Source organism: Dipodomys merriami, unplaced genomic scaffold (genome assembly GCF_024711535.1).
Source record: "Dipodomys merriami isolate MVZ:Mamm:240054 unplaced genomic scaffold, mDipMer1.0.p SCAF_51, whole genome shotgun sequence".
In the NCBI taxonomy this organism is placed as follows: domain Eukaryota; kingdom Metazoa; phylum Chordata; class Mammalia; order Rodentia; family Heteromyidae; genus Dipodomys; species Dipodomys merriami.
In genome coordinates, this window is record NW_027206080.1 from 3,877,506 (window position 1) to 3,981,760 (window position 104,255).

A 104,255-nucleotide genomic window follows, 5' to 3' on the forward strand; every position below is an offset into this window, starting at 1 on the left:
AGAAAGGAAATGAGAGAAAGAAAAGAGAGCAGTATTCAAAGTGCTAATTAGCCATCAGCATCATATGCTGAAAAAAATGTAAGAAATAAGAAACAGAGCTCAGGTCCATAATCATAGCTACTTGGAAGGATGAGATCTAAGGATTACAGTTCAAAGCCAGCCCAGGCAGACAAATCCAAGACTTTTATCTTCAATCAGATAAAGATACAACTACAGTTATGACACAAGTGGTAATTTGTCAGATGTGAACAGAAAAAAGCTGATCAAGAATATTAAGGTCCTGAGTTCAAGAAAAAAATAAAACAGCAGAGTGCAGTAGATTTAACAATACGATAACAAAAAACAATTCAGTCACTGAGGGGCAGCATTAGACTGCAATCAGTTAAAAAATGAGAAATTCACCAGATTTCAATATTTACTGTTAAAATTTTCATATCATCGAAGTAAATAGAGTAATTCAAGGCCTCACACTTGCTAGTTAGGTACTCTATCACTTGAGTCATACCCCAGCCCTTCCTTATTTTCATTACAAATTTATTTTTAAAAAGTACTAAAGTCGGTGCGGGGGGGGGGGGGGGGGGGGGGATTGCAGGGGGAGGGGGGAGGCTGGGAAGGGATGTGAAGGGTAAACAAAGGAGGAGGCTGCAATGCTTGGTAAGAAATGTATGCATTATCCTGCCCATGTAATTGTAACCCCTCTGTACAGTATGTTCACAAATAAAATAAAAAATCAAAAAAAAAAAAAAAAGTACTTACTGGGCTGGGAAGGTGGCTCAGTGGTAGAGCGTGCTTGCCTTGCATGCATGAGGCCCTGGGTTCGATTCCCCAGCACCACATAAGCAAAAAGAAAAAAAGCCGGAAGTGGCGCTGTGGCTCAAGTGGTAGAACGCTAGTCTTGAGCTGAAGAGCTGAAGGACAGCGCCCAAGCCCAGAGTTCAGGCCCCACGACCAGACCCCCCCAAAAATAAAATAAAATAATTAAAAAAAATAAAAAGTACTTACTAATATCCTCTTTTTTTGGGGGGGTTGGGGGAGGGTGGTCGTGGGGCTTGAACTCTGGGCCTGGGCGCTGTCCCTCAACTCTTCAGCTCAAGGCTAGCCCTCTACCACTTGAGCCACAGCGCCAAGTGGTTTATCGGAGGTAAGAGTCTCACGGACTTTTCATGCCTGGGCTGGCTTTGAACCGTGATCCTCAGATCTCAGCCTCCTGAGTAGCTAGGATTACAGGCATGAGTCACCAGAGCCTAGTTACTAATATACTCTTATGTCAATATTTATACAGTCAAAACATATTCTACCAGCCAATTACTATCCCTTAAAGTATTAAAACATAAAAAACTGTAAGAACTATATCAACCTATAAAACATTGTAAAGGTGTTCACTCACCTGGTAATCCTATGGAGGAGAAAAATTGTCCTTTTACTTTCAACAGTTATATCCCGGCTTAGTTTTACAAGTCTCTCATATTTGTCGTGCCTTGCATCCAATTCCAGCTGAAATGCTAAGAATACATTACTGTGACTGGGCGCACGTGTACACCCAAAGCCTATCCAACAGCAGAACAAGAGCACATCACCATGAAGACAGTGGCCATGGCTGTCTGCCTTCCTGTGAGGCAGAATGCAGCAGAAACAAAACTCAATACTACTGCTAGTATGTTTTTGTAAGTGCCAATGAGACAGAAGCACAATTCTTGAATCCTTAGAGGTTTTCAGAAAATCTGTAAGTTTTATATATATAGCACTGTAGTGTATTAAAATGAATATACAACATACTTCTCTAAATCAATGCCTCAGTAAATGAATCATATCCCTTTTGGTTTTTTTGGTCGGTTATGGGGCTTGAACTCTGGGCCTGGGCACTGTCCCTCAGCTCTTCAGCTCAAGGCGAGCGCTCTACCACTTGAGCTACAGCGCCACTTCTGGCTTTTTCTGCTATCTGGTGCTGAGGAATAGAACCCAGGGCCTCATGCTTGCAAGGCAAGCACTCTACCACTGAGCCACCTTCCCAGCCTAAGACTGCATTTTATTTTATTTTATTTTTTTTGGCAGTTGTGGGGCTTGAACTCTAGGCCTGGGCGCTGTCCCTCAGCTCTTCAGCTCAAGGCGAGCGCTCTACTACTTGAGCTACAGCACTACTTCCGGTTTTCTAGTGGTTTATTGGAGATAGGATTCTCACGGTCTCTCCTGCCCGGGTTGGCTTTGAACCACGATCCTCAGATCTCACCCTCCTGAGTAGCTAGGATTACAGGCATAAGCCACCGGCGCCCGGCTTAAGACTGCATTTTAATGGAAAGACTCTGGGCATGGTTGTACATGTCTGTCATTCCAGCTGAAACAAGAAAATAGGCAGATTACAGTCTAGGTATGCACTCAGGAAGGAATACCCTATCTCAAAAATAACCAGCTCAAGCCTGGCTTGGGTGGCTCATACCTATAATCTAGCTACTCAGGGATATCTGAAAAATCAAGGTTCAAGGCCAGCCTGGGCAGAAAAGCCCATCAGGCTTTATCTCCAAAGAAATTAACAAAAGGAGGGCTGAGCACAGCACTAGTGGCTCATGTCTATAAACCCATCTATTCAGGAGGCTGAAATCTGAGGATCCTGGTTTGAAGCCAGCTCTAGCAAGAAAGTTCATGAGACTCTTATCTCCAATTAACCACTTATCCAATTATCTGAAGAAAAAAAAAACTTAAGCAAAAAGCTTAGCACTGGTGGCTCACAGCTGTGATCCTAGCTACTCAGGAGGCTGAGCTCTGAGGATCATGGTTCAAAACCAGCCCAGAAAGTTGGTAAGACTGTTATCTCAAATTAACCACCAAAAAGCTAGAAGTGGAGCTAGAGTGCTAGCCTTGAGCAAAAAGCCTCAGGGGCAATGCCCAATCCCTGTGTTCAAGCCCCAGGACCAGGACAAGACAATAAAAATGAAGTCTTCATCATACCACTGATGTTTCAGGTTCAAAGTTTTCCATATGAGTAATTCATAATAAATATTACAATTATTTCCATCACCTTTTAGAAGACTTCATCTGGGATGTTAGGAGTATACTTTAAAACCAGAGGAAAAAGATGCTTATTAAACAAATCTCACTGAGGGAATGTTGACTCTTCTAGAACTCCATTCCCATTAAATATGAGACCAGGGCTGGACTGTAGCTCAGTGGCAAAGTGCTTGCCTAGCAAGTCCAACATCCTGATTCAATCCCCAGTATCAAACAAGAGAAAACAAAAGTAAATATGAGGCCTTTTTAAACCACCTTGCTTCTAACTAATACAACATGAAAACACACAAGGTCTAAGCCCACCATTATTGGGGACTGTCCTAACTGGCTAAGGGAAGACATGGCATACATGAGGACAGGCAAGCTGCAGTTGTCTCGGATCAGAGCTGGTTGTAGTCAACAGCTGTGGATTTCCAGACCCTGCAGATGATTGCAAGGCAGAACTAACTGATGAGGCACCTTCTAGCCATGACAACTGAAAGGTACAGGGCAAGGGACAAAGAGGGGTCAGAAAAATAATTTTAGTTTATGGTCCGGAAAGGGAAGCAATTTAGTGATTTACGAGGCTGAGAAAAACGGAACTATGAGTGAATGTGTGCGCAGATTCGTGATAGTCACCATCCTGGCAACATCCCCTGAAAGTGTTACATCAAAACAAAGATAGTTTGTTTTCAAAAGAAACAAAACTAGTACACGCTAAATGTTGCTTAAAAAAAAAAAAAAAAAAACAGGGACCGGACAATTAAACATGTGGCACATCTAATACTCGGACTTCCCTGTTACCTGAGTGAGGCCAACGTGAACCTGCCGGCCGACCCGCGTGAAGTCCCTCACGCCTGCCCGCGCGCTCTAGGTTGTCAGGAGCTGTGTTCCTGTGCCCCGTGGGGCTACCTGATTCTTGGCCCAGCCCCTCACTCTCTCCTTCGCAGGGAGGAGAACTTACATTTGAAGGCCAACATCACCGGGGAGGACGAGTTAACGTCTTTCCCTTCTCGCCTCTGGTTGTGTGGGAAGTTGTCATGCTTCCTCTTCCGGAACCCTCCTGAGTGGGGACAAGAGGAAAACGTGGGTAGATTTCTAACATCGCAACACGAGACAGGCAAAGCCCGCGCGTCCTGGGACCCGTCGGGGTGGAGCCTCCTCGGGCGGACCGACGCCGGCCTCCCGCGCCCACGACGGGTCCCTGCCCGCCCTCGGATCCGGGACCCCACGGGCCTGGCCTCCACTGGAGGACCGACCCCCGCGCCCACGACGGGGCCTTGCCCGCCCTAGGACCCGGGACTCCGCGGGCCTGGCCTCCGCTGGAGGACCGACCCCCGCGCCCACGACGGGGCCTTGCCCGCCCTAGGACCCGGGACTCCGTGGGCCTGGCCTCCGCTGGAGGACCGACCCGGCCCCCGCGCCCACGACGGGGCCTTGCCCGCCACAGGCGCAGCAACTGCGAGCGACACGGAGCTCTCAGACTTAAACCTCCCAGGGATGGACGCGGCTGACGTGGCCGGGGACCCGCGCCACCCCCTCGGCGGGAACCGCGGCCGCGCCGCCGGGGATGTTACCTTCCTTGCCGCTCATGTCGGCCGCGCTTTCTCCCAGACACACCGACTGCAGAACGCCGGGCCGACAGCCCACCGAGCGCGGGGCAGGCCGGCCAGAGAGCTGCTCCCGGACGCGGGGAACACTAGCCCGAAGCTGGCCGCGGTGCTCCCCGGGCCTCGCGCACTTCCGGCGTAGGCTGCGGCCCGCCCGGCGGGCGCGCTCCTTCAGAAGCGCTAACTTCCGGCGCCACGGCCGGCGCGCGCGTCCCCTCAGCCGCGCGCACTTCCGGCTTGAGTCCCAGCCTAGCGCGCTCCCTCGGCCGCGCGCACTTCCGGCCACGCCCCCGCGCGGCGGGGCCCCGGGAGCGCGCGCCGGGCCTGTGTGCGGCTCGCGCGTCCGCGGGCGGCCGGCTGCGCGGGGCGCAGACGCGTTCGCGGCCCTCGGAGGCCGCGCGGGCCGGACGAGCTCGGGGGAGCGGGGCCGTGGCGGCCCCGGTTCTTCTCTCGCCTCGGGTCTGCGTTTGCCCCCTCTGACCGGTGCGTGAGGGTCTCGGCCTCGGTTTCCCCAGGTGTAAAATGGGGCGCGCGGCACCTGCCCTGGTGGCTTCTTCGTGAAATGTAGATGTGGAGGCTCGAGCCTGTGCGCCCCCAGGCGCCGCCGCGTCCTCGGCACTGACCGGGGGGACGGCGGGAAGACCCGGAGCGGGGGACACGGCGGGGACACCCGGAGGAGGGACGGGACTGACCCCGGGGTCGGGGCTGTGCCGGGTCACCGCCAGGCGGACCCCGGGGACGCGGCTGGCTTCCCGGATGCACCAGGCCCACCTGCGCCCTCCTGGTGACCGGTGGAGCGGGACCCGATCCCGCAGAAGTGCCCGCGCCGCCACCGACAGAGGAAGCGCGGGCCGCTTGGTGGGAGATGGACGCCGCCGTGTGACCTCTGACCCGCGTCCCCCCGCGCCTCTACTTTTAAAAAGTTAGTGGATGATGTCAAGTTCAAACGAAAGGTGACAACCGAGCTCAGGCCCCACGTCCCAACCGCTCAGGAGGTCGTCACCTGGCTCAGGTTATCCCGACCACTCAGACCGAGACCGAGGACAGGGCCCCTGGCATGCCTGGCAGGGGTTCTCAGCCAAAAATGAAGATCACTAGACTTAAGGGAAAAAAGCGGAAAAGCTGAGCACAGCACCCACCTGTGTGCACATGTGTGCCCTTACGGGATCCTCTCTAAATTAAAGGCAACCAGTAGCTGTGAGCGGTTTTGCGACTCACGTTTGTTTGCTATTACCAGGAAAAGGGTATGTTGCCTCACTTCTGGAAGAGCAAGACCTTATCTTTCCCAAACCTGGACAGCTGGGATTTTCCCTCTCCAGCCAGCAGCCCTGGCCCAGCCGAAGTGCTTTCACAGCTTCTTCCTTGTGTCAGGACCTGCCTGACTTCCAGAGCCCGGAGTGGGGGTGAATCCTAGGCACTTTCCCAGCACTTGTTTGCATATGCAAATCCCCAGGCCTCCCACCTGTGTCCCAGCAGCGACTATACCCAGGTCAGGAAACAGCTTTTTGTCTCCATAGTGACACCCCTACCTTGTCTCCTTGTTGTCTTGTTTCAAGTACAAACCCTGTTGGTACTTGTCCAAACAGTTGTTTTTAACAGGAAATTGAAACCCAAAGTTGGGGAGAAGAGTGTGAAGATTTCCTTTAATGTCTTCTGGGATGGTGTTCCTGCCTCCTACTGTTTTGTTCTAATTGGCCATGTTTGACATTGAGTAAATGAGGGACAAGCCTTGCAATGAACCTTTCAAATTGTACCTGTTGTTACTCAGTGTGCAAATCCTCCCTTTAATTACAGTTCCAGGAGGAATACCACATAATTGGAAATGGTTTTGTATATTGGGGAAAATCATATAATTAAGCAAAGAAATATAGGCATTTCACTTACATTGTTAATAATAGAGAAATGGGGATAGTTTCAGGGCTTTCCTACCCAGACTGGCTTGGAGCAGCAATCCTTAGTTCTCATCCCCTAAATAGCTAGGATTACAGGCCTGAGCCAGCAACACCAGCCTCTGAGGGACCATTTCTAAGAAGATGATCATCATAGTTAGAAGATGCTGTGGGATCCAGAGATTGGAAAGAGCATGGCCCCAGGCCAGTATGAGCTTGAGAAACCATCTCTCAACCAGAAAAGCTGGGCTCTGTGTCACCCATCTGTCATCCCAGACACCCTAGAAGCATAACTAGGAGATCATGTCAGGGCGGGGAATCCCAGCAAGAAGCAATACCCTGTCTCAAAGCAGAGCAGAAAGGGTTGTGGCTTGGCTCAACTGGTAGAGCACTGCCAAGCCCTGAATTCTAACCTCAGTACCACAAAAAAAAGGAAGGAAAGAAAATGGTATTTAAGATTATATGAGGGCCTGGGAAAGTGGCTCAGTGGTAGAGCGCTTGCCTTGCATGCATGAGACCCTGGGTTCGATTCTTCATCACCCATAAGAAAAAAGCCAGAAGTGGCACTGTGGCTCAAGTGGTAGAGCGCTAACCTTAAGCTGAAGAGCTGAGGGACAGTGCCCAGCCCAGAGTTCCAGCCCTACAACCAGACCAAAAAAAAAAAAAAAAAGATTATATGAGTTAGGCTGGGAAGGTGGCTTAGTGGTAGATTGCTTACCTAACATGCATGAAACCCTGGGTTCCATTCCAGTGTACCACATACACAGAAAAAGCCAGAAGTGGTGCTGTGGCTTAAGTGGTAGAGCAAAAGAAGCTCAGGGACAGTGACCAGGCCCTGAGTTCAAGCCCCAGAACTGGCTAAAAAAAAAAAAAGGATTAAATGAAGTTGTAAGGGGAAGTCCTAATAATTCAATAGATTGGAAATTTTAGAAGAAGAGATCATCTGCACACGTGTCAAGGAAGAGCCAAGATAAAGACAGACAAGAAGGTAGCCTTCTCTGATCAAGAACTCTTCACCGGCATGGCCTTGCTGCTCCCCTGACCAGCTTCTCATCTGCAGCACCAGGGATGAAACAGGCTATATGCGGAAGCCGCCCGTCAGTGGGGTCAGATGTCAGGTACAATCATTCATTACCCAGTCTTATTGGTGCCACAGAAGTTCAGATCACAACCAGATTCTCCAAATTCTAACACCACTGAGCACAAGCTGCTGTCTCCTGTCACTGAAATACTGCAATGCCTTTAACCGTGCCTGATGTCAGCCCTCTTCCTCCTCAATAGGAGCAGACTGTTTCTCTTCCCCCCACACTGTTGGCCTTTATCTTGCATAACCAAGAGAATACAGGAAAGAGATGCTCACCCAGTTCCAGGCTCAAGCTGGTCCTTAAAAGGCCTGGTAGAGCCGGGCACCAGTAGCTCATTCCTGTCATCCTGCTACTGGGAAGGCTGAGACCTGAGGATCATGGTTCAAAGCTAGCCCAGGCAGGAAAGTCTCAGACTCTTATCTCCAATTAACCAACAGAAAAGAAAGTGGTGCTGCAGTGCCCATTGGTAGAGCGCTAGCCTTGAGCAAATAGGAGCTCTGGGAAGTGCCCAGGCCCTGAGTTCAAGCCCCATGAAAAAAAGAAAAGAAAAAGGCCAGGCAGCTTCCACATTCACTCTCTTGGAACCTTGAGGTTCCACATAGAAGTCTGGTTGCCCTGCAGGAGAGGTGCTGCTGGCACTGCAGCCCTGCTGGACACCAGGCTTTGGGTGACATGCATGGCCTCGTGGCCACTCAGCGTCAGCTAAACTAGGCTGCAGTGGTTTCAACCCCAGTGTTCTCCACAGAACAGAGGATCCATCCAACCAACCAGTGCAATGATGAGAAGTCACTCTGTTGCCCGAAAATCTTTCCGTTCAAGGATGGTTTATTATGTGGCAATGGGCAGCTGTGTGCAGTTGTGCCAGCTTTTGGTCATCTTGCACACCGCTCCTCGAGAGACTTTATTAAAATGTATTAGATAATGTCATTCCGCAGCTTAAAATTCCACAAGGACTCTTATCTCCCTCGGAGTAAAAGTCACAATTTTTACATGTCCCCCCTGTTGTGTGGGCCTCCTCACCCCCTAATTACTTGTTCCTTATCTTCCAATTGTTCTTTGGCCTTCTGGTCTCCAAAAGGCACAGGGAGTATCGCCCTGCCTCAGGGCCTAAGGCTGGTGTTTTGGGTGTGTGGTGTGCATACTGCTCAGAACGCAGCCTCTGCAGACTCCCGTCATGACTTGCACACTTCTTCCTTCATTTTTCACTGATGTGTCACCTCATCAGGGCCTACTGTAGAAAAGTGGTTCAGATAACATCCTCCAGAGGTGTCCGGTCCTGGACTCCTGAACGTTTCCCCTTCACTGCAGAGCTCTGCAGAGGTGAGGACTGACAGATTACCCCAGACTAAGCAGGGCATCACAAAGGCCTTTCCTGTTATTCCAGTCTTCAGGCTTGAACCGGGGGCCTGGGCACTGTCACTGAGCTTTTCTGCTCAAGGCTAGCTCTCTAGCCAATGAGCCATACAGGACTCCACTGCTGGCTGTCATACCCAGCTTCAGTTTAATTTTCAAAGACAAAAAGGAAAAAAGATCTCAATACTAAATATGTTTTTGTGAGTAAGAAAGTTATGAGAAACTTTCTTGTGGTTTGTTTTCCGGACTGCTTAACATAAACATAATAATGACGAAAATGTTGTTTAGAGAAATATTAACAGTACTTTGAATGTTGGGACAGCTGGGAATTCTCCCTCCTCTGCGGTGTTCAAATTCTCTATAACACGTTGGAGAGGTGAAAGGGACACCCACCCTTGGGTTCTGCCCCGCATCCTCCCCTGCTCCCCCAGCTCCCTGCCTCTATACAGAGGTGAAGCCAGTTCGCACTTGGGGAGCAGAGGTTTGCTGGAGGGACCTCAAGATCCTGGAAGCAACAAGGCTTCACTGCAGAATGCAGGGTGGAGTCACTCACTCCTCCCCTGGGCTCTTCAACAAAAGATAACTTTCCTGTCACAACATTTGACATTTGACCACATCTGAGGATTTGTCTAGTCAGCAGGGGAAGGCAGGTGGTTTGGTGCATGCTCAGGCCCAGCCACATGTCAGCCACATTGCAGCTGAGAAACTGAATGGGCAGGAGGGGGGCTGGGGAGGAGAGACACTTGCTGGCTGACCTTGACTATTAGAAGACCTTGAGCATTGCTCTTAGCCAGGCACTAGTGGCTCAAACCTATAATGGTGGCTACTCAGGAAGCTGAGATATGAGGATCATGGTTCAAAGCCAGTTCGAACAGGAAAGTCTGTGGGATTCTAATCTCCAATAAACTACTCAGAAAAGGCACTGTGGCTGAAGTGGTAGAGCGCTAGCCTTGAGCATAAAGAGGCTTTGGGACAGTGCACAGGCCCTGAGTTCAAGCCCCAAGACAATCCAAAAAACAAGTTTTGCTCTTTCACCATAAATGCTGGAAGAAGGCTGGGTGCTGATGACTCATGCCTGCAATCCTAGCTACTCAGGAGGCTGAGATCTGAGGATTGCAGTTCAAAGCCAGCCCGGGCAGGTAAAGTCCTTGAGACTCTTATTTCCAATAAACTACCAGAAACCCAGAAGTAGCTCTGTGGCTCAAGTGGTAGAGTGCTTGCCTTGAGCTGAAGAGCTGAGGGACAGTGTTCAGGCCCAGAGTTCAAGCCCCACGAACAACAACAACAACAACAAAAATGCTGGGAGAAGTGCAGTTCCCGGGTCCCCGCAGAGGATCACGGTCAGCAGGGTGTGTGTGTGTGTGTGTGTGTGTGTGTGTGTGTGTGTGTGTGTGTGTGTGTGTGTGTGTGTGTGTGTGTGTGTGTGTGTGTGTGTGTGTGTGTGTGTGTGTGTGTGTGTGTGTGTGTGTGTGTGTGTGTGTGTGTGTGTGTGTGTGACTGTATGGACACCATAGCAGCTCCAGGACGGAGTGGGTGAATGGAGGCACAGCAAGGACAGCTTGGGAGGTGCTGTCCTGATGACCGCTCACCTGCACTTGGGTTTGCAGTCAGAGCATCCCTGGTACTTGCCGGGCCTGCGCTCCACCACGTGAGTCACACTTCAGAGCCAGGGGAAAGTATTTCTCAGAGAAGTCCAGCTCCTGAGCATAAAGGAAATGATTGAATTTAAATATCATTTATTTGTAACAAATTAATAGATCTTATCATTGCTTATAATCCAACATCTTTTGTTGTTGTTGTTGTTGATAGTTGGGCCTGAACTCTGGGCCTGGGCGCTGTCCCTCAGCTCTTCAGCTCAAGGCTAGTGCTCTACCACTTGAGCCATAGTGCCACTTCCAGCTTTTTCTCCTTATGTGGTGCTGAGGAATCAAACTCAGGGCCTCTGCATGCAAGGCAAGCACCCTACCACTGAGTCACCTTCCCAGCCCAGTCCAACATCTTTTAAGTACTTCTTTTTTTTCTTTCAAGTTATTTTTAAACTCTAAGCAATTCTTTAGTCACTTAGCACATTCTGATTTTATAGAAAAGAACATTCTTTCAGAAGAAAAGGCAGTGAACTCTTCTAAATAAGACAGTAGAAACCTGGCTGTTCTCAATGAGCGGACATCATCTAACCACGCTCTGTGCCTAGCTGATACCTGTGCACTTTCCTCAGATTCCATTCTAGGAGCACCCTCTCCGTGGCTGCAGGCTGGGGCCCTGGCTTCTTGTTGGTTATCTGCGAGTTTTTTCAACATCTGCGTGGTGGTGATGCTTTCGTCACATCCTGGGGTCTCACACTCCTAGACAGTTCCTGCCTCACACGTGATCAAAGAACTCCATCCCAAACCGGCATCTTCCATGTCTGGAGCCCTCTGTATCTTCTCGGGCCCTCTGCTTGGACAGCCCTCATCCATGCCCAGCAAACGAGCAGGTCTGAGTTTCCCAGGCATAGTAGCCCTTCCACTATCCCCACCACTTCTTGTTTTTGTTTTTGTTTTTGTTTTTTTTCTTCTTGGGTCTGGTCCTGGGGCCTGAACTCTGGGCCTGGGCACTGTCCCTCAACTCTTCAGCTCAAGGCTAGCGTTCTACCACTTGAGCCACAGCCCCACTTCCGGCTTTTTTCTTTTTGCTTATGTGGTACTAAGGAATCGAACCCAGGGCCTCGTGCATGCAAGGCAAGCGCTGTACCACTGAGCCACCTTCCCAACCTCCCCACTACTTCTGTTCCTCATAAGACCCCCCTGACAGGAGTGATGGTTCGAGCTCAAAGCTCAGTGCCTCTAGAGTCAAAATCACCCTGGCTATTGAGCTTTAGAGCTGTTTCCATTATACGTAAGAGAAAAACATAAAACAGTGGCTTAAATAAGATACCATTTATCTCACACACATAAATAGAATCTGAGACTCTACCTTCAGTGGGTGTTTATCTCTATGTCTTCCGCCCACAATGTTGGTGTCTTGGTGTTAATTACCCTGAGGGCCCTGTCCAGCCCTGCCTCCCGCAGCATGCTGGGAAATTCCTGGTCAGGGATTTGCTCTGGAGCTATAGGAGGATGCTGCTAAGTCAGAAGAGGCAGGCTTGCTGCAGGCTGGAAGGAGAGGTCAGGAGGGAGCTCAGCCCTCACTGCTGCCCCAGAACAAAGCAAAGCGAAAAGAGCTTTGCAGCTCCCTCTTGCTCTTTTTCCTGCATGCCTGTCTCTTCACACCCCAGTTCTTCCCCCCAGGCTCAGCCCATGGGCCATCTTCCTACTAACAGGAAGTAAGATGCCTTCCTGGTGGTTTCTCAACAGTTCTCTGTGAGCTCCTCAGCTCTTCACTTCACTCTCTCTCCTGACTTGGGGGACAGTGCCAACAGCCCATAACAGTGACCTGCTGGTCAGGCACAGACACTTCCCAGGCCTTGTTTTCTCTTTCAGATTCCAAGACAAGTTCAAGTGTCAAATGCAGTGGTGTTTGGAGGCCCAGGAAAGTCCTCTGGCCCTCTCACTGCTGGAAGAGCGCAATGGATTTGGGACGCCTCAAATCCAGCTTCACAGAAAAGACCAGATTTTCCCATACACAAACATGTCCAGGAGGCCTTCAATCAAGTCCACTCTGTTCTTTTTTTTTTTTAAGCAAGCAGCGCATTGCACAAAATAGGTTCTTGATACATACATGTTGTCTTTCCTAGGATCCATATTTAACTCTTGTTCTAAGGGATTTAAGAAGGAGCGGCTCAAAGGCAAGTGTCTACCATTCTTTCCTTGGTTTGAGGTTGGCCAGAGCCGTGTTGGTGTGGTGAGGGGCACAGCTGCAGTGCTCTCTGTGGTTGGTCAGGCAGCTGGACTTCAGATAGGTGTTGTGTGTTTGTGTGAGGGGAAACTGCACAGCCTGTTTCGCTGGGCTCGGTTTGATCAACATGTTTGGCCAGGATAAGTCAAGAGATCCCTAAATAAATCTACTGGTTTGGGCAAACCCAGTGACTAGGCTGACATGGGCCTTAGCTACTGTGCTACTAATTCGACACATTAACATGGAAAGGCAACATGGAAAGGCTCCTGTATTCCTGCTGGGAGCCTGGATGCGGATGCCAGGATATTGGGGATGCGGGGATGTGGGATGTGGGAATGTAGGATGTAGGGATGTGGGATGTGGGAATGTAGGATGTAGGGATGTGGGATGTGGGAATATAGGATGTAGGGATGTGGGATGTGGGGGTGTGGGATATGGGATGTAGGGATGCGGGGATTTGGGGATGTGGGGAGGTGGGATATAGGGATATGGGGATGTGGGAGGTGGGATATAGGGATGTGGGATGCGGGGAGGTGGGGAGGTGGGGAGGTGGGATGTGGGGAGGTAGGATGTGGGGATATGGGGATGTGGGAGGTGGGATGTAGGGATGTGGGATGTAGGGATGTGGGATGTGGGGATGTGGGAATGCGGGGACACGGGGATGCGGGGATGTGGGATCTGGGGTGTGGGAATGTGGGATGCAGGGATGCAGGGATGTGGGATGTGGGATGTGGGATGTGGGGATGTGGGATGTGGGATGCAGGGATGTGGGGATATTGGGGTTGTGGGATGTGGTGATGTGTGATGTGGGTTGAGGGATGTGAGGATGTGGGATGTGGGGTGTGGGATGTGTGGATATTGGGGTTGTGGGATTGGTGATATGGGATGTGGGTTGTGGGGTGTAGGGTGTGGGATGCGGGGATTGGGATGTGAAGATGTGGGATATGGGATGTGGGGTATGGGATGTGGGATGCAGGGATGTGAGGATGTGGGATGTGGATGTGGGGATGTGGGATATGGGATGTGTATGGGGATGTGGGGATATTGGGGATGTAGGATGTGGGATGTGGGGATGCAGGATATTGGGGATGTGGGATGTGGGATGTGAGGATGTGGGATGTGAGGATGTGGGATGTGGGATGCAGGGATGTGGGGATATTGGAGATGTACGATGAGGGGATGTGGGCTGTGGGATGCAGGGATGTGGGATGTGGGATGTGGGATGTGAGGATGTAGGATGTGGAGATGTGGGGATGTGGGATGTGGAGATGTGGTGATATGGGATGTGGGGATTTGGGATGTGGGGATATTGGGGATGTAGGATGTGGGGATGTGGGATGTGGTGATGTGGGATGCAGGGATGCGGGGATGTGGGATGCGGGATGTGAGGCTGTGGGGATGTGGCATGAGAGATGTGGTGATGTGGGATGTGGGGATGTGGGATGTGGGGATATTGGGAATGTAGGATGTGGGGATGTGGGATGTGGGGATGTGGGATGCGGGGATGCGGGGATGCGGGGATGTGGGATGCCGGATGTGGGGATGTGGGGATGTGGGATGTGGGATGTGTATGGGGATGTGGGATGTGGGATGTGGGATGCAGGGATGTGGGGATATTGGGGATGTAGGATGTGGGATGTGGGGATGCAGGTATGTGAGGATATTGGGGATGTGGGATGTGGGATGTGGGATGTGGGATGTGGGGATGTGGGATGCGGGGATGCGGGGATGTGGGATGCCGGATGTGGGGATGTGGGGATGTGGGATGTGGGATGTGCATTTTACTCAATGAACTATGTTTCAGAGATTATCGTTTCGTTCATGCCTCGAGTTATTAAAAGCTACAACCTCTCAAGCTTTGTCCCAGTTACTGGGCTAAAAGTAAACCTCAAATCTTGATAATAAAAATTATTGTTACTGTAATGTTCTAGCAAGTCAAACGCCGATAGGATTCTTGTTCACGAAGGTACATTGGCTCTGTCTCTCACTTGGCAGACACTGAGTGTACGGAGGCGTTCTGGGTGGGGCCAAGCCTGCTGAAATCTAATCTTTCGTCCATTTCGAGCAGCCCTCGGCCTTGGGTGAATCACTTAAGCTGCAAGTTCCTCCTTGAGGAAACAGGAGTATAAACTCTGTCGTGTAAGCTGTCTCCCCGGTCAAATGGGAGCTGCTGGGGAGCTGAGGAGCAGTCCCTGGGCCTGGAAGGCATCAAGGTCCTCTGGTCACCAGGCTCCTTACTGTCCACAACAAATTACAGATTAGAAAGCTTTTGATTCAATAAATTTAACAATTCTTGATCTGTTTGGGGAGTTGATAACTTTCATGATCTAGACTTAAAATACCTACGTTTTCTTTCCTTTTTTTGTGCTGATAATGGAGCTCAAACTCAGAGTCTCACATGCTTGCCTAGTTTGTGTTTCCACTCTCGGCTGGCACCCTACACTTGAGTCACACCTTCACTGCCAATGTGTGCTTTTTCTTTTGCCGTAGCTTAGCAGAGTCAGGACCAGCCTCAGAATTCGCAGAGCCCAGTGTGTGCTGGAAACACAGGCCCCTGTATTCAACACTGCAAGATTCTACTAGCAAAGGACTGAAGCAAGTGCAGAGCCCTTCACAGCCTGCGGGGCTGGCTGGCCCTCTGCTAGGCTTGGAGATGGTTCAAATCCCAGCTCTTCCACTTGTATGCATTCTTTGTTGGTTTCTTTTCCAATCCTGGGGCTTGAACTCAGGGCTGGGGTGCTTGCTATCCCTTTTGCTCAAGGTTCTACCACTTGAGCCACAGTGTCACTTTGGGCTTTTTCTGCATATGTGATACTGAGGAATCAAAGCCAGGTTTCATACATGCTAAGCAAGCATTCCACCACTAAGCCACGTTCCCAGTCCCTCTAAAGTTATTTTCATAAAATGCTTAAAATTAAGCCAGGTGCCAGTAGTTCACACCTATAATCCTAGATACTCAGGAGGCAGTGATCTAAGGATCAAGGTTCAAAGCCAGCCTGGGTAGCAAAGTCCATGAGACTGTCATCTCCAATTAACCACCAGAAAACCAGAAGTGGCACTTGGCTCAAAGTGGCAGATTGCTAATCTTGAACAAAGGAGCTCAGGGACAGTGCCTAGGCCCCAAGTTCAAGCCCCATGACCAACAAAAAAAGAGAGAGAAAAAAAAAAAGCTTAAAATTGGCACATAGATTATCTTGCCCATGTAATTGTAACCCCTCTGTATGGTATTTTCACAATAAAAAAATTGGCACATAGAGAACACTCAGTGAGGGCTAATGGCTATTTCTACCATGTTTATGTTGTAACAGAGCTGTGGAGAACAGGAGCTGATGGATCTTGTCCACCACGTGTCCTGGGCCACACAGAGGCTGGCATTATGACTTACCACGGTTTCCCTGGCCAAGATGGTCCACATTCACTTCACCTTGACCACACAGGGCTACTGTGATTGGACATTTTAGTGTTGCTTGTTACTGCTAATCTCTTCCCATGCCTAACTTATGTGTATATAGGTTAAAAACAATATGTAGAGGCCAAGTTCAGGTATACTGAGGGGAGGCGGAGGGAGAGAGGGTGCCATGTACCCCCAAGGTGAGGGAGGGATTACAGTATGGAGCGTTGACGTGTAGAGGGTGGGCTGAGGCGGAAATCCCTTCCAGCTGCGCCACAGCCCATTCTCTACACTAATAAACCACTCTCCTCCAGTCCCAAAGCCTGCAGTAAAAGGTTATAGAGAGAATATTCCGGACCGTTTGGACATAGGGAGCACCAGGACAGCCTTCGCTGTTCACTTTACTCTCCCCTAGAGACTGGCGTGGTGAGTGTGTGGTGCACTCCCACCTGCCCTGGTGTGTGTGTGGGCCTGGGAGTGCCAGACATTGAGGAAGAAGCTGAGTTCTACCAGAAGCTCCCTGTTCACAACAGACATCTCCCTCCGAAGTGAGCCACATGAATGAATTTCATTTTGCTATAGAGGAAACTCAGGTTTTGAACAGTTCAGTGGATTGCACAAAGCCAGACAACTAATAAATGTTCAAGCCAAATTTTGAACTTTGACCTCTCAGAATTTAGGCTCCTTGATACTCTTAACCCCTTTCTTCCTAAACATGCTCTCTCTCTTCCCTGCCGGCTGCCTCATAGGTGATCAGTGGTTTGGATCTTGAATGTCCTCTGAAGGTCCATGTGTCAGAGACTTGGTCCCCACGATACCGCCCCAGATTGGTGATGGGATTTGGGGAGGGGGGTCCTTAGGTAAGAGGCAGCATGCCCGCTGCCCATGAAGGGGACCGCGGACCCCTGGCCTCCTTCCTTCCCGCCACCTCCTGCCGACACTGAGCTCTTGCAGAGGGGTGGTGGAGGGGTAATGTGGGGAACAGAGCTCAGACCCACTTCCAGCCTTACCTCCTCACCGCTGAGCTCCAACCCAGAGCAGGTTCCAGGCCTGAACAGCCACTTGCAAAAATACAGCACTGTGCATTTCTTGCTCTTATTTGGAGAGCTCAGCTGTTGAAACACTCCAGCTGACTGTTCCATGCAAACATTTAGCCATCTTAAAGCAGCCACCTTACTGGAGACTCAAGCCATAGAAGTCATGATTCCAGTGGAATTTTCCACAGGGGAGAAGATCTGTTTATACTTCATTTATACAGTGAGTGTTCTGGAAAATTCTCTGAGCCGGTAACAAATGGTGACTCTCAGAGCTTTGGTCATACACACACTCCAGCAAAAGAGTGGCTGTATTTACACTACACTGCTTTCATAAACATAGCTTGTGATTCTGATTTATAATATCTAATGTCTCAGCTTTATGATGTGGTGAATGTTGAAGTATAAAGAAATTCTCCCTGAAATGGCCCAGTGGAAGATGTACAATCTGACATTGGTCCTTGGCTTTGGTGGGGTTGTGAGCAGGAAGGCATCTGACATTATAGAATGGGTATCTGGGTAGCTTTTCTTCCCAAAGAGCAGTCAGTGCATCTATTTTGTATACTGCCCTTGGGTAGCAAGAGAAAGATAGGCAGGTGGCTGTGGGCAGCCCTCTAGCTCCATCTTGTGCAGCTGGATGCGTATCTTTTACAGGGACTTGTCTTCAATCCATTTTTAATACAGTTCATCAGGGGGATGGGTAGGTAGAATTTTAATGAAGCCTAACCCCAACGTGTGTACAGTTTGAACAATTCCTAATTCACGCATACTCACCTGATGCCAGCATTTAACTCCTAATTCACGCGTACTCACCTCATGCCAGCACTTAACTCCTAACTGCCTCCCTGGTAGCCCCCAGGAGTGAGAGGGGGTCCACACCTTGAGGGGAAGCCTGTATCCCCTCCCAACACTACCTGGCACACTCCCAGAGGTTTGCCAACTTCCCTCAGATTCCTCTGCTACTGTGTTTTATGGTGACAAACACATGATTCAAAATGTTCCATCTTGGGCTGGGAAGGTGGCTCAGTGGTAGGGTGCTTGCCTTGCATGCCTGAGGCCCTGGGTTCGATTCCTCAGCACCACATACGCAAAAAGAAAAAAGCCGGAAGTGGTGCTGTGGCTCAAGTGGTAGAGCGCTAGCCTTGAGCTGAAGAGCTGAGGGACAGCGCCCAAGCCCAGAGTTCAGGCCCCACGAACGGACCCCCAAAACAAAAACAAAAACAAAATCAAAATGTTCCATCTTACCAGGCGCCGGTGACTCACACCTGTCATCCTTAGCTACTCAGGAGACTGAGATCTGAGGATCGTGGTTCAAAGCCAGCTTGGGCAGGAAAGTTTGTGAGATTCTTATCTCCAATAAACCACCAGAAAACTGGAAGTGGCGCTGTGGTTCTGTGGCACTGTGGTAGAGCAGTTGCCTTGAGCTGAAGAGCTGAGGGACAGCACCCAGGCCCAGAGTTCAAGCCCCACAACAACAACAACAAAAAAAGTACCAGCCAGGCACCGGTGGCTCATGCCTGTAATCCTAACTTCTCAGGAGGCTGAGATCTGAGGATTGAGGTTCAAAGCCAGCCCGGGCAGGAACGTCTGTGAGACTCTTATCTCCAATAAACCACTAGAAAACTAGAAGTGGCACTGTGGCTCAAGCAGTAGAGCAATCACCTTGAGCTGAAGAGCACCGGGAGAGTGCCAGGCCCAGAGTCCAAGCCCCACGACCGACCAAAAAAAAAAAAAAAGTACCATCTTCAGTATTTCTAACTATGTAGCTCAGCAGTGTTAAGTATGTTCACACTATAGTACAAGCAGGAAGATTTCCTACTCATGAAACCCAGTAACCTAAACCTTACCTACCTCTCCCCCAGCCCCTGTTGAACACCAGTCAACATCTGTCCCCACAGATCTGGCCACTGTGCTTTTCTCAGTGGAATTATGCACATAATAGGCCTGTTTGACCCTGTCTGTCTAAGATTCAGCTGTGTTTTAGTACCTGACAGGATATCCTTCCATTTTGAGAGCTGAATAATATTCTATGTATGCAACACGTTTTGCCTACCTGTTGGCCATAGACACTTGGGCTCGCCTCTGCTGGCATTTAGGAGAAATGCTGCTTCCAGCAAGCTGTGCAGACGCCTCTTGGAGAGCCTGTGCTCAATTACTGTGAGGACATGCCGCTATCAAAAGTTTATATGAATTGTTCCTCCCGGATGCTTTTCTACGTTGTTCATGAACCTTGAATGATAGGGCTGTAGTGGTAAGGAAGATCATACCCAACGCGGCCTTGTTCATCTGGAGAGCCTCTGAAGACCCCAGTGTGGGAGGCCTCCCCGCCCGGCCTCCCTCCATGGCCTCTGCCATCCTTCAGGGTCTGCTGGACCACATCCACCTCCTCCTGCCTAACTGAAGGTATGCGTTCTCTTACCTACAGCCTTGAGATATTGGAAAACTGGACATAGCTCATCCCTCTGGGCCAAAGTAGTAACTTTTTCTCTCTGTTTGAGAATTAAGTAGCAATGGCCATATACATGGGTCTTCTAAAACTGGCTTTAGCATCCAAATCAAACGGCCACAGCAGACCCGTGCTGGAACAGCCTTGCAGCTGACATTTGTCTGTTCAAACACTGGGGGAGGAAGAGGCGGGTTTGGGTAAGGTGTGCCTGGCCAGCTCACAGGGGCTTGCAGATAACCAGAGGTGGCCTACATGCCTGTTCCCAACTCCCAATTCAATACTGTCGCACCGATGTTGTTGAAATCAACCATGCTGAGAGAATTTCCACAGTGAGATGGGGAGAGAGATTCTGATTAAAGTATAATAATATGCATGCTGAAATCTCATGATTAACCCATCTGTCCGGTGTGATTCCCTTCCCCCATCTCACCCCCCCCCCGCCCCCGGTCAGTGGTGTACAAGCAGGTACTGCCATTCCCACAAAAATCCAGAAAGCCAGGCTGAAATAGTCAGAAAGGGGAAGGAAGGCTGGTTGCGATTAGACACAAAGAAGCCTGGTGAAGGTGTTAGAGGTGGAGGATGGAAGGCTGTGCATTTAGCCCTTCAGCATTTGATGGCAGCTGCTCTACTTCCTCTAGTGAGTCGTTTCAGAGTAGATCTGAACTAGTCAGGTGTGGTACATTTGCAATCCCAACACAGGGAGGTTTCACTCTCAGCCTAAACTACTCAAAAGAAAAAAAAGTATCAATGTTTGTTTTGTTTTGGTCATGGGGCTTGAACTCTGGGCTTGGGCGCTGTCCCTCAGATCTTCAGCTCAAGGCTAGTGCTCCACCACTTGAGGCACAGTACCACTTCCGGTTTTCTGAGTGGTTCATTGGAGATAAGAATCTCACAGACTTTCCTGCCTGGGCTGGCTTTTAACTATAATCCTCAGATCTCAACCTCCTGAGTAGCTAGGATGACAAGCACCAGCTTACACTATATTTTTAAATAAAGAGAATTCTTAACCTATTCAATTTAATAAGATTTAATAAGATGCCAACAAACCTAAATGAACTAAAGTTCCAAAGGCAACCGGTCCTCACAGAGTAGAAAGGGTTGTTATGGCCTGCAGCCTGCGCCCCCCCTCCTGTCCCCCCGCTCTCCCGTCCGTAAAGTGCCGGCCTAGAGGGAGACGCTGAGCAAAGGCTATGGTTTGACAGTCACACTTGATTGACAATGCACTTTGTCTCTGCCTTAGAGTCTTCTTCTTCTAGTTGTTGAACTTGGTTTTGTTTGTTTTGGTCACTGGTCTCCTGTCTATCCTGGGTTGTCTAGAACACAGCTCTCCTATTTTATATTTCCTGTAGTTGGTAATCACAGTCATTTGCCACTGAACCTGGTTCATTAATTGAGAGAAGCTCTCATGATCCTTTTCCCTGGGTTGGCTCTAACTTCGATTCTCCCTCTCTTTACTTTCTGAGTAGGTAGGACTACAGGCATAAGCCACTGCACCTGGCTTACAAGCTGATGCTCAATTAATTTACTGCAGGTTTCTTTTTTGTTTTCTTTCTTTAGATAGGGTCTCACTATGTAACTCAGACTGGCCTTGAACTTGTAATCCTCCTATCTCAGCCTCCTAGGTAGCTGGTATGCCCTGCCACATTTCTTTTTTTCTTTCTTTCTTTCTTTTTTCTTTTTCTTTCTTTCTTTTTTTTTTTTTTTTTTTTTTTTTTTTTTTTTTTTTTGCAGGTCCTGGCCCTTGAACTCAGGGCTTGGGCACTGTCCCTGAGCTCTTTAGCTCAAGGCTAGCGCTCTACCACTTTGAGCCACAGCTCCACTTCCAGTTTTCTGGTGGTTAACTGAAGATAAGAGTCTCACAGACTTTCTTCCCTAGGCTGCAATCCTCAGATCTCCACCTCCTGAGAAGCTAAGATTATAAGCTCAAGCCATCAGCACTCGATCTAACTGCTTTTTTTCTTGGAGTCTGAATTTTTTTTTTTTAGTGCTACATTTGAATCTAGGCTCTGAATGCCAAGTACTTACTTTATTATGGCAAAACTCTATGTCATATAAAAAATAATATAGAATTCATCTCTCAGCAATTTCCAAGTTTACAGCACAAAACTGTCAGCCACAGGCACCTTGTACAACAGACCCCAGGGCTCTTCATCCTGAGAGATCAAAATTCGCCATCCACTAAGAACCTTCTACCCCTCCACTGACCCTTACACCCACCAGTCTACCCTGTGACCCTGTGATTTTTGCTCCTACAATTCCAATGATAGCCAATTACGTGGAATCACACAGTATTGTGTTTGTGTGAGTGACCTGCCGATTTCTTTCAATATAATGTCCTCAAAGTTTATCTATGTCGTAGCATGTCGGAATTTCCTTCCTTTTTAAGGCTGAATAATAGTTCATTGTGTGTACACTCTGCATCTTGTTTATCTATCCAGCTGTCAGGGCTTCCAGTCGCTGCCAGTGGTGAATACTGCTCTGGAGAATACCCGTAACAGACCCTTTACGACCTCCTTCTTAGTTCTTTTGGGGAGGTAGGGACATCCGGAAGAGGGGTTGCTGGGTCATAGTTGGTTCTATTTTTAATGTTGCTAATCCTTAGTAGGTAGCAATTCTTCCTTTTGCTTATCTCTGAGTGTCCCTTGGGATAAGCAGCTTACAGAACTGGGTGACACTCCTCTGACGGCTGTCTGGAACTCTCTCGGCTGCATCCCTCCTTTGTGGGGCACAGTACCTCTTTCCCTCATCTCCATATCTTTCCCCACCCCATAAGAGTGCCTTCCTTCCAGCTTTCAATAGAGTTTCTCTCCCTTTCCTTTAAGCCCTCATGGTGCATCGCCCCCTCTGGAGAGTCTCCTCCTCCGGCACTCTGGGACCTCCTCACCCTCCTGCTGCCCCCAGTGCACCTGAAAATGGGGCTCAAGCACCTAGGCCCTTTCTACCCCACAACTGGTGTTGCCAGCATCTTAATGCCCCCCTCTCCTCCCAGGGACCCACTTGCTAGCCATCCCATGGTTCCAGAACTCAGAATGAACTTTGTGCCCCACTCTCACGGAGTTCTGGGATGCGTTCTTTTACCCCCACACTGGGTCCTTTGCTCTGAATAACAATCCTGAGCACCAAGGGAGCCACCAGGAGATTGGTTAGCATTGGCCAAAAGTTAGGAAGTGAAATATAAACTTGAAAATCAAACTTTTAATTCCTGGGGTCAGGAGGTTCTAGAAAGACTAAAAGATGTGCTGATGGGGAGGTTAAGAGGAGAAAGACTGGTATCTTTTCTGGAAAAGGTGGAGAGTTTTCTTGGAATTCAGACACATCTGTTTCTGCTCCTTTGTGGACGTTCTTTCCAGTCATCTCCATAGTAATTGCCAACTGCCATGGTACATAATTTTGTTACAGAGTTCTCATAAAGCAAGAGGTGGACTGGCTGGTCCAACTGTTCCAAACCCTCTTAGATTAAACCAGTTTCAGCTAGCTACCCTGGACAGGGGTCTTGTGGCCTTGGGGCATCTGGATGTGAAAGACACAAGATCAGTGTGGGGCAAAAGCTCCTGTGAGGCTGATAGGCAGCGCCCAGGGCCACAATGCCGCCCCTGCTGGAGCTGTTCTTGGCCTTCCTCACACACATCACCCTAGCCTCAGCTGGGCCTCAGCCCAGCCAGGTGCTGGAATGGGCGCGGGGCGGGGGGGGACGGGTGGGGGGGAGCCAGAATTGTCTTTCTTTGACTTTGCCTAGCTCACTGGTGTCGCTGACATTTTCAACTAATATTAACATAGTTTCTGCACACCAAACATAAGCCACCCTGCTTTGCTGCTACCTTAGTTCCTCATTCCAAAAACCTGCAATTTATCCATGATAAAATGACAATTTACACCTTTCCTGTTCTCTACTATTTTATCTGCCCTCAGCTTCAAACTGAAGATCGATTATTTTAGCTAGTGCAGAGTCCCGAGTTCCTAACCGTAGTAGTGCAAAGCAAACAAACTAAAACAAATGACAAAACTTTTCAGTGCACCTGGGACTGGGTGCTCACACTGGAAATCCTAGCTATTTAGGAGTCTGAGATCTGAAGACCAAGGTTTGAAATCAGCCCAAGCAGAAAAGTCTCGAGACTCTTATCTCTAATTAGCCAGCAAAAAGCAGAAAGTTGCTCAGGTGGTGGAGAGTCAGCCTTTAGTGAAATGCTTAAGGGTAACAACCAGGCCCTGAGTTCAAGCCTCAGTTCTGGCACAAAAAACAAAACAAAACAGAAGAACAGAACAAAACAAGATAAACCTTTCCAATTTATGTCCTGAACAAGAGTTCTGTGTCTTTCTGAGCCTCTTGAATTAATTTATTTCCTCAGCTAGTAAATTCCTAAGTCCAGGCTACCACTTCCTCCTTCCTGTTCCTTCATATCTTTTTTCTCTTTTTAACAATTTTTATTGTTTGTAGTGGAACCCATAAACGAAAGTCTTAAGATGCGGATAGAGAGTGGAATTGTTAGAGTATGAAACACCTAACAGTGGGGGTTTCACAGACACATTTTCCTATGGCAAGCAGTGGAAATCTACTGACAATCCCTAATAGGCTACAATGGTATTAACTGCTGTCAGGGGCTTCTAGAGGTCTCCCAGTCTTCTTCTACCTCCTGCTACTTTGTGTCCTTTGTCCTACTGCAGTGAGCTGCAAGTATGGTGTCTTCTTTTCTAGCTGGGGACAACCCCATGTTTCCTCGGTGTGTGAAGAAGGCCAGAACTTCCCATCTACGGCCCTTGGCTTCCTCTGTGTCAACATGCAGATAGATCCCTGAATCCTTTCATGTTTGTGCTCAAAGACAACCAAAAACATGAGCAAGAAAACATGATCAGAGGGGAGTAGGGAGGGGTAAGTGGGAGAAAATGAGGGCTGGGGTAACAGTGATTAAAGACAAATGTACTCATGCCTTTACCTATGTGACTGTAACCCTCCTGGCTCACCACCTTTTCAATGAGATTACATGAAATGTGATCAATGCAGGTGAAAAAGTAGAATCTAGGTCCATGGAAGGGAGGCATTTCTGAGAGGCCCAAACACCCCAATCCACTGGCCAAGTCCTTCCAGGATCCCCTGTCCTACCTGTTTTGGCCCACCAAGGTGTGCCCATGTGACTTTCTGTGCACCCCTCACCTCAGCAACCCTTCTGTGCCTGGGCAGTGAGCAACTGCTTTGGCTACGCACCTTTGCTCCTCTGAGTCCATAATCTACTTTCCATGGCTTTCCCACATGCCATACATCATCCAGCTTGTCACTTTGGTAAGCAGCCTGCTTTATTATGGGCATGACAAGTTCAAGGTCTGTTAGAGCCTGAAAGGAAACTGGAGACCCCAACTCCCTACACTGAACGTCTGCTACATGGTAGTAATGTACAACGTATACTGCCATTTCGACGGTCCTCTATTAGAGATACAGACAACAGCATGTATCTGCACATACATATAAATGCGCACACATAACACATATTTATGCAAACACGTACACACGCACGCACAGTACTTGCACAGTCTAGAATATGTTCGTGTACATACACATCACCCACACAGCCTCTGCTCCCTTGGAGTGAGTGCAGAAGTGAGCACTGGAGATTGAGCTCTGTGTGGTTCACTGGGACACATTAGCTGCTGGACTATGATCGATTGTGAGGGAAATCCCAATCTCTGACCACAACCATGACCTCAGTTCTTTGTGGTCTGGCTTGTGGCCACACTCAACCCATGACTGGCACTCCGGCTCCCTGGTGATGGGCACTGACACCCTAAGGATGCCGGGAAAGTCACAAACCACGCTTGGCCACTCCCTCTATAAGATTCCTGACAGCACGACTCCACAGCACTGCAGAAACTGCCCTGTCTGCTCCATCAGTGCAGAACCTCCTCAATGGCTGCCTCCAGCTCCTCCTTTCTCCACCATTTCTTCCTTTCATTTGCCTTTTTGAGGCAGGGTCTCACTCTGCTGCCCACGCCAGTATTAAACTGCTGGGTCACATCCGGCCTCCCAATCAGCTGGAACCACGCATGTTGGACCCCAGGCCCTAAATTGAATGTTCTGAAACTGTTTTTTAGTATTTATTTTATTCTTTTTTTTTTTTTTTTTTTTGTCGGTCGTGGGTCATTTTTTTTTTGGTGGCACTAGAGTTTGAACGTAGGACTTAGAACTTGCTTGGCAGGCACTTGGGTTATTTTCAAAGCTAGAAAGTGGGTTGACCTTGCTCCTTTTCTCCTTTTTTAAAACCTTTCAAAAAGTTTGATTCCTTTATTGTACTTTTTTTTTTTGGGGGGGTCCGGTCGTGGGGCCTGAACTCTGGGCCTGGGTGCTGTCCTTCAGCTCTTCAGCTCAAGGCTAGCACTCTACCACTTGAGCCATAGCACCACTTCCAGCTTTTTTTTTTCTGCTTATGTGGTGCTGAGGAATTGAACCCAGGGCCTCATGCATGCAAGGCAAGCACCCTACCACTGAGCCACCTTCCCAGCCCCCTTTTATTGTACTTTCTAACTCTATGCTGTGTCTTTGAAACCTGCACAATGACTCTTTCTATTTTTTGTGCTGGTCCTGGGGCTTGAAGTCAGGGCCTAGGCATTGTCTCTGAACTTCTTTTGTTCTAGGCTAGCACTCTACCACTTGAGCCACAGCACCACTTCCAGCTTTTTCTGAGTAGTTTATTGGAGAGAAGAGTCTCACAGATTTTCCTGCCCAGGCTGGCTTTGAACCGTGACCCTCAGATCTCAGCCTCCTGAGTAGCTAGGACTCCAGTGCCCGGCCTGCACAGTGACTCTTTACCGGCTGATTGAGATGCCAGCTCGATCCTGTTGTGGCCACACACAGCCCATGTGGACAATCCCTGACAAATTTGGGAGCTGTCACACGAAGCCCTGAGGTTGAACTGCGCATACACTACATGTAGGTCTGGGTGCTTTCTGGATCTTGGCATAGGAAACAATTCCATCACCAGGATTTTAGACGGCTTGTTGTGGGAGAGGCTGTGCTGCAGGACGCTTGGATGGACGCTTGTGATGGAATGTCAGATGCTGGACATCCCAAGCACCTCTGCCACCCAACGCACCCGAGAGTTCCTGGAATCGAGCTCTGTGTGCCAACCCGCCCAAGAGCATCAGCCGGGTACCACGAGAACAACCTTAATCTGTTCTGAGCGCCAGAGACCGTTTCCTGATGGGATGACCTTTCCTCTGCTTGTTACTCCAGGCAGTGATCTTCCTTTATTTCATTCCCCATATTAGGTTTTATCTTCTTCCCTCCCTCTCTCCCCCCATCTTTTTTTTTGAAAGAAAAAAAACATTTATTTTTTTGTGAACATACTGTACAGAGGGGTTACAATTACATGGGCAAGATAATGAGTACATTTCTTATCAAGCATTGCAGCCTCCTCCTTTGTGTACCCTTCACATCCCTTCCCAGCCTCCCCCCTCCCCCCCATCCCCCCACCCAATCCTCCCCCCCCCCACCAAAGTTGTAAAGTTCGTTTTCGACATGACAACTTGTACTTCTCATTGTTGCAACGGGTCCACCTGTATCCTTAAACGACTTGTTTTTCCCCTTCTCCTCCACAAATTATACCACATCAAATATAGTGAAAGCAGGGATTATACTGTGGGGGAGGGACATACAAAGCAACAAAGAATAATCTTATAAATGCGTTAGAAACATGCATGAAAGAAAAAAAACATTAAAATACATATCTAAGGGTTCATTTTCCTAACATCACATTATCTGACCTTTCCTGCTTGACTCATACATATACTAGATATTGCAAATAAGGGAAACCATGGGACTATGTTTCTTTGGGCTTGGCTTACTTCACTTAATATAATTTTTTCCAAGCCTTTCCATTTCCTAACAAATGTCTCCCCCCATCTTTTCCTTCCTGGTACAAGAAATCGAACCCAGAACCTTATCCAAAATAGATAAGAACTGTACCAGTCAGCTACATCCCCAACACCTTTTAATAATTTATTTTTTTTTTAATTTTGAGACAAGTTATCTTTAAGTTGCCAAGGCTGGCCTCAAACTTTGTAGACCTCCTACTTTAGCCTCCTGAGTATCTGGAATTACAGACATATGCAACCATGCATAGCTGCTTTTAATGAAACTTGCTATCAGTTTAAATCCACTATAAAATGTCTTTGTACCTCAGTCTCCCTAAGTGTAAATCAAAGGTGGTCAAACTCTTTCTTTCTTCCTTCCTTCCTTTCTTCCTTCCTTCCTTTCTTTCTTCCTTCCTTCCTTCCTTCCTTCCTTCCTTCCTTCCTTCCTTCCTTTCTTTCTTTCTTCCTTTCTCTCTCTCTCTCCCTCTCTCTCTCTCTCTCTCTCTCTCTCTCTCTCTCTCTCTCTCTCTCTCTCTCTCTCTCTCTCTTTATTGTCGGTTGTGGGGCTTAAATTCTGGGCTTGGGCGCTATCCTCAGCTCCTCAGCTCAAGGTAAGCACTCTACTGCTTAAGCCACAGCACCACTTCTGGTTTTCTAGTGGTTTGTTGGAGATAAGAGTCTCACAGACTTTCCTGCCTGGGCTGGCTTGGAACTGCGATCCTCAGATCTCAGCCTCCTGAGTAGCTAAGATTATAGGCGTGAGCCACTGGTGCTTGGCACAGCACAGACTTCTTATGGAGGTTAAATGAGACCATACAACTAAAAAATTTATATCAGTGCCTGCTTATATGCTGCACAATACATGATTAGAAGGCAATTACACTGGCTGGGCACTGGTGGTTCACAGTTGGAATACTAGCTACTCAAGACAATGAGATTTGAGGATCCTGCTTCAAAGCCAGCCCAGGCAGGAAAGTCCAGGAGACTTATATCTCCAACTAACCACCAAAAAAAGCCACAAGTAGAACTGTGGCTCAAGTGGCAGAACACTAGCCTTGAGTCAAAAAGCTCAGGGGCAGTGCTCAGGCCCTCAGTTCAACTCCAGGACCAACATACACACACACACACACACACACACACACACACACGCAGAGGCACACACACACGCACGTGTGCGCACGCACACACACAGGCACTCGCACACACACAAAATTATTTCAAAAAGGAAAATCAAATCCTTTAAAATTTGTTAACAAACTTGAAAACTATATCTTCAGTTCATGGCATACTTACATAGATAAAAATAATTAGATGACTTTAAAATGAAATATTTTGGAATGCCTGGTGTTCCAGCTACTTGGGATGATAATAGGATAATATAGTAGAGTGCTAGCCTTGAGCTGAAGAGCTGAGGGACAGCGCCCAGGCCCAGAGTTCAGGCCCCACAACTGGACCCCCCCAAAAAAAAAGAAGAAAAAAATAGGATAATATAATAATCAGAATAAATCACAACAAAATTGCGAAACTTGGGCTGGGAATGTGGCTTAGCAGTAGAGTGCTTGCCTAGCACACTTGAAGCCCTGAGTTTGATTCCTCAGTACCACATAAACAGAAAAAGCTGGGAGTGGTGCTGTGGCTCAAGTGGTAGAGTGCTAGACTTGAGCAAAAGAAGCTCAGGGACAGTGCCCAGGACCTGAGTTCAAGTCCCAAGACTGGCAAAAAAAAAATTGGGACTGGGAATGTTGCCTTGCATGCATGAGGCCCTGGGTTCGATTCCTCAGCACCACATACACAGAAAAAGCTGGAAGTAGTGCTGTGGCTCAAGTGGTAGGGTGCTAGCCTTGAGCACAGAGAGGCCCAGGGATAGAGCCCAGATCCCGAGTTCAAGTCCCAGGACTGGCAAAAATAAATTTGCAAAATCTCATTTGAAGTTCCTAGAGCACCAACTCATTATTTTAAAAAATGGATAGATTTCTGATAGTGGCATTTCAGGTAACAAAAGAGTTGGTGAAAAAAGATGTTTAGGGTAAGATTTCGGCTAATAAACGAAGAGGAAAGGGTTGAATTAGGAAGTTACTAGTTTACAACCTTTATTGAACCACCATTAATAAAGGCTAAAACAACAGAGTGAAAGGTTGGGGAAAACCTTCATGCCGTAGGAACCAAGCTGTGATGGTGAGAATGAAACTCTCAGCCATGGCACCCCTGGGGGAGATTGAGAAGTTACCCAGAAAGCACTGGGAAGGAGGTCCTACCTAAAGAACAACATGGGCCTAGGAAAAACCCTACAACCAGCTGGTTGGTCATGGGGCTTGGGTGCTGTCCCTGCACTCTTCAGCTCAAGGCAAACGCTCTACCTTGAGCCACAGCACCACTTCCTGGTTTCTGAATGGTTCATTGGAGATAAGAGTCTCACAGAGATCGCAAGGTGGGGTTGCAGTGAGTACCGCTGGGTTCAGGTGCAGCGTGGCCCCGGTTCTCCTTATTCCCGCGGCAGCTGGCAGACTCCAACCGGGAGGCGCTCCTTCATTCCCGGCCCTCACGTTTAGGAGCTCAAGCCTAGGACACTGGTGTGCATTCCTTGTATCGTCATTCCAGTTCTGCTCTGGATCTTCAAAATTTTCCTGGAACCATACTTGTACCCTCTGGTCTCCCCTTTTGTTGGCCGTATATGGCCTAGAAAAGCTGTATGAGAAGCCAACAATAAAAATAAGGACATAGTAGGCTGCAAGGCTGCAGACACAAATGGATTACCAACAAAAGGACCAACAGAAATCTCTGATAAAAAGAAAGACTACCATTCTATTGTTTTAGCTTCCTTACCGAAGATTAGATGGCTATAGGTCTATAGGTTCATTTCTGGGTTTTCAATTCTATTCCATTGGTCCTTAGGTCTGTTCTTATGCCAATACCAAGCTGTTTTGATTACTATGGCTTTATAGTAGAGTTTGAAATTTGGTATTGATATTCCTCCAGCAGTGTTCTTTCCGTTGAGGAGCGTTTTTGCTATTCAGGGTCTTTTATTGTTCCATATGAATTTTTGGATTGCCTCTTCTATTTCCTTGAAGAATGAGGGTGGAATTTTGATAGGTATCGCGTTGAATTTGTAGATAGCCTTGGGAAGTATTGCCATTTTCACGATGTTAATCTTGCCAATCCAGGAGCATGGGAGGTTTTGCCATTTTTTAAGTTCTGTGTTGATTTCCTTTTTCAAGATTTTAAAGTTTTCATCATAGAGGTCCTTCACTTCTTTAGTTAAGTTAATTCCTAGGTATTTTATTTTTTGTGGGGCTATTACAAATGGAGTTGCTTTCCTAATTTCAGCCACACTTTTCTCATTGTTGGCATACAGAAAAGCCATTGATTTTTGGGGGTTAATTTTATAACCTGCTACTTTGCCAACAATAGAATGGAAGAAAGACAGCCTCTTCAGTAAATGGTGCTGGCAAAATTGGTTAACTACATGTAGAAAACTAAAGCTAGATCCTTATATATCACCCTGCACCAGAATCAACTCCAAATGGATCAAAGACCTTGAACTCAAAGCAGACACTCTGAAAACATTACAGGATGGAATAGGAGAAACCCTAGGTCTCCTTGGCTGAAAATTTTCTGAATAGAGACCCGGAAGCACAACAAATCAAAGAAAGGTTGGACAAATGGGATTGCATAAGGTTGCAGAGCTTCTGCAGGGCAAATGACATAGCTAGCAAGATCAATAGAAAGCCCACCGATTGGGAGAAGATCTTTACTAGCCGTACAACGGACAAGGGTCTCATATCTAAAATATACTTGGAACTCAAAAAATTAAACCACCCAACAACAAATCCTCAAAGAAACAACTGCCCAATAAATAAGTGGGCGAAAGACTTAAAGAGAAGCTTCTCTGAAGAAGAAAGAAGGATGGCCAATAGACACATGAAGAAATGTTCAACATCCCTAGCCATAAAAGAAATGCAAATCAAAACAACATTGAGATATCACCTCACTCCAGTTAGAACAGCAAAAATCAAGAACTCTAACAACAACAGATGCTGGAGGGGATGTGGACAGAAAGGAACCTTACTTCATTGTTGGTGGGAATGTAAACTTGTTCAACCACTTTGGAAAGCAGTATGGAGGTTCCTCAAAAGACTTCACATAGATCTCCCCTATGATCCAGCAATCCCACTTTTGGGCATTTACCCAAATGTTTACAAACAAGACCACACTAAAGCTACCAGCACAACTATGTTTATTGCAGCATTATTTACCATAGCTAAGATATGGAACCAACCCAGATGCCCCTCAGTAGATGAATGGATCAAGAAAATGTGGTATATATACACAATGGAATTCTATGCCTCCATCAGAAAGAATGACATTTCCCCATTTGTTAGGAAATGGAAAGGTTTGGAAAAAATTATATTAAGTGAAGTAAGCCAGGCCCAAAGAAACATAGGTCCCATGGTTTCCCTTATTTGCAATATCTAGTATAGGTATGAGTCAAGCGGAAAAGGTTAGATAATGTGATGTTAGGAAAATGAACCCTTAAATATGTATTTTAATGTTTTTGTTTCTTTCATGCATGTGTTTCTAAGGCATTTATAAGATTATTTCTTTGTTGCTTTGTATGTCCCTCCCCCACAGTGTAACCCCCGCTTTCACTCTATTTGATGTCAGTATAACATGTGGAGGAGATGGGGACAAACAAGTCGTTTAAGGATTCAGGTGGACCTGTTGCAACAATGAGAAGTACAAAATGTCATGTCAAAACCAGCTTTACAATGTCGGTGTGGGGGGGGAGGGGGGTATGATTGGGTGGGGGGGAGGGGGGAGGCTGGGAAGGGAGGTGAAGGGTAAACAAAGGAGGAGGCTGCAATGCTTGGTAAGAAATGTATGCATTATCCTGCCCATGTAATTGTAACCCCTCTGTACAGTATGTTCTCAAATAAAATAAAATAAAATTAAAAAAAAATAAATTCCAAGAAATTGAAAAAAAAAAAAAAAAGACTAATGTGATTTTCCCCAAAGGATCTCGGCTGTTTGAAAAATAGACCTGATGATATGAAGCACCTTCTTTGTAGTTGTATCTGATCTTTTTCTCTGAGACCAGAATTCTGGATAGACAATTTAGATATTACCTGGTACTAATCAGGAAATACATTGTATTTATATTTAAAATGAACTTAGTTGTATTTAATGACCTCATTTCTGAGATCCTTTTCCATTAAAGTAGCTCTCATTCCCTTATTACTGTTTTAATAATATGAATAAGTAGGAGATTTGTGCCATTAGAATCTCTACTTAAAATCCTTGGTCCTTTAGCACTTGTTCAAAAGAATTTGCCATTTGCTGTAACTTAAAGGGTTCTAATTTGAATAATTTTACTGTGAAATAGTACAATGATAATGATGTGAAAAGATGCAATGCAATAGTTCATAAGAGTAGTAACTGCTGCTTATGGCTCTGATGAAAGTGAAAAATGTGGAAATAGAAAAAATTCCTTGATAAATGAAACATCTTTTACATATACATCTAATATATAAATTATAATCCTGTTGCATTTCTTCTGTTCCTACAAATGCATTAAACATTCAGTTTAATGCTGGGAAGGTGGCTCAGTGGTAGAGTGCTTGCCTTGCATGCATGAGGCCCTGGGTTCGATTCCTCAGCACCATATAAGCAAAAAAAGCCGAAAGTGGTGCTGTGGCTCAAGTGGTAGAGCTCTAGCCTTGAGCTGAAGAGCTGAGGGACAGCGCCCAGGCCCAGAGTTCAGGTCCCACAACCGACAAAAAAAAAAAAAGAGTCCCACAGACTTTTCTTGCCCAGGCTGGCCTTGATCTGTGATCTTCAGATCTCAGCCTCCTGAGCAGGAATTACAGGTCTGAGCCTCCAAGGTACCTGGTGAGAGGAACATTTTTGAAACTGGAGTGGTAGGTGTAAGATCGCAAGCCAATAAAAATTTGGTGATGGTGATTTTCAGTTTTCAGATTTACCGTTTTTGTTTTCACAGGGAGATAACCTCAGTGGGAAGGAAGGCAGCCCTCCACCCACTGGGGAGCAGGTCCCCGAGGACAGGGACAACAGTGCCGCTTCACAGCCACACCTAGACATGCGTGTCACCACACCATAGTTAGAAAATGGCTCAGATTTCTGGTTGCTTTTCCCAGAACTCAAAGATCATCTTCCTGTTTATCTTGGTGGAATGCCTGTGTTACACTTGTGATTTTTCTGTTCTCTACCAGATATTCAAACAAGATTGTCACAGATGGGGGCGGGTGGGTCAAGGGGTCACTAGTCACAATCAGATGTTGGATTTCCTGAGTAGAAAAGATACTCGGCTGTGAACTACAAATGTTTTTATGAAGAACCAGAGGACCTCCGCCGGCCTCTCTGCCCTGGGCTTCTTCACAAGGTCCCAGTCCTTCCTAGATTCATCTCCTCACGGAACCCTGACTTGCATTTATCTTTCAGTGTGTCTCTGGTCAGTTCTCAAGGGCGATGGCCTCACAGTTTTGGAAAATAGCCCCTACCCAGAACAGGGAGGTCACACAGGGAGGTCAGTCTAGGTGGGCAAGAAGGGAGATGCCAGCCCCTTTCTGTTCATCCGTCCCTCAGTTTCCACAACAGTATTCTTGGTTAGCTTTGGGGAGAACTAGTCTGGCCTCAAAAGGCACCAGCTGTCGGAAGAAGGGGCTCACCCCACTACACCTTCTATGAAATGAGTCAGTGCAGTGCTGAGGACTAAGTTAGTTAATATTGACAAAACGTTTAGAACAGAGTTTGATGCCTTGTAGCAAGCACCACACACTTGCTGTGAGTGGATTCCTAAGGGCAGAGAGGGTTCTGCCTTAGCAGTGAGCCAGTGCTAACTGAATCCTCCTGCTGGGGCCCCAGGGGCTTCCTGGGCTAACCACTGGCCCATCCCTGCAAACTAATGGTATGTTGAAACTTGACACCATTGAAATGAGCTCATGAATGATTACTCCTGACATTCTGAAAGTGTGCACCTTTGGAAATATTTCAAATCTGTATTTTAAAACTGGAAACTTTGTCAGTTTCATACTTGGCTGATGAAGTATATTCAATATACCCATGTTGTCTGGCACCTGTGGCTCCTGCCTGCAATCCTGGCTACTCTGGAGGCTGAGATCTGAGGACTGTGGCTCAGGGCCAGCTCATCTCCATCCTGAAGCAGGGGTGTGGTTTAAGTAGGAAAGACCCAGCCTTGAGCAGAAAAAGGTAAGGGATCTGAAGGCCCCAAGTTCAAGCCCCAGGAACGGCATGGAAAAAATATATACACACCTTGAATTTATTTTTATTTATTTATTTTTGTCTGTCATGGGGCTTGAACTCTGGGCCTGGGTGCTGTCCCTCAGTTCTTCAGCTCAAGGGGAGCATTCTACACTTGAGCCACAGTGCCACTTCTTGTTTTCTGGTGGTGTATTGGAGATAAGAGCTTCATGGACTTTCCTGCCTCAGCTGGCTTTGAACCATGATCCTCAGATCTCAGTCTCTTGAGTAGCTAGGATTACAGGCGTGAGCTACCTGCACGTAGCTTGAATTTGTTATTATGAACATTTAATTGGAACGTTAACAAAGTTTTGATATGGACATTTCTTTAATATATTTCAAGCAAAGGAGAATAATGTATATTTCCTTTGCCTGTCACAGAACTATATGTTAATTTTAAAAGAAACTTGGCTATTTTCAACACCTATTAAAAAAACTAAACTTTGAGCCACGTACTGGTGGCTCATGCTTGTAATCCTAGCTACCCAGGAGGCTGAGATCTGAGGATCACAGTTCAAAGCCAGCCGAGGCAGGAAAGTCCGTGAGACTTTTTTTTTTTAATGCCAATTCTGCCTTTGGGAAGCACATTGCTAGATTTAGATTCTGATAGACTTGAATGTTAAAATCCTTCCTTATGGATGACAATATTCGAAATGAGAATACATGAAAGTTTGTCATAATGGGGCTAGGGTGTTATGTGTACATTTTATTTATTTATTTATTTGGGTAGGTCATGGGGCCTGAACTCTGGGCCTGGGCGCTGTCCCTCAGCTCTTCAGCTCAAGGCTAGCACTCTACCACTTGAGCCACAGCACCACTTCCGGTTTTTTTCTTTTTGTTTATGTGGTGCTGAGGAATCGAACCCAGGGCCTCATGCATGCAAGGCAAGCACTATACCACTGAGCCACCTTCACCGCCCCCTGTGAGACTCTTATCTCCAATAATCCACCAGAAAACCGGAAGTGGCTTTGTGTCTCAAGTGGTAAAGCGCTCACCTTGAGCTGAAGAGCTGAGCGACAGCGCCTAGGCCCAGAGTTCAAGCCCCACGACCCACCAAAAAAACAACACACACACACACACACACACACACACACACACACACACACACCCTAGACTTTCAAGCCCCACGACCCACCAAAAAAACAACACACACACACACACACACACACACACACACACACACACACACACACACACACACACACACACACACACACACACACACACACACACACACACCCCCTAGACTTTAGCCCTTTCTGAATTGCTTTGCTGGGAATCTCTTTCCTACAAAAGGCAAAGCTAACCATTCCAGCATGTCCTGTCCTGTCGCCCTGGTCCTTGTGGGGCACAAGGTCCTGAGATGTCCTTTATAAAAGACCCGTTGTGGCTCCTCCACCTTGGCTGAGCAGCGAATTGCTGGTGCCTGAACCGGGCTTTAGGAGCCCAGGCGCGGCGGCGGAGCGGGCCTGCATCTTCGGGGGCGCGGGCAGGTGGACTTCCCGTGGGGTCTAGACCTGGACGGGGTGACTGCGGGTCCTCATCTCAGCTTCCGGGGACTGGTGGGGTTGGATTTCCCGGAGGCCTGCCGTAGGTGTGGAGGAGTTCTCGGATTTGAGTTGGGGAAGGTCTTTGTGCGTGGGAAGCTCCCTCCCCTCTCCGGACGCCTCGGTGACCCAGCAGCAGCGCGCGGGCCAGGAGGGCCGGGCCACCCCGCCGCGTGGGCCCCACTAGAACATAAACACGAGTGGCCGGGGCTCCTCTGCCCAGGACGCCCCCCCCCCGGCGAAAGCAGCCTGCCGTGCGTGATGGCCCCCACGCGCCCGGCCGGCCTCAGCTCCTGTCCGGTCAGCATCTTCAGTCTGTGCGCCGCCGGCCCCGGGGCTTGAACTCGGGGCCCTGAGCTCCGTTCTCCGGAGGCCGGCGCTCTACCGCTCAGCCCTTGCTGCAGGGCTGGCCTCGAACCGCGACCTTCGTGTCTCAGCCTCCCGACGGCCGGGCTCCGCCGCTGCTCCCCTGGCCATCCCGGCGCGGCCGGCTCGCGGGTGGACCGGGAGAACGGAGCGGCCCAGAGCCGGGGCCCGCCGTGCGCGCCGGCCCCGCTTTGTCGCGGCCGTCGCGAGCGCGGGGGCTGCGGGGCGGGCGGGCGCAGGGGGCCCGGGGCTCCGCGGGCCTCGGGCCTCGGGCGGCGGCGCTTCCCCAGCTTCCGTTTCCTGTGCGGCCCGGCCGGGACGGCCGCTGCCCGGAGCGCGCGTCCCCGGCAGGTGTCGCCGCGTCCCCGCGTCCCCGCCCGGCCCGGCCCCGCCGGCGCAGCCGCCGAGGGGCGGAGACCGGGCGGGGGGGGCGGAGACCTGGCCGAGGGAGGGAGGGCGGGCGGGGTCCGGGCCGGCCCAGCCCCCCAGCGCCGCGTGAGCGCGGCCCCCACCCCCGGCGCGCGCCCGCCCCCCGCGCCCGCCCCCCCGTGCCCGCCCTCCGCGCCCGCCCGCGCCGGGTCGCCGGGGCCGTGGTGTACGTGCAGCGCGCGCGGAGCGAGAGGCGCTCGCAGGCTCGCAGGCCCGCCCGGCCCGCCCGGCCCGCCCTGCCCGCCCGCCGGACGCCGAGCCTGCCCGGCCCGGCCCGGCCGCGCCGCCGCCGCCCGCCCGCCGCCCGCCGCCCGCCGCCCGCCGCCCGCCGCGATGAGGCGCTGAGCGCGGAGCTGACGGCGCCGAGCTGCGCCGCGGCCAGGCCGGGCCCGGCGGGCCAGGGCGCGCACGGCCTCCCCGCGCGGGCGGCGGAGCATGGCGCCGTGACGGCCCCGCCGCCGCCGCCGCCGCCCCGCGCCCGGCCCCGGCCCGGCCCCGCCGCCATGGCCAGTGACAGCGGCGGGCCCGGCGCGCCGAGCGCCGGCGAGCGAGACCGGCAGTACTGCGAGCTGTGCGGGAAGATGGAGAACCTGATGCGCTGCGGGCGCTGCCGCAGCTCCTTCTACTGCAGCAAGGAGCACCAGCGCCGGGACTGGAAGAAGCACAAGCTGGTGTGCCAGGGCAGCGAGGCGGGCGCGGGGGGCGCCGCTCGGGCCCCGGCCCCCGCCCCGGCCCCAGCCCCAGCCCCGGCCCCGGCCCCGGCAGGCCGCCGCCCGGCCCGGCCCGAGCCCCGCGCCGACGAGCCCGGCCCCGGCCCCGCCGGCCTGTGTCCCGCGCCGGGCGGAGAGGCGCTGAGCCCCGCCGGCGCCCCGAGGCCCAACGGGCAGACGAAGCCGCTGCCCGCGCTGAAGCTGGCGCTGGAGTACATCGTGCCCTGCATGAACAAGCACGGCATCTGCGTGGTGGACGACTTCCTGGGCCGCGACACCGGCCAGCGCGTCGGCGACGAGGTGCGCGCGCTGCACGACACCGGCCGCTTCACCGACGGCCAGCTGGTCAGCCAGAAGAGCGACTCGTCCCGGGACATCCGTGGCGACCAGATCACCTGGGTAGAGGGCAAGGAGCCCGGTTGCCACACCATAGGTCTGCTCATGAGCAGCATGGACGACCTCATCCGCCACTGCAGCGGCAAGCTGGGCAACTACCGCATCAACGGCCGGACGAAGGTAAGCGGGGCGCCGGGCGCGGGAGGCCCTGGCGTGGCCGCCCCGGGGTCCGCGCCCCTGCACCCCGGCCGGACCCCCTGCTCACCCTCCGCGGCGCCCTATCCCTCCGGGCCAGGAGGGGCCCGCGCCTTCGGACCCTGTCCGGGTTGGCCGGCTACACCTTTGCGGGGGGGGGGGGGTGCTTCCTCTATCTGCTTTGTTTCTGTGGTGCCCCTTGAGAAAGAGCTGCTCCCTGGCTTCCTGGAAAAGGAACACACGCGCATGCACACACACATGCATACATGCATGCATGCACACACGCACATGCATGCACACAGACACCACCACCACTATCACCATCACCACCGACAACAAGGAGCCAGAGGTAGAAGTCCCAGCCTTCGGTTGGAAGTCTTTTTGTCCTCCCTTACTAATGGGTGGTAGTTTTCACCAAAGCAGCCCTCCTTCCTCCCGGCAGACCGCGGCTGTCCTGCCCCCCTCCACCCTGCAGCCTTTCCATTTTGCTTCTAGCCCCTCCGGGGTCCCCTGCTCCGCCCTCCCCCCCTCATCTGGAGAGTTTTGAGAGTGGACAAGGGACATCCCCATGGCTGCACACAGCCCTGGCCCTTCCTGGGCGGCTGGTGTCAGGTGTGAGCAGGTGTCAGACTCCCTGTGGGTCCAGTGTGACTGCCCAGCTGTGTAAAGTCCCATTGCCGGCTCTGAGGAAGGTTCTGAGCATCAAAACTTCTGTGGGGCAAAATACAGTGTGGAGTTGAATTTACCTCTGGCACAATCGGTCCTTCCTGAAGCACATATCTTACATGCCGTCTCAGAGAAGTCTAAATAAAGGGACAGTTGTTTAAAATTAAACGGGAAGGGAAAAGAGGGTCTGATTGAACCCTACCCTACATTTTCCACAAGGTTTTCATTTATAGTTTTAAAAGGAAAGGTGGTCGTGGATGACATGTGAACACAGAAATGACTCCCACAGCAAGAAGGCGGCTGTGCGGGCGCGGGCCTGGGCCTGGGAACTGCCGGCATCTGCTTAGGTGTGAGCCATGAAGCCAGCCTCATCCTGAGTATTCCATGATCTGCTTCCTTGGGTAACTGAGCTTTCCGACACAAGCCAAGACCTCCACTCTCCGTGCTTCCCAGGGAGGGGTGGCAGGGCACCTGCTTGGCAGATGCGCCCCGGGAAGATGTCAGTTAGGAAAGTCACTTCTGTCCTGAGTGAGGGCTGCGACTGAAAGGCCCCAAAGGTACTGCCCCCACCCTGGGAGGGTGGATTCGATCTTACCTCTGCATTTGACTCAGGGACCAGGTTCAGAATCTGTGACCGATCTTGGGGAATTCTTACTAGGGTACTTGTTGGCTGAAAGAATTTTGGAAATCATGCTTAACATGTAATTTAAGTATTGGGGGGGGGAGGAAGAAAAGCAAAACCAAGGGTGTTTGTGAGGAGTGAGAAGGCAGGCAAAACAATACCTCCAGCCGGACACTGAGCCATGTGGGGTGTGCAGGGTACGGATGAGGCTCCATGGCACACAGAGTGCGGCCTGGGGCCGTGGCGCAGGCGGCAGCATCCACACTCACACTGGAGGAGGCTTCCGCTCACACTTGGCCAGGGTGAAGGTGACTTGGGCGCTGGACAGACATGAAACCCTGTCAGCTTTCCGGCTGCAGGTGTAGGTGTGATGTTGGATAAGAAGGGATCGCTCATCAACACAACACTGGCACTAAGGTTTGATGTGTGTTTTTGTTGATCGTGGGTGAATAGTGTCCGCTGTGTATGTAGATAATCATAGCCTGTAGTTGAGCTATGTAAAGTTTGTCAGATACTGTGTTTATTTCATATTGAAGCTCCTGAGCCGTGTCAGAGAGTGGGTGTTTTTGCGGAGGGATCTTCAAGAAAGAGTTTCATACCAGAAGAGTAATTTCAGAGGTGCCTTTCTTGTCAAGCATGGGGGGCTCATGCCTGTAACTCTAGATATTCTAGAGGCTGAGATCTGAGTATCTTGGTTTGAAGCCAGGCAGGGTAGACAAATCTGAGAGACTCTTTAATTAGCAAAAGCTGGAAGTAGATCTGTGGCTCAAATGGTTGAGAGCCAGCTAGAGCAAAATGCCTGAAGTTCAAGCCCTAGTACTGGCACAAAAAGAAGAATACAAAAGTAAAGGTGTCATCCTCGAATGGGCACCATTTCTTGCTCACTATTCTTGGTGTAGCTCAGGAGAGGGGGAGGGAAGCCGTCCACTGTGGGCAGTTCTGCACAATCCTGGGCCTTGGGTTCAGGTCTTCAACCGCGCTGCGTGCATGAAGGTCCTGGACATCAGTGGTGGGTGATGGTTATGGTCACTCTTGGGCTTTGGTTTCCCCAGAGTCTCCTCCTTCAGTCGTGTTCATCTGGCCTGTGTTTTCCCAGCTCCTTTAAAAGAGAAACCACAAGGGAAGGATGAAGTAATCTAAGGGAAAAACAGAAATGCAATCATTACTCCTGATGTAACCCAGCTCCACGTCCCACTTTCCCTGATCTTCTCTTGGGGATCCCCCCTTTTCTGTGCCAGCACTGCCCTTGGGGCCCTCACCTTCCTCCTACCCTTCCTTCCACCAGGGAAACTCTTCACTTGGGCAGAGCAGTGTTGTGGGGCACCCGAGCGGTATTTTCTGTAATCCCAGCTCCCAGGAGGTGCAGGTAGGAGGATTGTGGCCCGAGGCCAGCTGGGTTTAAAAGCAAGACCCTATCTGAGAAATAAACCAAACAAAAGGGACCAAGTGGGTAGAGTACTTGCCTAACAAGCACCAGGTCTTGTAATCCTAGCTACTCAGGAAGCTGAGATCTGTGGATCAGGGTTCACACAGCTAGCCTGGGCAGACAAATCCAACAGACTCACCCAACAGACTTCCTCAATTAACTGGCATAAAGCTGGAAGCCGCTGTGGCTCAGATGGTAGCTTGACTAGTATACTTCACTCACAGCTCAGTTCTGAGTGGAAAAACCCCAGGAGCGACTGTGCAAGGTCTTGAGTTCAAGAGTTCAAGCCCTAGCACCACCACCACAAGTGGTGTGGGGGTGGGGGAGAGAAAAAGCAAGAAAAGAGCTGGGTGCCGGTGGTTCACACCTATGCTCCTGTTACTCAGGAGGCTGAGATTGGAGGGTTTGGGTTGGAAGCCAGCATGGGCAAGACAGTTAAAACCCATGAGATGGCTGGGAAGGTGGCTCAGTGGTAGAGTGCTTGTCCTTGCATGCATGAGGCCCTGGGTTCTATTCCTCAGTACCACATAAGCAGAAAAAGCTGGAAGTGGCACTATGGCTCAAGTGGTAGGACATTAGCCTTGAGCTGAAGAGCTGAGGGACAGTGTCGAGGCCCAGAGTTCAAGCCCCACAACCGGCAAAAAAAAACCCCAAAAACCCATGAGACCTACCAACTTTATCTCCTCTTAACCACCAGAAAGCCAAGTCTCATTTGGTGGAGTGACAGACTAGAATGAAAAAGCTAAAGGATAGCATAAAAACCCTGAGTTCGAGCCCTAGGACCACACTGAAAATAAATAAAGGTATGCTAGGATCTTAACTGAGGTAGAGGAAAAGGGAGTACTTAGAGGAGTAGGATTGTCAGGATACACTGACCTGAACCTTCCTGTTGGCATTCTCTGAGGGAAAGCATTTGCTGTTAAAATTATAGGGACATTACTAATATTGGAGGGTCATGAGGTTGAGGCCAGCCTGGGCTATGTCACGAGATGGTTTCTTAAAAAAACAACAAACCATTGAAAAATTAATATAGTTACTAGATTCGTATGCATATCATTTTTGGAATTTTTTTTTCATTTTTGGAATTTAATGCCAACCTTGATCTGTTCAATAAAAAAGTACCAGCCGGGCCTGTAATCCTAGCTACTGAAGAGGCTGAGATCTGAGGATCATGGTTCAAAGCCAGCCCAGGCAGGAAAGTCCATGAGACTCTTATCTCCAATGAACCACCAGAAAACCAGTAGAGCTCTCGATTTGAGCTGAAGAGCTGAGGGACAGTGTTCAGGCCCAGAGTTCAAGCCCCATGACTGACCCAAAATGAATAAACAATGTACCTTATTACTCCAGAAAAGGTTGAGTTAATTATTAAGTACCACATTTTTATTACCAAAATTTTCATTAGTGCTACAGCTAATGAATCAGCTTTGGCTAATTGCGGCTTCAGAGCAAGGAACAGGATGAGGAAAACCCACTGCTCTGTCAGTGTCATAGAAACATGGAGACAGCCTCTTAAATGACAAAGCACAGCCAATCCTGGCCACCTCTGCCGCAAGCCAGGAAGAGGCCTTCCTGGAGCCCACCATACTGCCTCCTGAGCTCTGGCTGAGCCTCTAGGAGTACTATACACCACTCTGTTGTTTAAGCTTGAGTAAATAAACAAAAAGTAAAGCACATATAAAAGCCACCCAAAACTTCCTCTTCCACCTACTTCTGCTCTCCTCTCTCTCCTGGAATCTGGAACATACACACTGAAATGACTCAGTGATGGTTTATAGCTGCATCAGAATTCACCATCATGGTCAGCTGTCCTGTCAGCAGAAGGGCTGGAGCATGGGTCAGGGTCCTGTCAGGCTTCCGGGGCTGGCTCTTAAAGGGGCTGGCTCTCAAAGGGGTCGGCTCCCAGGGTGTGTTGCACTGAATGTACCTTGTCAAGATAGCACTTTTGTTAGTGCATTACCCTCGCATGTGCTGGGTGAGTGCACAGAACCTCTTATTCCAAAGGAATTTTATTTCAAATAAAAAGACCTTTCTACATGTTTATAATGTTTATAATTTTATTTACATACTGGGGATGGGAGGAGGGTGTCAATGCAAAATAGTGTGTGTGTGTGTGTGTGTGTGTATGTGTGCGAGCGCGCGCACACGCGCGTGCGTGCGCATGCGCGCTCATGCGTGTACTAGTACCTGAACTCAGGGCCTGGGTGCTGTCCTTTAGCTTTTTGCTCAAGGCTAGCACTTTACCACTTGAGCCACAGCTCTACTTCTGGCTTTTTGCTGGTTAAAGAGATAAGAATCTCATAGACATTCCTGCCTGGGCTGGCTTTGAACTGGGATCCTCAGATGTCATCCTCCTGAGTAGCTAGGATTGCAGGCGTGAGCCCCTGGCTCCTTGCTTCACAATACTGGATTTTGTGTTCTTCCTAGATCTCAGTTGGATCGGGGGTCTGCAACTTGGGGCTGTAAGGAACTAATCTGTCTGCTCTGTAGGTCTTCCAAGTACTATCTGCTTGTACTCTCTTCTCTTCCTCTCCAGCTCACTTCATTTAATTCAAGCACTTCCACACATAATGTCATTTAAATATTACTCTTCTCATTCAAAGGTTCCCACTTTTATGATCCATTTTTTTCTTTTAAGGGTTCAGTGCTTTCCCTTTTAACCCTGCCAGTGTGCTGGAGAAAAGAAGGTTTACGATTCTGACCCGGCCACTTTCCACAGACACACACTTTTTTTTTTTTAAACAGGAAATAAGTTCCAGAGAGGTTAAGGACTTGTTCAAGGACACAGAGCTAGCTGGGGAAAGAGGCAGCCGCCGCTGGCTCCGCCCCCTCTTGTGTCTGGCCATCTCGCTGCGTCTCACAGAAACTGCGCCTTGCTGCCCAAGTGATTTTTGAGTGTTTTTGCCATCGTTTGAGGATGTGCCTGAACTTGTGTGACTTCCTGTTCCTTCCCTACTCCACTCTTTGGCTTATCTGAGGCCCCAGCCTTAACATTTCCTGCCTTGATGTCCCCCGCTGGTCCCTGCTGCTCCTTCCCATCTCCATCCTCCCTGTCTCGTTTCCTCAGCATGAGCTGGCTCGCTCAGTTTCTTTCTTCCTCCCTCTGCCTTTCCCCTAGCAGCCCTGGAATCTATTTTTGTTCTCCCTCGGTGCTTTCTGAACCTGTGCTGCTCTGGTATGCCTTTCTGCTTGGGTTTTATTTATTTATTTAATCCATCTATAGGCCTTAAAGCTGTATCAGCTAGTTCAGTCTCCCATCCTAGCAAATTCTTGGGCAGTTTTTTTTCTTTTTTTGGTTGGTCATGGGGCTTGAACTCAGGGCTTGGGTGCTGACCCTGAGCTCTTCAGCTCAAGGCTAGCGTTCTACCACATGAGCCACAGCGCCATTTCTGGTTTTCTGTGGTTTATTGGAGATAAGAGTCTCATAGACTTTCCTGCCGGATAAGCCACTGGTGCCCTGCTTCTTGGGAAGTTTTGGTGATAGGGTTTACTCCTTGGGCTTGTATTCAGCCCTTCTTGGCAACACCCAGGCTCACACCTACCATGCTGCACTCTGACATTGGAGAATTGAGCAGTTTGCTTTTGACATTAATTCCAGAAAAGACTCCTTGTTTAGAAAGCCAAGACAGAGGGGCTGGAACGGCGGCTTAGTGGTAGAGTGCTTGCCTTGCATGTTTGAGGCCCTGGATTTGATTCCTCAGCAACACATAAGCAAAAAGAAAAAACCGGAAGTGGTGCTGTGGTTCAAGTGGTAGAGCGCTAGCCTTGAGCTGAAGAGCTGAGGGACAGTGCCCAGGCCCAGAGTTCAGGCCCCACGACCGGACCCCACCCCCCAAAAAAAAGCCAAAACAGAAAAATCAAACTGATAGGTAGCCACCCAGAGGTGGGGCTCTGTTTTGAGTGGAATAGTTCGTGTGTCATTATCATTTGTCCATAACCAGTTGATAGCTAGTTTGATTTCTGAAGGTTTGGACAGTAGCTGTGACCTCTGTGGGCATGGTGAAGTTGCCCTCGGGTTTCCTGGGGTGTGAAGCACTCTTGTTTCTTATCCAGCCTCACAGGCCCCATTTCTCCACAGGGCTCATGTGTCCTTCCCGACAGCGTTTGAGCAAGTGTGAGTGACAATGGCTATGCGCCGGCTCTGGGGAGGAGCTGGGCCTGGGGAACAAAGCCGGAAAGTGCTCCTCTTCTGCGGGCCCCTGGCTGCCACATGGGCAGGAAGTAGAAACGTATGCAAGGGATTTGTGGCCTGCCAGGTGGTCAGCGTGCAGACAGAAGTAGACAGGGTGAGGCAGAGCGTGGCTATCCTCTCTCAGACGAGAGGCACAGTAAAACAATAACTGTGTCCTCACTCAGATGAAGCAGGAGTGGATACATGGGTGCGTGGCAGAGCGGGCCACGTTAGAGGCATTATGTGGCAAATACAAAAGACCTGGGTGGATAGTATGAATTGTGTGCACAGACAGCAGAGAAGCCTCTGGATTCTGGTGAGGGAGCTGAGGAGGGAAGGAGGGGAAGAGAACAGCCTTGTAGGCTGTGGCCGGAACTAGTTTCCAAGGAGCATTTGTTTTAAATGATCGGTGAGCAAGGCATGGTGGCACTTACGTGGCTCCAACTAGTCGGGAGCCGGAAGGAGGATGCCTTGAGCTCAGGAATTCAAGACTAGACTGGGCAACCTAGACAGACCCATTTCCCAAGCAAGCATGGAACAGAAGACCGCTGGCTTTTGCTGGGAATGGAGGTGGAGGCCCAACTGAGTTCTGGGGGACTTTGACTGGGCTCCCCAGCAGCAGGAGAGCGAGGACAGGGCAAGGGGGACTTTGGGGCTTTGGTGTGAGCAATTGGAAGGAAATAGTTATTTTGTCTTGCCCTAACCCACATCCCCACCACTGCCCTGCACTCTCAGTTTCCATTTATAGCTCCTGTTGACACTTATTGCCAGCTTCAGCTGCTGGAGAAAGTTCTGTGCCCAGCTTTTCTACATTCCTCCCAATGGGCTGCCCTGCCTGCCCTTGACCCCAGCACACCCCAGCCTGCCCTCATCACCTGGTACCCACTGGCTGCACCTTCTCCGGCTCTGCATGTGGGCTCATGTTTCCTCATGTGACCCACTCTCAAGACGGCTGGAAGCCAGGTACCAGTGGCTCACGCCTGGAATCCTAGCTACTCAGGAGGCTAAGATCTGTGGATTACGGTTCATAGAAGTTAGCCCTGGCAGGAAAATGTGTGAGACTTATCACTAATTAATCACCAGGAAACCAGAAGTAGCACTATAGCTCAATGTGGTCGAGTGCTAGCTAGCCTTGAGTGAAAAAACTCAGAGACAGCGTCCCTTAGTTCATGCGTCACCACTGACAAAAATGATGGCTGGAAAATCACTGCAAAAAGATGTGCTTAGGCTGAGTCCCAGTGCTCACGCCTAAAATCTTAGCTACTAAGGGAGGCTGAGATCTGAAGATTATGGTTTGAAAGTAACCTAGACAAAGTTCTTGAGACTTAGTTCCAACTAATCACTAAAAAGCCATAAGTAGAGCTGTGCCTCAAGGACCACCAGCCTTGAGCAAAAATGCTCAGGGGGAGCTCCTGGGCCTTGAGTTCAAGCTCTGGTATTGACACACACAGTATTGAAGAAGCAAGCTTAGATTTAGATTCAAAGCCAAAATAAGGTCAGAAATTAGATAAAAACATCTTCATTTTAAGGAGCAGTTAGGAGTCAAACTAATAGTCAGGCATCAGAGGCTCATGCCTGTAATCCTGGCTACTAAAGAAGCTGAAATACAGAGGATAGAAGTTTGAAGCCAGCTGGGGAAAAAAGTCTGAAAGACTTCATTTCTAATAACTGCAAAAGGCCCAAATGGAGTCAGGTGCTGGCGGCTCACACTTGTAATCCTAGGTGCTCCAGGAAGCTGAGATCTGAGAATCGCTGTTCAGAGCCAGCCTGGGCAAGAAAATCTGTGAGACTCTTTTTGTTTTGTTTTGTTTTGTTTTTGGGTCCGGTCATGGGGCTTGGACTCTGGGCCTGGGTGCTGTCCCTCAGCTCTTCAGCTCAAGGCTAGCACTCTACCACTTGAGTCACAGTGCCACTTCTGGCTTTTTTCTTTTTTGCTTATGTGGTGCTGAGGAATCGAACCCAGGGCCTCAAGCATGCAAGGCAAGCACTCTACCACTGAGCCATCTTCCCAGCCCCCGTGAGACTCTTATCTCCAATTAACTGCCAGAAAACTGGAAGTGGTGCTGTGGCTCAAGTGGTAAGCACTAGCCTTGAGTTGAAGAGCTGAGGGACAGCACCCAGGTAGAGTTCAAGACCCATGACTAACCAAAAAAATAAAAAATAAAAAGCCAAAATGGAGGCATGGCCCAAGTGATAGAATGCTGGCTGAGCAAATCTGAGCCCCACCATTCCAACTCATGTACCTGTTAAAAAAAAAGAGGAAGGGCTGGAAAGGTGGCTCAGTGGTAGAGTGCTTACCTTGCATGCTTGAGGCCCTGGGTTCGATCCTTCAGCGCCACATAAACAGAAAAAGCTGGAAGTGGCGCTGTGGCTCAAGTGGTAGAGCGCTCGCCTTGAGCTGAAGAGCTGAGGGATAGTGTGCAGGCCTAGAGTTCAGGCCCCACGACCAACCAAAAAAAAAAGAAGAATTAAGCTGCTGTGGATAGACAGTGGCTCACAACCCTATGATCCCAGCTACTTGAGAGGCAGAAATTGGGAGACTTGAGGTTTGAGGCTAGCCTAGGCAAAAAGTTTGTGAGATTCTCAATCAGTAAGCCAGCCACGGTGGCTTGCATCTGTGACCCCAGCTATTTGGGAGGCAGGGGCTGGAAGATTGAAAGCTCTCGAGTCTCAGCCCCTGTTACTTTCCCTCATATCCTCCCCGACCTTTTTCTTTCGATTCCAACTGTAAGTTGCGTGCGTACATTTTTCTCAATTTCACTTCTTTGCTCTCAGCTCATTGATATAAGAAGACAGAAGTTCTGGGAGAACTTGAAATGCCTCTCTAAGAGTTTTCCATTGTAGCTAGCTAAAAAGGCAGAGAGGTAGCAAGCCTGAAGCTCAGGTCCTTTCTAGCCAGGCCCAGGAAGGACACGCACCGTGGTGTGCCTGGATTTGAAGCCAGTGACTAGGTTTGTTCAGCTCTCAGCCTGGCACTCCCCTGTGAACGTTAGGCTCTGCCTAGTCTGAGGCTCTGCCCCTGTGGCTCTAGTCTCTGCCCTTCCTGCCTGCGTGGTCTTGTGCGCTGGCTAAGTGCCGGTGCTTCTGTTGCTCTGCCCCTTCAGACTTACTTGTTCTGCTACTATGTTGCTTCCTCTTCCACATGGCGGGAAGTGGCGGCAGCACCCGCGCAGGGGTGACTGGGCGCAGGGTGCAGTGGCACTTGGTCAGCTTTGAGGGCTTCTGATTCCTGCTTCGGGCCAGGGCCAATGGACAGTCCTACCTGTATTTTTCTAGAATATTGCAAACCCGGCATGATGTAGACTGCTCGCTGTGTGGGAAGGGATGAGGCCAGTAGGGCAGGTGTGTGAGTAGCTGGAGAAACAGGTTTAAAATCCACCTGGTCTGTGCCTCCATGTGATCACAGGTACTCCATGTGCCAAGTGTTTTGCCCTGTGCCTGGGGCTGTGTATGCTCGCTCTCCCCTGTAGTCCTGTCGGGGGACCGAGCTCTGAGCTCTGAGCGGACAGCAGGTATGTGGTGTTCATGGGACAAGCACCATCTTGTGGCAGCCTGTGAAGCTCTTCTTCTGTGTGCCTGGGGATTTGAACCCGAGGCCCTCATTCCTATCAGGCAAGCCCCCATAAGCCGGGCCCTGGTGGCTCACACCTGTCATCCTAACTACTCAGGAGGCTGAGATCTGAGGCTTGTGGTTCAAAGCCAGCCTGGGCAGAAAACTCTGTGAGACTCTCGTCTCCAATTAACCCCCAGAAAACTGGAACTGGTGCTGTGGCTCAGGTGGTAGAATGCTAGCCTTGAGTGAGGTCAGCACCTAGGACCCGAGTTCAAGCCCCACAACAAACAAGAACAAAAAAAGAACAGTTTACTTCCTGCCATGCATTATTTGTGCTGGTCCTGAGAGCTGGCTAACTTGAGTCCCGGATCTGTGTAGAAATGAGCAGCATTCTTGAACTGACTCCTGCATGTCCTAAGCATAGCCCGTTGTGTCCCTTTGCTCTTGTGTGATCCTCTCCGTGCTGATCTCACCCAGCTCCTGCTTCTGGGAGCCTCCAGAGTACAATACCTGTCCTGTTCATTCCGCCCTGGGGACAGTGCCCCCTCCTGTTCACACCACCCCGGATACCATGCCCTTGTCCTGTTCACACTGTCCCTGGGGACTGTGCCTCCATTCTGTTCACACCACCACGGATACCATGCCCTTGTCCTGTTCACACTGTCCCTGGGGACTGTGCCCCCATTCTGTTCACACCACCCCGGGGACCGTGCCCCCATTGCCTAGCACCTCATGTCAGGCCTCTTCGGGGTTCTAAGTTATCTCTACTAACTTGCAGACCCCACTGGTCTCTGTTTTCTCAAAACTGGATTTGCCTTTTGTCCCCCAGCTGTCTTCTAGAGGCTTCTGTGGCCATGGTATGCGTTTGTCACTGCGGGTCTTTCTCCCTGTGGTGGTCAGCACTCCTGCATGTGCTTGCTGTGCTCTTTCTGGTCCCTCATTTTCTAGGTAGAAATAGCCCAGGTCAGCACCACCTTTGGCTATTTCTAGTGGCAAGCCCAGGAGGTGGAGGGGGGTGAGGCTAAGGAGCTGGCATGTCTGGTGCCATTCTCTAGGCCCGGGCAGGGGCTGGGGGCTGGAGTTTCAGAACTCCTTGGCTCTGCTGTCTGTCCCGAGCCCTATGGGGAAAGGCCCCGGGAAAGGCCGGCAGCATGGTAGAAGGCATGTGTGGTGCAGGGTGAGCTAGGCAGTGGTCTGAGGAAAGGACTAGAACCTGGGACCCAGGGTGGGACAGCCCTCCTCACTACCCTGGACAGAATGGCTGACTTCTGGATCAAACGTCTGAATCCTGACATTACCGTGGTTTTGAGTCTCTGATCACTCGGAATTTCAGGCACATCAGAGGCAGGCACAGTGCTTTAGCTAAGGAGGGGGTGATTGCGCCAGGTGAGGACTCCTCCCAACCAGTGGCCTTCTGTCTCTAGATTCAGACTTAAAGGCTTGGAGACTCCGCTGCCCACTGCCCGCTGGGGTGACTGTGGGAAGGAGGCACAGTGCCTGTGGTGGTGACTGTGGGAAGGAGGCGCTGTGGCTAGACCCACGGGGTGGTATCACTTTACCCAGGCCTTGGGAAGCAATCACATAGCACACTCTTAAGGATTCCCTGCTGGGTTTGCTTGCTTGTGACAGTAAGCTGCATTCTGTTTTGCTGAGTACCAAGTCGGTAAGAAAAGTGGCCTTAGACGTAATTTTTACCACAGGGCTTGGGTGTGGCTCAGTGGAAGTCTCCTGGCATGTGTGAGGCCAGGGCTTAGTCCCTAGCAACACTCATGTGCATGTACACACACAGTGACTAGTACCACACACACACACACACACACACACACACACACACACACAGAGTGACCACAGATGAGTTGTGGGTAAGGCACAGTTACAGTTTGGGTGGTGACAAGAGTATTTTGGAATACAGTTTCTTGAACGAGGGCCCTGTAGATGGGAGTCATGCGTAAGAATAGAATAGCTTCTCTCCCTGGTAGCTGATAGGTTTGAGTGTGCTGCGCTATTACATAAACTACTGCTTGCAACTTTAGTTTGCTTAGGAGTCCAGTGGACTTCATCAGCGAAACAAAGGGCTCTAAAGGAGTCACTCCAAAAATGAACACATGCTCATTCATTGATCTCCTGTTAAAAATCCCATCACCCTGGGTACCTGGTGGCTCACATCTGTCATCCTAGCTACTTACGAGGCTGAGATCTGAGGATCGTGGTTCAAAGCAAGGCAGGAAAGTCCTTGAGACTTTTATCTCCAATTAACCACCAGAAATGGTGCTCTGGCTCAAGTAGTAGAGCACTAGCCTTGAGCTGAAGAGCTGAGGGACAGCACCCAGGCCCAGAGTTCAAGCCCCACAACCGACCTGTGAGACGGAGGCATTGCTCAAGAAGGTAGAGTGCCTGGCTAATAAGTATGGACCCTTGTTCAATCTCCAGTACTGCCAAAACAAAAACAAAACAACAAACTCCAAACTCTGTTGTACTTAGGTGTGAAGCATGCACCTTAATCCCAGCACTCCGAGATGGAGGATCACAAGTTTGAGGCCAGCCTGGGCCACATAGAAAGACCCTGTCTCACACAAGTACAGAGCAGACCTTGTGGTACAACAATTCCAGAAAAACTGGGCAAAGGAGTGGAGGGCCACAATGGCATTTGAACTCAGCCCTTGCTAAACAGGTGCTCTACGGCTGAGCCATGCCTCCAGCTATCTTTTGCACAGGTTATTTTTGAGCTAGGGTCTTGCTTTTTGCCCAGGCCCACACCTGGACCATGATGCGCTTACTTTAGGGTTCCTGTCCAAACCAGGAAGGCAGGTATGTGCCACTACGCCCAGCTTCTTCCTTTGAGATGGGGTTTCAAGAACTTTTTGCCCAGACTGGCCTGGAAACACTGTCCTCCCTATTTTAGCCTCCCATGGGCGGGGGGGGGGGGGAGGGAGTGGGGGAGCCATGTGAGCCACGCTGTGCCTTGCTCATCTGCGTAATTGGTTGTGGTAGAGGAGGTTTCCGTGCCCTCGGTTGTCCTGGTGTGTTTAGAGCTGAACTCGAGCTTTCCCTGAGAGAAGTGAGGCTGGCTTCTGCTGGTCATGGCTGGCTCACGCAAGTGCACTCCTGGAGTCCCTGTAATCTTGTTGCCGAAGACAGTGGCTCTGCCTCAGGCTGGCACAGACGCCATGTATGAGGTGCTGGCCGGGCTGCAGAAGCTGGACAAGCATTGGGCTGTGTTGCTGACCGTCAGCCAGCCAGCTGGGCTCTTCCCATCGTCCTTCTCTCTTCTGCCCTCCTCCCCCATGGCATAGTATAGGTGTGTTTTGCTTTAGTCTCTATGTTTGCTTGTGACTCCGCTGTAGCAAGACTGACCTCGATTTTTTTTTTTTTTTTTTTTTTACTTGATAAGGTGGCTTTTATGTAATATAAATTTCATCACAGTAACAACAACAAAAAAAACTATCTGACTCCACATCCTTAGCTGAAATCTCACCCCTATATACTAATCCAAGCAGAGATATTATAAGAAAAACAGCATCCAATGACCATGATTGGCTAAAAGTTTTAAAGCTGTCACTTGTGGCATAATAATCATACCACAGTCTTTGAGTAACAACCTTCTGAGTTCCTCCTTTGTAAAGTGACTAAGATGGACATAACCAATCTTTAAGGGCTTGTTCTCATCCTAAACTCAACTGACCTCGATTTTTAAACACAATCAAGCAAAAGGCACCTTAACTGTCTCATGCCTCTGTAATTCCAGCCGCTCTGGAGGGAGCGATCAGAAGGATTGGAATTTGAGGCCAGCTGGGGTAGCGAGGTCAAAGGCCAGCTATGGTGGTGCTTGTCTGATCCCAGTGTACATGGGAAGAGGCCCAAATAGAGCTGCGATCCTGGCCAGCCTAGGCAAAAAATGAGAGCCCTTAAATCAAAAGTAAAGCAGGGAAGGCTGGGCACAGGCTCAGGTTGAAATCGCCCTGAGGTGTGTCTCTTGGAAGAGCGCGGCTGTGACTTTGATGTGAGTGAGGTCTGCTTGATGCCTGAACTGCGGGCGCCCCTGAGCTGTTGAGGTGCTGGGGTTGGGAGAGGCTGGTCTACCATGTGCTTCCTTTAAAGCGTGTCACGCGGGTTTCTTCATAGGGCCGTCGAGGGCAGAGGAACAAACGGGACAGGTGACAGAAGCCAGGGGTGGGGAGAGGACCGGCCAGGACCACCTCTGCGTCTCAGCACAGAGCAGCTTCTGCGCCAGAAAGCTGGCCCTGTGGGCCTAACTCACAGAAGCCCTCTCCTTGGAGAGCTCCGGGAACTGTGGCTGTGGCTCCAGCTCTTGGTGGGCAGCTTTGGGGGTTCAGGCTTGGCCTTGGCCTCCTGGGCTCAGACGCTTGCTGCTCGTGGGGATGCGGCCTGCCACAGGGGCTCATCTTTAGTTTCCAGTTCAGAATTCTTGACTTGCTCTCACCGAGAATCAGAACCTCATTTCACCAGTTCTTCTTAGCGTATATTAGTAGTACACAGGTTTCATTTGTGCGCACAGTGAGCTCAATCCGGCTTGCTCCTATCACATCCTTCATTTATCCCCCTTTTAATATTTATAACTCTGGCCGGGCGCTGGTGGCTCACGCCTGTAATCCTAGCTACTCAGGAGGCTGAGATCTGAGGATCTCAGTTCAAAGCCAGCCCTGGCAGGAGAGACCGTGAGACTCTGATCTCCAATAAACCACCAGAAAACCGGAAGTGGCGCTGTAGCTCAAATGGTAGAGCGCTCGCCTTGAGCTGAAGAGCTGAGGGACAGCGCCCAGGCCCAGAGTTCAAGCCCCACGACCGACAAAAAAAATAAAATAAAAATTTATAACTCCGATTTACTTAAAATACGCTATAATTCCCCAAATTATACGTGCAGAGAAGTCACACCTGTCCCTGTGGAAATTTGTCTCCCCTCAAAACAATTTCAGTAGGGGTCATTGTTCTATGTTTTTTTGTTTATTTGTTTTTTTGGTCGAAGGCTGGGACTTGAACTCAGTATCTGATGCTTGCTTTTACCTGTTGGCTGGCTCTCTACCACCTGAGGCAAGCCTGCAGTGTCTCTTTCTATTTTCATACATTTATGCAGTGTATTTTATTCGTGTGCAAAGATGAATAAAGAATTGATGGACCTAAGTTATAAACCATAACATTTTGGGAGAAAACTTAAGAGGAAATCTTTGTGATGAGATAGGTCATGATTTTCTAGGACACAAAAAAGATGAACTACTAAAAATAGGATTGACTGGATTTTGTCAATGCTAAAACCCTTTGCATGGCCGGCTCACACCTATAATCCTAGCTACTCAGGAGGCTGAGACCTGAGGATTGCAGTTCAAAGCCAGCCCGGGCAAGAAACTCCGTGAGATTCTTATCTCCATTAAACCACTAGAAAACCAGAAATGGTGCTGTTGCTCAATTGGTAGGGTACTCCCCTTGAGCTGAAGAGTATAGGGACAGCACCCAGACCTAGCAAGCCCCAGGACTGGACCCCCCCCCAAAAGAAAACCTTTTTGCATATGAAAAGAAAACCATTAAGAAAATGGAAAACAAATCCATTAGGAGGTAAATATTTACAAACTATAAATCTGACAAAAGCCTTACATTTGGGACATACCAAGAAATTTTTTTTTCTTATTTTGTGCTTGAACTCAGGGCCTGAGCACTGTCCCTGAGCCCTTTGACTGGAGGCTACTACTGGAGCCACTGACAACATGTTGCTAGTTATCTGGAGGTAAGAGTCTTACCGAGGATCCTGCCGTGGCTGGCTTCTAAGCATAACCATGCTAACACCAGCTTTCCATTGCTTGTAGAAATGCAAAGTGGCATATCCACTTTGGAAAGCAGATTGGCCTTCTCTCAGAAAGTTAAATATAAACATAGGACCTGGCCCAGAAATTCCACTGCTTACTGTCTTCCAAGGGAAATGAGAACTTGTGCACATAAAGACCTGAGCATTTTATTCATTATTGTTTCAAGTAGGCAGTGAGCGCTGTTGCAGGCCAGCGGCCGCCATCCCCGCACCACAGCTCGTGGGCTCCTGTTTACCCAGCAACACAGACTTGGAAGTGTCAGGTGGCAGGCCCAGTTGGTTCATTATTCCACTCCCCTGACTGACGCTTGGGCCATTTCCACCTTTTTCTCTGGCAAGCAGTTCAGAGGTTTTGGTACAGAACATTTGTAAAAGTAGTGAACTTTGGTCGCCAGCACTGAGTGTGAATTTTGCGGCAAGCGCAGCAGTGCCTGTTCTACAGCATTGTCTCACTCACTTCCCACAGCGTTGTGCCCCATGGACACCATTTCCCCCTTGTTTGCAATTGAGGAGACTGAGGCACAGCGAGATTTTTTTTTTTTTTTTTGATCATGGGACTTGAACTCTGGGCTTGGACGCTGTCCCTCAGCTCAAGGCTAGCGTTCTACCACTTGAGCCACAGCACCACTTCTGGTTTATTGGAGATTAGAGTCTTAAGGACTTTCCTGCCTGGGCTGGCTTTGAACTTGATCCTCAGATCTCAGCCTCCTGAGTAGTTAGGATGACAGGCGTGAGCCACTGGCGCCCGGCTCACAGCACGATTTAAAAAAAATAAACAACTTATTTCTAGATCATGTGGTCAGGAAGTTCCACAGCCAGGAGCGGCTGACCAGGCCCAGTCATGAAGTGCTTTTCGGTTTATTGTGATTTGAGTGCTGCTATATTTATTTTCAGGTTACCTGCTTGACTTTCCTTTATGTGCAACAGAAATTTCTTAATTTTCAAAAAGTTGAGCTGTTTGGTAAGTAGAATATCAAATAATGCCATCTCTATGTCTCGCAGTGCTAGGGAATGAACCCAGGGCTCAGGGTGGGCCAGGCAGTCCCACCTGCCCTGAGCTACATCCCTCGCCCACCTTCTTCCTTCTTTACTGGAAGAAACCATTGTAGAAATATGCCATCATACTGTTACCTGACTTCAACAGAGCCAAATTCATACTCAGGAGAAGCAACCAGTTCCTCAATGAAACATTGTTTTGCTAGTAAGCAGATGTGTTTGGGCAGGTTCATTTTTTTTTTTTTTTTTTTTTTTGGTCGGTCATGGGGCTTGAACTCTGGGCCTGACTGCTGTCTCTCTGCTCTTCAGCTCAAGGCAAGCGCTGTACCGCTTGAGCCACAGTGCTCAGGTTTCTGGTGGTTTATTGGAGATAAAAGTCTCACGGACTTTCCTACCCAGGCTGGTTTGAACCATGATCTTCAGATCTCAGCCTCCTGAGTAGCTAGGATTACAGGCTTGAGCCATGGGCGCCCGGCAGCAGGTTCATTTTTTTCAAGTAATGGTAGGTCTGGGTCAGGCACTGTTGGTCCTGAGTCGGATCACCCCGGGAGCTGGCGGGGGGGTGGTGGTGGCTCCTCCAGGGAGGCAAGCTGTGCATGAAATCCACCTTGAGTAATTCTCGGTTCTACTGCAGGCGGGCCCCCGAGTCCAAGGGTGAGTCCCACAGCACCCTGAAACCTCACTGGATCTGACTGCACATTCAGGCCTGGAGAAGGAGGGCTCCTCTTCCTCTCCTCCTCTTTCCTTCCCTCCTTTTCCTCTCTCTGTCTGTGTGCAAGCAGTTTGCTCTCCCGCTATAAACTTTTCTGCCTTGTGGAACCTTACATCTGGTGCGGAAGTCCAGGAGGGGACCGTGTCAGCAGTTGCTCTGTGGGTCAGTCTGCCTCCTGACCACCCCTCCTTGGACCAAACTACCCAAGCTGGAGGAACTCCACCTTGGACTTCTTGCCTTGACCATTGCTGGCTACGCATCCTCCACACCGTCTCCTCTCTACGTCTGATCTAGGGCTCCTGAGGCCAAGGAAACTTTCCCAGCTCAGCATCTGACACCTGTTGATAGAAACTGAATGTTGAATGGCCACATCACCATCATCATCATCACCACCATCATTCCTGCAGCAATAAAACTTAGTTGTTGTGACCACCTACTTCCTGCCAGCAGAATTGCAGAGACATCGTGAGACCTCCACCCTCCTGCTCAAACTGACATGTTGTATAACTAGTACAATCTCAAACCAGTCAACTTCCTAAAAATGTGATTTTTAGGGAAATGGATGGGACTGGAGATCTGACTGAGAAAGACACATACTACATGAATTCCAATTTGTTGGGTGTCAAATCTTTGACACCTAACCTGAGCTCCCAAAGATTTTCTCTTATTTTTCTGAAAATTTTACTTTCAAGTTCATGGGGGAAGAGAGAAGTGGGGGCGGGCACCATCTCCATTGATGAGGAATAAAGTCTCAGTATCTCAGCCAGAGCCTGCATGTGAACTCTTCCAAACACCGCTCACAATCGGTGTGCAGGAAGAAAAGCCTTTGCAAAGCCAGGTGGCTCATGCCTGTCATCCTAGGTACTCAGGAGGCTGAGATCTGAGGATCGCAGTTCAAAGCCAGCAGGAAAGTCTTTGAGACTCTTATCTCCAATAAACTACCAGAAAACCAGAAGTGGCGCTGTGGCTCAAGTGGTAGAGCTCTCGCCTTGAGCTGAAGAGCTGAGGGACAGTGCCCAGGTCCTGAGTTCAAGCCCCATGACTCACAAAAAAAAAAAAAAAAGGAAAAGGAGGGGTTGGGAAGGTGGCTCAGTGGTAGAGCACTTGCCTTGCATGCATGAGGCCCTGGGTTCGATTCCTCAGCACCACATAAGCAAAAAGAAAAAAACTGGAAATGGCACTGTGGCTCAAGTGGTAGAGCGCTAGCCTTGAGCTGAAGAGCTGAGGGACAGCGCCCAGGCCTAGAGTTCAGGCCACACGACCAGACCCAAAAAAACAAAAGGAAAAAGAAAAAGAAGTTAAGTAGTTTAGTTGGAAGGTAACAAACATCTTAGACTGGAGGTGTCGTTCACCACAACAAAACAGAGCAGAATGAGCAAGCCCTGTGCTTCCCTCCAGCTGCCCACGGACGAGATGACATGGCGAGGTGGAACAACGGAAAGGGAGCAGTGCCTCGGGGAGGGGAGTGCCTCCTGGGGCGGGGCGGGGGTGCCCTGGCAATGCGCCTGTCTGATTCCAGCAACACACACACACACACACACACACACACACACACACACACACACACACACACACACACGGGTGCGCATGCACACACCCATCACACAACCAGGGGTGCTTTTCCTAAGCGTCTTGGATCTGTGTGCAGACTCTCCTGCTGGTTGCGAAGGTTGAGAAGCAGGCTCCGGGCCTGGCAGATTCTGAGGTGATCACCATGGCCTGCTTTTAACCGCAGAAGCTGGCCTGAGTGGCTTGGAGCTAGGCAGGGGAGTCCTGGAGGGAGAGGACTTGAGTGGGAGTCCAGGCGAGAGATGGGGGCCTCTGAGATGGAGGTCGGGGGGATGGGGGACAGAGTGCCCTACCGCCCAGCGCAGAGCATTTGATGTGATCACTTGTGTATATCAAGGGGTGGAGCGGGACGAGGTGAGGTGGTAACTGGGTTTCTCTGAGGAAATGCCTTGATTCAGAAAAGGAGGAATGTATGAAGAGGAGCAGCATTCCAGTTTGGGAACCAAATGATGTTGTTTTGGAACTGTTTTGGTACTGTTTTGTTTTGGTACTGGGTCTGGGGCTTGAACCAGAGCCTGGGTCCTGTCCCTGAGCTTTTGTGTTCAAGGCCAGCACTCTACCACTCGAGCCACAGCTCCACTTCTGGTTTTGTTGGTAGTTAATTAGAGGTAAGAGTCTCTGGGCTTTCCTGTCTGGACTGAGATCTCCGTGTCTCAGCTTCCCGAGTACAGTCGTCCCTCACTCGCTATACTGTCGTCCACTGCTTGAGGCTCACTGTATCGCGTTTTTTTAAACCTAATTCTATATTGTGGGGTTTTCTCTATATTGCAGGCATCTATGGTATCTAGGTATTTATGTAATTGGTATTTAAATTATTTTTGTCTAAAACATTTAAAACAATATAAAAACCATAAAAATGTTAAGCTTATTAAGAGAGTAGGGAAGGTTTTTTTTGTTTTGTTTTTTTTGGGTCTGGTCGTGGGGCCTGAACTCTGGGCCTGGGCTCTGTCTCTCAGCTCTTCAGCTTAAGGCTAACGCTCTACCACTTGAGCCACAGCGCCACTTCTGGCTTTTTTCTTTATGTGGTGCTGAGGAATCGAACCCAGGGCCTCAGGCATGCAAGGTAAGCACTCTACCACTGAGCCACCTTCCCAGCCCCGAGAGTAGGGAAGGTTTATACTAGAGTGTGAAGGATTTATAAAGCCTTAAAACATATATAAATAAATAAAATACCACTGCTACTTTGGGGATTTTCACCTATCACAGGGTCTGTGGAATGTAACTCCCAGATAGATGGGTGAGGGATTTCTGTGGGTAGGATTATAGGCGTGAGCTACCAATTCCTGTCTTGCTTTTAGTTTTTGAGAAAAGGTCTCATTGTATATAGCCTAGGCCTACCTAGAACTACATAGCCCAGAGTAGCCTTGAACTCTTGATCCTCCAGTTTCAGTGTCCTGAGTCCTGGGGTGGCATGCCTGAACCACCACACTTAGCAGCCTATTGAATTTGCTGTGCTTTGCGTTTATGCAAAGTGGAATTGGTTTTGTAGGTCTGAGGCTCAGGAGGACAGCCTGGGCTGGAAAGCGGCCCTTGGGACCACACAAGCTGTACTCAGCAAAAGATCCCTGCTGGCCGATGGGAAAACCAAAACAAAGTGTGGACTCAAAAAAAGGGAAGTGGAGTGGAGGCATGGCTCAGTTGTTAGATCCCTAGCCAGTGAGCAAAAGTGTCAGGTACCAAGTGGGAGTCCCAGACTTAAAAAATAAAAGAAAAAAAGGGAAGGGAACTGACCACCAACTAGTGGGTAATGGAAGACCAAAGGGAGGAAGAGCTCGGTGGTGAATCACAGTAACACCACCATAGCAGCCAGGCCTTCTCTGGACATTCATTGCTTTTGTTTAAAGCAGGGGAGTAGTGTGGGGCTCCCTGGGGGATTTCAGTGTCGTGGAAGCAGCCAGAGCGCTGCAGTGAGTGGAGGAACCACGGGAGAGGCCTGTGCCTGTCTGGCTGGCATTGATTGGGCAGTGACTGGGCTGGTGGCGGGCTCCAGGCTGACATCGGTGGTCCCCCTCCCTCAGTGGGGTGCTTGGCGGAGCGGGGATGCATAGCTGCCTCCCTGGCTGCCCTGCGGTGTCCAGTTCCACACGGAGGTGTGAGAAACTTGTGTGGTGTCCAGTGGGCACTGGGTTGCTGGGTCTTAAACACAGACTAAGCACTTTGTCCCTTCCTTCTTTGTTTTGTTTTTTGTCAGTCGTGGGGCTTGAACTCTGGGCTTGGGCACTGTCCCTGTGCTCTTCAGCTCAAGGCGAACATTCTGCCACTTGAGCCACAGCGCCACTACCGGTTTTCCAGTGGTTTATTGGAGATAAGAGTCTCACGGATGTTCCTGCCCAGGCTGGCTTTGAACCACGATCCTCAGATCTCAGCCTCCTGAATAGCTAGGATTACAGGTGTGAGCCACTGGCGCCCAGCTGCCCCTTCCTACTTAATAAAAGCAACTAGATGCTTCTTTTGGCCTCACCACAGTGCCATGAAAAAATTCTTTGAGGCACCAAAGGTTCGGAGGTCAAGGAAGAGAAACAGCCTGGGCCGCAGCTGTTCCTCGCTGTGTCGCAGTGTTGTGTCTGAGTCCGGCTGAGGTGGGAAGATCCGATGGCAGTTGAAACGGAACAAAGGAGGGTTTGTGTTTCAAACATCAGAGACAAGGAGGGTGCTCTGCCTGGAGGGGTGGGTGCTGTGGAGTGGGAGAGGCATGGACCCCGAGGCCTCCGCCTCTAAACACCACCTCCACACCAGCAGCAATACCGAGCTGTGTCATTGCGAGTGGACCTTCTGAACCAGACGCGTGTTCTCAGGACCCGATGACTGGTGGTTCAGAGCTCTGAGGAAACAGGTGTCTGTGCTAGGAGAGAACCCCTCTTTCTCTGCCCATCTCGTCTCTGTGCTCGCCTGGCAGCGGAGGAAGCGAGGGCGGGTACTACAGACCCATTTAGAGAGCTGGGGAGGTTGTGGAGCGGGCTTCTGCAGGGCTGCCTCAGGTACCCAAGGGGAAGGAGGAAGCTTCTCCAGCCAGTGGGCTCATTTGGGCAGAAGTTGTAGCAGGAACGGTGTGAGGAATGCCAGCCCGGCCGCCAGAGACTCTGGAGGATCCTGGTGAGGCGGAGGGGCTTGCAGCGGTCAGTCCACGTAGCCACCGCAGTGGTATCCAGTGGTGTGGACACAGAGCCGCGTGGCGTCACCTATTCTAAATCCACTCGTGTGCGGGGGTGAGGGTTGGGGGAGAGCAGGCAGCCCTTTATCCTGAGTGGGAGAGAAAGGAAGCCATGGGGAGTGGGGGTGTGAGTTGGGAGAGAGGGGGAGGCCTGTGTGTCCACACACTGGGAGGGGACGATCTCTCTTTCCACCTGCACAATGCCAACTGCACGTGGTGGTGATTAGGTAACAGATGCAGACTCGCATCGAGGCTGCCTCCCGATGGATGTGCTGGATCAGAGGCCACTCGAGCTGGCATTGCTGGCCAGAGGGATTCCACCTAGAGTGAGAGAGGATGAAGAGAGGGCAGAGCAGGACGGGATTGGCCGGAGAAGCTGGCTTCAGAGCTGGCAGGGCACCGTGCGGTGTACATCGGCTCTCCGGGCACATGGACACGGGGTGGAGTGTGAGGATTGCTGAGGATCAGAGGCACAGATGCATTGGTGGCCACGTCGCTGGACAGAAGGCTGAGAGCTGGGCACGCAGCCTCATGCCTCTCACCTGCTCTGAGGCAGGATGCAGGCAGATGCCTGTAGTCACGTAGCTGGTAATTGGCGGAACCTGGATTAAGAACCAGATCCAGGCCCTTGCCAGGCTCGTGCGCTCTGAGTCACTGCGGGCACTGGGCGGGCTGATAGCAGGGGGCGAGATTGTCTCGGCTGGAGTGCTCGGAGAACCTGGGGCGCGTCTGTGCATGCCAGGCAAGAATGGCCAATTACCCCAGCCATGTTCAGCTGTCGGAAGGTTTCAGCCACCAAGGGCAGATCTAGATTTGCCCCTCTGCCTCTACTATCCATGGTGCTACTCCTCCCCTTATGGTACTGCTCCTCTCCATGTAGTACTGTTCTTCCATGTAGTGTTGCTCCTCTCTATGTGGTGCTGTTCCTCTCTGTATGGTGCTGCTCCTCTCTATACGGTACTGCTCCTCCCTGTATAGTGCTGCTCCTCCCCATGTAGTGCTTTTCCTCCCCATATGGTGCTGCTCCTTTCCATGTAGTGTTGCTCCTCTCCATGTGGTGCTGCTCCTCTCTATATGGTGCTGCTCCTCCCCATATGGTGCTGCTCCTCCCCATATGGTGCTGCTCCTCCCCATATGGTGCTGCTCCTCTCTATATGGTGCTGCTCCTCCCCATATGGTGCTGCTCCTCCCCATATGGTGCTGCTCCTCCCCATATGGTGCTGCTCCTTTCTATATGGTGCTGCTCCTCTCTATGTGGTGCTGCTCCTTTCTATATGGTGCTGCTCCTCTCTTTGTGGTGCTGCTCCTCTCGGTATGGTGCTGCTCCTCTCGGTATGGTGCTGCTCCTCTCTATGTGGTGCTGCTCCTCCCCGTATGGTGCTATTCCTTGCTGCTGTGCTGCTCCTTGGCCTTGCCTGCTGTTGGCTGTGAGCCAGCGTCTGGCGGGCTTGAGCCAGGGTGGACAGTGAGCAGCAACCACATGGTGGAGGGCTGATAGCCAGAGACCAGGGGTTCCCCAGGGCAGCGAGGCTCCCAAGGGCACAGATGTTGGGTGAACATCTGGAGCAGCGGGTGTCCGGACAGGGCTGAGCCCTGTGAGGAAGGGCAGCGGTGATGTGCTCCCGGGGGGAGGGGTGACGGGCTGGGGGAGGCGCTTGCTTGTCCTCTCCGCCGTCCATTCTTCACCCGCACGGCCGCCCTGAGCACACATGCTAGTGTGAATACGGCATGAGTGAAGGTTTGCGTCTCCCGCCACGGTGCGCTTGGTCTGATGAAGGTAGGCAGGTGGCAGCCGCACAGCTCCTCCCTTTGTAGTTGGGAACATCACTTAAGTGACATTTGTCTAGAGTATTCTAGTTTTAAAATTTAAAATCATTTGACACATAGTTCAGGTAGTATAGTACTTGTGAGATTTTAAGTCCAAACCCTTGTACTACCCCCCAGAAAAAGTTTTGTGCTTTATATTTTTATGTCACAGTCAGACAAGATCTTTTTTTTTTTTCTTCCTCTTAAAGATTCTATTCTGCAACTTGTCTGCAACTCATTCTATAGTTGGCTCTGCCAAATGAGGGTGCTTGCTGCTTGCACTGGCACCGGTGGCTCACGCCTGTCATCCTAGCTGCTCCGGAGGCTGAGATCTCAGGATCTGGCTCTAAGCCAGCCCAGGTGGGAAAGTCCATGAGACACTTATCTCCAGTTAATCTCCAGAAAAGCTGGAAGTGGAGTTCTGGCTCAAGTGGTAGAGCACTAGCCTTGAGAAAAAGAGTTCAGGGACAGTGCCCAGGCCCTGAGCTCAATCCCCAGAACTGGCAAAAAATAGAGTGGGGAGAGAGGTAGTGGGGAAGGGAGAAAAGAGAAGGCTGGGCACCAGCAACTCCTGCCTGTAATCCTACCAGCTCAGGAAAGCTGAGATCTGAGGATCTGGTTCTAAGCCAACCCAGGCAGGAAAGTCTGTGAGACTCTTATCTCCAGTTAACCACCGGAAAACCAGAAGTGGTGTTGTGGCTCAAAGTGGTATAGCACTAGCTTTGGGCAAAAAACCTCTAGGACAGCACCCAGGCCCTATGTTCAAGCCCCATGATGGACAAAAAAGGAGAGAGAGGGGGGGAAGGAAGGAACGAAGGAAGGAAGGAACTGACTTTGCTAATGGCTAAAGCAGGAGCATGAACTTCCCCCAGCCTGTCAGGTCCTGGATGTGGGCTTCCTAGAGGAGAGCTGTTAGTTTTCCCAGACCACATTTCACTGTCAACCCTATCCTTGAGCGTTTTTTCGATTGGATGTGGTGTGTTCTTCCTGAGAGTTCGTTACTTGCAGTTTTCAGGTTAATCACGAGGTTGGGCCTTGCTTGTCTTAGGAAGAACTGTTAGGCCGTTAGCTTCCAGCCTCCCTGGGTCTGGTCCCTCTCAGGTGGAGAACCTCATCCTGAGGGCCATGCAAGGTCTGCGGGACCATTCATGACACGCCCGGCAGACACGCGCATTCCTCCTAGGCTTCCATCTGCTGCCCGAGGCCGCTCTGCCTGCACCGAGGGTTTTGCCGGGCCCTCAGCGATGTTGCAAACATCCCAAGGCCCGCAGTGGAGAAGAGGTTTCCCACATCTATTTACCAGCTGGATGCCAAGATGTGTGTGACCTTCAGCTGGGGAAGGTTTAGTGGGATGGTCCTGTGCTAATGGGGTGGGCAGGGGATGGTGCGCCAGTGAGGGGCAAGCCTGGGGCCTTGGCACATGCGAGATGAAGCTGTGGACATGAGGAATGGGCAGGGGTGGCCAGGAGGGGTGTCCTGTGGCAGTGGGAGCAAAGGTTGGAGCTGGTCGGGGAGGCCATGCGCCCGGAAGTCACCCATGAGGGCGAGGATCGGCAGTTGTGATTCCTGACACACATCACATGCGCAGTTCACTGTCCATTTTCCTAAACCACGTACCACGTCTGTGTCCACATTTTGAAAAGACGCAATGCATCTGGGGCCAAAATAAAACCCACGGCTCTGCAGAAGACCGTACCTGGGGCGTGGCATGGGGGTGGGGGATGTGCGTGTGGCTCGTGTGTGCTGGCCATCTGTGGGGCTGGCGTGGGGGCAGGGGGTGCATGTGGGTCGTGTGTGCCGGTCATCTGGGGCTGGGGTGGGGGCAGGGGGTGTGCATGTGGGTCTTGTGTGCTGGCTGTGGGGCTGGCGTGGCGTGGGAGCGGGGGTGTGTGTGGCTCGTGTGTGCTGGCCGTCTGTGGGGCTGGCGTGGGGGCGGGAGGTGTGCATGTGGCTTGTGTGTGTTGGCCGTCTGTGGAGCTGGGAGTGGCCAAACTTCAAGTTCATTTTTCATAAGCTTTTAGCAGCTTCCACCAACCATTAGCCTAAGATGGTAGAACTCAACTTCTGTTCTGAAACTGCGTTGAAGATGGCTATGTGTTCTGTGTGTGTCTGCCATCTCTCCCCGGCTCTAAAGTAGATTGCTAAGTTGGTTTTTCAACAGATACTTGAGTGCCCATGTTTGGCACTGGAGATATAAGGACAGATGAAACTGGAAGCCTGTGGGCTGTGGCTCTAGTGTTTGTGAGTTCAAACCCTAGCCCTGATGGAGGGTGAGAGATAAAGGATGTGGCTCAGGCTCAGTGGAGACCAGAGCAGACTGGAGCTGTGACTGTAGGGTCACGCCCGTGTGGGCATGGCAGCACACGGACACCTGAGCAGCTTCTCCAGCCAGGGTGTAAAAACCAAGAACAGTAAGCGCATCCCCAATGGCTAAGTGGGTGTCAGTCTCCTCCTCCTTCTGCTGCAGACGGTGAGAGATGGCTTGTCAGCCACACAGGTATCTGTCGATGGTGCAGAACTGACATGAAATACTGGCTGTGGCGCAATGAGCTGTAAGTCTGCAGGAACTACTCGCATGCCTCCTCTCAGCTTACTCCACACACAGCCCCAGGAGGCCTCTGTGATCACCTTGCTGCTTTGTTGCTGACCTTGCCGAACCATAGTTGTATCATAACATCTGAGCTGGGGGATCTGAGTTCCTTTATAAGTGGGCGGAAGGGGAGACCCCGGTGTGGAGCCCCGTGAAGGCTGGCCCCCCTCACAAATGTGCGGGCGGGAAGAAGGGTGGAGGTGGGTGTCTGCAGGTGTTGGCAGAGGTCTCCTGGGAAAGTGGCAAAGCTGAAAGGCGTGACATGGTCTCAGGTCAGCGTGATGGGAACCCCCAGACCTAGTTTGTGGGGTTGTTGGCATTCCTTTAGCCTCTACAGTTGGAGTCGCGCCGCCCTTGGCCAGGCTGATATGGCCAAGGGTGAGTGAGCTAGTCAAAGCAGGAGGGGAAATGCAGGCCTAGCGGCCCAGCCTTCTGCCACCCGCCTTCTCGACGCTGCTCTCCCCGTGGGTCCACGGCCTGTGGACTGCTGGGCTGGCTTTTTTTTTTTTTTTTTTGGTCAGTCCTGGGGCTTGAACTCAGGACTCAGAACCTGGGAGCTGTCCCTCAGCTCTTCATCTCAAAGCTAGTGCTCTACCACTTGAGCCATAGTGCCACTTCCGGCCTTTTCTGTTTATGTGGTGCTGAGAAATCGAACCCAGGGCCTCATGCATTCGAGGCAAGCCATGTTCCCAGCCCCCGGCTGGGTTTTTGCTAGTTAAGGCAAGCCACTGAGCCATTTTCCCAGCCCCTGGGCTGGCTTTTTGCTAGTTGACTAGCACAGGGCTGCTTTATGAATACATAACTGGAAGACATAATCAGCATAATTGAATTAAGGTTTTGTTTAGCTGATTTGAAACTTGGAAAGTTTGAAGCTTTTATTAGATGTTTTTGTTTTTTAAGCGTCACACTTGCTTGGAATTGCTGTGTGGGAAGCGGCTGAGAACAGTCTGCAGTGCAGGTGGGGTGACCTGTGCTTCCTCCCGAGCAGGTGAGGCCTTACACGCACACCCTGAAGCAGTGCTTGGCTGGCGGCAGCATCTGGGGATGCAGGCACTGGTGATGCTGAGCCTGCCACATTGGACACAGGCTGTCCTCGTTGGCTGTCCATCCCTGTCAGGGCGGTCCTGCTTCTTGTCTAGTCCAACCTGGCCTGGAGCCCACTATCTTCCTGCCTCAGCCTCCCAAGTGCTGGGATTACAGGCATGCCCCACCGCAGCCACCTTCCTGTCACTTCGTTTTTTTGGTTTTTTTTTTTTTGGTCGGTCATGGGGCTTGAACTTTTGGCCTGGGCGCTGTCCCTCAGCTCTTCAGCTCAAGGCTAGTGCTCTACCACATGAGACACAGCACCACTTCTGGTTTTGGAGATAAGAGTTTCATGGACTTTCCTGCCCGGGCTGGCTTTGAACCACGATCCTCAGATCTCAGCCTCCTGAGTAGCTAGGATGACAGGTGTGAGCCACCAGTGCCCGGCTTCCTGTCACTTCTGAAACAAGACCCATAATTCTTCTGTGGGCTTGATCTGGTGGCCTCAAGTCTTGATGGATCCTGCTTGCTCATCCCTTCCTCTCCTGCGGCTTGCCACCTCAGGACCAGGATTACTTGCCTGTCTCCTCCCCCCCCCCCCAACTTCCACCCCTGCCCCCCCCTGCCCCAGACCAGGTGTCCTGGCCGCCTGGAAAATTATTTTCTGTACCTTCATTCACCTTTTTTTTGCTTGGCTTTCTTGCTCATAGCTGATGTTCTACCACTTGAGTCACACCTCCAGGCTGGTTTTTCGCTGGTTCATTGGAGATAAGAGTGTTCTCCCCCCCTCCCCCAAAAGAGAGCATCTCCCAGATTTGTTGCTCAGGCTGGCTTTGAACCAAGATAATCAGCTCTTTAGCCTCTTAAGCAGCTGGGATTACAGGTGTGAGCCACTGGCACCTGGCTTTGCTTTTTTTCTGTCTTAGGAAAAGTATGCTTATTGGCTCACCCACTGGCCGGCTGCTGTTACAGGAAATGTGAGTGGCCTGCAGCTTTTGTTAGTCCTGTAGCCCCAAGACGTGGTGGTCTGTGGTGCCTCGTGGTGAATTTGCTCAACTGAGCCCATGGATAGAGATCTAGGGGTGGGGAGGACAGGCACAGGGATGGAGAGCCAGACCCCCTTCCCCTTGCCTGAGAGATGCTGGCATTATGGAAAGTTGGAGACTTTGAATCCACTCTCTGAAATGAGATTCCTGTGGGGAAGATTAGGTGTTGAGAGGAAAAAAATCATTCTCGTCTAATCATTTTCCAGCTTTTCACAGGTTGGCTGTGCTGTTGTTGGGGCTTAAAGTTGGGCTCGTGGGCACAGCCTGTAGCCCTAGCTCTTGGGGAGGCAGAGATCATCTTCAGAACTTCAGCTTGAGCCAACACTGGTGGCTTCTGCCGGCTGAGAGACCAGGACCAGGGTTCAGGTGGAAGAGCACCAGCTTTGATTGAAATGGCTCAGGGACTGCACCCAGGCTCTGAGTTCAAGCCCTAGGGCTGGAATGTACGCGCTGGTGTGCGTGGACACACATATGCACGCACACGTGCACACACACGGACACACACACAAGTTCAGCTCAAGTTTTGGAGACTTGGCTCAGTGGTGCGTGCATCTCACCCACCATGGCCAGGTGCAGTGGACACACCTGCTGTCCCCACAACAAAGGGGTCACAGGTGGGGACACAGGGTGGCTTGACGTGGGGACTTGTCTTGAAAGTAGCCAACACAAAAGGGACTGGTGGGAGAAGCATGTTGACAGTATGAGGCCCTGAGTTCAAACCTCAGTACTCCCAAAAAAGAAAAATATTGGTGCCTTCTTGTGGCTGAGCACACTCTTACACAGTCGCCTGGGATGTTCGTGCGAATCCACCCTGGCTCTTGGTGCCCGCCTGCGGTCGTAGCCGTGCCCAGAGGGGCTGAGCTGTGAGGAGTCAGGAAGAACAGATGTGAGGCCCGTAGCCCCATGCCTGGGAGGGTGTGGGCAGTGTCCATGCACACTTCCTTCTGGAAGGATTCAGATTGCACTGCTTCAGGCTGTAAGAAATGAACCATCACAACATCAGCAGCATGGCCGCATAGATACAATGATAGAATCACTGCATTATTTCCTTAGAGTTTTGTACTGGTGCAGTGACTCCAGCCCATGAAGTCCAAGGCTTAAAGACTAGCCGGGAGCATTTCCTGCTTCCTGCCACTCTGAGGACATCATGCCTGCCCCCTTCCTCCCTTCCCTCCCCTTTCCTCCCCCCTCCCTCTTCCAAGGATGGAAGTAGCTAGCCTCTGCAATGAAATTCTGCACTGCATCTTGCTATGGTTAGGTTTCTGGTTGAGCAGGGGTTCGTCGTGAACTGGTGTGTTATGTAGTGTTTTGTTTCGGAGTTGGCTTTTGGATGCTGTGTCCGATGCTCACCTGTCAGTGCTCCTGGATGAGTGTGGGGCAGCAGGCACTCCGGGGGAACAGCACGGCTCATCTGGGCCCCCAACACAGGCCTGCGGAGCCTTGAAATCCCAAGCTGTGTTGTTTTCAGCAGGGACGGCTAGCTCTGGCAGCTCCAGCCTGTGCGGGTGCCTCTTCCAGCTGCTGGGAGCTGACCCTGAGCCCCGGGCAGCCCGTGGCTCCCCTCGCCTGTTCTGGGTCCCCTCCATACTCCTTTGCTTCCCAGCACGGATGAGACACGCACGGGAGCTGGCCCACTCTCCTTGGTGGGGAGATGAGCCCCAGAGCCATGAGGAGGAGGGGTCTGGGGGAGGAGGCTCTGTTCTTCCCATAATCAAAGTGGGCAGTGAGACCTGGCCTGGGCTCACCTGGCCTGCGTTGTCACACTCGATCCCAGCCACCGGCTTTGCCGCCCTGGGCTTCACTGGCACAGCCACAGGGGGAAGAGCTTGCTGCATCTCATCCGTGCCAGCAGCGGCGCCGCCTTTGTTGGAGAGAACAGCCACGTTAAGGCAGCATCCTCCACGTCCACCGCGGGCTTCTCACTCGCTGTTGTTGTTACAGGCTATGGTAGCTTGTTACCCCGGCAACGGAACGGGCTACGTTCGCCACGTTGATAATCCGAATGGAGACGGCAGATGTGTGACCTGTATATATTATCTAAATAAAGACTGGGATGCTAAGGTATGCAACATAATCAAGTATTTTCCCAACTGTTTTAAGTCTTTTTCACTTAAAAACAGCCAGGCACTGGTGGCTCTCGCCCATTATCCTAGCTTCTCAAGAGGCTGAGATCTGAAGATTGCAATTCAAAGCCAGCCACAGCAAGAAAGTCTGTGAGACTCTTATCTCCAGTTAACCAGCAAAAAAGTCAGAAGTGGAGCTGTGACACAAGTGGTAGAGCACCACTTTGAACAGAAAAGCTCAGGAACAGCCCAGGCCCTGAGTTCAGGCTCCAGGACTGGTGTACAGGCATGCGCGTGCACACACACTTTGCTAGACGCCTGGGGTTCGCTGAACAGGAACAGAGTAAGCAGGCCAGGGGCCCGTGTCTGGGTTCACCTGGGGAGGAGGCTCTGGGACATTACTCTCACGTTCTGGGGATAGCTTAGGACCACGCACTAAAATTCCTGCCGGTCCACCTGCAGAGGGTCCAGTGGCTTGGTTGGGCTGGTCTGTGCATCTGCACTCCCAGAAGGAAACCCAGGAGCCAGGTCTTCCTTCACCCTGCTCCCCAACAGATCCTACGGTTCTGCGCACACTTGATGTCCATCCAGGGCTGGACATGCGAGTCCATTTGGTCCCGAGCAGCGTGTGTGTGGGTAGCCGGGGGCAGCCTTTGTAGATGAGATTGAACTGCTCTGGTGTGTCCTCCAGGGTGGGCAGGACTTGGGTCTTGGGTGCGAGGATGTGGCGACTCTGTAGCCCATGGGGATTCTTCACATAAGAGGCCAAGGCCCCTGCGATGATTTTGCTGGACCGTAAAATAAGACACAGGGTTTATTTGATAGAATGAGCCTTGGCTGGGCTAATGTGCTCGTCAGGCTGGTTCAGAATATGGCTGTAAGGGTATGGACACAAATAAACATCTGCTGCTTTCTGAAACTCAAGCATTATTTTAGGACTTTTGTTTCATCAGGTGTTCACAGATGTCTTTAAAACAAAAAGTGACTTTTCCTAGCACTAATCATGTACTCACTCCGGTACCTTGTTGGTTGAGGTTTGTTTGTGAGCACACCAGACGAGCCTCTTACTTCACTGACACCGTCCGGTGGCGTGCATGCTTGCTCCCTCTCACACACTCAACTCTTCTCCTAGGTAAGTGGAGGTATACTTCGAATTTTTCCAGAAGGCAAAGCCCAGTTTGCTGACATTGAACCCAAATTTGATAGACTGCTGTTTTTCTGGTCTGACCGTCGCAACCCTCATGAAGTACAACCAGCATATGCTACAAGGTAGTGTTTCTTTTCTGAAAGCTGAGTGCAGGAGGGGACACGGGGCACAGGGGAACTTGGCTGGGAGTTGGAAGAAAGCCAGGCATGGTGGGTGACACCTCTAATCCCAGCACTTGGGAGGCTGAGGCAGGATTGTGAGTTCCAAGCCAACCTGGGCTACAAAGAGAGAGAGAGAGAGTTAGCTCCTCAGGCCCAAGTGCCCACGCCCCCACAGCTGCGCTCTCCCAGGAGGCTGGGGAGTGGCCGGCCTGGGCCCCAGGAGCTGGGTACTGGGAGTCGGGTGCCGGGCCTTCCGTCCAGAGCTCCAGTTACAACTCTATGCTCTCCTCTGTTAAACTGCTTCCACGAGGAAGTTGGAGTTGAGGAAATGTTGGTGAATTAGGAAGTCTCCAGTTTGCAGATCCGTGTTCTGTAGGTGCACATGGAAAGAAGTGGGAGCAAAAGAAACCCCCACATGGTACATCCTACCCCTTCCCCCAGAAGAGGCCACACAAGAGAGAGGTGTGGTAAGCCACGAAGTGCCCGGCTCTTCGGTGCATTTGACTCAGTTCAGTTCTGACACTGCCCTGCCCGTGCTCCTGAGCAGCGTGGCATGCAGCAGGCTCCTGCTTCCTGCACCTCTCTGGACGTGGGCAGCGTAGCCTGGGCTTGATGCCCCTGGAGCGGGCCTGCCCCGCCCTTGTGGAATAGCATCATCCTCCTGTCCGCTGGAGTCAAAGCACAGGAGAGTCTGCAAAGTTCCTGAGCGTAGTTCAGTGTCTTTGTGGCTCCTCCAGGCGGTGGCAAACCCCATCATGTGCTGCCGCCCCTCACTCAGTGTATGTTGTCCCACAGTGTGCGCCCTGTTCCCGCCGCTGCGGTGCAGCTGTCACCTCTGGGCTGCCGGTGATGGGAGGCTCTGTCATCCCCACACGCATACCTGCCTGTACACTGCAGCGGACCCGCACCCGTATGGGCCTTCTCAACCTGTTCTGAATTCTCTTTTAGGTACGCAATAACTGTTTGGTATTTTGATGCAGATGAACGAGCAAGAGCTAAAGTAAAATATCTCACAGGTAAGCCCTGGTGGAGGCTGGCCTCAGGCTCCAGCAACCCGTTAACCAGCGTTCGCCACCTAGGCTCGGCCCCCGGAACACGGCAAACGCTCACAGCTAGGGCAGATTCCTTAACTCTGTTTAACACAGGATTTCTCCTGAGTGTTCCTCATTGCTGTTCGGGATTGAGATTAGGGAAATGTGAGGCAGAGCAAGCAAGCCCTGTCGAATGCAAGCTGGCTGGCCGGTTTCGGGCCCTCTCCCCTTTGAAGGAAACACACCTCCTCTCCTGACGGCCACTCCCATCTGTCCCCAGCATCCTGCATCCCGCATCCCACCCACTGCGCGCACCACCTGCCCTCCTGGGACCATGGGCGTCAGTTTCTCACAATGACCAGTTGTCTTTCTTGGATCCTGCCTTAGATTCCAGAAACCCCAGTCCGGCCATTACTGGCTCACTGCATTCTAACAAGCCTCTAGCTTGTTAGTGGAATCCTTGGATTTCTGTAGATTTTTCAGTCCTGATTTGCTGTCTGCTAGACACAGACAGCATTGGTTTCAGAGGACATGGTCGGTCCCCCACGGAAGCCCGGTTCCAGTGTCCTGCTGGTGACACTGCGGGGCAGGGTGGCTGGCGTGGGGTGCGGGGCAGGGCACACGGTGCCAGGGCTCTGCAAGCCCGGGTGGCATCTGCAGAGTCGGGCAGCAGTGCTGAACTCTCTGGTGCCTAACCAGGGAACATGTCTTTGCCTTGTAGGAGAGAAGGGTGTGAGGGTTGACCTCAATAAACCGTCGGATTCCATCAGTAAGGATGTCCAGTAGGGCCTCTGCCCAGCGACGGGGCCTCTGCCTAGCGATGCGGCGTCTGCCCCAGGGGTGCCCACCTCACTGGCCGGGATTCAGGAGCCATCTGCTGACTTCGTGTGGACACGGTGACAGGAGAAGGAAGGAGGCGCCGGATGGCATTTCACAGGACAGAGACAGCTGTCGTTGGCCGATGGAGCAGAGGAGTGGCTGCCGTGTCCCGCGTGGCGGCCCCCCTGTGTCTGCCTGTGCCTGTGCTCGTGCCAGCGCCGGACAGGAACTAAGGCCCTGTGTAGAGTTGTTTTCATTTTTATATTTTGCCAGATCTGTCATTTAGCTGAGTTCATTTCATCTCTCTCTTTTTTATATCAAGTTTGAATTTGGAATAATTTTTGTATGATTAGGTACAATTTATCAAAACTGAATTGAGAAAAAAATGACAGTATTATTCCTCAAAATAACATCAATCTATTTTTGTAAACTTCGTACTATTAAATTTTGCCCTCAAAGACCTCTTGCAATGATTGTTGCCAGTGACTGGTGATCCTTTTTTGTTTTTTGGGTTTTTTTAAACTGAAATGAGGAAGGAGCACTTTAGTTGTAAACTGAAAACCCAGAATTTTACTTGGCCTGTCTCACGCTAATCTGAACTCTGGAAGATCGCTGTGTTTTTGGCATTGTCATAATGAAACCTAACTGTAGACTGTTACCCCTGAGTAGCAAGTAACCTTTAGTACATGTTTTTACAAGGGAAAAAAAAAAAAAAAAAGATGGGAAGAAGGGCGTAACCTTTTATTTATTTATTTTTTTAACCAAGTGACTGGCATTATGTGAACTTGAGACTTCAGGTTCCTAAGTCAAAGGGCTTTCTTCTGCTCCACCAGTCTCCCTCCGCTTCTCCTCCCTGGTCCCGGGCTGTGTGTCAGCCGCAGGGTGGCAAGCAGCCGGCCAGGGGGTAGGGAGGGGGAGGTTGCCCATGTGGGGAGACCAGGAGAGGGGCTGCGGGCTCTTGGGCCGGCCAGGGCCTCCTCCCAGACCCCACATCCATGTCAAGCCCGGCATCCCATCTTCACGTGCCTGAACTTGGAGTGAAGCCCCGAGGGTGGCACCCGTCCTTCCTGAGGCTTGGCCCCTGGGGCTGCCGCCTGTCTTTGGTCTGCTTTACTGGAAGGGGGCTGTGCAGAAATCGCTGTTCTTCCGGGCGTGGCCGACTCGGCCTCTGCACCTCACTGTCACTCATGGCAGCTGTGCGTGCAGACGTGGGGCTCGCCGTGCCGTCCATGGCCGTGCTCAGCGCTGCCCCGCGTCTTCCCCTCACCCCTGGTGACCACCAACACCTCTCCAGCAAGTGCCTCTGCGAGCCGGGCCGCGCCGGCCCTCCCCCCTCCCCCACCCAGGAATGCCAGGCTTCGGGGCTTTGCCACCCAGCCTGCCTGTGTCAGGCTGCTGTCAGGCCACGTGCCCCCCCCCCCCACCCAGTGTCCGTCTGTAGGGTCAGGTGAAGTTGCTTCCACGGGCAGGCAAGCAGGAGCTACCACTGCTGGGACAGGGGGGGCAGCCTTCCATGCTGAGTACCTGCCGTCCTCAGGCCGCACCCCTGCAGGTGGACTCAGCCAGATTCTGCAGTGGCCTCTACTCAGCAGACAGGGCGTCCATTGAATGGTTTTCTTGGAGACCACTGTGAAGAGATTAAGAAACCAGGATAGCTGCCTCCCTAATAGTCATCTAAAGCCTCTGATGTTGTGTTAGACCGGTAACTCACCACCACCAGGACTCTAAAGCAAAGTCTAAAGCGGATCTGTGGCCTCCATGTGTTGAGCCTGGTTGGAGATTAAGCTTTATGATGCTGTTCCTATTCAACACATTAATCAGCTGTAAAACACTCCCTTATCATAATAGCAAGCAAAGGACTCCAGGATTCATCTAAGGACACTCTGAAGTCATGTAATTTGAAAAGCAGTGTTGCGTTATGGAAGAGCTCCCAAGTTGCTTGTAAAGCTAATCTAATTAAAAAGATATATAAATGTTCTTGAAAAAATGATGGTTGTGACATCCAGCTGTCTTGTTTTTAACCCGTTATGGAGCGTTGGCTTTCTTAATTGGCCTTTGCACCGGTGGCTGTATTCTGCTCACTTAGACATGCGATGGGTTGCTTTTTGTATGGGTTGGGGGAGGAAGGCAGATGTGTAGAGTCCAGCATTTTTAGAAACCTCATGGATTATGGACCCAATGAGCCCCATTTGGATTCCCAGCATTTTAAGTTCTTGCTCTTTGAATATAAGGGTTTTAAAAAGTGATTTTAACTCATGACTCATGGATGCTTGCATCAGTCCCGTGCCATGTGTGGAGTAGGTGTGCCCCTCCTGACTCATGATGTGCTGCCGTGTGTACATGTGTGAGAATGTGTGTGTGTGCGTGTGTGCACATGCATGTGTATGCGCATGTGTACACAGCATGCACAGGAATTTAATTTGTGGTCATACATCAACACAAGCACTAACTCAGGGCCTGGGCTCTGTCTGTGGGCTTCTTTTGCTCAAGGCTAGCACTCTACCACTTGAGCCACAGTGCCACTTCCAGCTTTTTCTGTTTATATGGTACTGAGGACTCGAACCGAGGGCCTCATGCATGGAAGGCAAGCACTCTTTTGGGAGATAAATATGCATGTGGTATCTTTTTTGTTGTTGTTTTGTTTTTTGTTTGGTACTGGTCCTGGAACTTGAACTCTGAGATTTTTTGCTGAAGGCTAGCACTCTACTACCTGAGCTGTAGCTCTGCTTTCTGGCTTTTTGGTGGTTATTTGAAGAATTTCATACTTTCCTTTCTGGGCTGGCTTTGAACCTGGATCCTCAGATCTAAGTTTCCTGAATAGCTAGAGTTATAGGCGTGAGCCTTCAGCCCCAGCTCTTTTTATAATTTCTTTGGTGTGTGTAGCTGTTTTTCAGCATTCTGGCCTATCAGTGCGTTTGGAGGGTTGTACTGAAAAGTATGATAGTGGGTAGATGAGAAGATAGATGGGCCAGACATGAAGACCGATCAGATTAAATCTGAGAATAAGCCCATATAGAGCTGTGTGAGACCTCACTGATTGAGGTGTGCTGGCACCCAGTGGGCAGCACATACTGTCCTCCCACAGGCCCCTCCCTCCCATTCCCACAGTGGCAGCAGAAAACCGAGTGAAGGAGCTTTGGACAGCTGGCAGTCGCAGCCCTCATTTCCTTGTCGACAATAGGTCTTCTCACAGTAACTTGGATCCGAATCAATTTGCAGTGCAATGTGCTCTTATTTGCCAGACTACACGTGGTCTGAGAAAGAGCTGGGTTGTGGGTTAGACGGCCATGGTCTGTACTTACCTCTCATATATGCCTAGCAATATAATTACACATGGGATTTTTCCTATTGCATTTATAAACGCTCAGAAGCAAGCATCTGGAGACATGGCTCAAAGGGTAGAGCTCCTCTCAAGCAAGCCTAAGGACCTGAGTTCAAACCCCAATACTGATCTTGTGTACGCACGCACATATGCACGCGCACACATACACAGGGAACATATGTCTCCCTTTTTCAAGGGTACAGTTTGCATTGTGTCTCTGGAGGCGTGAAGTCCTCTGCTAGCTCCCGTGTGGTCTTCAGCTGTGACCATGTTTCCTCTGAAGTGTGTGTGGTGCTGGGCATGTAGGCCCTGGAGCTGCAGCCTGCTTACTCTCTACACAGATCGGCCGCCACCCGGTCCCAAGGAGATGTCCCAGCCCTCAATGAGTGCTGGTAGACAGTTCTCTCCTCCTGGTGTTCACGACTTCGTCAGCCAGGCTTGTCATATTTCCATGCTGTTCTACAGGATATGCTTGCGCTTCTTTCTCAGAATATACAAAGCAGGCAGAGTAGATTTTGTCCCCATTGTAATGAGGACTGGGAAACACTTGGCAGTCACAGTTTCTAGGACGGAAACCTTGAGCAGGATTTTTTTCTTTTCTTTTTTTTTTTTTCAAAAATAAAAGAGCACAAGGAACCAAGGAAGTGGTGACAATCATGGAGAAACAGAAAGGTGGTGCAGAAAATGAGAGCAATTCATAAACTTCTCTTTTTTTTTTTTTTTTTTTTTGGGTCCGGTTGTAGGGCCTGAACTCTGGGCCTGGGCGCTGTCCCTCAGCTCTTTAGCTCAAGGCTAGCACTCTACCACTTGAGCCACAGTGCCACTTCTGGCTTTTTTCTTTTCTTTTTTTATGTAGTGCTGAGGAATCGAACCCAGGGCCTCAGGCATGCAAGGCAAGCACTCTACCACTGAGCCCTTCCCAGCCCCACCTTCTTCTCATTTTTTAAGTAGCAATATCTACTATACTAAAAGGGTTTAAAAAAAAGTCTTCTACCTTCGAAGAAACAAGTTTCGCTCTTCAACCGCTCTAAGTCTTCACAGATCTGAACAGAATCGCTGATCTACCACTGAGAGGATGGAGAGCAGTGTGTTCAGGGCACTGCCCAGGCTCCTCCTCCTCACCTCCACCTTCATGTGGTGAGGTTCACAGTGACAATACTCAAATGTACAGGGTGCATTCACAGGACTTTTCACTTTACTTCTTTACCTTTTGGATTTTGTTGAGACAAGGTCTGTGCAGCCCAGGCTGGCCTCAAATGAGTAGGCCTCTTGCCTCAGCCTCTCAGTCCTGGGGTTTCCTGGCCGAGCTGTGATGCCCACCCCCAGATTGCTTTTTTCTTCTGCGATTTACTTTTCCCCTCAGTGTCTCCACTTTGCCCATGCTTGAGCATCTTCCTGGTGGCTGACTGGGCCAGGACCCTTTCGGCCGGGTGCCAATGGGCTCCCGGACCTTGAAGGCTTCTCTCCTGGGACACTTCTGAATGACCTGAGGACAGCACACGGTCCCCAGTCCTGCTCTTTGTTTTCACGACTACATGTCACTGGTGATTAGGCTGCTTGTAGAACCCTCATCTGGAACCTCACCTTTAGACTCCTCTAGCTCTGCTGGGGGAGGCCTGTCCCTGGTTGTTCCGTGGCTGTTTGTATTAGCTGCTCTTTCTTTAAGGAAGCTCACCTGATCTCTGGGCTTCTTCCTTGGGCAGTGGTAAGCTTTATCCAGTCCCTGACACTCTGCCTACGGGCGGTTTCTGGAGTTCATTGAGGGGACGGCATGTGAGCTTTTCTAGTAGCATGTCTTTGTCTCTTACTTCTCCAGTTCTTCAGATCTGCTAAAGGGTTTTTCATTTTCAAGAGCTTTGGGCCCTGGGTGTGGCTACTTGGCTGAGACGGCTCCTGCCCAAGCACAAAACTAAACAAAGCAAACCAGCACGTGAAGGTGTAGAGAGTGCCCAGAGAGTGGAAGGCAGAGAGACCTGGGCACCGCCACGCACAGCGAACACGCAGGAGAAAGCGGGGGCCCTGTGAGCAACGGGTGCCAGCATACTGCCACCACCGGGGCCCCGGGCCCGAACCACCACCGTGTCAAGGGAAGAGGAAGCTTGGAAGTTCTCAAGACCCAAAGTCTCAAGAGGAATAGGATGCTGTTCCTGGGAGAGAAGGTGGTGTCTCCCAGAGGCCTGAACTTAAAAGGAAGCAAGGGTCCCAGTGAAAGAAAAGCCAGAATCAGAAAACAACATCTCTAGGGAATGTTGGACCAGAGGGTACTGTGGTGGGGACCAGCATGCCACCAAAGTCTGGCTCTGCCTTCAGAGCCAAGGGTGAATTGAGCCTTTCAGAGATAAAATTAACACCTGAAACCGGGCACTGGTGGCTCACACCTGTAATCCTAGTGATTTAGGAGGCTGAGGTCTGAGGATTGCAGTTTAAAGCCAGACTGGGCAGGAGCATTTGTGAGACTCTTATCGTCAATTAACCACCAGAAAACTGGAAGTGGTGCTGTGGTTCAAAGGGCTAGCCTTGAGCTGAAGAGCTCAGGGACAGTGCCCAGGTCCTGATTTCAAGCCCCAAGATTGACCCCCCCAAAAAATTAACACTTGAGATTAGAAGATCAAACCTAAGACCGGAGAATCACTTGAGTGTAAGAGTTCAAGGCCACTCTTGACAACAAGGTGAAAGCCTGTCTAAAGAAAGAAATAGCTAGGTGTGGTGCTGTCACCTGTAATCTCAGTTATCTAGGAGGTGATAGAGATAGGAATACAATTTAAGGTCAGCTCAGGACAAAAAAGGTGAGACCCTGTCTGGAAAATAAGCTAAAAGAGAGATGGAGGTATGGCTCAATTGTCCTAAGTACCTGCCTAATAATGGGCGGGGCTTGAAGCCCAGTGTAGTGAAGCAAGTTTGTCAGCCCAGCTGTTCAAAAGCCCGGAGTTCAAGCCCCAGGACTGGCCAAAAACAAAACATAAAGCCAATGAGAAGCCAGTGAAGAGCCTTGAAGAGGAGCAGACAACAGAACCAAGAGACAAAGCAGAGGGACATGTGGGGACACAGCCACCCACAAACCCAGGGAATCAGGAGCAGGCTAGCTCTGGACCATGTGTGGGAGCAGACGGCCTACCACCACAGGCTGGGCCAATCGTGGCCTTCTGAAGAAGCTTCTGAGCTGGGGATCGAGGATGGGTCAGAGTCATCCCCTGGGGAGAAAGATAGCAGATAGCTCAGTCCATCTGTCTGCAGGGCTTCCTGGACCAGGGAACTGGTGTCTGCCTGGTGCAGGGAGCAGGGTGGAGTACTGGGGAGCAGGTGCCAGCAGGGGACAGCCCCACAGGGCAGCCCTGGCTCCAGAGACCCCGCAAGTTCTGGGCCTGGTCAAAGGGCCACACAGCATGCATTCTGGAATGAGGGAGGTTTCCTGTGGGTACAGAACCAGGCGACTGGGGGGGGGGGTCACTTAGCATCAAGTCCCCTCCCACTTTCCATGCAGACACGTGGCCAAGTGCATGCTCAGGCGGCTGCCCTGGTCATGGACTGTATAGTGGTGGTGAACTGTGTTGCATCACCTGTCCAGTGGACAGGGCTGTGGTCAAGGACGACACAGCCTTGGCCCTGCAGGTATGGTGTCAGCCCATCCGTACTCTGCCTGGTCTCAGGAGATGTGTCCAGCCTTTCACCCTGGAACTCTAATCTGACTTGGAAATACAATCTCCATCCAGCCTTTCACCCTGGAACTCTAATCTGACTTGGAAATACAATCTCTAAGCCACAGGACAGTATTTCCCCCTTACCATCTGCCAAAACAACACAAAATGTCCTAAAGTTCACTTTGTTAGTGTGTAACTTTAAAAGGGGCAACTTTTATAGAAATAGAATCTACTTCCATCTCCCTACAAAGGGAGACAGCCTAGCCCGAGCCACCAGCTCTGCTGGCAGAAGGCAGCCTAAAACGGGGAAAAAGAAAAGAAGCTGGGCACTGGTGGTTCACAACTGTAATCCTAGCTACACAGGAAGCTGAGATCTAAGGATCACAGTTCAAAGCCAGCCTGAGCAGGAAAGTCTGAGATTACAAAGGGGTGTGGGGGGGAAGATAGGCAAAAATAGTTCTTTGATATGTGTGTGTGTTTGACACATGCTAGTGCTAGGGCTTGAACTCAGGGCCTGGGTGCTATCCCTGAGTTTTTTCTGCTCAATTGCTGTACCACTAGAGCACAAGTCTACTTCTTGCTTTTTGCTGGTTAATTGGCAATAGGAGTCTCAGTCCAGAATGGGCTGGTTTCCAACCAAAATCCTCAGATCACAGCATCCTGAGTAGCTTGGGCTGCAGGCATGAGCCCAGCTCACAGTCTTTTTGTTGTTGTTACAAAGGTGATGTACAAGCCAGGCACCGGGGGCTCACACCTGAAACCCTAACAACTCCGAAGGCTGAGATCTGAGGATGACAGTTCAAAGCCATCCCAGACAGAAAAATCCCTGAGATTATGTTCAAGTAACCACCAAAAAACCGGAAGTGGTGCTGTGGCTCAAGTGGTAGAATGCTACCCTTGAGCAAAAGAGCTCAGGGACAGTGCCCAGGTCCTAAGTTCAAGCCCCATGACTGACCAATAGCAACAAAAGGTGATGTACAGAGGGGTTACAGTTACATAGGTCAGGTAAATTTCTTTTTGGATGTCACTCCTGCAGCTTGTATTTTTTTTTGGGGGGGTGGGGGTCCGGTTGTGGGGCCTGAACTCTGGGCCTGGGTGCTGTCCCTCAGCTCTTCAGCTCAAGACTAGCGCTCTACCACTTGAGCCACAGCGCCACTTCCGGCTTTTTTTGAGTGCTAGCCTTGAGCTGAAGAGCTGAGGGACAGCGCTCAGGCCGAGTTCAGGCCCCACGACCGGACCCCCCCCCCAAAAAAAAAAAAAAGCCAGAGCAAACCAGAGGTTTCAGGCCCATCCCTTCACTCCCTATCCGGCTTCTGCCCTTCCTTCCTCACAAGGGCTGGTTCTCCTCGCCCCACCCTGCCCCACCACTGCCTCTTCAAGCTCCACAGGTGCACAAGACCGCCCACTTGCTATACCGCCCAGCCAGACCTGTGCTGTCTGCAGCCTTGTTCCTTCTGTGGTTTGGCCATGTTTCTTTCTAGTTCCTTTCTTAGGCTCTAGTGAACTTGCAAGCATGTTTTCATGTCAGTGCTAGAACTCACTACAAGATTTGACTTTGAAGTGTGGGCTCCGGTGGCAGGCACACTCAGGTATTGCTCACTGCCCTGGGCAAAAAGCCCAGCCCAGCCCCGCAGGCTGCCTCGCTATTTACCTGTGGTCTCTTTAACTGAAGCAGATTGTAAAGCACCACTCAGCACCCAACTCCTTAAATACTTCACAGCCTGAGAACACTGCAGTTTTGCTTTAAACTATTTTATTGCAAATAACTTATTAAACAGGTAAAAGTATAATGGCACATATTCAACACACATTCCAATAGTCATGTAATTATTTAATACTATTAACTGCATGTTCTAAGAAACATCAGAACTGTTGCTCACTGAGCCAGATATTTGTCCTGCTGGGAGGAACAAACATCAGCCCCAAGAGCCAGCACCATCCCTGTGTACTCACAGAAACGAGGGGGGAGCTTCCTACAGCCCCACTCACAAACCCTCCAAACTGAGTCACTCAGTGGCTGGTTCGCGTGAGTGAAGCACTGCAGACGGATGGATGGGACAGCAAAGGCACTGATTTTTAAAATGCAAAAGCCAGGCGAAACCATAGCAGCTGCTCCCTGCAGTGAGATGTGGAGACCTGGGGGACAGCATGGCCACAGGACCTTGGGGAGCAGAGAAAAGGTGAGCGCTGTGGAGGAAGTTCAGCACACGAGTTCACACTGGAGACGTGCACCCCTCCCTGAGTATAAATTACCTTGCAGCAGTGAAAGAACACAGAAGGGAGCGAAGGCAGTGGGGAGACAGAGCTGCCACACGGGGGAAGTGAGCAGTGGCAAGGCGGCCATGCTGGGGCCCCACCGCTGCTGCTCCTGACCGGGCAGGATGCCAGGTCCACACACCTCCGCTCAGCCCCAGCCTCCGCCACTCACGTGGCTCAACTCAGGCAACAGCTAAAGTCGGTGTAAAACATGGTCTGCAGAGCTAGCGAGGCTGTTCTTAATAACACCCCAAAATAGACTTCCCCTGCTCCATTCCTTCTACCTCTACCTTCAGTGCAGGTGGAAGAGAATTATCTTTAAAATAACTCTGTAAAATGTAGAAAATTGTTTAAAATCTGCCACCACATCTTGGAAAGGTAGAAAATTCTTTAAAATATAGAAAATTTCCTGTTATGATTTTGAAAGAAAAAGACCCAAGGAAACCTGAGTACCCTAAATGACAACGGCAGGTCCCTGCTGCGTATGCGCTGGGGCAGTGTGTGCCGGGAATGGTGCTTGAGGACATGGTGGTGACTGGCGCTCAGGGGGCAGATGTAAGCACAGGAAGGAAGGCACCCCCCAAGGACCCTGACACAAGTGGAAAGCTCTGAGAGGAGTGAGGAGGAAAGACATCTACACCGCCTTGCGCACAGCACAGCGGGCTGGGCGGAGGCGAGCACAGGACGAGTGTGGTCTGCCGAAAGGGATGGCTGTTCTCTGGAATGGGGTCTGGCCGTGTCCACAACTTGTATGTCTGGGGCTCCCTGAGGCGGAGGGGCTCCTGGCACGCTCAGACCGGACAGATGCCATTACAGAACCTCGGGCCACGGCGAGCCCCGCCCCATCTCAGACCCCGAGGCCTCAGACCTCCCCGCTGTCCCTTCCAGACACAAGTCCAGGTGCTCGTTGATCTGTGTCTCTGCCACGTCCTCCTGACAGACGGGGCAGCTGACCACTGGGCTCTGACCACAGGAATGGCTGGCAGCCGGTGTGGAGGCCCCAGGGCTCCAACTTCTCTCTGCGTCACCAAGCCCGCGGGGAACTTGTTCCTTCTTGATAAAAAAGTGGTCAAATGCTGTCTTGGCCTCCAGCCTGGGTCGTTTGTTTGTGAATGGGAGGTCTTCACCCCCACGGCCTTTCTGGGACACAGCCACAGAGGCCGATGGCCCGGCTTTGGAGGGATTTCTCGGGGTTCGGGGGGCGGCGGCAGGGGCCCCGCTCTTGAGTGAGGGCGTGGGCACGGGCACGCTGCGGAAGGCCTTCTGTGGGAAGTAGCTGCTCAGCACGCTCTGGAGAGTGGCGTTGGGGAGCGGAGTGGCCAGTTGGGGCGCGCCGCTGGAGGAACCCCCGTGGTCCAACTCCACGCAGACGCGGGTGCTGGAGTCAGGTCTTCGCACATCTGCTGTCCTATCAAGACCTGAGTGGCCTGAGGCTTCTTCACAAATGGTGCGTGAGGCGGTGGGTGTCCCGACAGCTGGGAGTGGGCGCGTCTCCCCAAGAACATACCCTTTCCCACTGAAGGGGACCAGCGGCTGGGCCGCCCTTCCCCGGGGCTCACCTGCAGGGAAAGCAAAACATGAACGCATGGAAGCAGTGTGGGTTTCTTTCCCACCCACACCCACAGCTAGCGGCCCACTCTCAGGACACAGACAACCTCTGGAAGTCAAAGCTCTGGCACTGAGGAAAAAGATGAAAAGAATCCCTCACTTACATAACATAACATACAAGAGAAGAAAGGGGAGATTTGCTACAGGACCAGACCTAGCCTTCCCCTACATTCTCAGCCTCTCAGGTGTGGGGACCTCAGCCTGTGCTCCTGAACTCTATCATCAAAGCAACAGCATCCAGGGGGAGAAGCAACTGGCAAGACTATGTCACAGGAAGGAGAGATTCCCTGCCTCTGTGTGTATGTGTACTAGGGCTTGCAACTGAAATGTTCCTGAGCTGCCTCTGTGTGTGTGTACTAGGGCTTACAAGTGTGTGTGTGTTCTGGGGCTTGCAACTGAGATGTCCCTGAGCTTTTTCACTTAAGACTGGTGTTCTGCCATGTGAGCCATAGCTGCACTTCTGCCATTTCAGTGGGTAATCGGTGATGGCAGTCTAAAGGACTTTTCTATTCAGGCTGGCTTGAAACTACCATCCTCAGGTCTCAGCCTCCTGAGTAGGTAGGATTACAGGCATGAACCACTAGCACCCAGCAGGAAGGCTAGATCTTAAAAATGACACATGACTAGGGCTGGGAAGATGGCTCAGTGGTAGAGCGCTTGCCTTGCATGCCTGAGACCCTGGGTTCGATTCCTCAGCACCACATAAGCAAAAAGAAAAAAGCCGGAAGTGGCGCTGTAGCTCAAGTGGTAGAGTGCTAGCCTTGAGCTGAAGAGCTGAGGGACAGCGCCCAGGCAAAATGACACATGACTAAACATGCCCCATTCCATCCTCCCAAATACAAACACTGGACACTGGCAGATGTCACCAGGAAATACACACACACACACACACACACACACACACACACACACACACACACACACACACACACACACACACACACACACACACACACACACACACACACCGTGACAAGAGGTGTCAAGACTCCTGATCCTGGCAGATGTCACCAGGAAATACACACACACACACACACACACACACACACACACACACACACACACACACACACACACATACACACACACACACACACACACACACCCGTGACAAGAGGTGTCAAGACTCCTGATCCTGACAGTTCTTTACATTGTGTGTATTTTCACAATCCTTTCGACTTTTGCTTCTTAGTAACTCAATGAACAGCAAAGAGGGAGAAAGGGACTCTATTCAGAATAAACACTGCCCGTGGAAAATGCTTCCACATTTTGACTCACTTCAACCAAGCAAAGTGAATTTTTCTCTTTCTTTTCTTTGTTTTTTGGTCGCTCGTGGGGGTTGAACTCTGGGCCTGAGCGCTATCCCTCAGCTCTTCAGCTCAAGGCAAGTATTCTACTACTTGAGCCACAGCGCCACTTATGGTTTTCTGAGTGGTTTATTGGAGATAAAGAGTTTCATGGGGCTGGGAAGGTGACTCAGTGGTAGAGTGCTTGCCTTGCATGCACGAGGCCCTGGGTTCGATTCCTTAGCACCACATAAGCAAAAAGAAAAAAGCCAGAAGTGGCACTGTGGCTCAAGTGGTAGAGTGCTAGTCTTGAGCTGAAGAGCTGAGGGACAGCGCCCAGGTCCAGAGTTCAGGCCCCACGACCAGACCCAAAAAAAAAGTGTTTCACGGACTTTCCTGCCCGGGCTGGCTTTGACCCATGATTCTCAGATCTCAGCCTCCTGAGTAGCTAGGATTACAGACATGAGCCACCGGTGCCCAGCTTTTATTTTTGCCAGTCACGGGCTTGAACAAAGGGCCTGGGCACTAACCCTGAACTTCATTTGCTAAAGGTAGCACTCTACCAGTTGAGCCACAGTGCCACTTCCAGCTTTTTCTGTTTATGTGGTGCTGAGGAATTGAACCCAGGGTTTCATGCATGTAAGGCAGGCACTCTGCCACTGAGCCACGTTCCCAGCCCCTGATGCCTTCTTTCTATACCAGAGACAATCCTGTCTCTCCCAGCCACAGCTGTGGCCCAAAGGGAAGGTAAAGGGTGCAAAGCTACCTTTGTTCTCCACTGCAGAGCCTGGCTGTTGGTCTACCTTCCCCTTCCTTTTGCCTTTCCTGGAGTAGTTCTCGGGTTCCTTGACTTTTATGAATGTGCCTCCGCAGGTCTTCTGGTGCTCCGCCCACCAGTAGTCATGGCAGGAGGGTGCCCTGTTGGTGGAGCGCTTGACATAGCCGTAGTAGGGCTGCCGGTACTGGCACGGCCCATCACAGCGCCACCAGTGCCTCCGGTACTCCTCCACCTCGTCATGGAAACTGTGGTAGATCTGAGCCAAAGAAGACATTTTAACCTTCAGTTAAACCTAAAGGTTTATAGGTCTGAGGAAACACTACACAAACAGCTGTTTGGTTTTTTTCAATCATTCCATTTAAACCAGAGATTTCTGAATAGCTCTATTTTGTTGTTATTTTTTTTTTGTCGGTCGTGGGGCCTGAAGTCTGAGCCTGGGCGCTGTTCCTCAGCTCTTCAGTTCAAGGCTAGCGCTCTACCACTTGAGCCACAGCGCCACTTCTGGCTTTTTCTGCTTATGTGGTGCTGAAGAATCGAACCCAGGGCCTCATGCATGCAAGGCAAGCACTCTACCACTGAGCCACCTTCCCAGCCCCGAATAGCTCTATTTTGGAAAAATGAGTTACTCTAGTTTATGTTCAAAAGCTGACATTAATGGGAAATAACAAAAGTTGATTTAATACTCCCTAACCTGTGCAAAGACAGAACATGTAGGACAAAACTGAACCATGAAACACTGTTATGAATGTGCAATCTTTCGAAACTAAGTACTGTAATGATAAACCCAAACCCCAAACCAAACCAACCCACCTAGGTTCAAAGCCAGTCACCAGTGGCTCACGTCTGAATCCTAGCTACTCAGAAGGCTGACATCTGAGAATTACAGTTCAAAGCCAGCTAGGGCAGGAAAGTCCGGTAGACTCTTATCTCCAATTAACTACCAAAAAAGCCAGAAGTGGAGCTATGGCTCCAGTGGTAGAGTGCTACCCTTGGGCACAAAAGCTCAGGACCGGTGCCTTGACCCTGAGTTCAAGCCCCACGACAATCCCCCCCCAAAAAAAATAAATAAAAGACTAGGATGGAAACAAGACTTAGTATCACAAGATAACATTAAAGCACGGAGAAATAATTGTGACCAGAGCAAGAACTGTCTGAAGAGACAGCAGCGATTTCCTGGTCTAAATTCTTGAGAAGAATGCAAAGCCCAAGCAAAGTGCACACTGATGAACAGTGTGGTATGAGTACTAAAGCGGTGTCACCATGCCCGCTTGTCTTCTCTTACCCCTGCCTCCTCACCGTCTTCACCTGCTAACAGCCACCAGGAGGCTCACCAGGAGTCTATGGTGTGAGAACTCAAGCAGGCTGAGCCCCGGGTTTACCACCGCCAACCATGTATGCTGACCATGAACAAAAACCCTCTGATGAGAAGAATGGCATAGAGGCAGTGGAGAACTGGACAGATTGAGGATGGCTATCATAAGGAAACATACTGGGCTGGGAAGGTGGCTCAGTGGTAGAGCACTTCCCTTGCATGCCTGAGGCCCTGGGTTTGATTCCTCAGTATCACACAAGCAAAAAGAAAAAAGCCAGAAGTGGCACTGTAGAGCGCTAGCCTTAACCTGAAGAGCTGAGGGACAGCACCTAAGCCCAGAGTTCAGGCCCCACCACCGGACCCAAAAAAAAAAAAGGAAATATACTGGGAAATCACCATATAAGTCCAGAGAGGGAGCTCCTACAATGCTGACCTGGAGGGGCAGAGGACTTTAGGGACAGGGCTGGCTCTGCTGGCCTTCACTGCCCGGCACCAAGAGAAGCCAGTCCCCTTCTGTCAGCTTCCTTTTCTCTGCTGAAAATCCTCCTCTTAACTAAATCTCAGGAGTTACTAAAATAAATACTAGCTCTCATTACTGTGTACTGAAACCAGACAGAATAAGGGAAGCCTGTAATTCCAGCACCCTGGACAATGAGGCAGAAGGACTCCCAGTTTGAGGCCAGGAGAGACTACACAGTGAGCTTTAGGGCAGCCTGAATAACAAGTAAGATCCTGTCTTCTCCAGGTGCTGCCTATACCACTATACCAGCAGGAAGAGAAACGCAGGTACTGTCTATACCGTTATATTGGCTCCGGTCAGGTTGTTGATGCGACGCATGTGTTTACAGAACTCGGGACCGTGTCCTTCCCGGTCTTTATCATTATCAGTGACAAACAAATAGGCGTGTATCATCTCATGCAGGAGGGTCTGAAACACAAAACCACCTTGTCAACTGGTTATGGAACTTCTAAAATGAAGATGCGCTTTCTTACTCTACCCGTCATCTTAAGCTCGGCAGGAGTACAGTCACAAGCTCTGCCCATTGTATCTGAAGCTCTGCAGACCTCAGGAAAACATCTCTGTGCCACAATGACCCGCTACGTGCAATCCAAATCCAAAAAAGGTCAATGAGCCCAACCTCATCAAAACCTTAAAATTCTGACACTGAAACAAAATAAAAAAAACAAGTGAAAAAGAGCCAGGTACCGGTGGCTCACACCTCTAATCCTAACTACTCAGGAGGCTGAGATCAGAGGACTGCAGTTCAAAGTCAGTCCGGGCAGGAACATCCATGACTCTTCAATAAACTACTCAGAAAAGGCCACAAGTGGAGCTGTGGCTCAAGTGGTAGATTGTTGGTCTTGAGTACAAAGAAGCTCAAAGACAGCATCCCAGCCCTGAATTCAGGCCTTAGGACCAGCACGCACGCACGCGTGCTTACACACACACACAAACACACACATCTCCCTTGGTCATTGTGAAAACATCTCCTTTAGGGCTGGGAAGGTGGCTCAGTGGTAGAGTGCTTGCCTTGCATGCATGAGGCCCTGGGTTCGATTACTCAGCACTGCATAAACAGAAAAAAAAAAGCTGGAAGTGGTGCTGTGGCTCAAGTGGTAGAGTGCTAGCCTTGAACTGAAGAGCTGAGGGATAGCACCCAGGCCCAGAGTTCAGGCCCCATGACCGGACCCCCCCCCCAAAAAAAAAAAAAAAAAAAAAAACCAAAAACATCTCCTTTAAAATGATCCACCGTGGCTCACACCTATAATCCTAGCTACTCAGGAGGCTGAGATCTGAGGATAGCTGTTAAAAAGCCACCCTGGCCAGGTGAGTTGAAATGCTGAGGGACAGCGCCCAGGCCCAGAGTTCAAGCCCCATGACCAACCAAAAAAAAAAAAAAAAGGAAAAAAAAGTTCCACTGTACTACTTTTGTGTATGGTCCTAGGGCTTGAATTCAGGGCCTGAGTACTGACCCTGAGCCTTTGTGCTCAAGGTTAGCACTCTACCATTTGAGCTACAATTTCATTTCCAGCCTTTTTTTTTTTTTTGGTCAGTCATGGGGCTTCAACTCTGGGCCTGGGTGCTGTCCCTCAGCAATTCAGCTCAAGTGCTCTACCACAGCACCACTTATGGTTTTCTGGTGGTTAAGCTGGAGATAGGAGACTCATGGACTTCCTGTCTGGGCTGGGTTTAAACTGTGGTCTTCAGAGCTCAGCCTCCTGAGTAGCTAGGTTACAGCCAATGGCGCCTAAAGAAAGTTTTATTTAAGTCAATGACACTCTATCCTGAACACTCAAACTAAAAAACTTGTTTTATATCTCAAAAGTTTCTCAAGGAGACCTGACATTGTGGTTCGCTCGTTTCTGAAATCCTATCTACTCGGGATGCAGAGGTTAAAAGGGCTGGAGCTTGAGACAATCTGTCTGATCTCAGGCAAAAGGAGCAAAAAATTTATGAGACCCTCATCTCAACCAATACAAAGTTTGACACAGTGGCACCTGCCAGTCATCCCAGCTACTCAGGAAGGGTAAATAGAAGGACCAGGGTACTGACTAGTTGGGACATATATGTGAGACACTATTTTCAGAAAAGAAAAACCAATTTAGGCTCCTAACAACTTAAACATCTGAAAAAATAGCACTCCAGTTTTATGTATCTACCCATGTCTACATTTAGCCTAGCTCCAAGGTTCTGAACAACTCATCTGTTTCCCATTGTTGCTCTACCTGGTCAGGGTTGACAAGTACTAGCCACACATGGTGCTATATATCCCAGTGATCCTAGCAAGGAGGCAAGAGAACCAAGCACTCAAGAGACTGAGGTAGGAGGATTTTGAATTCAAGACTAGACCGGTCAAGAAAAATAATGAACAAAGCAAATTACTGAGCCAAGAGTCAGATTTATGCTCAGAGTACCTCTACAAGATCCTTTCTTGGTCTCAACTTTAAAAGGGGTTCACTGAGACGGATAGAGCACATTCCACCTCTTCCTTCATAGAGGCAAATTCCAGCGCACCTGCAAACATCAGAATATTTTATGTTCATCAAATACACACAAAAGTCAACAGAGCAAATTCTTACCTGCTGGTGAGCAGCTTCCAGGAAGAAGGCCCATCTGGAGATAGATGGCTTCCCCATGGTGACTCTCCCAGGCAGATACTTAACCAGCGGGCAGTAGTACCTCCTTAAAAGCCCAAGAAACAGAATCCACTCTGCCACCCAAAGCCATCATGACAGGTGGTGAACCAGCCAGTCTGCACTGGTACAAAGGGGCTGGTGTGAAGATGTACACGCTCATAGTTTTCTACCCTACCTTGTCTTGTGAGCGCTTACAACTCCACCTACACCTAGCTCCCCTCACGTCTGGAAAAGGCTATGACTGCAAACTACATTTTCTTAAACTCAGTAGAGAAAGATTCCTGTTAGGACACCATGAGGAGACCGGGAGTAGTCCTGGTAGTGCACTGTTCACGGGTGAGGGGAACCGTAACCTGAGAGCCCCTGAGTGTGGTACACCAGGGCCAGGGTCAAGACGGCATATCTGTGGGTCCCGGGACCCCACGACCAGGGGCAGGGTCAAGACGGCATGTCCGGGGGTCCGAGGACCCGCGATCAGGGGCAGGGTCAAAACGGCATTCCGGGGTCCCTAATGCGAGAGCCGAGTCCGGGCGGCGCGTCCCGCGGGCCCCGCACCCCAACGGCGGCGGCCGCGCGGGGGCCGTTCGCGGCGGCACTCACAGCGTCATGCGCGCGCTCCACTTCACCTCCACGGCCTCCAGCTGGCCCCAGAAGAAACGGTCGTTGAACTGCACGAACAGCGCCTGCAGGTCCGGGGTGGGGTCCGCCAGTTCCCAGGACGCGTCCACCAGCGACGGCGGCTCCCGCGCCGCCTCGCGCTGCGCGGCCCGCGCGTCCCACTCCCGCTGCAGCCGCAGCGCCACCACCAGATCCTCGTCCATCGCGCCGCCCGCGTCCCCCGCGGCTCACGGACCACGGGACACGGGCGCGCGCGCGCGGGTCTCGCGAGAGCTCAGGGCACGGCCACAGAGCGCGCGCGCGCGGACGCGAGCGAATCGGTGAGCGAGCGCCGGACGCCGGAACCTAGATGCGGAGCCTCGCAAGCGGAGCTGGCACTATGCTGCCCCGCGGGCGCGGGCCCGAAGCGGTCTGTTGCCTTTACAACCCTGCGTTCCCGCGTTACACTCGGATCCCCGCACGAAGCCTGGCCCGACTTTTACTTCCGCAGTTGGTCGTCCGCGCCCTAGGTGACTGCAATTTCTGCGCAGGCGCGCGGTGGGCGTTTAGAGTAGCGCAGGCGTACTGTGAGACACTCGACCCCTCCCCTCCCCGTCAGCGCACGCGCGCTGAGAGACGCTTGGTTCCGACGCAGGCGCACTGGGAGACGCTCGACGCCCGCGCACGCGTGCTGGGAGACGCTTGGTCCTGGCGTAGGCGCTGCGAGACTCAGTCCCGGAGCAGAAGTGTGAGCCCCTTGGTTGTGGCGCACGCGCGCTGTGAGACGCTCGGCCCCGGCGTAGCGTCGTCGTCGTCGTCGTCCCCCGCGTGCCCCTTGCCCCCGGCCGCGGTCTCCGCCCAGCGCGAGTGGAGCCCGGCGGCGGCGGGTGACGGCGGCGGGTGGCCGCGGGCGCGCGCCAGAGGCGCGGAGCGGGCGGCGGCCATGTCTGACAGCGGGGCGAGCCGCCTGCGGCGGCAGCTGGAGTCAGGCGGGTTCGAGGCGCGGCTGTACGTGAAGCAGCTGTCGCAGCAGTCGGACGGCGACCGCGACCTGCAGGAGCACCGACAGCGCGTGCAGGCGCTGGCCGAGGAGACGGCGCAGAACCTGAAGCGCAACGTCTACCAGAACTACCGGCAGTTCATTGAGACGGCGCGCGAGATCTCCTACCTGGAGAGCGAGATGTACCAGCTGAGCCACCTGCTGACGGAGCAGAAGAGCCGGCTGGAGAGCATCCCGCTGGCGCTGCTGCCGGCGGCGGCGGGGGCGGCGGCGGGGGCCCCGGGCGGCGAGGACGCGGCCGCCGCCGGCCCGCGCGCGCCCCCGGGCGGCCCGCGGGCCCCTGCGCCCGCGCCCGGCGAGGACGCGGGCCCGCGCCGCACGCTCACCACGCTGCTGGAGAAGGTCGAGGGCTGCCGCGCGCTGCTCGAGGCGCCGGGCCAGCGCCTGGTGTACAACGGGGACCTGGTGGAGTACGAGGCCGACCACATGGCGCAGCTGCAGCGCGTGCACGGCTTCCTGATGAGCGACTGCCTGCTGGTGGCCACCTGGCTCCCGCAGCGGCGCGGCGCCTACCGCTATGATGCTCTCTACCCGCTGGACGGGCTGGCCGTGGTCAACGTCAAGGACAACCCGCCCATGAAGGACATGTTCAAGCTGCTCATGTTCCCCGAGAGCCGCATCTTCCAGGCGGAGAACGCCAAGGTCAAGCGCGAGTGGCTGGAGGTGCTGGAGGAGACCAAGCGGGCGCTGGGCGAGCGGCGGCGGCGCGCTCAGGCGCAGGAGGCGGCGGCCGCCCCGCGGGCCCCGGGGCCAGGATCGGGGCCGGCGCCCAAACCCGCCCGGGGCACCAACCCCTTCGAGGCCGAGGCCCAGGCCCAGCCGCCCGCCGACCGGGCCCCAGAGGAGGAGCAGGAGGAGGAGGAGGAGGAGAGTGTGGACCTCTCCCTGGAGTGGATCCAGGAGCTCCCCGAGGACCTGGACGTCTGCATCGCCCAGCGGGACTTCGAGGGCGCCGTGGACCTGCTGGACAAGCTGAGCCGCTACCTGGAGGACAAGCCGCGGCCACCGGCCGTGCGCGAGCTCCGCGCGCGGGTGGACGAGCGAGTGCGCCAGCTCACCGACGTGCTGGTGTTCGAGCTGTCCCCCGACCGCTCGCTGCGGGGCGGGCCCCGCGCCACGCGCCGCGCCGTGTCGCAGCTCATCCGGCTGGGCCAGGCCACCAAGGCCTGCGAGCTGTTCCTGCGGAACCGGGCGGCTGCCGTGCACACGGCCATCCGCCAGCTGCGCATCGAGGGCGCCACGCTGCTCTACATCCACAAGCTGTGCCACGTCTTCTTCACCAGTCTGCTGGAAACGGCCCGCGAGTTCGAGACAGACTTCGCGGGCACCGACAGCGGCTGCTACTCCGCCTTCGTGGTCTGGGCCCGGGCGGCCATGGGCATGTTCGTGGACGCGTTCAGCAAGCAGGTATTCGACAGCAAGGAGAGCCTGTCGACGGCCGCCGAGTGCGTGAAGGTGGCCAAGGAGCACTGCCAGCAGCTGGGCGAGATCGGGCTGGACCTCACCTTCGTGGTCCACGCGCTGCTAGTGCGGGACATCCGGGGGGCCCTGCACAGCTACAAGGAGATCATCATCGAGGCCACCAAGCACCGCAACTCGGAGGAGATGTGGCGGCGTATGAACCTGATGACCCCCGAGGCCCTGGGCAAGCTGCGGGAGGAGATGCGGAGCTGCGGGGTGGGCGACTTCGAGCAGTACACGGGCGACGACTGCTGGGTCAACCTGAGCTACACGGTGGTGGCCTTCACCAAGCAGACGCTGGGCTTCCTGGAGGAGGCGCTGAAGCTGTACCTGCCGGAGCTGCATACAGCGCTGCTGGAGAGCCTGGTGGAGGTCATCTTGGTGGCGGTGCGCCACGTGGACTACAGCCTCCGCTGCGAGCAGGACCCTGAGAGGAAAGCCTTTATCAGACAGAATGCCTCCTTCCTCTATGAGACTGTGCTCCCTGTGGTGGAGAAGAGGTTTGAGGAAGGTGTGGGGAAGCCTGCCAAGCAGCTCCAGGATCTGAGGAATACATCCCGACTAGTCAGGGTGAACCCCGAGAGCACCACCTCCGTGGTCTGAACCCGGCCTGCCACCCACTTGGGTAGACAGCGGGCGTGTGCTTATTTATATTCGCGTTAGGTAAATTTGTGTATTCCTTATAGCCTTGGATTGCTAACAAAATAAAAATGCCCACTTAGAAAAATGTATAATCAAAAGGGGTAGAAAACATGCGTGTTTAAACCCAAAGAACAAAAATAGTAGAACGATTAAAACATACTATACTTTTAAATTATGCTACTTGTTTTAAAAATAATTTTTTTGTTACTATAAAGGTGATGCACAGGGGTTGCAGTTACATAAATCAGGTAAAGAGTGCATTTCTGGCTGAGAATGCGGCTTAATGGGAAGAGTGCTTCCTTAGCATGCATGAAGCCCTGGGTTCAATTCCTCAGTACCACAGAAAAAGCCAGAAGTGGTGCTGTGGCTCAAGTGGTAAGAGTGCTAGCCTGGGGCAGAAAGAAGCCCAGGGACAGTGCCCATACCCTGAGTTCAAACACCACAACTAGCAGAAACAATACCAAAAAACACCCATATTTCTTTTTGGACAGTGATAGGCCTTCCCTCATTCTCGCTGCGCTACTTCTTTAATGAATTTATGAAATTTCAGGTTATCCTTCGAGTTACACACTTCTTTATGGTATGTGTTGCGCAGCACAGAGAAATGATACCTGTAAATACAAAGTTTCCCTGTTTTCCAGGATGATAGGTTTCTTAGCAGGTAGAGTGCCATATAAAACATCCTCACATTTCCCCTTCTTAAGTTGTAGTTAAACAGTTTGGGGAAATGATTGTAGGATAGCTTTTAGTCAAAACAATTCCTTTTGGGGGCTGGGTGGCTCAGTAGTAGAATGCTTGTCTCGCATAAGCAGAAAAAGTTGGAAGTGGCACTGTGGCTCAAGTGGTAGAGCGCTAGCCTTGAGCACAGAGTGGCTCAGGGACAGAGCCCACACCCTAAGGACCACCCCCCCCCCCATCCAAAAAAAATTCCTTTTTAAACTGGCTAATGCGCAGGTGTGGAGTACTGCCATTGTTGTGGAACACACAGGGAAGCTCACACACTTTTCTGTTAACATTTCCAGCATAACTGAAAGGCTTAGTATTTTTTTTTTGGGGGGGGGTGGTCCGGTCATGGGGCCTGAACTCGGCCTGGGCACTGTCCCTCAGCTCTTCAGCTCAAGGCTAGCGCTCTACCACTTGAGCCACAGCGCCACTTACGGCTTTTTTCTTTTTGCTTCTGTGGTGCTGAGGAATCGAACCCAGGGCCTCATACATGCAAGGCAAGCGTTCTACCACTGAGCCACCTTCCCAGCCCTGGCTTATTATTTTCATATGCTACTTACCAATCCATAAGACTTAAATTTGACAGCATTTACTTGAAAAGAATAAGGACTATGGTGGACTCTTTCTGAGTTATTCCTGGATCATCTGAATTTGCAGTTACAGTGTTTGTCATGTGAAGTAGAAACTGGTTTAAAAAACACAAAAGGGCCGATTTTGGGACCTGGAAGCAGCCTTTGGCTTTGTGCTCCCACCCCTTCAGCATGGCTCACAGAGCTCAGTCGAGGCAAATGAAAAAAATGTTCCCAGTGAAACATCTAGATTTGAGATCCTGGGAGGGTTGGAAGTTTAAAAAAAAAAAATCAGATCCCAAAATGACTACTTTAAGCAGATTTGGTTTTGTTCTAAAAAGAAAAAAGCTGGGCACCCTTGGCTCATGCCTGTAATCCTGTTCCAGGAGGCTGAGATCTGAGGATCACAGTTCAAAGCCAGCCCTGGCAGGAAAGTCCATGAAACTCTTATCTCCAATTAACCACTCAAAAAACTGGAAGTGGTGCTGCAGCTCAAGTGGTAGAGTGCTATCCTTGAGCTGAAGAAGAGCTGAGGGACAGCGTTCAGGTCGAGTCCAGCACCACAACAACAAAAGAAAGGAAAACAGGTGATATTGAAATGTCCAGAGCACAGGGAAGGGCCTTTGCTGACGTCTTCAGGGCTCCTATTGTGTTTGTTTTTAGCTTTTCCTTTCTTTTTAGAAGGTACTCAGATTATAATGTTTCAGTAAAACAAAAATGACTAAAGAACTGTGAGCATACAAAGATTAACTGCATCTTCTCTGTCCTGAGTATGTAAGATTCTTCATAAGAAGTTTGTTGCTGCTGTTGTCTCTTCTCTAGTAGCTGATTCTGTCCACGGTGTCATTTCTATACCTGAGTTTCATACTGGGGCATAAACTTGGGGCCACACGCTGTCCCTCCGTTTTCTTGCTCATGGCTAGTGCTCTATTGGAGCACTCCTCCAGCCTAGCATTGTGCTGGTTAATTTGAGATGGAGTCTCAAAGACTTCCCTGCTCCAGCTGGCTTCAAACCTCCTCTTAGGTCTCCTGAGTAGCTAGAAGTACATATGAGAGCCACCTGTGCCAGAAATCTTCAGATTTCTCAAAATTACTTCCTAACATGAATAAACACAATGTTATTACAACTGAAAATTATTTAAAACTTAAACGAGGTTATACGCTCTGTGTCTACTCACATGCTAGGGTGCACTTTTCTTTTCCTTGTAGCTGTGCATATTTAAGAGGTTAAAAAGTATTAGAGGTGCCATTTTCTCTAATTTTTTTTTACATAACATCCTGATTCGCTAGGAATAACTGGTTATCTCAGCCAAACAGATAATTATAATTTGTCATTTTTAGGATCACTGGAAACATGTTAAAGTTTTGGGATTAGTGTATTTTGTGCTATTTATAGTTTCTAACGTATTATATGAAACATGTTTTTTTTTTAATTTAATTTTATTTGTGAACATACTGTACAGAGGAGTTACAATTACGTGGGCAGGATAATGCGTACATTTCTTACCAAGCATTGCAGCCTCCTCCTTTGTTTACCCTTCACATCCCTGAAACGTGTGTTTTGTAAATATATGAATCCAGTGTATGAAATGATACTTCTGAACTGGAGATATGGATGCTCAGATGTACTAGTTGCTTCACGGAACTGAGAGATTTTAAAACTGGAAGTACAGGAATTTGTTCTGTTCTCCACAGTGCACGGGCACGCTTTTGGTGAATGTGTTTCCGGGGGAGAATGAAATCTACCGGTGTGGCTGTGTACCTTTGGCCTGGGCCCAGCAGTTAGTGCTGCATTCTTCAAAGTGGAGTCAGCTTTTCTGTTTCATTCCTTTTTTCCTTAGACTCCAAAGAAAGCTATGGAAACTGACGGGAGTCAGACTTCTCTGGAGGACAGTACAGATTGGAATTTACCTCTCCAGCATCAATCACCTTTTTCTGGTTTGCTTGTAATAGCTGTCACCAGGTTGAAATCAGACTTGAGTTACTTACTGATGGAAAAAAAGACAGCTCTGATAAAAGCCTCATGTTTTTATGTGCTAACACTCATTTTTGTTTAAAGTACTACTACTACTTATAGTTTATGAGTACATAAAGCTGGTAACTTGCTATCTTACCTGGAATGGTAATTTAGGACTTGATGTGGAATGTAAGATCCTATGTGGCTGGGAAGGTGGCTCAGTGTAGAGTGCTTGCCTAGCATGCATGAAGCCCCAGGTTTGATTCTTCAGAACCTGATGTGGAATAGAAGATTGTATGTGGCTGGGAAGGTGGCTTAAGTAGTGGAGTGCTTGCCTAGCATGCATGAAGCCCCAGGTTTGATTCCTCAGTACCACATGCACAGAAAAAGTCAGAAGTGGTGCTGTACCTCAAGTGGTAGAGTGCTAGCCTTGAGCACAGGGAGGCTCAGGGACAGAGCCCAGACCCTGAGCTCAAGCCCCATGACTGGCAATTAGAAAAAAAAAAAGATCATATATGTAAATTTTGCTTTTGATACACTTTAATATGAAGATAATGGAAATGTTTATAAAGCTTAAAATGTTCTTACAGGGGGCTGGGAAGGTGGCTCAGTGGTAGAGTGCTTGCCTTGCATGCCTGAGGCCCTGGGTTCAATTCCTCAGCACCACATAAGAAAAAAGAAAAAAAAACCGGAAGTGGCGCTGTGGCTCAAGTGGTAGAGTGCTAGCCTTGAGCTGAAGAGCTAGGGACAGCAGCGCCCAGGCCCAGAGTTCAGGCCCCACGACTGGACCAAAAAAAAAAAAAAAAAAAAGTTCTTACAGATAAAATTGACACTACAGTGTCTTATCTAACCAACATTCTTACATTCTTGTTATTTTTTCAGACAAGGTCTCCCTATGTAGCTAGGCTGGCCTCAAGTTTGTGATTCTCCTGCTTCTGCCTCCAAAGTAATAGGTATGCACCGCCACTTGGCTGTGTGTTCTTGCTTTATTTGCGGGGAAAACAGCAACTTCTTAGCGTGTTTGAGTGTTCTGCTGTCATCTCATTGTAATGTCTCTCGTGCTGGGGTTGCACCAAGGCATACCAGGCCAGTGCTGCTGCACCGCTGGGCCCCAGGCCCAGTTATCAGTTTAGGATTCTCTGGAGGGGAAGATTTCAAATGTGCAAAATTGGTGTACTCTTCAAAAGTGAATTTTATGTAAAGGAAATGATGGCTACAAGACCTAGGAGCCAAATGACAAGGTTCTACTGTTACAAAGAAAAGTGTGGGGCTGGGAAGGTGGCTCATTGGTAGAGTCCTTGCCTTGCATGCATGAGGCTCTCGGTTCCATTCCTCAGCACCACATAAGCAGAAAAAACCGGAAGTGGGGCTGAGGCTCAAGTGGTAGAGCACTAGTCTACAGCTGAAGAGCTGAGGGACAGGGCCCAGGTTCACAGTTCAAGCCCTACAACCAACAAAAAAGAAAAAAGAAAAGTGTGGCTGGGTGCCAGTAGCTCACACCTGTAATCCTAGCTACTCTGAAGGCCGAGATCTGAGGACTCTGGTTCCAAGCCAGCCAAGGCAGGAAAGTCCGTTGGACTATGATCTCCAATAAACCACTCAGAGTTGGAAATGGCGCTGAGGCTCAAGTGGTAGTGTTAGCCATGAGCAAAAGAATCTCAGGGAAATAGCCCTGGCCCCGAGTTCAAGCCCCAGGACCAGCAGAAAGAAAAAGTGTATGTGTGAGAAGCTGTCACAGGTTTAAAGTGCTGACAGCTGTGCTTCATAATCACAGATGGGAGAACAGACAGCATGCTTTTTCTTTTTTTTTGTCTTGGAGCTTGAACTCGGGGCCTAGGCACTGTCCCTGAGCTCTTTTTTGCTCATGGCTAGTGCTCTGTCACTTGGAACCACAGCTCCACTTTGAGTTTCCTGTTGATTAAGTGGAAATAAAGAATGTCATGGACTTTCCCACCGAGGTTGACTGAACCATGATACTCAGATGTCAGCCTTCTGAGTACCTAGGATTATAGGCATGAGCCATCAGTGCCTGGGCTGTGTATGTGTGTGTTGTGCCCGAGTGTGGCAGGTCCTGGGGCTTGAACTCAAGGCTTGGATGCTGTCCCGGAGATTTTTCTTGAGGCTAGCACTAACCATTCAAGACATTTTGCCATTTCCATGCTGTCTGTTAAAGGGTTTAACAACTCGAAAGGCTAATATTAGAGAACCATTTGGTGATGCCTTGTGCAGACAGTTCAGTGCACAGAGTGCTGAAGGGAAACAGCAGTGGAAGTTCTCGGAACCACTGGCATCTGACCTGGTCCTTGAGGGATGTCAAGGAAACAACACAGTGCCGGCAGCAGCTAGGGTCAGGCGTGGGCTGTGCAAGGGAGATCACAAGTGTTGCGGTCCACCAAAGTGAAGAGGCAATGTCCTCAGCCCCGCCCACTAGAGATGAACTGTCCTCAGAATCTGCTTCATGTGCTGCTGCACACGAACAATCCACAATCGTCAACATCCCTGCCAGAACTATAGCTGTACCTCAGTGTCTTTGAGGAAACAGTCTTCAGTCCATTAAGGGATAAATCATAATTTTGCTTTTCCTAATACTTTCTTGGTTTAGATTTTTATGATTACAAAAATATCCTGAAAATGTTCCATAGATATGTAATAGGTATGTGTGCGTGTATGACACCTTATGAATAATCTATACACTCTAGATATTATGCAACCAAACTAGTTTATCAGTCATGGGGATTGAACTCAGGGCCTGGGCACTGTCTCTGAGCATTTTTTTGTTGTTGTTGTTCAAGAGGACCTAGAATTCTACCACGTTGAGCCAGAATTCCACTTCTGGCTTTCTGACAGTTAATTTGAGATAAAAGTCTCATGGAGACTGGGAACATGGATTAGTGGTTAGAGTGCTTGCAGAGCATGCATGAAACCCTGGGTTCAAGTCCCCAGTTCCATACACACAGAAAAGGCTGGAAGTGGATGTGGCTCAAGTGGTAGCTTTGAACAAAAGAAGCTCAGGGTCAATGTCCAGGCCCAGAGTTCAAGCTCTGGGACTGGCAGAAAAGAAAAAAAGTCTCATGGACTTTCCTGCCCAGGCTGGCTTGAACCTAGATTCCTCAGATGTCAGCCTTCTGAATAGCTAGGATTATATGCATGAGCCACTGGTGCCCTGCCAAACTATAGTTTTTAAATTTAGGTAGACATTGCCCAGTTGGTTATTAGGAAGGTTATATGATTTTGCATTCTCCCCAGCAATGCAGGAAAACATTGTTTCCATAAACAATACATTATTCATTTGGTGATGAGTCCTCTTAAGACTTACTCATTTTAATAATTTTCTGTGAAATAGTAATGCTGGGCACCAGTGGCTCACGCCTGTAATCCTAGCTAGTCAGAGGCTGAGAGCTGAGGATCATAGTTCAAAGCCAGCCCAAGCAAGAAAGTTATTTCTGATTAACTACCAAAAAAAGCCACAAGTGGAGGTGTGGCTCTGAATTAATAAACACCTTCTTTTTGTCTTTCTATGCAGAACAGGGGCTTTAACTCGGCCTGGCTTTTTTTTTTTTTTTGGTCATGGGGCCTGAACTCTGGGCTTGGGCATTCTCCCTCAGCTCTTCAGCTCAAGGCTAGCACTCTACCATTTGAGCTACAGCGCCACTTCTGGCTTTTTCTGCTTACCTGGTGCTGAGGAATCGAACCAAGGCCTCATGCATGCAAGGCTGCTGTCTACCACACGACCATCTTCCAGCCCTGGCCGGGCACTCTGGTTCAGCTTTTTCACTCATGGCTAGTGCCCTGCCACTAGTCATTTTTCTACGTCCTTGCTTTTTGCTGATTAACTAGAAATGAATCTTGCAGATTTGCCTGTCTGGGCAAAGCTGGTGCTGAACAGTGATCGTCAGATCTCCCTTTCTGAGTAACTAGGATTATAGATAAGTCACCACTGCCCAGCTTCTTTTTATTTTTTGTCGGTTGTGGGGCCTGAACTTGGCCTGGGCGCTATCCCTCAGCTCTTCAGCTCAACGCGAGCGCTCTACTACTTGAGCCACAGCGCCACCTCCGGTTTTCTGGTGATTTACTGGAGATAAGACTTTCACGGCTTTTCTTGCCTGGGCTGGCTTTGAACGGTGATCCTCAGATCTCAGCCTCCTGAGTAGCTAGGATGACAGGTGTAAGCCACTGGTGCCTGCCCAGCCCTTTTATTTTTAAGGTACCCATCCTGTCTGCTGCCTTTTTTCTCTTAGATTGTTTGTATGTTATGATTTTGGAGTTTGCTGTATATTTAGGAAATTAACTGTACCATATGCTGGAGACACAAGCATATAATCCTAGTTACTGAGGCCAGACCTGGAAGGTTGAAATGGAGACTCCATCTCCAAAATAAGCAAAGAGCCTGCCCTCCTGAAGCAGCATGAGTTCAAACCTTGGTAAAGAAGTGAACCTTTATTGTGTAAGAATGTAGGTATTTTTTTCTTAATGTCATCAGAGGTCTAGATTCCCACAGATAATTAGCGAGCACCACAATTTTGAATCATCCTTTTTCTTCACTGACTTGAAGTGCCATTCTAACCTTAAGTCTACACAGGAGCCCTCCGCAGCACCCACGTGTCAGCTAGCTTTCTGCTGCCCTGGCAAGGCTGTCCTGGTTTCACCCTATTACTGCTTGTCCCCACCATTTTAGCCTCTAGTAAGACAGCGCACTATGGTAGGGGTGGGGGTGGGAGGAAAAGAAAGGCAGAGTGGGGGGACCCAGTGTGTCCTGCACCCACCCTGTCCTTCCTTCCACTGGGCCTGCCCTCCTCAAGCCTCCAGCAGCAGTGCTCAGACCTGGGGCTCATGCCTGCAGCCACCAAGGCTGCTGTACCTCCTGAGGCCTGGCTCTGCCGAGTCCGACAGAAATGTTTTTCAAGATCCCAAGACATTCTCAAACATTCAGAGGGTCTGAAATACTCATCTCTTTCACATCTGGTGATAGGCTGTACTGGAATTCCCAGGCGGACAGGAGCAGCAGCTCTCAAGCAACCAGCACTGAGTGGGAGCTAGCAAAGTATGCTTGAATCTGCTAGGAGCTTTGTATTTCTGAGGTTCAACAATTTGAAAAAGAAGCTGAGCGCTGGTGGCTCATGCCTGTAATCCTAAGAGGCTGAGATCTGAGGATCATGGTTCAAAGCCAGCCCAGGCAGAAAATTTGCTAAGACTTATCTCAATAAACTACTCAAAAAAACTGGAAGTGGTGCTATGGTTCCAGTGGTAGAGTGCCAGCCTTGAGTACAGAGGCTCAGGAGTGCCAGGACTGGCAAGAGAGAGAAGGGGGCTGAGGGGGGGCAGAGATAGGGAGAAGGGAGAAAGGGGGAGAGAGATACAGCCAGGCCAATGTTGAAGGTGGCAGGAGTCTTTGTACCCTAGGCAGTGATGGAGTGGATTTCTAGCAATGCTCGGCTCCCTGAATGTGGCAGGTGAGTGTGGAAGTGGGTGTGACTGTTTGCTGCCATTGCCCGAGGGCGTGTGATCAGGGTCTGTCTAGCAGGAAGCAAGATACAAGCTACACACACCAAGGACTGCCTCAGTGTTTGCCACTGGTCCCAACGCTCTTCTCACTCATATGTGGAACCTTCATCTGTGGCCTGCTGAGGTGGCCTGTGGCGGGATAAGACTGCGACATGGAGTCAAGGACTCACAGGCAGGCGGGCAGGCCGGACCAGACACAAAACCCACGGGAGCCAGGAACTCAGCTCCCCAGTTCCACACTTGTATTACTTTCAAGTCCATGGGGCATCCTGTTGCTGTAGCCTGCTCTAACAGCTACCAGAGGTTTGGACAAACTTCTTTTTTGACATCTCTCTTACCTTGGGGAGTAGTTATACAAGAGTGCAAATTTCAATTTTTTCCCGGGCTGGCGGCATGCAGCAGGACCCTCTTGGGACATGGGACTGTGTAGGGAGAGTCCAGGGCCCTGGGCTGAGTTGTCCAGTGGCTTGGACTTGAGTGTTTCTGACCTACATGGACTGCCTAGCCCCTAGACATTGCAGGGCTGGGTCTTGAACTCTCCACTTGTAGACTCACATTCTTAGCCATTGCCTCACATTGTGCCTAAGGTAGAGACAGTCTTGGGAAAGTAATGTTTTGGGCCTTTCTGTCTTTGACTGACTTAGAAGCAGAGGCAAGACTGGTAGTGTGGGCTGAGAGTACAGTGCCTGGTCTGGCAAGCACCTGTGTTTTGGCAATTTGAGGCTTACACGGAGTCTCATAGGGAGAATGGCTGAAGGGACTGGCAATGACACCTGCTGGCCCCACCTAGAGCTCCAGACCCTTCGCTGCTTTCTTTAAAGCCAGAGCTGGCTATGAGACACATCTAACTAGCTGCAGCTGCTCTGTACCTTAAGCCCACTGTGCAATAGACAGGTCTAAAAAACATGAAGCCAGCATTTGAGGGATCACAATTCAAAGCCAGCCTGGTCCAGAGAGTCCACAGGACTCTTCTAACCTATTAACCATCAAAATGCTGCAATGTGAAGCTCTGGTCAAGTGGTAAACAGCCAGCCTTGAGTGAAAAAACTCAGGCCCTGAGTTCAAGTCCTAGGGCTGGCAAATGAATTAATGAAGGTCAAAGATAATTTTCTCCTTCGGTACACACGTGTCCAGCAAGGGTATCATAAAAAAAATATATGTATACAGACCGAGTGGTTGAAATACTTCATGAAGCATACCTTGCATCCAGTTAGTGACAATGCCACACAGCCAGCCTTTCCCTGCACCCCACGCTGGGCTAGAACCAGTATCTCATTAGAGGAGATAACAAGTGCTCACCTCCAGTCCAGTCTATAGGCGTGTATACACGCATACACATTCAACAGTGCACACATATACTTGTGTGCATGCATGTGTGCTTGCACATGGTACAGAGGTCACAGGAGACGGCACTAAGTCCACAGACAGGCTCGGGAGCACCCTGGCTCTTACCCTTTCAACTGTGAGAAGTGAACGTCTGTGTTTGAGCACTCTGCTACAGCAGCCCAAGACGAATGGCACACCCACCGCTGAGGTGGTGACTATATATTTTCTTTTAGGTCCCCTAGAACCTCCCAGGCGCCTTCTCATCCCTGTTCTAGCTGCACACATCGCTCCACCTCCCTCCCTCCATCGAGCCCAGCGCAGACTCCTGTTGGACCTGACAGAGACGCTGACTGCTGAGGACCAGGATAAGCTTCCTGCCCCTTACCCAGAATGCCCAAGGCCATTCAGACTGGGTC

The 104,255-nt window shown here is 50.6% G+C and overlaps 4 protein-coding genes and 1 long non-coding RNA gene across 10 annotated transcripts in view; 2 read left to right on the forward strand and 3 right to left on the reverse strand.

Annotated features, from left to right (window-relative positions):
- Tsnax (translin associated factor X) overlaps positions 1-4,757 on the reverse strand; it is a 21,241-nt gene extending 16,484 nt beyond the window's left edge. Inside the window, exons 1-3 of the mRNA XM_069998141.1 lie at positions 4,560-4,757; positions 3,947-4,045; positions 1,388-1,502 (exon numbers count right to left, since the gene is read on the reverse strand). Of these exons, the coding sequence (XP_069854242.1) occupies positions 1,388-1,502; positions 3,947-4,045; positions 4,560-4,575 (230 nt within the window). The 5' untranslated portion in view covers positions 4,576-4,757. The remainder of the gene's footprint in view (positions 1-1,387; positions 1,503-3,946; positions 4,046-4,559) is intronic.
- Positions 4,758-37,524: 32,767 nt separating this feature from the next.
- On the forward strand, positions 37,525-73,134 carry Egln1 (egl-9 family hypoxia inducible factor 1). Its single transcript, XM_069998142.1, has 5 exons — positions 37,525-38,285; positions 69,385-69,504; positions 70,639-70,775; positions 71,763-71,830; positions 72,567-73,134. Exons 1-5 carry the CDS (start codon positions 37,563-37,565, stop codon positions 72,629-72,631), a joined length of 1,113 nt encoding a protein of 370 aa, XP_069854243.1. The 5' UTR covers positions 37,525-37,562; the 3' UTR covers positions 72,632-73,134.
- Positions 40,041-48,465, reverse strand: LOC138810901 (uncharacterized). The gene is made up of 3 exons (XR_011367259.1): positions 48,293-48,465; positions 47,481-47,608; positions 40,041-40,687 (listed from the first exon to the last, which is right to left on the reverse strand). It is a non-coding gene; the product is annotated as an uncharacterized lncRNA (long non-coding RNA).
- An 8,232-nt stretch (positions 73,135-81,366) lies between the features above and the next one.
- Sprtn (SprT-like N-terminal domain) lies at positions 81,367-90,968 on the reverse strand. Of its 6 annotated transcripts, none has more exons than XM_069998144.1 (5): positions 90,603-90,968; positions 89,781-89,880; positions 87,664-87,792; positions 85,541-85,808; positions 81,367-83,439 (listed from the first exon to the last, which is right to left on the reverse strand). In XM_069998144.1, the coding sequence occupies exons 1-5, from the start codon at positions 90,821-90,823 to the stop codon at positions 82,691-82,693; spliced, it is 1,467 nt and encodes a 488-aa protein (XP_069854245.1). In that variant the 5' UTR covers positions 90,824-90,968; the 3' UTR covers positions 81,367-82,690. The 6 variants fall into 6 exon arrangements, with proteins under 6 accessions (XP_069854245.1, XP_069854250.1, XP_069854248.1 ...); XM_069998149.1 differs by having other exon boundaries at positions 90,629-90,647; XM_069998147.1 differs by lacking the exon at positions 90,603-90,968 and adding an exon at positions 90,356-90,566.
- On the forward strand, positions 90,931-93,937 carry Exoc8 (exocyst complex component 8). Its single transcript, XM_069998143.1, has one exon. It carries the CDS (start codon positions 90,970-90,972, stop codon positions 93,721-93,723), a length of 2,754 nt encoding a protein of 917 aa, XP_069854244.1. The 5' UTR covers positions 90,931-90,969; the 3' UTR covers positions 93,724-93,937.
- Positions 93,938-104,255: the final 10,318 nt, after the last annotated feature.

Bases quoted from the DNA above. Each gene is read 5' to 3' on its own strand.
- Egln1 (XM_069998142.1), top strand. From the start codon at position 37,563: ATGGCCAGTGACAGCGGCGGGCCCGGCGCGCCGAGCGCCGGCGAGCGA. The intron at 69,505-70,638 runs GTATGCAACATA...CTCTTCTCCTAG, and splicing joins ATAAAGACTGGGATGCTAAG to GTAAGTGGAGGTATACTTCG. The intron at 71,831-72,566 runs GTAAGCCCTGGT...TTTGCCTTGTAG, and splicing joins TAAAGTAAAATATCTCACAG to GAGAGAAGGGTGTGAGGGTT.
- Sprtn (XM_069998144.1), bottom strand. From the start codon at position 90,823: ATGGACGAGGATCTGGTGGTGGCGCTGCGGCTGCAGCGGGAGTGGGAC. The intron at 85,809-87,663 runs GTATAGACAGTA...TCTTTGGCTCAG, and splicing joins TGACCGGAGCCAATATAACG to ATCTACCACAGTTTCCATGA. The intron at 83,440-85,540 runs GTAGCTTTGCAC...CTTTCCCTGCAG, and splicing joins CTCTGCAGTGGAGAACAAAG to GTGAGCCCCGGGGAAGGGCG.
- Exoc8 (XM_069998143.1), top strand. From the start codon at position 90,970: ATGCGGAGCCTCGCAAGCGGAGCTGGCACTATGCTGCCCCGCGGGCGC.